Below are 143,621 nucleotides of genomic sequence, written 5' to 3' on the forward strand. Positions count from 1 at the left end.
AGCTATTACTGAAATTAAGAACATTTGTCCACAAAAGTTCCCTCCTTTCTGTCATGGTTTAACCCCAGCCCCATACTAGGTACTATTGAGAAAATTAACTCTATCCCAGCCAAACCCAGTGCATTTCCTTAAAGGGCAGAACCAGCCCAGAACAGGGGCAATGTGTTGGATATTTTAAAAAAATCTTGTCTGCAGAGAGAAACGAGATCTGACATCCCCAGAGTATCTCTCACAAATTACTCTCTCAATGTGTAAGTATTGAATGTACTGAAACAATATGCAGGTGACGTGAGGGAATCATGAAGACTTTTGTTAGTTAATCACTTGGAGATCTCTGGCAGTGAAAAGCAGCAACTCAAACATGCCCTATTTATTCTTGACAGCTGTTAGCATTTGCAAAGTCACAGAAAATGTTAAAGTCATAAGTAATGAAGGCATAAAGACCTAATATGATTTCCTTCAACGTTGCATGTGAGGCCAGCACTGTGCCACTTGATAGAGAGCAGCAGATATTAGTATATCTTGTTGGTACACACAGATGTGGTTCAGGTACACTTAAAATCTACACTTACACAAGGATCTAGCACTCTCCACAGGGAATTAGTGTGAAATATTTGTGAGTCCTTCATTGCTAACTTGAAGACAAGTATTCAAAATGTATGAGAATTTGTAAGAGAATGTATGAGAATAGTTGTAATGATATGGCTAAAAAAGAACAAAATAGTGGCAACTATTTAATGCTGAATAAAAATAGAGACTTAGCAAATATCTTTATTTGTCTAATAAAAAAGTTGCTCTTTTTACCTACTGGAAGGTGTTGTGTCTTTGCTAAATACCATTATCTCACCAATCTATTCTCCAATAATCATAACTTCAATCACTGTCGCTAAAAAAATGAGAGATTACTTGTATCCCCGTAAAAATATGACATTGGTAAATACTGTAAGGGCCCATATTGCTCAAAATTAATTCTTTTACAAAATATATTACAAGGTATCACAACCTGCAGTGGTCGGTACAGAAGTGTCCTGCTGGTTTGAACTTGCTCAGAGTTCTGCCACATTTCAGGATTCCGCAGATTGCTGTGTCACTGATGAACTCTGCCATGGCCCTGGGGTCCCCCAGCTGTCCTCAGAGGGGTGCCAGTGCCAAGGGCTGGGGCTGCCCAGGGCTTTCCTGCTCCCAAGCCAGGGTGGTGAGACAGGTCCGACCTGTGAGATCCTGTCCTGGGATGCTGCCATGCTGCTGGACCCCAGGGAGCACCCAGCCCACACAGAGCCTTGGCAATTACTGCATGTCAGCTGTGAAACTGTATTGTTCCATTTGCTTTTATAAACAGTAAAAAATAATTACAGCTGGCAAAATAAATAAGCTCAGAGTGTTTTCCGATGCATTATCCTGACCTTACTTGTGTGTGTCTGTGTCTGTATCTGTGTTTGTGTCTGTGTCTGTGTGTATGCTTCCTGAATTTTCTGAATTACAGTGATTTAAAAAAATTTGCAGCAATTTTTGGCCATTCTGCCAATTAGTCTGTTTCTAGAAAATCTGTTATAATTAAAAAAGGATGCATAAAGGCAGTCTGGATTTATCCTAACAAAGTGCACAGAATTGAAGGAATCAAACAATGCCTCTGGATGCTCAGGCTCAGCAATGCTGATGTGGCTGGTACCAAGAGAGGGTGGGGAACTGGAGATTTGCTTCTTCTCACCTTGTCCCAGAACCTGCTAAGCCCAGGGATCTCCTAACCACCCCATTAGTAAATGAAATGTTATTAATAAATGTTATTCGTAAATGAAATGTTCTGCTGCCTTGGAAATCAAATGAGAAACAGAGCATCTTTATGACACTGCATGAATAGAGGTGTGGAAATGAGCAGAAAAGTGGATTAGAAGTATGGACTAGCTCATCTGAAGGTTTTGACTGAGAAAAGTCTGTAACATTCCCACAACAAAGAATGTTTTGTTTTGTTACTGTTTCTCATAAGACAGATCATATGATAAAAAGCACAATTAATAAAATGACCAGGTAACAGGTTATTTCAAGCAGCCTATGAGGATATTATGGAGATCTCCACGTGAGGATATTGTGGAAACTTAAAGTGCAAAGGATTTCAAAAGGGAATTGGATGAATTGAAATAGGGCCAGGGACAGGTGCGAAAGTTAATGTTCCAATGGCAACCTCTGGGAAAGGAAGACCCTGAGCTGCGTGTTGCCAGAAACTGGAAGAGCTCAGCACAGGAAGGATCCTACCCTGATCCTCTCACACTTTCCATCGGTGCTGGGAACATGTAGATGTAATGAGTGGTCTTTATAGGCTGCAGCAATTCAAACGCTTAATATCAATTCCACACAAATAACAAGTCCACTTACTATTAAAAATAGCAGTGAGAACGTGAACAATGTTTCTCTTCTCTACAGCTCTGGAGTGAAACTTCCTCGCAGAAGCTGCTACAGGAAGCTTCTAGTAAAGGCAAGCACAGTGACGCCCTGGTGACAGCCATAACCAAAGCCTCTGAAATCCATCGACCTTGGGAGTAATGCTGAAGATTTTCCAACCCTCCCCTGTGACATGTTTCCTTTACCACCAAAGAACTCTTTCTTTTCCTTTTGTGCGTGAATTTTCATAGGAATTGTAAGTTGTTTCTCAGACAGATGGAATGCTTGAGTCAGTCCTTTCATTTTCTTTAAACAGGAAAATAGGATTTGTTGGATTTTTCAGGAAGAGGGAGGAAGATTTTTGATAGCTCCTCCATATCTTCTGTATTGCTGATTTAAAGGTTCAGAATCACATAATAAAAGACCAGTGAAACTATCCATTGTAAGCCAAGAAGTGCATTTCTGGCACTAGTTGTAAGGAGAGTTGCTTAGATTTTTTTTTTATTGCATTACAGAAATCTTCAAAATACCATACACAAATGCAGTTTATAAATAGACATGTTTGGGTGAGTGTCTTTACTCCTCATTTGTCCAGGGCATATGGACTAGTGTGATGATAAACGCAGCACATGCACATTCAGGATCTCTGGTTAGGCTAAATGTTTGCCTGATTCAGCATAGCATGCTTTAATAATATAATTCAATTTTTCCTCATTTTTTAATGTTATTTCAGCCCGTTAACATAATTTGGGGAGCTATTATAGTTGTTACAGCTGCTAGTTTTGCCCTTAATACTGATTTCACTTATGACCTCAGTCAGAACTAGATTTAAAGTTTGAGATGATGTAAGTGAATAAGGATTATTAGATTTATTCATACGGCAATTTAAATAAGAAACTGCCTGGCTTAGAATAAACGGTAAATGAAAAATGTATGTGATTTATAGACCTGTCCACTTTAAAGATTTATACACATAGTGGGATGATTAAGTAAGAGACAGACCTGATTACATGAAATATGTAATTTCTGTAATGCAATATTGGAAGCAAGCTGCTAAACAGCAGCAGCATAACAATGATTGCCCCAACAGCTTTTATTACAATATTACTGTACAGCTGGTATGCAGTCATGTAAACACAAGCAGCAGGCTTATGACCATTTCTTTTCCTTGACAACTGGTAGATGTTGTTATGTTCCCACGAAAAGCATCTTCCCCTCTCAGAGACTGCAGTACCATCTCCTGGAAGCAGGCTGTGGGATGGGAGTTGCCTCCAGGCTTTGTCTATCCCTCCCATCAAGAGCACCATTTTCTGTGTCTCTCTGCTTTCTCACAAATGTGTGTACAGGCACTCTCAAGGCTGCATGCCAAGATCATGATTAAACTCTTCTGTATCCGAAATAGGTAGAGATTTCTGAGGCTTGGCAGAAGCAATTGTGCCTCTCCATCAGAACCTGAGAAGGTCGATGCATCATCACAGAAACAACAGGATTGGAAAAAATCCTTTCATTTTTCTACTGCTTAAGAGAAAGAAAAAGCTCTTCCTTTGCTCTCCATCAAGCTTGAAAAGCAAAAAACTAAATGTATTTCCTTTCACTGGTTTTAAGGGTGAAAGAATGTGCTGTAATTATTTAACCTTTCTACCAAAATACAACGCAAGCTGTGGACCTCCATTCAGCAACTCCAGCTGTCTTCCCTTGCAGCTGAGAACTTGGTGAAGCCCTCAGTCTCACCACTGCTGCAGCAAAAAACGACACAATGCTCAGTGTGGTCTGAGCATTGCTACATGTTGTGCCTCCTAAGGCACTATCTCTGCACACAAGAATAAATGAGCAATAGGGTCTGTGGTTATTGTGGCATTTTTGTGTTTTTGCATATTTTCTCCATGCGGAGAATTGAAGACTACATGGGGAAACGGATACATTGTGTACAGAGATATTAGGCTATGCTGGCCTATATGAATTAAGACAATTTTTAGAAGAAAGCTTAATAAGTGTGTTTCAAACTAGGGGGTCTTCCATAACATAATTTGAAGAGAGTGAATTGACCCAGAAAATTTTAATCTAAATCCCAATCTGATTTGTATAAAGTAATTTAATTTCCTCCCTAGTAGTTATATGGATTTTATCAATTATACCAATTAAATTGTCAAGCAGATTTATTGAACAGTCATCCACAAGACACTTTCTTTGATGTACTATTCTGGTGTCATCAACTGGTCATGAATGTCTAGCCTTAGTATTTTCGTGTCATTATGTGCAGCTCAAAAGAGAATGTCCTATTAAATGAGTGTTGTGAACCAAATATTGAAAAGAGGATGGAAAGCTTCTTGTTTTGAATTGTAGACAAAAAATTACAGGTAATGGCAGATGCAATCTATTTTGATGCTTAGCCATCTTACATGGAATTCACACATTTGATTTCTGACCTCTGAGTTCCACCTCAGTTAGAGATCTCATGGCTAATAGCTATTATCTAAATATAATAATTATTGAAAAAAAATGCATATCTAGTAAGTCTCAAATATAAAAACTGAAGCATAAAATTGAAGCTTAGTTTTATACTTGACAACTCATGCTTTTCAGTATGTTGTTGCATTTTCTCTGCTGCCTGAGTTCCAGACAAGGGGCAAAACTTTGTTCCTATCCATCCTGAAAAATTTTGTTATTAAAATAAATTTTACTTTGTCTGAACAGATTACTATAATCAGACTTCTTGCTTCCATTGAGTGAGTCACAGTGCAACTTCTTTGTGTCCTTTTCCTAAGTTTCTTCTACAAGTTTGCCAAATGACAATACTACTAGAAAAAGAGTCAAGAAGTTACAGATCTTTGTAGTCATGGTAAAAACAGAATTTGTAGTTGATAATCAAGGGACGTTGCTGTGGAGCATATTCAAAAGTCTAAAGACAAAAGAAAATGCAAGTAATGAACCTGACACCCTCTGGAGTGCTTTGGTGCCTATCTGGTCACAAGACTTGGCACACAGACTGCCCTCCTGTTAGGGGCTCAGAGAACATATACTATAGTCTGCAGCGTGTTTGGTCTCCTACAATATTCTACAGAACTGAGAGGGCTTTTAGAAACTAGACACCCAGCATGAGTAAGAAAAGGCAGAGTTGACCTCCATCAATGAAACTAAGTCCTGTGGTATCAGTTGCAGGGAATCCCAAATCTGGTGTTTGGTATTATGTCCTATTATAACTAAACTTAAGCTTTTGCTTTTCAGTGCTGACATAGGAAGTCCAAATTTTGGTTCAAGTCACTGCTTGAATTCTAGTCCTAAAACATTTGGAGAAGTTTGCAAAAATCAATACATAATGCGAGGTGGCAAACAGAGCTGATATGTGAAAGATGCATATTTTTTGGAAAGAAAATAATTTGTTGAAGCATTGAAAAGCTACTAGGACTACTCTAGAAACACTTGGCTACATGCCTGATCTCATTTTTTTGTTAAGCCTGACTGTGAATGCATACTTTAGCCAACAGCTCTGTATCACTCTAGTGAATGATGTCATGAAAGATATTTCATTATGAATATTAAAGAAAAATAACAGCTATGTCAGTGCCAAGCTCAGCCTTTAGGAGTAACCTTCAGAGCAGCACTCCAGGGAAGGACCTTCATACACCTTAGTGGGGTAGGCTAGATGTCCTCACCATGAAAATGTGGGATTGGCCTCTTATAGAATAAAATGACTGTCAGTCATATGCGTTATTAGATTATGGTTTGTCAGGTTTACTCAGCAAAATATGCTTTGTTGCTGGAAAGGTGTCATGAGCTCTTTGGTTTCTTCTGCTTGACACTTCTGACTCTCACTTCCGTATCAGGGCCTGCACAGCCTTGCTGATCCCAGCCTCAGCCAGGAAGCACCTGGCTTTCATATCCTCTAAAAACAGCAGACCCTTTGCTCAACCTTATCAGTGATCAGCAGACCCTCCTTGCTCAATCCATCACTACTAAGTTGTAAATGTGACAAAGTTCAAGCTGCTGTATCCCTGCTTAGGCAGAGCACCTTGCTACAGAATCTTGGGGAACCATTTTCTGCTACAGCAATTTAATCGTTTGGGTTTGATTTCTGGTCAAACTATTGTGCTTAAACTAGCTGTAATTACCCAGGACTGTGATATAAGGAGATAGTATCTCATTCCTTATTATTATTTTAAAAAATATATTAAAATGTTAAATTTAAAATGGACATGCTGGTATGATCTGAGTGACTCAAGGAGCAGGTATGGCACAGAAGAAAGAATCATTATCAAGTGAACTCATTCATCAAGCAGGTCAGCATCTGACACCAGGGAGGGAGCAAAACAAGGTCAGAAGGAAGGTCCTTGTAAGACCCTGCTTCAGAAAAAGACTGATGGATCTCATTTGGTCCTGAAAAAAGTGATGGGAAGGATATGAGTTGGCAGCAATTCCCATCTCCTTCTCTGCCAGCTCCTTTTGGCCACTAACATCGGTGATGCTGCTCTGTGAGCTGTGCAGCCAGCAGCACCTCGGTGGGTTACCCAGCAGGTGGCTGTACTCCCTGCACCAGCTCACAAACCCATGAGGGATGGTTTCTTTCTTCATGGCCTTCTGTAAAGAGCTGTGCCATCAGTGAATTTTAAAACATGACCTAAAGGTGACCAAATGAAAGCTCTGTGTTTGAAATTATGTCAAGTTTTTACGCACATTTCCTTTCTTTAAAGTATTTAAAGAAGGCAAAGGAGTTTTAGAGTGCTTGAGAAAGTGGTGGTTCTAATTTGATTACAGGGTTTAGAGTCAATTTTATACTTAGGCTAAGTATTAATTCTATTTACTCTATTAATTCCATCTATTCCATTCTATTAATTCTGTGTGTTCAACACACACCGAGAGAGAAGAGAGTGGTTCAGCTAGCAGGGAATTTGCACATAAATGCAGGTAGCAGTTTCCTCACTAGCAGAACTCATCACTAGCAGAACCTGTGTTCTTTGTTGGTTCTTCAAATATTATTGTTATTGCTACTTTTATCATCCCTGTTGGCATTTTAGTAACCGCAACCATATTAAGGGATGTAAAACAAATATAAGATGCAAGACCCCAGCAGATAAAAAAGAGATTTCAGCTTTTTATTTAGGCATGGATAACCAGTGCCTTCCAACACGCTCCTCACTTGGAGAATTGCTGCAAAAGATGTTTTGCAAAAGATTTTCAATCTGGCAGTAATGAACCATTTTGTGTAACTCATCCCAACTCTAAAGAATGCCATGGGAGAACACAAGAAGGTACCTGAAAGAGATGCTATATTAATGCCGAAAATGTAATTAAAAAAACAAACAAACAAAAAAAAAAAACAACAAAAAAACCCACCCACCACAGAACAAAACAAAACAAACAAAAAACCAAAACCAAAACCAAACAACCCCCCCAAAAAAACCCAAAAAAACCCCCAACACCCACCCACCCACCTTCCCCCAAAAAAGTCCCCCCCGAAAAAAACCACCACCACAAAAAATCAACTCCCTCCCCCCAAAAAAAAACCAACCAAAAACCAAACCCTACCACAAGAATACACAGGGTGGGGAAAAATAATCAACAGAAAAAAGAGATGCTACTCAAATGGTGCCCAGGTAAACACAGAATTAGCAATGCCTCTGTTTGCAACCAGCTTTGAAGAGAAAAGGCATTATGCATTATGAGACATGTCCAGCTTCAACATGCATTTGGTCTAACCAAGGTGAAGATGCAGCCTTTACAACAGTAGAAGCTGTTGTAGAACATAGATAATATGACACGTTTTACCTTTTTCACCCTTTCTCTGAAAGCATCTCCAAGCCAAACAGGCTGTATACAGTGCATTGTTGACACAAAGCCATCCAGTAGGAGAGAATCACGGAATGAAAAAGGAAAGGACAGCAGAAAGAGATTTAGGAATATTTAAATGTTTTGAAGATAGAGTTACAAAATATGTAAGCACCAAATGGCACTGAAGTGAGTTTCAAAAATTGCTCAGGCAATTATCAATAGCATAAACATAGTTTGACTAAGAAAACTGAGAGCTGAAATCTTTTCTTCCAGGCATAATAAAATATTTTCTGATAGGTGTGGATCCCTAAATCTTCCTAAATCATAAGAATAAATCTTTTGACCTGCTGTAGGCCTCAGCTAAAGAGAAATCCCATGTGCCAGTTAAAATCTCCAGTCTAACATAAACTAAAATTGCTAGATCTTTTAAGGCTGAGGTAAACTGCAGAGATACTTCTCTGAACTCTCTGTGTTCCAGCAAATCCTCATGAGTCAAAACATGTTTGGCATTTAGCCATGAACTCCATTGCTGGCTGGATGCTATCTTTCCAAATGCTGTGGCTGCAAAATGCAATGCAATCTCCCCTTTCACCTTGCACTATCTTTCCTCTCTATCCTAAGTTACCACAGTCTTAGTGACAAATTGTTCCTGGCATACAACTGCATCAATTAGGAAAAAGAAACCAAATATAAAAACATCTTGAAAGCACCAAGTGTTCTGTCTCTACTGTTTTTCTCTACTTTGGCAGTTAGTGGCCAGAAGTAGAACAGTGCTTCAGGCTCTCAAGAGTTAAGGCATTGACTGCCTCCAAAATGTCAGGACCTCTTATCACACCATATACCCTTGGATTCCACAGATGCCACTACTATGGAAATGACAGCTTCAGCTGAAAATGAAATGGAAATATAGTTCTTTTTACTGACAAGTGCTAGCCAAGTTTAGTATGTGATGACTTCTGTCCTCTTCTCAAACATAGCCAACATATTCCTGCCACATACATCAAATTATTTTATTTTCTGCATTTCAGTATATTTTGTGCTGCTTCAGATTGTTTAAAGGATTTCCTTCTTAGATTTTTCTTTTATTCGATCTTCCTTTCCTTAGCTTTCAGCTAGTGCCTCTACCAGGTTTTTTGTTGTTGCCTTTTGGCTTTCAGTGTTTGGTTCTTTTTTTAATATGGATCAATCACTTCTTACTTATCACTCCCTCCAGGAAGAAGTCAAGCGCTCCTCAGGTTACAACTGTTATTTCCACCAGCCTTGTACTCCAAATATGTTTCTGTACATGAGTGCTGTCTCCTCCTGTGGCACATGCCATTGTGACTGTGCTGGCAGGAGGAATTCCTGCTGAGCTGCAGCCTCAGTTGGTCCCCAACTACTGTCTGAACTTTACTGTCTGAAGAAGGAACAAAGCATTAAGGCATAGATTCACAGAAAGCCGTCCATACACAGCTGCCACCAACTCTTCGGGTATTGAGATCAGCTGATGTAACAAAAAAATGCCACAGAGGAACAAAGAGTGAATTTCCCAGAGCTGAGGCTACTTTTGACAGGACAAATGGCCTCCCTTGTTTTGGGAGATGGAGAGGGAGCTGGATCATATCCAGGCACACCTTAAAAAAGGCAATGTTGAACGTTGGATGTCTGCTATGTTTTGAACTATATGTCAACGAGGGAAAACGATACCTCCCATGGTTTTGAAAGGAACTGACATTTATTTCATGTTCTCCAGATGGTTTAGAGATAAAGCACTAAGTAGGTGGATGGTATGGGTCAAAAGAGAAAAAACCAGGACCCATCTCTTCCTGTGGGAGATTGCTGTGCACAGGCAGAGTGCCAGCATGGGGGGCAGCTTGGGTAAGCATTTGGAGAAGGAGAGTTGGCAGCTTGAATCTAGGGGACGGGTTGTGAAAAAAAAGTGAGTTTCAGCCTCATACCACTTCTTGTCACACATTTAACTAGCTAAATCTATGAATGAGTGGCTCAATGTCCAGGGGACAAAGCTTTTTACTTTTTACTTTTTCAATATCTAGAACTTAAAGTCTTTCTGTGTTGAGGCATTAACTGATCACCCACCCCTGAGGATAGATAGATAGATAGATAGATAGATAGATAGATAGATAGACAGACAGACAGACAGATAGATTTAAATCTGCATCTGCTTATATCCCTTGCAAGGAGGTATGATGAGAGACAAGACATGAAAATGTGCATTGCAGACCTGCTTAGGAGGACTTCATGAGCCACTCTCCCATGATCTGTGTCCAGATCTTATAAGCCATGGCCTCGGCAGCAGTAATGCAGCTATTTCAGAGCCCTTTGAAAGGATCTGTAGTAAGAGGATTCCAAGATACATGATCCAGTCTGGTATTCATACAGTGATTTCACTGGTATGGTGTCTGTACATCTGACATAAAGGAGAGCTGGTTTGAGTGTGTGAAAGTGATAAAAATGTGATATGTAGAAAATAGGTTCCAGGGCCATGCCCAGCTTGTGCCTTTTGACTCAGAAAAGGCCAGACCTGCCCACTACAGATTTATTTGGGTTTTTTTCCTTACTGCCCATACTAACACATGTAATGAATTAATTTTTTTGCAAAGAACAGAGCAAAAATTTGACCAAAATTACTAAAGGGAGTATTTTTCTATTTGCTTTATAGCTAACGTTGTTAGGACTGATAACTGAAAACACTTATGCATGGATTTGTGATAGAATGGTTAAATCCAGTTCCAGTTGTAGAATCTCCTGTGACACAAAAAGTATGAAAGTGAAACTAGAACAGGGGCATCTGTTATGGAAGCTATAAAACTGCTGCTACTTGGTCACAGTCAGGGTGACAAACAATGTCATAGTGAGAAATCAGTCAGATAATAAAGTAGGAAAATTATTACAGTCTAAAGCTAGGCAATAATTCTTGACATTTGTATGTTTGTGATTGACAGTACCTGTTTGCTCTAAGGGTCCAAACTTAACACTCGCATTAGCTGCTACAAGGATTTCTATTCCATCACTTGCCTTCTGTTGTAAATGCTCTGATGGTAAAGAGTCTGTCCTTCCTTTTCAACACTGGCATGAAGCACAAAGACATGATGGGGACCAATGCACCCATCTAGCACAGCAGAATCAACAGCAAGTAGTTGAGTAGCATTCTTATGAAAGCTGATGTTAATGCTTCCCTGAGAGAGGATTATCTAAATAGGTTACCTTGAATAAAAGCATGTTTCACGAGAAGTAGGTTTATAAATTGAAAGAATCCAGAATTATGTATGAAATGTCGTATGCGAGCAACTTTGCTGATGTGTTACTAAACAAAATAAATTGTTATCAGAATTTAGCATAAGGAAAAAAAACCCAGTTATTTACTAGATTCACTAAATGTTAGACTGCAGAAAGATTTCTCTGGAATTAATGACTACAGATGCACTTAGGAGGCTGTAAACCACTGGGATGTAATCACCTGCAGCTCCATAAATGAACACTCTCTGTTCTCTAGGAATTCATACCAGGAATCTTGTAAACCCATTGTGGCACTTACCTGGGCTATGTGTTCAGCTTTCCTGTCTGCAGAGACAAGTGCAGGGGACCACATGACAAAGGGACCAACTTCCATTTCCATTTGAGTAACCTGGGAAAAACATTGAGGAGTTACTGCATTGCAAACTAAGGTAAAGAAGGAGAAGGAGGCTTTTTTTTTTTATGTGCCCAGGCTGCCAGTAGGGCCAGCCACGTCCTGGTTGGCACATCAGGCACAGCTGGGCAAGGGAGCGGGTTGTTCCTCTCTGTTCTGCACCTGAGGCAGCCTCACCTTGAGTGCTGGGGGCAGTTCTGGGTGCAGCAACGTAAAAAACCCATTAAGCTGTCAGAGAGTATCCAAAGGAGGGCCACAAGGATGGTGAAGGGTGTGCAGGGGAAGCCTCAGGAGGAGATCATTTGGTCAGTTCAGCCTGGAGAGGAGGAGACTGAGGGTGGTCTCAGTGAGGAGACCTTACTGTGGTCTTCAACATCCTCACAAGGGGAAACAGAGAACAGACACTGATCTCTTCACTCTCATGACCAGCGACAGGACTCAAGGAAATTACATGAAGCTGAGTCGGGGGGTTTTAATTTGGATACCAGGTAGAAGTTTTTCACCCAGAGGGTGATGGGGCACTGGAACAGACTCCCCAGGGAAATGGTCACAGCACTGAGCCCATCTGATTTCAAGCAGCTTTTGGACAATGGTCTCAGACATATGGTGTGATTCTTGGGGTGTCCTGTGCAGGGCCAGGAGCTGGACTCAAGATCCAGTCAAAGAGACTGATAGATCTCTTCCAACTCAGCATTTTCTATGATTTTTCACAGGCTCAGATCAAGCTTTTCATCAAACACAGGGAAGCAAATTTTCTCTTTTCCCTCAACAATAAGCTGCCAGAGCAGGAGAAACTGGTATAAATTGTCATATCTATTGTGCTGAACTTGACTAAGAGGTTTGGGGAAGTCTCTTGTTTAAGGGGTTCGTTCCAAAAGGAGTGTTCTTGCTATGACATTTTCTATGTAAGGGTCTTTGCATTGATTTCTTAGCAAACACGAACAGAAAGAATACTGGCTTTGCCAATCAGGAGGGAGGGCTGACTGTCTATGTAGACAGCCACTGATGTGCAAAATAGTTTGGGAGAGGGCACACGAGGGCTCTCTGACACCAATGCCTTCTCTGTGGGACAATGCTAACTTAGCATACATTTGTTCATCGGTGTTTCAGGGATTTTAAAGTTCTGGATACTGGAGCCAGTGACCTGAAGAGAATCCCTAAAACTGCCACCATGAAATCTCTTCTGAGTGAAGGTTAACTCCAGTTTAAGGCATCTGGGCCAGCCTGAGGTTTCAGTCCCTCTCTAGTGGCCTCCGTGTGTTGCTAAGGGTCTTACGGACCACGATTTAAAACTCAGTTGACAGAAAACCCAGCAGACAAAAGCAACTGTAACAGTTCAGAGCTTCTATTAAACATTCTGAACAAAACTCGTTGAAGACTAAACGATTAAACAGGCCTGTTTCATGTATATCCTTGCAGTGGCCTACAATGGCCACAAAGAGGCTCTTGTCTCTCTTGGGGAGTGGGATGCGCAAAATTCCTTCCCTGTCTCTTGCAAGAAAAAGAGTTGATCTATAAACGTAAAAATTATGTATAAAGTTTTTGACCATGCTGACAACCCCCCCCCCCCCCCCAAAAAAGGTGTAACACCCGTGCATAATGTGTAATATAAGGACTTGTGGTGGCTGTCTTGGCTTTTATGCAGTGAATTATGATTGTAAATATATTTACCTAAACACACGTCATTTATTTTTCCTCCAGCAAAATCAACTTCCACTTGAAAAGGCAGAGATCTCGCCCTGGATTTAGAAAACTAAACATACAAACAAACAAGCAAAAAAACCACCCCCAAAACAAACCAAAACTAAACATATAGAAAAAACCACAAACACAGAAACAAAAACACAAACAAAACCACAAACAAGCAAAAAACCCAAAAACAAAAACAAAACCAACCCAAACATGGCAACGGAAGATTCATCCTATTCCAGTACATCTAGACTTTTTAAAGCAAATTGTTACTTCGTTAGAATTCAAGAAACAAGTTTTGCAATAAAACGTTAGGAATACTGTAATACACTCATAGTGTGGTATCACACTGGTGCCCACAAAAAAGGGGAAATGTCATCTGTGATAACAGCGAAATTGAGAAACTGCACCCATTACACCCAGAGTTATCACCGGAGAAGTGACACTTTCAGGGTCTGCCCGAACAGTCTAACGCTTTGCAAATGCCAAAACAAGTCTGAAACACTCAGATAAGTAAAAGTGATGAGAAACGATAAGAGACCTTTTCAGAGGACAGAGAGAACACAACTGTAAAATACATCCCTGTCATGTGCGAGAGTAAGTTCCCGTAGCGCTGAGCAGATGCGCCAAGGAAAGTGCAGTACAATAGGTGGGAAAGAAAAGGCACTGAAGAGATACCTAAGCAGCAGGTTGATTGTAGTTAAAACCTGTATCTGCATCCTGTAATTTTATTTGGAGATTCTATTGACGGGGGTTAGTGAAGAATCTCTTAGCGCTTTTTTTTTTTTTAATTACTTTCCAGCTACTGCCCCTTGTAACTCGTCTCCTTTATTTCCAGCTCGCTTCAGCAGCCGCATGCTGTTCCCGCCCCCGGCACACAGGTGCGATCCCCGCCGTGCCGGGTGTCCCCGGCGCCGCCTCCCGTCCGCGGGCAGGGCCGGTGCTGCGGCCAGAGGAGCGGGGCCGGGTTTGCGGCTGCGGAGCGCTCTTCCCCCGGCACACGCACCCCCGAGGGCTGCGGCGGGCGGCCATGGGGCACCGAGCCCCGCCCGCCCCGCCCGGGTGGAGCCGTCCCCCGCCCCGCGGGAGGAGGATGAGGCGGCGGCGGCCCCGGCGGAGGCGGCTGCCCCATGGCGGAGGTAAGGGAGGCGCCTCGGCCCGGCCAGGGGGGCGCGCACCGGGGCGGGCGGGCCGTGAGGGGCGAGCGCTGGGGACGCGAAGGAGGACGCTTTTCTGAGCCAGGCACCGTCCCACAAACAAAAAAAAAAAAAAAAAAAAAAACGCCAGAGAAACGAAACGAAACGGCCAGGAGGGACACACACCTCCGTGTCCCGGCCGGGTTGCCGAGCAGCCCCTGCTGCCGGAGCTCCCCGCACAGGAGCTGCCCTGGGCCGGGCACACCCGCTGTCAGCCGCCGGGCAGGGCTGGAAGGGCAGGACGGACAGTTCTGCTTGGCGTTTCCTCCGGCGTCGTCTCTGTTTTCTGTATGTGGGCACACGGGCTTCTCAAGAGCATCGCTGCAGGAATGGAGCTTCTCCAGAGTGTTTCGCATGATGCACCCCTCGCCTGGGCGCCGGGCAGGTGCGCGCCGTAGTGCGGTAACTGCACTTGTCAGGAGCATTTCTTACATGTAGAGGGTCATACTGTGCCAGGGCAAACCTCCGGGCTCCTTTTATCTGCCCTCCATTATCAGCGCGGCAGTTTCAAACCTCCCCGTGGAGCAATAAGCGCCCGGCAGCGATGACCACTTTCCCTGTTTTTGGCGCTTCATGCGGTCCGTGCTGCGCTCCTGTCCCCTGGCGCCCACTGAGGCCCCATCCTGCCCACAGCTAAGAGCTGTGCACAGCGGTAGCTCCAAGATGAGCCAAGCCGCTCTGCTGCGGGGACGGCTTTTCTCAGTTACATTGCTACTGGGAATAGAGTTTCATTGTTTCATGTCTAGTTTATGATCTGGGACTTTTGTGGTGCACTTTGTGGATACAAAAGGTACAGGAATGCCAAGACGGTGGGGTTGTGACTCTGATGCTCAGTACATATTGAAATTCCAAGTTGAATTACCAACGTTTTTCAAGTTGGTTTTGAACAATTGTAAATAGCTGGTTCTTAATGTGAATTAATAGACCAGCATCAACTGGTACTTGTTTAATTTGTCATGCATGGTAGATATTATTTTTCTTTTAGGTGTTGTGGGTTTTTTTTTTTTTGTGGGTTTTTTTTTTTTTTCCCCTTATTTCCCCATGTGTTAACTTGGTTATTTTTGTAAAGTAGTTGCAAAACTAGTTTCAACACCCTGACTGTAAGGGATGACTTCTATATGGAGAGAAGATGATTCATTTATTTGCTAAATGTAGGTCTGGGCCTCTCTCTTTAGCACAATGCAGTTAAGTGAAATAATGATTGGAGCAAGATAAGGCATTGTTCAGTTCTTGAAATAAAGTGTAAAGGGACGTCTATCTAGAAACACCCATGTCTCTTCCACCAAACGACTTTTGAAGCACAGGCAGGTCCAAAACATGAAACATGGATCAAAAAGTACATCTTTGTTTTTAAGCTGACCTTAGGTAGCTTTGACTGAGTTTAGTTATGCTGTCAAAATGTTACTGTAATAGTACGAAGGATTCCAGAGTGGTTCAGCTGATTGATAACCTTCAATTTGCCTTTTGTAAAAATAGATTTGAGTTATTTTTGCTTTCTCTTATCCACACTAGATCAGGATGAAAAGTCTATGTAAACAGATGGAAGTATTTGGGTTTTTCTGCTTGGTACTGTGTGGCATCATGTGCCACATGTGGTACATGTGGCATCATGTTTGCAGCTGGATTTAGCTATCCCTGGATTGATTTTATTCATTGGACTCCAGTCCCTGCTGAGAACATTGCTGACAACACAATGCAAGCTATTGGTCCTCATCCTTTGAGATCTGGTACTTAAAACTACTCTTGAAGACAACTGCAGATAAAAATTAATTAATTGGCCAAAGCAGGCTGCTGGAGCATACTAAATTGCAGGGGTTTGCTTGTTTTTCTGTCCTGTGCTAAGATGAGGTGCAGTGTTAGAACAGCCAGAGCACTTTGGTTTTGACAAGGAGTAAAGTGAATAGGTGGGTTCCTGCACTCAGCTTGCTGCCTGGCAGTCTGGGATCAGCCCTAACCTTCACATTCACTGTATTCCCAGCAAGCTATTTAATTCTCTTTGTTTCTGTAATCAAACATAGGCTTGCTGATGAAATGTAAACCCCACAATATTTTATCACCCTAGTAATTAAAACAGCAAAGTATATTTCCTCTGAAATACATCCTTAAATGGAGAAAATAATCATACTATCTCAGTGTCTTGCTACTCATTTTCTTAGAGGGATGTGTGTAACAGGATCAGGGATAAAAGTGTTTGTACCACTGCAGAGACTACATTAAAAAAAGGTTTTTGATTCGAGTTCTGCACTGTCCCTTCTGCCCCATCCTGCATCCCCTAGAGCAGCTCACAGCAGGTGTTGGTAGATGTGCCCTGTGGCTTAAGGTATCACTTTACCTCTGCACTGTTCTGATCTGGATCAGCTACAGAATTAAAGCTTGTAGGTTTCGTTCTCAGGGGTGTTTAAGATTGAGACTGTGCTCTCTGAGAGTCATGCATTTAGAGGAAAAGAAATAAAAAAAACACTAAACATTTTCTTTGGATAACTGGAAAAACATGCATCAGTTCATGCAAAGAAATGGATTAATTTCTGTAGTAATGAAAGGTGGTGATTCAGGCCCTACTTCTTTGCAGAGCACCTGAGACTGAGAGTTCAGGCTCCAGTGGGCATGTTTGCTAAGGACGCAGATAAAACGCCGAAGAGTGAGCCAGGTCTTTTCTTTGGGCTGATTATTTCTCATGCTACTTTTTTTTTTTTTCCCTAGATCCAACACTGTTTGTTCTGCACCTAGTCTTTCTCTTCACAGTTTGCTGGAAAAAGAGATTGCAGTCCTGATTGGTTTTGTTTGCATTTCTTTTTTAAGAAAGGGAGCACCACTTGCTCCTTAATATTCAGCACCTGTTTGAGTGCTGACATCCCCTTTTGAAAACAGGATGTATATATTTTTTTGTTCTACTCAAACCTACTCACACAAGTAAGTCACACTGAGTAGGCCATGTGTTAGTAGGCCACATTGAATTATTCACACAGGTAAAGTTGGGCACATCTGCTTATTTTTCCCCAATGTGCTTGTAAAGTATTGCTGGATTGCTCAAGGAAATAACTTATTTTAAGGAAAACTAAAACTGAAATATAGAGGCACTGTGTGGCTGTGTGCATTTTGAAGTGTTTAGCTCAGAAAGAGCCAAAAAAAAGGGAGGCAGGGGGATAGACATGTTGCTGATGCTGGGTATAGATCTTACATTGGTGGGAGAAAGAGAGAAGCCATTCTACAGGCACGAAACTTGGGTTACATTCAAGTGCCTCAACAACACTTCTGAAAGCTCTAACACTAAGCCCTAAGTCCATATGAAAAATGAATGAGACACATTTTCCCCAAAGCACCTTAAAAATTCTGTGTGGGGAAATGGGAGGCCTCAGGGATGGAAGATGTGGCATCACTCATGTGGGTATGGTAATAGTGTTCCCAAATAAATAAAGTCTCAAGAGGTTTGTCACACAACAGTGTTTTAGCTGCAGGTCTTGCAAAGGTTCAGAACTGCTCTACTTGATTCAGTGATTTTCTTTTTCCTTTCTTTTTTTGTATATAAATATTTCTATGTGTGCAAGTATACATTTATGTATGTATATAGACGTTTGAAGAAGAGGGAGTTTAAAACCACAATGGTTTCTTTATATTTTACAGAATATACATGGGAAAATATTTAATTAGCACGAATGGACTGTGTAGCCCTTCAGCTTTTTCTCTGTGTTAGTCTTGCAGTAAAAATGTTCATTCCAAATCATATGAATCCCAGGCACTGATGCTGCCCATGTCAGCAGAAGAGGCAGTGCGTGAATGAGAGCAGGATTTGCTGTGCTGGGTCTTTGCACTCCATGTGAAACAATCTACGGCTTGGGATGGGACAGAGAAGGAAAGTTCTGCTCCCACACAAGTGTACGTTTGTTGTATCTGAATCTATTGCATTCTTTCAGCAGATCTCTGAGGCCCTTCCCAAGAGCTGAATTCCTGCACTCGACTAAACAACACCTGCTCTAATTAATAATTAACAGCATAACATTGCTGTTGTTTATGAATTGCAAAATTTAAGGAAGAAGATGCACAGTGGATAGTTTGTCCTGTTGTCTCTATATTGCTTTTTAGAAAGAGCAGTTTGAGTCACGCTACGTAAGACCTCATACAAGCACAGTTCTTTGAACACTGTCAGAGGCAGAGTTTTATGGTATTAAAGCACTGGAATGGGGGAGTCCATCCCAGACTTTGAACACCATTTGAAGTATTTATATTGAGTGAGAATAATTTCAGTTATGGATTTTTTTTTCTTAGTGAGTGTCAAAGTTTGGTAAAATGAAAGTTAAGTAGGAACCAGATAGGCTTTTCTCTGAAGGCTTCTCTCTGAAAGCTTTTCTCTAGTCCATTTGAGAGCTTCCCCCTGAAGCTTTGTGCTTAACTTACAGGACATATTTCAAATTATTCTTTTCTTTTGAATTCGTTGAGCAGTAGGACACAGCAATATTGCTGTGGAGAGACATCTGGAAATAGACAAATGGACTGGGTCCCTGCTTGTGAATGGCCCTTACCTGTTAGCCAGAACTCACCTTAAGGAGGTGAAGGAAGGAAGGACTTCTTGGTGTTTCAGAAAGAGGTGGCATAAGAGAAGCTCAAACTTAGACTTGCAAGGGTTTGAAAAAGCCTAGTCAAAGGATTGTTCAGGAAGGATGTTAGAGCAAGTTGGAGCTGTGGTGTAGCCCTGGCTTACATCAGCATTTTCCTGCTGTCTGGAGAATGGCCAAGGTGTTCCTAGTGCAGGGGGTGCATGAAAAGTGCATGTGAAAGTAGATGAGGGGAATATCAGCCATAAAGAAGGAAGAATTAGTGTGTGATAAATGTGGAAAATAGAAGAAGAGTAACAGGAGAGGGTCAGAGGGAAGGTGAAAATACTCAAATCCTAGAGGAGCTGAAGTGTCAGACTGTGCTTTTAACTTTTAACAGTGCTGCCTATTCAGAGCTGTGAGTTGGCAGGCATTTGGTGTTGCAAGGAGACTGATAGCTTGGAAAAGCTGGGAGTTGGATACCTGAGAAAGTGTGTTTGCCTGGGAGGGCTCAAAAGGAAGACATCTGGAACTCAACTGAGGACAAAGTTTTATCTTTGAAAGGGTGGTCCCTGGCTAATTTTGTCTTTATGCAGTACTGACTACATCATAGCAATGAGAGTATACAACCAGTCTGGCAAAGGTAGAGCAGGAAGGGAGAGAGGTGTCTTACAGAACCCTGATGTCAAGTAGTTCACTGACCACAAAAGAAAGCATCTTGGGGCACTCAAGGCATAGAAAGAGGGTTTGGGTTTGGTTTTTTTTTTTTACTGTGCTCCGTCTGAAAGAGTGATTGAATAAATTTAATTACCTTGTCACGTTTACTCTCAGGGATATTGCATACTTTACAGATACTGAAATTGGCTAGAAAACAAACTTTGAAACACAGTTTGGAGTATTAGAAAGCAGGCATTCTTTATTCTCAGTGTGCTAAATACACCCAGAGGATATCTCCTCTAATCGGGTGTATTGTGAAACTTTACAACGAGGGTTTTATTCCATCAAGACCATACATATTCATTGCAGTGTACTTCCTAACTAACAAACTTTTCCTAGAACTAATTTGCATACATGTGCCTCTTACTGGAAGCCCTTTTATGGTCCTAGAGGGTTGTCTGAAGGGGTCTCTGGTGGTCATACTGAGTGCCCCCAATGTGGCAGATGACCCTGCCTTAAACTTGCCTTAGCGCATGCGCTGCTGCTTCTTGTTACAAGGCTTTGCCACAAAAGCCACTATATTCCTCATTATCTGTTTATCCACTGGTTCCAGTTATATTTAGCATCCTGTATGTCTACTTTTGCATTCTTTTATCTATTTTGCTAGTTAGTCTTTAAGCTCTATTTAGCAACTTTGAGGGGAACTGAAAATTTCTGTTCTTTATGTTGTATGTCATTACAATGAAATCAATTTCTGGTGTAAAACATCTGCACAGGACCAAATGGCTGGAGTGTGCACCTCTTTGAAGTGTAAGTTAGAAGTGGTTTTAAAAGCTCATTTTGAAGAGGATATTGAGCTGTTTTCAGCATGAAAACTGATGTTTTAATTGAAATAATGACGACACTATTGGTCTCTGTGTCCTCAACATGTACCTGTCTCTGCCTCCGTCTGGGAAATAGGTTGCTGTTAATTTTGTATTGGAGCAGAGTGCACACAGTATGTGTGTTGTAATAGCTGACACAGCTGGCCCATGCTATCTAAAGCCCTGAAATGCATGTGGTTGAAGAGGTGCTATCATCTCACTGCAGCACATAGGAGGGCTCTCACAGGGAGTGTTTGGTTGTAGCCCAGATGGCATTATTAGGATTTGGAGTAAATAAATGTCATAAATGACAGGTGCCACATTTGGAGTCACATCTATGAACCATTTGATTAACTCAATTGCATTGCTTAGCTGGCATAGTTTATTGTCATTTTTAAGCCTAGACATATATAACATAGAAGTTACTTTGATATTTGGTGTTTCCATCCACCATTCCACCCTCCACACATCCTAAACCCTGGCTGCATTTCGAAAAATAAAGTACTCTTCTGTTCTGGTGTTTTCAGGATATTTTAGGGCTGATTAGTAATATAGAGAAACAGCAAGAAATATTTTTTCTTTCTTTTTTCCTATCTATTGAATAGATATCAGTTTGTAAGATTATTTTTGCACATTTAAAGTATGCAGGCAAAGAGCAAGATCACTAAAATTAGAGCTGAACTATATCACATACACATCATTTAATTAATAATTGTACTTAATCCTACCAAGTAGTAAAGTGGAACTACTGGTTATGTTACTAGAAGCTGTTTTGCTTAACTTTTGCTGGTATTGTGCAAACTTAAAGGATCATTCCAACACAGAATGTTCTATAATTCTATTCTGGGAATGCTACTTAATTATTCAAAACATGGCAAAGAGCACGAGGTCTGTACCACACCTTTTCAACTAGTAACAAGGAGAGAAGTGCACAGAGAAGTGGAGTTAGTAATGGAGAAGGTGCAAAAGTTTGTAGAAAGCCATCTCAAAGGTTAATGACATCAATGAAGCAGTTTAAAGCTTAACAACTAAAATAAAGAGAGCATATTGTAATTAAAGATAGCACATGAACACAATATATAAGTAATCAGCACAAAAAAAAAATTTTTGCAAATAATTGGGGTCATGTACCTTTGCTCCAGCACTGGAATGTTTGTAGTGATAATTCTGAGTCTGACTGCAGTGAAACAGCTTTCCAGAGGCAGGTACCCCCCCTGCCTCTCAGTGCTGTCTGGGCACCCAGGCAAGCTGCCTTGCTCTCTTTCAGCAAGACCTTTCTGCTACTCCAGAGCTAGTTCAAGTATTTCTGTGCGCCTGCAGCCATGGGTTGTGTAGTTTTAGTCCTGTGTGCCAACTGCACACAGATCAATAGCTGAAAACAGATTGATTAGCCTTTCTCCTGCTCCTTCAGAGGGATCTTCTTCACCTATCCAATACACTGCAGCAGACCTTTTTGTATTTTGGTATCATTACAGGTTCTGCTTCCTGTGCATTTTTTTAAGGACAGCACGTAAGACATGGGCGTAGGAAGCAAGGGGAGGAGACATGAGGAGGGATAGTTTGATGTAAAGTACACCCAGTTCATGCTGAGATCAATATTCTGATTTACTTCATTGGAAACTGAAGGCTCTATTTTTAACATAGAGTAAGAAACTCTGGAAACCTGCTGGTGCAGGCAACATGCTTCCAATTAAGTGTAGGCCGGGCCACCCACAAACCCATACTTTCTCTCACTTCTAGATTGATTCTTGGCCCTCCTTAAGTAGCAGATTTGACATAAACTACTATTTTTCATATTCCAGAGACTGACAAACTGTAGCTGACCTGCGGTTTGCTGTACCTTAGGGAAGGGGCAGATGCAAGGTGAGAGCCCAGCCCTCTACATACAAGGCTAATGGATAATTTGGTAAATCACATTCTGTCTCAGACTGTGTTCTTTAATGCATCTGAAAAAAGTAAGTGGCAGAAGCAAGATGAAAATTTCAGATATTGTGATTTTATTTTTTTACTAATATTTTATGATGAGAATTTTAGTGTAACTCTCTGGCTTTGTGCTTGCACAGAACTCCTTCCAAATGCAAATCAAAGGTTATCCTCAGGTAGGGTTGCAGTTTACCATTTGGAAAGAGCCTACTGTTGGAGGCATGAACTTCCACACCCTCCAGTGGTAGAAATGGAAAGGCTGCTGCAGTAGATGGGCTTGGTGGTATTCTTAAGTCTTCTACAATCAGCAAAAATGAAGCCTTCTTCTCTGTACAGAGACAACCACATGCTGTCCCGATTTCTTTGGCTTAGTGGTATAACTGTGACTCACGTACTGTTTCTTCTGTTACCCTTTTTGCAAAATAAGGATGGGAAGGACAGAAACACTGAATGTGGCAGCACAGTGCTGAGTAAATAGTGTCTACACCTAATCCTTCTTGTCATTAGATTAATATCCAGACTCTGTAATAAGGCTTTTGTCATTCTTTTGTCACATCCAGTCTGTACAATTAACATCTCTTTAATGAAATGCCTTATTCAAAAACATAATGTGGCCAGTTCTTGGGGAGACACCCCTCTTCCCATAGCAGTAGTCCAGCAGTCAGTCCCAAGCAATACAACAGGCATGGAAGGAAGCATTCTGTTGTTGAGCTGTGTTGTTCAGTCATTCTTCATCATTGAGGAGTACTAACAAGCTGGTGTGAAGTGTAATAAAGAGCATAAACCTGTGTCAGCATAATCCAGGGGATTTTTGTGAAAAGCCAAAATAGAGAAACAAAGGCAAAAAGGTTCTGCTTGATTGCTGTATAGAAGGTTTCGCTGAAATGATCCATAGGTGAAAATTTGTGATGTGAAATATCTTACATATGCTGTATCTATACCACCACTGTTGTGAAAACCTGGCTACTGGGCCAGGAACCTTCAGCAAGTGCTCTGGTAGTGGTGAAAACAGGTGTTTTTTCAAAGGATGGAAAAATTATTGCTGTAATAATCACCGTGAGCAACCATGAGCATAATATAATATCATCTGCCAGAGGAAGTAATGGTATTAGTAAGACTAATCTTCAGAAGCACACAGTGCAGCATTATTAGGCTCACTCAGAAGAGATGACACATTCCCTTTGATAAGCTACAGGGAATGGGCATGACTGCAAATCTGAGAGCCTGCTTCTTTCCCTTACCCACTGGCACTTCTGTTCCATTCACATCAGTAGGAGCTCTGTGCAAAGATCAGAGGGAGATTCTGACCTCCATTCTGTGCTTCAGGGCCACGAATCCTTTAGGCAAAATGGTTTATGATCCTGTAGTGCAGTTGGTGGCTCTCAACCTGGAAACTATGGGTACCATAACACCATCCATGGCTGACTAGAGAAAATAGATACATTTTTTTCTTAAAAGATACATAAAAATGAATGTGGACTCCAGATAAATTCCAAAATTTGTAGTCAGAAATATTCTCCATTTCCTTAGCAGATAACAGTTTTATATTTTGATGGGAAAAGACAGGAAAATTCAGTTCTCTATGACATCTTGAGGAAGTTAATACAAGACACTTTTTACAAATTTCTGTGAGCTTCAGGAGCTTTTCGTTCTCCTTCAGAAAGGAGATGTCCCATCAGGTCCATGAGAAATTCTGTTGTCCTCACAGGGGTTTGGGAAAGGACCATCTCCATTATAGACTTTAGCAGACCAGCATCATTTGCAGTCAGATTTTCACCATAAGAAAGCTGAACTATGGGGATTTTGAATGATTTGTAGGACATGCCATGGGCTCTTCCCAAAGCTATCCCAAGCTTCTCTTTTCATTGGCAGGAGAATAGGTTTGTACCCCTGGAAAATTTAAATGGAACAATCAAATTGTGACTCATACACCTTCCATATACAAATCCAGTGCTTGCAGTTGTTTTTTTGAGGCATCACATTATAGATACCACATTTCTAACTATTTTCTGCATTTGCCTCTTCTGCAGAAAGTAGAGTAATGAATTTTCTGTGTTATCCAGGAACTGAATGCTGTGCCACAGCAGCAGCTTTCCAGGCCCCTTGGCTCCAGAGGAGCTGCTTAAGGTCTTTAATAGCAGTTGTCCATGACTTAATTTTGATGTCCATGCATTTTATTAATTAGAATATTAACAGGTCATATTAATTTGACAAGTATTAGGTTGGTTCTCTGTAAAATTTAAGCCTAGCCCTGTTCTTGGAAACACATAAGTATGGGACTAACTTCATGCCTGTGATCTGCTCCACTGGACATTTAAGTGTTTGCAAGTAGGTACTTACCATGTTACCAGTGTCTTGTATAGTAAATGCCCTCTCCTGTTTAACTCATAGAGAAAACTGTTGTTTAGGAGGTTTGTTTTATTGTTGTTGTTTTGTATGTGTATATGTCTGTTTTTAGGCAAGTAAATTTGTTTTTTTCATATTTGACAATAAAAGGTCATCTGGTCATTTCCAGATGCAGCTGACAAAGAAGACCTAATGTATTCGAATGTAATTTCTAATGATTAGAAATTGTGTTAGGCATCATTGACGGAAACCGTTCACTCTTACATCAGAGGGACAGATGAGTGCCCTGTTGATCTATTTGTTTTTACATATGGGTGTTTATAAAGCTAAAATTCTCTTCCAATCTTGAAAGTACAGAAATATTGAAAGCAAACAAGCAAAATCAGTTTAAAATAAAAGTAGTTTTCATATTTTAAAATATTTAAACAGAATGCACAAATTTGAAAATAATATTTTTTGTTTTAAGGTTATGTATAATTTTACTCTAGAGTCCTGTTTTTAAACTTTTTATATTTACTTTTTAATGTGTTTTGTATGAAGGAACAATTTTAAAACTTTTATGTGTTTTGTTGACTATTACAACTGCAGGTTTTATGTAGTTTATGCTTTCATAAAAACCTGTAAAGTAAATTGTTTGCTGAGATTTTTAGAACCAAACACAGTCTCATTATGTTTGCTGCTGTTGAAAACTTGGTCTTTTCTGCTCCTGCCATAGGATTTTGCTGGGAATACCTGAAACTAATGCAATACGTCCACTTGGTTTCCTGGCTGCCATTCCACTTAGTTTCATATTTTAATAATACAGACTTTCCCTGTAAAAGCTGAAATGTCAAAGTATTTTTAAATACAAATACACACTTTTTAAAAATAGGAATTAGCACTGATTCTTTCTTACTGTAGCAATACTCCAGCCATAAACAATGAAGGAGTCTGATTATATGAATATAGTAAAATAAAAATTGCTTCTGAGGCCCCTAAATATGAACAATCTCATCACTGGAGACTGAAAAACTCCATCATTTGCATAAATGAAAATGGGTAATGTCTACATGGAAGTGATGTTAAACAAGAATTGCTATTACAACACAGGTAAACAAGGGATTTTGCTAACTGGCCATGTATAATTGCCTGTATAAAGACTCCATCATTGAGTATCTATCTGGCTTGGATATGTTTTGTGAAATGACCTCCAAAAGACACTGATAGTCTAAACGTTCCATAAAGTCACATCATGGTTCTTTGTCCAGTTTAGAAGAATCTGTTTCCCATGTTCATTTCTACTGCAGATGGGTTCAGTGTCTGGGCACCGAAACAGGAGGGGCTGGCTGCCCCCCCTGAACTGACACTGGTCTTATTCTGCCCCCAAAGTCTACACACTCAGTTCATCCACATGACCTGTTCAGTGCATTTTTATTTTTTTTTTTAATGCTATCACCAGAGAAAAAAAATCAGTGCATTTTAAAGATTAATTTTGACAGCAGGCTGTGTAGTAGAACTGTTTTATTTGTGTCTTCAGGATGTTGACCTGAAAGCATGTCAGGCAGCTTTGGATGACTGCTGTCCACCTCGAGGAGAGGATCAGCTGGAACTGCAAGAAGAGGAGGGAAAAGACATAAATCAAGTGAGTGAGGAAAAAAGGGAAGAAGGGAAAACTGAAGAGGAAGTGAGGGAGGATATAGAAGTTATCACTAAGAAAAATAGTAGTGAAAGGTGAAAAGGAATAATTGAAAGGAATAATTTGTTTGCTCTTTTTATTTTAAGTGTTTCTTGCCAGTGCAGAAAAGGAATGCTCACTTCAGACAGTGCTTTGTGAATGATGCCCTTTTACACCTTTTTGAAAATTTCCTCCTTCCCTCAATCCCCCGCTATTTTTGAAGTAGTTGAAATATTCTCAAGTTTAGAGGAAACACTTGCAACTAATAATTTTTTAATTTGGGTTTATTTTTCTCCGTTGTAAAGATGTTGTGCTTGATGTTTTTGCTGACAAACACTAGAGACATGGATGCTAAATTATAGTGCTCTGACCATTTATGTAAAGCTTGATGCTCAGACGTAGAATTACATTTGGGACACTGGACTCTGTAGCTCTTAGAGACAACAAAACTGAAATGAAAAGGGTCCTCAATTTTCTCGAGACCTTGTGAGAGCTGAGAACATCTGATCCAGGTGTCTCACCAGCCTCTCTGTTTGCCACTCCCCTGAGAGCTTGGTTTTGAAAAAATACCTGATTTTTCTGCAGTGGTGGGGAGGTACAGCTGCGGAGGAAAGCCCAGTTGTGCTGTTGCAGGCAGAGTAGGGATGCTCAGGCCATAGAGCTGTTCTGCTCATTCTAGCCACGTGTCATCTCCCATCAGGATGAAGACTTGATGGTGGCAGCAGCAGCAGTACTGCGCTGTGCTCTGTTTCCTCTCAGACTTCGATTTTTACCTCCTTTTACGTAAAACAACTGTGCTTTACACTGTGTTTCTTTTGTCACAGAGCAACAGCAACCATGTAGATTCCCTTCTCTCCTTCGAGGGCTATTTACAGCTTCTGTCATCGCAGGTGGAAAACATGCTAGAGGTAAATGAGAAAATACAGGTATTGCCAGTAGAATGGAATAGAGCCAGCAATTACTCTGTTTTATCAAATAATAACCACTGCCTACCCCACCCACTCTGGGAATACATTAGTAAATCAATGTAGTAAAACTTACCTGAAAGTGCTAAAGATGCTACTGTCCACCTTTTGCAGCAGCTCTCATTGGCTCTACTTGAAAATTTTTCCCCACAACTTGTCTAGTGTAAGAGCTGTGTCTTTACTGTGACCTAATGTTCAAAGTTGGATGGAGCCACTAGACAATTAGTGGCTCAATTAGTTCAACCAATGCCTTTCCTAAACCTGATACCAGTTTGTATTTACTCAGCAGCTCTTGGTGTGTTTCTCTAGAGCAGCACTGATTTATTACACAGTAGCAGCTGTTGGGCATTTGCATGAAAGATTACATTTGTCATCAATATTGGGTCAAGTGCTTGATGGGTTACTACTCTCAGGAACAACAGATCATCTTCACCGCAAATCAGATCAGTCAGCATTAACAGTAAACGCATTTAGTGCTTAGGTTTTTTGGGGTTTTTTTTAATCTTGTGGCCCCCAGATACTATATTTTACTGTGTGCCCATCTTCACAAAAAATGGTTATCTTAATTTTCCTTCTTCTCCCACAGCTCATAGCTGCAACCATTGACCATGAAGTTACACCCTACATTCCTTTTTTGCAATACTTCATGGCCATCTTACATACACTTCCTATCATAAGATCTTCTTCTGGGGTCATTAGCATTTTCCATGTAACTTCTTGCTTATCTGGTGTTGGCAATCTCTAGCTTGGATAGTACCTTCTAGCCCATAAGTTAGCCTCCTCTTCTGTTCAGCTCTGGAAATGGATTGCATGCTAATGAGATGCAGGAGTTTATCAGTTTAGTTTTCTTCGTTCTCAAAATTTGAAAGGAATTTGGCTGTAGCCTTTATGCAGCTATTACAATACACAGTAATGTATTGCATATTTTATTTAACATTATTAATGCACTGCCATCTTGTGACAGTCTGTCTGTTGAATATGGATTGATTGTATCTGCCAAGTATCAAGTCTTTACAGTGAGTGGGATTTTCTGATAGTTGACTTACTAAGAATTGTTCTTTTCAAGGGATTAGTTGAAAATAGCATCTGTCTCACAGACTGCAGGTGGTCCAGTGCAGTGTAACTCCCTGGGAGAAATAAGGCAAGACCTGCTTCTGTCTCCTGAGCTCCCAGGAAGCATAATAGAGAACTTAAGATGTTCTGCTCCTTATGGTATATCATTCCTTCCCTGTGGAAAGTGCTTTTTACATAGTCTGTTCACTTAAAGGTCATCAGAAAGCCCTTTCCTGAAACACAGTAAGGACAGCCAACTATGGAGAAATACTATACACTTCCTACTTGATATATTTACATTCTCAAGTACTTTGTATACATCTGTTTTATGACTACTCTGCTTGTCAGCATCACCCGACATAATTTTTGACAGCGGCTTTGTTCTTCTAAGACCCAGCAACTATAACTCAGGTCCTCAGAAGGTGGGCCTTAGTGCTACTACAGCAATACCAGCCCAGGTTACTGTGTGAATATCAGGGCCCAGGCATCATATATCAACTTTGGTTTTGTAAAAAGACCCTGCGTAGTAATATAAAGTCAAGACATCCACAAAAGATGTGACTTTGCGGGGGGGATGTTACCTCCAAGTTGATCAGTAAAACAATTCAGCTCAGTTTTGGATGTAAAAGACCTCAGTTAAATAGAACTAAACCAAATGTGGCACCTCACAGCCCTGAAAACTTCATAAACTGGGAAATATGTTGTGAGACTGCAACAACACTGTCTTAATGTTCTGTCTTCTACTGCTGTTATCTTCACCAATATCCTTACTGGTTAACTTCTGCAGGTGAGCTATTTATCTTCTTTAGTTTGTTTTCTAACAGTTTAGCACCTTGAATCAGCTCACCCTTGAATCATCACTACTACCAGGGAAGGGTCATGACCACTCGTCCTAGAAGGACTTTTTGTCTTAGACCAGATCAGACGTAACACATAGGCCACAGTTTATACACTTGGCAGTAGTCCCATTTTTATCTCTCAACCCTCATCAGTCCCACACTGTCCTTTGCAAGTCCGTCTCCCATTCCTTCAGTTACTTTAACACCCTTCCTGCATGCTTTTGCCATATGCCAATACGGAGATGATGCTTTGTACAGATGGGAAACACTGTTCCAAATAGCTAGATGAAGAGTTTAACATACAAAAATTTGGTTTTCATAGAATCAAGTAGTGGAATATTAAAAAACAAATTGATCACAGGTCTGTAGGCGAAGGATGTAGAAGTACTCATTTTATGAAAGATGCCATTTTCCCCCCACTTCATCTTTTAGGTGAACTTCCTGGAAGATACACAAGTTGCTACTTCTAGTAGAGGCCAAGACCCATCGTCGTCACACCACAATATAAATTTAACCCAGACACTTCAGAACAGTTTCAGTCCTCCTGATGCCATACTACTAAGAGCAGACTATCCTACTCAAATAAATTCAAAACCAAGACACTTACAAAGGCAAGAGCTTTTCCCTCAATCAAGCTCTGAGACCACAAATTCAGAATCACTATTTCATGGGTCAAATTTGACAGGACTGTTTTCAGCTGCTGACCTTAGAAATCTAACAGCCCAAGATGGTAATTTTGATGAAATTAAGCTCATGTCTTTGGCTTTGGAGGAAGGCTTTGGTCCTCTAGAAGCTTCTCAGATCTTTGAAGAGCCTTGCTCAGATTCAGGACTACCTTTGAATTCAAATCACAGCACCATCTCTTATTCAGTCTGCTGTGAGGATTCTGTTGGGTACAGCAGTGGTGTTAAATCTGCTCCTTCACATGGCTTAGGAGCTGTTGGTGGCCACTGCCAAGAAAACATTAAGCACAGCTATGTGGGATATCCAGGTGATGCACAGTGCCCTACAGAAGCCACGCTTCAGCAGTTTTTTCATAATCACACTTACAATCAGCTGCCAAGTCAAGCGGCATCCACTCCAGAGCATCATCAACAGATGTGGATGAAGAAATCAAATGAAGTAGAAGACAGGTGCCATAATTCTACTGCTACTAACCGGAGCAGAGATGAATGTCGTGCAAAAGCTCTGAGAATACCATTTTCAGTCGATGAAATTGTGAGCATGTCTGTTGACTCTTTCAACACCATGCTAGCAAAGAACCAGCTGACAGAAACTCAGGTATCACTTCTACGTGACATCAGACGAAGAGGAAAAAACAAGGTAGCTGCCCAAAAATGTCGAAAACGCAAACTGAATGCAATTCTTAACTTGGAAGAAGATGTGTGTAATCTCCAAACACAAAAGGAGAGCCTTAAAAAGGAGCACTCCCAGTGTAGCAAATCAATCAACCAGATAAAGCAAAAATTAAATAGCTTGTACCATGACATTTTCAGTAGACTGAGGGATGACCAGGGCAGACCTGTTAACCCACGCCAATATGTCATTCATTGTAGTAGCAATGGTGGTGTTTTCATAATACCCAAACATTTGGCCAAATCTGAACAGAAACAAGATAACAGAAAAGAGCAGAAACAAATGTAAGATGACTGGAGATCACCTGAATCACCTTTATTTTGCCTGAAAGGGTGATGAGAGTATTTATGTGAAGACTGAAGGTCAGTGATTACAGCAGTACAGAAACAACTACACTTGAGGAGAAACACTCTGTGTTCAAGGGTCTGGCAAACCCAACCGTGATCTGTTAGAAGGTCCATAAGCTGGGGCTTCTGGATGAGGGAATCTGTTTAGCTTTAGTTAGAATTAAAGGAGCTAGACCATCAGTGTAGTGTAGCGTTATAGATAGATGTTAAAACTAGGAATTTAGTAAACATCTGTGAGAGAGAAAAGTCAACTTTAGAGCAACATTACACATGAAAGAAAATGTTTTAGTCTTGAATACTTGACTCTTTAAACAGAGAATGACCTTATTTTATTCTCTAGCGCTGAAAGAAAAGTTCTAGTTAATCTTCAACTTCAATCCACTGTGGATTTACACAGGCTCAAGAGAGATAACCACATGCATTTATTCAGAATGACTCTGCTTTTCCTAGTTTTCCTTTGAGGAAAGCCACCTGGGAGGCTACTGAATTTTTCCTCACTACTTTCACCATCGTAACTCCAAGCAAAGATAACCTGGATAACCTGCCACTTAGTCTTACAACTCATACACTCAATCTGCAAACAGATGCTGAAAAATAGTGTGAGATTCAGTAATTCTTACTTTCATCTGCAACTCAATCATTCTCAACTTTCTTCCACAAAAATGACCAATGGTGGAGTTCCTGCTCTGTTTCCTAGTGACTGTGATATTACCTGCGTACCTTCTCTTTTCCTCCCCCTTTGACACCTTCCTTAAGGTACTTGAGTTTTTCTCTGTGGCTTTTTTAACCGGTATTTTTAAGTGTCTTTAATGTTCCAGATTTTTTTAAAGGTGCATTTTACATAGTCTTTAAATTAAATTGAACCAAATTACTATTTATCTATACTTGTAATTATGAGGTTACACTCTGATAGTGCTCCAAATGAAGAGTTTTTTGGTTTGACATTTATTTGTGCTATTAAAAGTAAGAAGTTTTTTTACCTCACTCACTTAAAACATACTATCCTTTACTGTTTTACAGCTGGAAATGGGTTTTCAAAAGAGATGGGCTAAAAGGCCTGTAATAAATGATAAGAATGTTGAGGTATATTATGATGAAAATTACTAATATTAATGTCTAGATAACAAAAAAATACTTTTTCATTTTATAACTAAAACACATAAAACTAGTATTTAAATAAAGTTCTCATTAGTCATGGCATGATGACAGTGGAGCAAATTTACATTCAGGTATGTTAAAAAAAATCATTTGTACCAAACATGTAAGAGCTACACACACAAGCTTAAATGCCACCTACTGAAGAAACAAACTGCCACTGGCGTGGAAGTCCCATTAGCTGCTTGCACTTATCTCTAATAAAACTGATGCCATTATGTGGTATTTTCTAAAAAGGGAGCCCTAAGATTTTGCCAAGTGTGCTGAATTATCAAGAATGAAATCAGCCTGTTTTAATAATTTTCTCAGCATTTTCTATTAAAAGATTTCTTTAAATGTGTATGTGTGTTGTTTATTGGTTTCATCACAGGCTCAAATTGCTAAGTGTAAATTCATAGCAGAAAGTCTCATTACTGAGGCCATGCAATTTCTTGCTGTTGGTTAAGCATCAGTGTGAGACACATCTATCCCAATTGGTTTTCAAATGGGATTTGTCTACTGGCTACATCACAAAATTCAACCAAAACATGCAATAGGTACCCGATATGTATGATGAGTTGCAAACTTTCTAGTTGGGGGGGAGGGAAAGGTACATTTTCAAGTCAGTATGATCATAACTGATTAAATGACACAGTAAACATCTTAAAATCCGTGCACTTACCCTTTACAGGATGAGGTCTTTAAACCTACTTCACTGCCCCATGTGCTTGAACTGTGATAGCTACTGCATTAGGCTTGTAACTGAGAAATCCAGAAACCCAAGTATTTCTGCTTTAGGGCCTCATGGGGAAAAAAAAAACAAAACACACCAAACCAAAACCCCTAAACTTTCTGGTGCCCACTCCTTCAGTAGCAGTGGCAGGTGCACTCTGGATTTCTGTAAGGCCGGCTACTTATGAAGTATTGCATATACCCAACTGGGAAACAGCTACACAGTTAAATTTTGGAACATGCCAAAAATAAAGCATACTGTAACCTTTTTAGAACACAATTCTAATGGAAAACATCTTACTCCAACTGATCCATTTAAGACATCAGCCCAAATCCCATTCTATTACCTGTAAATTTGCAGATTATAAAGGATTATGAACTGCTCTCAGCTAATTCAACTGTCATTATTGCCCAGTAACTATTTCTTTAATAAGTTAATGTATGAATGAACCTCAGTTCCTCAGAACCCAACAAGCAACTCTACCCCTAACAAAAACACAAAACTGAATACTTATTTTGGGTGGACTGCAACAATATTTATGATGCAAGTGTTACATCTGGATGTGTATTTTTCCAAACCATCAGCTACCTACCCACAGGACAAAACCATAGACTTCACACCAATGTGAAGTCTGTTTTCATTTTTCAATGTGAACTGTTTTCAGTTGGAGTACATTCGTATTTCACCCAAAAGCTGTTGAAGCATCTTCCTTTTCTGTAACTAGCCCGTGTTTGAAGAAAAATACCAAACACAGACATACGCACACACACACATAAAAATCCCACCAAACAAAAATCCACAAATACTGCCTGGTCTTGGCTATGCTTTAAAGTTATATGTCCTTAAATGATGAGTGATTAGGCTAGACAGCCTGAAGTTTTTAATATGCTTTAAGTACTGGCATTAGGCTGTACTTGCAACTTCTATACCAAAATAGGAACCACTATGGAGTTGAGATTTTCAGGTAAACAGGACTGATCCAAGGAAGCTGTTTACTGAAAGGGTTGTAAAATGTGGGTTAATGCCTGATTGAAGTCTTGCAGCTTAATTATGGGCAGATCAAGATTTTCACAAAATCAAAATCGCAAGCATTCAAACCAGGAGCTTTACTGCATGAAGACACAATGTGGTATCAAACCTACTCTGGAGCCAGATGTGACAAAGCTATTACAAACTGCACTCTACCTTACTACTACTCTGTTGAAACACAAGTCTCTGAAATTAGACTGAAAACACTTCTTAAATATAGCTAGGGAACTACTAAGCTGATGATTGCAAACATAGCTGTTGACAACAGCAGCAAAAAACAGAAATACCAAAGTGGGAGTGATGATTAAAATACCATTCCCAGGGCAAAGCTTTAAAGTAATCTTTAACACTTCAGTGGTAAATTGCATTTTTGTTACAAGAGGTTATCTGCAAGAGGTTAAAAAAGGTCAGATTAAGTAAAAGGAAAAACACTGGGTGGTGGGGCCATCACTGTGCACATACACTCTATTCCCATTATTGATGGCAGCAGCATGTACTATGGAGCATTAGCTGCTGGCTGCTCCAAGATTCACACATGTTCTGGAGAAACGTCCATCAGCAACAAATGCAAGCCAAGTACTCCATCAAACTGAAACCCCCACTGCATGTTTTTTGACCTGTAAAGCTGGACAGTTCCACAGAGGCATCCTGCAAACAAGTGCTCCCAGAACAAACATGGTACTCTACTGAAACACTGCATGTGCTTAGAATGACCACTACAGTACTGCACTGAAGTGCAGCTTTAAATTCATGTTTTAGGTTTTATTCAACAGATTTGGCTTTTCACAATGCCAAATTTTACAAGCTAAGGATGTTCCTGCTCAAGAGCTTACAATCTAGTTTTAGACAGGGGAACCAGAAAAACAAACTTCAATGAGGAAAGAAAGGACAAAGCACTTCATTGAGCATCAACTTGTCAATCTTTGTCCCGAAACACACACACCTTTTAGTTCATCCTCTGGGAGTCAAAAGTACAGTTCAAACAAGAACCATGAGGTTGGAGACCTATAAATGAGGCAACAGGACACTCAACACCAGGGTGTAGTGCAAAACTGTTTATTAAGTAAACTGAATAGAGATGGCAGATGTAACCAGGTGAAGTCTTACTAGTGTACCTCAGAGTACTGCAACCTGACACCTCCAGCACTGCTACTAGAACCCCATGAAGTCCATCAGCCACCCATTTTCATACAAGAATGCCCCAAAATGAACCAAACAAGGGGGGAGGGAAGAATGCTGGTAACAGCAATTTTCTTGGATTTCCCCTGGTAACAGCAATTTTCTTGGATTTCCCCCAGTCACCCTTTTTTGTACAATGAAGCAGCATGGGAGGTCACAGAAGCTAGTCTACAAGATGCCCAAACACTGTTGACCTTTTATGTTCATAGCACTCTGTCAGGCAAGTCACACAGGTATTAATACACTGTTAATTTTACTGCTGATAAACAAACCACTTCTTGCTCCATTAACTGGAGTAACTCCTGACAAAATTTCTGTGCAACACAAACCAACAGTAGCTGCAAAACAAAAACATGACTGTTAAAAAGGGACAGTACTTCTGGCAAAATGGATCATTATTACCCAGGCAAACCCTTCCATGTAACACTCCTATGCATTCCCAAACACACTGAATGGTATACCTGAGTAAACATGGCTGAAGAGCAACAGCCATCTCCCTTAGGTGGAAAAAGAAGTAACAGCACTATTACAGGGTTTCATTTGCATCACACTGCTTCAAAAACCAACTGAAACACTAAACCTACAGGGATGTACAGCCACAGTATGTTCCAAGGAAATTATCCTCTCCAATGAGGTGAAGTTGTCAAACAAACTCGGCTGAAACTGTTTGAAAATTCAGATTCACTTCTTCCCCTAGAAGTGTTATGATTTCATCACCAAGAGATCATGTACAGTCACCATCAAACTAAAAGAATACAGTCTTTCCTACACATAATAAAGTTTAAGTCCTGTTCATTTTACAGTATTAACAGCAATTGTTCACATGTTCTTGAATGGTTTTTAGCACCTGCAGCACAACAGAAGTGAATAAAATTCAACCTTCATTGTAAATAACACCAAGTGTTGAGTGGCCAGAACCCTAATACTGACTTCTTTTCAACATCATTTTATAAATACAAGTCATAACCTATTTTTGGACGTTCTTTGGCTCACACACCAGTTAACAAGTTACACTGTTTTTCTTTCTACCCTCAAGTTTGCTGCACAAAAGTGTTCGCTGGGGGAAAGTTGGACCTAGTAGTGACAACCTGATCCTCAGCTGTTAGTACCTGGAAACACTTACTCCGAAGACGAAGTCTGTAGTGACAAAATGACACTTGATAGAAAGTAAGAATACACTGTCTACAAATTGATGACCAGTAATTCACCACATAATACTGCTTTTATTTGAAGTTGCTAACTTCCAGTACCAGGTTGACTCAAAACTGACTTCTCTCACCATTCATTGGTGAACACTGTTGCCTGTCACGTGCCTTAGCTTTTAAGACCATACCAAGATAAAAAGTCATGGAATTTCAACAGCAGGACATCAGGGAACTTAAATACACCAGGTTTTCAAAACTTTAAATATCCAGTAACTTCATTCTTGCAATGCTGTCCTCCTATACACTCCCCCCCCCGCCCCCCACCTGCCAACAGATCAAAATGAGAACATCCTCATCATGGAAAACATACGCAATTCAAGTAAATTTTAAAACTTGTTGCTAAACTACTGAAATAGTATTTTAAACAGAAAAACCATTACTGCCCTTTGAAGTGGTTTTGTTAGTTTTTAAAATGGTGTATGAATGTGGACTTGGCAACTGTAAAGAAAAAAACTTCCATCAACTACATCTAAGTTATAGGAAAGAAGGCAAATTCCTTATTATCTGGTCAATCTGTTGGAAAGAAGAAAGTAAAGCCGATTTGTGTGTCTTCATTTTCTGCTTCCGTTGCAGCTCACCGGTTACCTATGCAAGCATTTCAAAGTTCAACTTAAGAAACAGAAAAAAACTGTTTGTGAATCCTTAAACAGTATTATAAAGGTTAAAGATTCTTCCAAAGCATATAAATTTCAAGTTTTGAATAAACCATGCATGAAGATAAGTGGTTAAAACAATATAACCTCAAGATACCTTCCCTTAAAAAACACTCCCAACTGAAGCTTTCCCAAGCTCACACCTGGTGTTTGCTTTAGTGGTTTTGTTTGGTTTGGCATTTTTTGTTATTGTTCTTCTGCCCCCAGATGCAGCTATGGGTAACACAGTTCTGTACAGCAGAACCCTACATTCCAGTCATCTGTCTGTCTTCACACTAAAAGCTCTTTAAAAGTGAAAAGGAAAAAGCTCTAGTCCTATTGCAATCTGACAAACTGACTCAGGTCATAGTTTCATTAACAGGAAAGTATGAGGTAATATAAAGCACAGCCAAAAAAAGCTACTTTTAAGCACTTGTGTCCAACAGCAAAGACATGAGCACTTTAAATTTGCAGCACTGTTTCTCCCAAAAGAGAACAGATGCCCATGGTCAGAGAAACAAGTTCCATGAACACATTTGTCAAACTGATTCTGTTTTAAATTCACCTCAAAATGGAACGTTTCAAATCATGAAAGGGTCTAAACATAAACATTATTTAATGTTATATACGCACTAAGTTTTTATTAAGCATTACACTAGAACTACTTTTGGTATAAAAATACTTTATTTTAAAGCTATGAAAGTTATAAATATATGTAGTTAAACTTTCTACTCACAGAATGTTTGCTATTTTAACATTAGTGATTTGTTTCTCCTAACGAATCTGAATTTTATTCGAAATGTTTACAAGACATTTTTACTTTGATTTAAAAAACCCATCATTACAGGGAGCTGTACTAATTGTGATGTTTTATCAGTATTCATTTAACCTCTAGATTTTTAATGAAGGCAGCAAAAACAACTATTTTCTGATGATACAGAATTTCTTATTTCTTGAAGCGTTTCTGTGGTTGACCACTTCTTCATTAGTTACCTGCAGCATGGCACCTTCCTGCCAAAGAAAAAAAAAGTGTATCTGAAGATGTTTATCACATATGTCTAAACCAAATTATCAATAGGGGAACTTCAGCCATTTTTTAAAAAAAAAGTATAAGCAGTTCACTGGTGTGTCTAACACAAAAGGAACAGGACTTATGTTAGCTGAGTCCACGTTCTTCAGTGCATAGCCTTTTAAGAGGCTATCAACTTTGAAATTAAGGCATTTTTGGTTGCCCTTTTTTTTTTTTTTTTTTTGATAGGTTTTGTTGATTTTTATTTTAAAACCAAATCTAGTAGAGTATGCCACCCTTACTCTGAATAACTCATTCATTACTTGATAAATTTCCATCAATTTGAGGTGCAAACATTCAATGCAGTGAGAGTAAGGCTGACTAAATTTGGCACTAAGGTTTGTTAGCTGCAAGAACTATAAAAAATGGTGGAAACCTCAACATTCTAGCCAAATTTCAATTTACATAAATACATCGTACACTTATGAAATACCACCTGCAGTTTCATTTGAAGGTTTCACTTTCCCTCCTAAAGAACTGCTTATGCAGTTGTTAAAAGAATGGACGACACATTCCTTCACAGAGGCAGATGTATTCTGTGGTGCAATTTTTTCCTTACACGTAAACAGGCTACAGTTACTTGGGAACCTTCAGGATGAAATGTGTTATATAGAATAGATTACAGCAGACAAGACACGTAACAACATAGTTCATTTTCAACAGCACAGAACTACCTTCGTTGCATTACCTTGCAACCACCATAATGCATAGACTCCCAAGAAAAAAGAAAATGTTGCAGGATGCAAAAATAAAGTTGTATGATTTAATTAACTTGTGACCTACCATTTTAACTACCAACACCAGGGATGGAACCCTTGCAAAGCTTTACTAATGGACACTTGCAGGTCTCATTTGTTCAACTGTAGCAGTGTACAGTGGCAGCAGTCTATGCTTGTCCAGGGTTCATATCATAGCTAGATTCCAGTAGGAAAAAAATATGTTAAGTAGCTGAAATTAACAGATTTCTTTTTGTAAAAAAATTTAATAATACAAGAAAACAGGATTCACAAGTTTCTTTTCAATTTGTAATCGTTAACTCCATTCATTGCTATGTTAAACTACATAACGATAATCACTATACTGCAAGAATACTGTCATACATGATTAGTTTCTTGGTTTTGAAACATTAAGAAAGGAAAAGTAAATAAGATCTTACCTAAAGAAGTTTAACTGAAGCTTAGAACTATTTTGCTCTACACCCTCAGCCTTCGTTGCCATCCTTATAAACAATCTACCGTAGTTAAAGCTTTGCAGAGATACAGCACAGCTTTTTAAGACTGGCTGAACTTTTAGAGATGTTTTCAAGAGTTCTCTTGTACTAGACCTGCGTCCCTGGAAGAGTACCTTGCTGGGGGGGGTTCCTTTCCTTGCCATTGAAGAAGCAGCATCTAAAAAATCTAAAAAGGTGTTTCTCCTTGCAGAGATACCCCTTAAGTTACCTAGATATTTTAAACCTGGTAATTTACAGACAACATACTTTTTCTCACCGGCATTAAATTTTACACGTACAACAATAGCTTTGTATTATGTGGGACCTTATACTACCCACTCCTTGCCTTATTTTACAGTATTAAAAAAAAATCTAAAATTACACAATATTTCCTTTAGAATTATTTTATTAAAATCATAAATGTACAACAGCTTCTTAACTCTACACACGCACTTAAATTTTTAAAAGGAAAACGTTATGTCTTATTACACCATGATCCTGGCTAAAAGCTTTTCAAAACTTTGAGAAAAATCTTAAAAAAGGTTTCACATGTCACCTGAAACTTACAAATTTAACATTATCAAAGGAATGCTTCTACACTTACAAAGACCACTAGAAAGAAACAACAATTAAAAAGCTAAGAAACTGTCTCAAAGGCATTTTTACAATCCTTCCTCCACAGTAAGGTAATGTTATTAAATAATCCAAATCCATTCACAAAATGGCTCTCTGCATCTGCTCTGGTGTCTTCTGCCATACCACTGCATATTTATGCATGACTGAGATAAGTGTTTCCTTAACATTGTTATTTCGATAACCTGAAGCTGTTCTGTTACCTCTGGGCTCTCATCCTCTCCTATTTATACAGTGAAGCCTGTTTCAACAGAAGTAAAGAGTAAAAAAATAGGTTATGAAATTATTCATCTAACCATTTTTTAAAGGAAAGATAATATCCTAAAAAGCTTTTAACTCCTGCAGCTACTCTCAAGAATCACTGCAATTTTAACATTTAAAAACATACTTACCCATGGCATGCTTGAATAAACTCAGTAACGGCTCCTCCCTCCATATCCACCACTTCCTCCACTGCCCCCAGGACCATAGTTTCCTGCAGTTGCAGAACAAGAAACAGAATAGTCCCATCAGTTCATTTTTGAATCTAGGAAAGTTTTTGACTGGAACGATCAATCTAAGCTTGACTGAATGAAGAGTAACATCTGCTTTACTTCCAGTGACAACATATATAACAAAGACTTCTAACATTTCCTTGTCTTCCTCTAAAGAACCTCCAAAGACTGCCACAGGAAGCAACTAACTACATGCTGAAATCTTAGAAGATTCAACAGTGTCACATGTAATTTGATGCACTGTGCTGTCTTGAGCCTGTGAGTGCTGAATTTGCTCGCAGGCTAAACTTTAGAAGAAAGGGCTTCATGTTTCAGTTGCCATTTCACAAGCCTGATGATATTCCATATCAAGTAACACTTAAGACAACAAAAAGCAAGAAGCATCAGAAAAAAAAGACACAAGATAAAAAGAAATCACAGCAAATATTCTGGAAATTGACCAGACTCTCCACAAATAGTGTGAGCTGACAGCAAAGAACATGAAATAGAATCTTTAAACTCAAAATTGCTAAACACTGTGGAAAAGTACATTTTATCTGTTTCAAAATAATAATTTTCTCTCAGACAAGCTTTACAATCTCAGGATGAGACACTGAAGCCAACTTGCAGAAAAAACACAGGCACTGCAGTCCATCTCTTGCAGAAGCTATCCAATTTCTCCATATCCATCTTGGAATCATACAGAATGACCCGGGGGTTGGAAGGGACTTTTCAAGGTCATTTCGCTCCAACCCTTCTGCCATGGGCAGGGTTATCTGTCACTAGACCAGGATGCCTCAAGCCACATCTAACCCTGCTTTGATCACTGCCAGCGATGGGGCACTGACACCACCTCTCAGCAACCAGTTTCAGTGCCTCATCATCCTCACAGTAGATTTTTTCCCTAATATCTAACCTCAGTCTACTTTTTTTTAGTTAAAAAAAGTTGCCCCATGTCTTCTATTTCCCCACAAGTCCTAGAAGCCCACCCACTCCAGCTACAAGGAAAATAAAAGACATATACAATACCTCCACCATATGGTCCCCCCATGTTCCTGCTGCCACCAAAATTTCCACTCTTCATCGGACCATAATTTGAAGGTTGTTGGTTGTAATTGCCAAAATCATTATAGTTTCCACTTCCGTAATTGCCTATAATTACCAACACAAAAATGGAGAAATATCTGGATGAGCTAAAATGGATACAATACTCCAAGATACCCCATTACAAAAGCTCTAAATAAAGTACTAAATCACACATGCATTCCAGCACTGCATGCACGAAACAAGTGTTTTCATTCTATTTCACACTACTTGAAAAACAACAGCTTCCTTACACAACATATACAAACACCCCTCCTCCCAGCCTCAAATGACCTGCAGTAATTTGTAACTGAAATGCCTGAACGTTTTAATCCTAATGTTACCTCCTCCGTAGTTGTCATAACCACCTCCATAGCCTCCACCCTGGTTGCCATATCCAGGGCCTCCTCCACCATAGCCTCCTCTTCCTCCTCCATAACCAGGACTGCCACCAAAGTTGCCACCTGTGAAAACATAATCCTTTTAAATGAACTTTTCAATATAGAACGCACTCAAATTACACACAAAGGGTGTTCTCCTGCTTAGAAAAACAAAGAGAAAAAAAAAGTAGTTTTCTGAAGGAATTTTTTATGAACAGTGCTTTTTAAAGCACATACCATCTCCCACCCTAACTGAACTGTGACCAAACCTCACCAGTCAGACTGCCTCAAGACCTCAACTGAACATTTAATTAAGATCTTAATTTTTCCAGGAAATTTAAGACCCGCTCCTATCCTAAAGAAAACGGCTGTCCAAGAAATAACCATACAGTCTGCCATACGGAAATCTGACATAAGCAAACAACCATGTATACTTCTTAAAGCCAACAAAATGGCTCAGGTAATTCAGATACATTTTACACATATGGATATAAATATGCAAGTGTTTCTTCACAAGAGAAAAATAAATCACCACTGCAACACCAAACTAACCTCCAGGTCCTCCGCCATATCCATTATATCCATCACCAAATCCACGGCCACTTCCATATCCATCTATTGGGAGAAAAAAACCCAGAGGATTTCAATTTACCTGCAGCAAAGTGGTCAAATTCTCAAACCCTAATGACCTTAAGAACCAAATCTCAGAAATTATCAATTAAGAATATGTACAATTAACTTCAGAAAAACAGAAGTGAAACATCCAGTCATCGCTCTACATTTTTCCTTTTCTTGCATTTGGATTGTACCCAGTTTTAAAAGGTCAGGCAACACTGCACAGAATCAGAGAAATCTCTGACCTTCTTAGCAATAATTAAGTTTAGGTTACTTTGGGCTTTCAATAAAAGCTAAAAACCAATCAACCAAAAAGACCAAAACACAATTTCACTTGCAAATTACTTTTCCCAAAAATTCTCTCAATTGCTACAGCTGCTTTCAAGTTGAATAGCATCACAGCATACAAAGTCATGCAGAACCAGAAAAACAGTATTAATAAGGTAAAAAACGTAAATGCTACAAACATGCCTGTCTTACCAGCTCCCCCTCTGAAATTGCTGCCAGGTCCTGGACCAAAGTTGCCACCACCTCCACGAGCATCACCAAAACCGAAGTTCCCTGTATCAGTTTAACATTTGTAAGTAGTGTGATTGTGGGAACTGAACACAAACATCAACCACAAACTACTAACCATTACTTGTACATACCTCCTCTACCACTCCTAGAATTCTGAACCTCCTGCATTTCCTGTCTAGAGAGAGCTTTCCTTACTTCTGCATTATGGCCATTGATGGTGTGGTACTTCTGCACTGTAACCAAGTAAGAGGCTATCAGCATTTAACTGACAACAAGTCAGAATATCAGACTTACAGCCCAAACACATTCTGAATCATATAAAAGAACACAAAATACCATACGATTTTTGAACAAGGATGACAGTACTTATTTGAAATACATGTTCCCACACATTCAGGAACCTAAGATAAAGCAAATATACCGGCATGTAACTAAATCCCATTATTTCTAGTTTTACACAACCACCAAGGCTGCAAGAATCACTACTACCCAAGCAAAGGGTAAAATTACTTACATACAATTTTATCCACAGGATCATGGTCATCAAATGTAACAAATCCAAACCCTCTCTTTTTACCAGACTGTCTGTCAGTAATGATTTCAATAGTGTCAATTTTTCCATATTCCTCAAAGTAGTCACGAAGGTGGTGCTCTTCAGTGTCCTCTTTAATACCACCAACAAACAGTTTTTTCACAGTAACATGAGCACCAGGTTTTCCAGATTCCTGTTAGAAAAACTTTTAAATTAGCACAAACGAAAGCAATTTCACAAAGCACTACTTTATACTATGATTTCAGGAGTAGAATTCAGATAAACTAGGATTTTTCAAGCACTAAGGTACAGCCCTTTTATGAAGCATGACCTTGCAAGCTCATTTAGGGGGCCTTCTGAGAGAAAAGTTACATGGTTACTTGGGAGGTTTTTCCTCTCCCCTTCATGTCAAAGCCTTAAAAACACCGAAAAATGATACAGATCAACAGTTTGGAAGAACTGCAAGTATTTAATAAGTGAGAGCATGATTTTAGTAATTGTTTGAATAAAGATGCCATCAGCTTCTTCTGCCAAATTCCCCAAAGGCAGTGAACCCACATTCCACTTTTGCATCAAGGTCCTTCAACCTTAGCAAATTCACAGCTATGCATTTGAACCCCATTAAACAGTATACACACATACTGCTGTAATTACCTTTTTCCAAATCTAACCAACCCTGCATTCTGCAGAGAATGGAAAGAAAATTGGGATAGCTAACAGGGGTACCAGTGATTATGATTTCCATTTCCCTATACCTTTGGGACAGCTCATTCAAATCAGGTTCTTCAGTCCAAATGTATTAAAACCTCAATCTGGTAAACCCTCCCCCAAGAGCTCCTGTGTGGTGAATGGAACTTGCCTTATAATCCACCCTTCTTCCTCAAGTACTTCTGTGCCACAGTTACCTGGCTTACAGGTTCACCTTGTTCCTGTACACATACCCCTCATTTGTGTAATTTATACCCTCAAGTGGAAATCAAGTATGCCTGAGGCTAAAACCAGCCTAAGTCCACAGATGATTCTGTACATCACCACTGGAAAAGTTTCCTTGCAACATTCTCTGGTTTTATGTACCTTTTAGAAATACTCTAAAAATATCTTTGAGTAGTCAGAAAAGACTGACAGGAGTTTATTAATTTTAGGCTTGTAAGAGGATCTATTCCAAAGAAGAGTTACTTTGGAATTTGCATTATTACAGATATTCAACATGTTTGCAACAACAGTTTTCAGACCCCAGATATGTTCCTTGCAGACATGATTCCACAACCAGAATAACGTAACTCACTGTAATAATAGACATTACGTAAGTGACCAAAAGTGTGGGAAACAGTGCCCCAACTATGGGCTTTTAACCAGGTAATTTAAACCCAGTCAATTTCAAACAAGAACAAAGCCTAACTGTCTGACCAAAACAGGTATTTTTCAAAGCATGAGAAGTATCTGCTCTCAAAGCCACACTTACCTCTCTAGCCACAGCTCTTTTAGGCTCAACCACCCTTCCATCAATTGTGTGAGGTCTTGCAGCCATAGCTGCATCAACTTCAGCCATGGAAGAGAATGTTACAAAACCAAACCCCCTCGATCTTTTGCTTGCAGGATCCCTCATTACCTAAAACCAACAAAAACATTTAAACTACTTATACCTGTCTCATATTAAGCTTTTTGCTAACAGTATTTAGAGTAAGTATGTAAGCTTAATTTACATTTTCCTTGATTTGATTTCAAAATACAATTATAGTAAAGCAGCAGATTGTTGATTTAATGAGTGATACTGCTTGGCATCAAAGAAATTCAAACCACTGTTGTCCTCCAAGATTTAGTTAATTCAGAAATTCTGCTAGATCACTGATGTGCGTTTATGTTCGTTTTTGCAAAAGAAAAAACATGCATGTAATTTCTTTAAATCTTTATGAAGACCACAGACTTTAAATCTGTGCTAGGATGTACTACTCCCAAGACAATTCCGTAGAGAATTTCTGCCAGATCCACCATCTCTGTCGGTATTTCAAAGACACACACAAATGTGGTGCTCATGGATATGGTTTAGGAATGAACTTGTCCATGCCAGGTTAACAGTCAATGACCTAAATATTTTTTTCCAATCTTAGTGACTCTATGAAAACATCACAGAGGAAGGGATTCTTTTCCAGCTTTATTCAGGCTGCTTACTGCTTACCACAACACCAGCTGTTTGCCAAATGTTACCAACTACAGAGATGTAATGGTGCTCTGTGTAAGAACTTCCTAACGCACTTCAGCCACTGATACTGAAGTCCAACTACTGAAATCAGTGGTTAGAGATAACCTGGGAGAATTTTACAGAAAACAGGTTGTGAATACTCCCTAATGCTATCCAATTTGCAAAAGAAAAATGTATGTATACCGCTACAATAGACTCAACTGTGTATAAGCCAACCACTAAAATCTAATATTCCACCTTTCCTAAGCTATCCAGAAAACATGCTCCCCATTTAGAATTCTTACCCATTCCATGCCATTGCTATATATTAGTATGCTAAACTTACCACACAGTCTGTAAGTTTTCCCCATTGCTCATAGTAACTCCTCAAACTTTCTTCTGTGGTTTCAAAGCTTAAGCCGCCAATAAACAGTTTGCGGAACTGCTCCTTTTCCCTCTGCCACAGAAAAAAAAAAAAAAAGATTACATTAATTTCATTTAAAACACCTCTTCTGCATAAGCAAATCAGACACCAACCAAGATTTTCCTAAGTGCCAAAGATATTCAGTAGGATTTATTTTTAAAATGAGATCTGGCTCTTCTAAAGGTTCTACCCATATTAAAGAAATTAAGCTATTTATGCAATTCTGCAGGTCCACTTTTACAATACAAATTTCTTTAGTCCTTACTCCTGTCTCTCCCTCTCTAGAGACCAAGAACAAGGGACCATACTTAAAAGACTTCCAGAATATTCCTCTCAAAGACCCATATGAGATGCTTTTTAAAGGAAATGAAAATGAGAACTTTGGGGTTTGTTTTTATTACAGAAAATATGAATTAATTTATACTGTCTGATGCCAGGTAACATTAATTTCTAAAAGTCATTCTAGATTAAACTGTTTTACATGAATACTACCATACTATTCATCCAAGGCATTATAAGTAAAAATAAATTAAATACATTTAAGTATGTTCTGTGACAAGTTAACAATTCGCATTTTCTCCGTAATTACTAAAACAAATAAAAGTCAAGCATCTGTAAAATTAATCTAGGATCCCACACCACTGGAATTAGCAACAAACCTATATACCCTCAACAGGTGCAGCATTAAAATAATTCCCTTTAAAGCAGAAATGTGAATAATACATATTCACATTCACTAATATCATGCGTCCAGTAAGACTTTCAGAAATTTCCTTGCAGAGAGATCATCACTGCACTTGATCAGCAGAGATCTCTTATGCAATGACAAGCACATTATAAAAAAAAACCTAACAAACCCAACAAAAACCAGGACCAGTAATAAAGTAATGCATTTACTTTTTTGTGTTCAGTGGTAAACTAAAGCAGAAAGACCACCTTCCAACTTGTATCAGTTCAAAACAATCTTATAGTAGTTTTTTTTATACAATCCAGGCCTTTTAATTGCTGGTTTCTACATACAATAGTATCACTAGCTCACGTGTGAAATTTTCATACCAAACAATTTTAACAATTCACCAAAAAGCAGTCTCCTTCCATAGATTTATTATTTTGGAATCTTGTTTTGAAGAGAACCATTCTGGCTAGGGACAAGAGAACTCAAACCAAATCACTTCGTCTTTATACTGTAAAACTTTAAACACTAAAATCAAGAAAATCTGCTTGGGTGTTTGGTTGTGTGTGTGTTTAGTGTGGTGGTTGTTTTTTGTATAACTCAAACATTGCAGCAGGTGCAATTGACAAGCACAACATGATTAACTGTGCAATGGGCATTATGATTAAGTTTTAAAAGGAAATCAGAGAAAACTATGAGACTAAGAAAACAACAAAAGACTTCAGTGCACATATGCTTTTAGAACTATTAAGCCGATTTGCATGTAGACCTACAAGTTTTCTGAGGATGTCCAAGGCAAGCCTGGATCAAGATGCATATAACAAAAGACAATTACTGTAGGCAGTAACAAACCACGGTTTTTTTGAAATACACTTCCTTATTACCAGCTTGACATCCTGCACTCTGACAAGGAAGCCAACTTTCTCTCCTCCAAATACATACTCTATTTGAGACTGATTAGCCCAAATTTCACTTGAAAAGACTTGGAATCTGCTGCTGGATCTGCTTTTTTCTTCTAAGAATACAAATAAAGCTATTGCTGTCTCTTCCTTGCACAGACAAACAAAATGAGACAAGTTTAAAAGCAGCAGACACATCTTTTAAGTAATTTCCCCCCACCTTATCGCATAAAAGGAAGGAATGAAAGAACGCTGCATTGCAAACCAGTATTTAAAATACCATATATTCATCATATGTCATAATGCTATTTATTGAGTAGAATGGCAGACAAAAATATTTAAACAACAATACTAAAAAAAATTTCCTTCAGTTCTGCTGCTTCAGAATTAGGGACCACTTGCTTACAGTTTCATAGGTCTACAAAAGACACATTTTCTTGTATAATGAATTGCTATGCATTTAAAAATTAACATAATAATAATATGAGAATCAAGAAAATTTAATAAGCAGGTAGGATTTTTCCCTGAAACATTTACCCCTGAAAACAGCTATAAACCTGTAAATGGAATGCAAGGGAAGAATGGACTCTATCAGCTGTAACAATGAAAATATACAACACATAACTAACAGACACTAAACAGAATACTAATACATTTTACAGATGTATTCAGGGTCATGCTCTACCCAGAACAACATCTAGGCATCACGCATGTCAGAACACAACAGTAACAAAATTCATTCCCAGTTCTTTAATGAAACCCACTATGCGAAAACAGCACACACATGCTGCTCCACTAACAGGCAGACAATCTCTAGATGCAGAGAAGCTACTTGTCTTAAATGAGCCAGTTTCAAGGAGCTCTAGTTAGGCTAACACTAACCTCCCACCAGACTGCAGAGCTCTGCCCATCTTAAGTTTGTGCTGGAGGTGTAAAATGTACAGTAACTATCATCATGCCAGTACCTATTACAATCCTGAGGAAAATACTCTTTTGGTAAAGACAGAGATGCCTAATACCTACGAAGGGCCACAATACAAAAGCTGGAGGTAACACCTCTTTCAAGATTTCCACAGTACTCCCCGTAGAAGGAACCAAGCGCCAGAAGTAATTTTTACAACCTCTGTAGGATGTTCATCCGTGTGTATGTTAAGCTTTCCTTCACAGGCTTAAACCAACTTAAAAGGACTGGAAAACGCATAGCATTTACTGAAAAATTAATCATCAGTGCAAGGAAAGGTGTTTTATGTAGAGTAACGTGTGCACATACAATCCACGCTGACTGCGGAACTAATAATTCGGGCAACAAAAATGTTTACCGGAGACAAGCGAAGGGACCCCTGAACCCTAGGACTCTGCAACCCCTCAGCAGCTGCCCGCCCGCCGCCTGTGGCGGCCGGGACACAGCGGCCGTGCCGGCTCCGCCATGTGGCGGCACCAGGAACACCGCGGCCCCGAGCCGGGCGGGGAAAATGGCGCCCGGGAGCAGCCGCCGCCTCCAGGGAGAGCGCTGCGACTTGCTTCGAGCGTGCACCTACACACACGGTACTACGTCCTCTCCGACGCTCCTCCTCGCCCCCGTAGATACCAAACGCTACAGCTGGCCCCCGCTCTGCCGGAGGGAACCCCGCCGCCCCTCGCAGCCACGAGTCTCGGCCAGGCCGCCATTTTACCCCTCCCCCTCGCCACCGCCATTACCCGCAGCGCCGCTTCGGCCGCTCCGCGCCTCGCGGGGCCAAGACGGCCCCTGACCCGCGGAGTCCCGACTCCCCCTCCTCAGACGACACCTCAGCAGCAGCGCAGCTAATAGCCATGGCCACAGGCTCAAGAACACATGTCCGCCATGCGGGGTTACCGCAGCTTCCGCCGCCTTGCCCGGCTGCGCGCCAGCCCCAGTCGCCGCTTCCAGAACCTTCCTCTGCGCAAAGACATCAAGCATCCGCCCCGTATTGCGACCCAGCGGCAGCGCCCGGACTTGGCGCGGGCGGCTCAAGCTTGCTTGTAATTCCCAACCCCGAAAAAATTCACTCCGTCTGTACAAGCAAACGCGTCTCCCTCCTTAAAAGCAAACTATAAATCCTCCCATTCCACGTACCATGTTCTTCATGGTTTACGTATTCCTGCTCGAGAGTACCGTAAAACCGGTCGGTAATGGCTGCCTGAGCTGTTACGTAATTTGAAATTCAGCTCCGTGTTAGCGCCCTCCTACTCCAGCCCGGGCTCGCTTCCGAGGTTTAATTATTTTAAAGAAAACAAATTTTAAAAAATTTAAAAAATAAAAAAAGCCAGGATCTGGAGCTTAAATATCTCCAAAGGGGCTGCAGTTTTGAATAACGCCCCTACGTGTTTTTATTGTGTAATGAAAACTCATCGACTCCGTTAGTAATGGCCGTCTCCGAAATGAGCCGAAGGAGCTATCGTCGTCGAGCTTATCCGCTTCGACAGCCGCCGGAAAAAGCCGAACCAGGAATGGAAGCCCATTCGGCTCGCTTCGGTAATTTCCGGAATCTGCCGCAGCATGCGAAAATGGCGCTCGGCGCCACCTCGGCAATTTCCGGAGAGAAAGACGCAGCAAGTCATTGACTACTTCAGCGAGCTCGGCAGTTTCCGACAACCGACAGGCTCGCGAGACGTGCCAGAGCGCAGCCGAAGCGGCCTCAAACGTTGCTGGCACCGTGTCACTTTTTTTGGTTTGTTTTCCCGGAAATTGACAAAAACCCCGAAGGCTCAAACCTGGGGGTTAATAGTAGTCGGGGGCGGCTACGCATCGCCCCCCGAACCCTCGCCCTGGCCCCCTTCCCCCTCCGCCCGGACAGGAGGAAGTGAGAACTCGACAGATTTTGGCACTAGCGCGGCACATCGTGGGGCACCGGCTGAGGGAGGCGAACTTCGCCGCAGCCCTCTCCGCTCTAGCCCGCATCGTCGGCATCGGGGGTGCCGCCCGCTCCACCGCTCTTGTTCTCCTCCCCTCCTTCACCCCCCTCCCTCTCTCCCTTTTTCTCTCTCCGGCGGCCCTGCACGCACCGCGACAAAGGGTGAGTGCTGCCGCTCCGCGCGCCACAGAAATGGCGCTGGAACGGCTCCTTTCTTCCCGCCCCCTCTGCTCCCCCTCCCTTTCAGCTTCACCGCGGATCCACCCGTGGATCTCCTGCCCGCAGCGAAGCCTCCCCAGCCGACACTCCCGACCCCTTTTCCTGCTTATGAATGAGTTCTAAGGCCCAGAGCCCCGTTGCTTTCCTAGTCTATTTCCCCCCCTCCGCCCCTCGCTCACGCCCGGGCCTCCCAGCCGCAACGCGGGAAATGGCTGCGCTCCAAGGGGGGGGGGGGGGGGCATCCAACCGAGCTTCAAACCCACCCCAGCGCTGCTGGCCCGGCCGCATCGATCGAGGGCCTCGCTCCGCAGCGGCGGGAAGCATCGGCCCGGCGGGCAGCATCGGCCCGGCGCACATTCGCAGCGGCGGCCATGATGGCGGCCGCGGCTCTCGGGGTCCGCCAAGCCCGTCCGCTCCCCCAGACTTACCCAGTCGCTTTCCCTGTCGCCGCGAGGCATCTTCCTTCTTTTGGACGCCTGGCGCGGTCCTGCGCTCGCCCCGCGTTGGAGAGACGTCTTGGCCCCCCTCCTGTGCCGGCGGCGACGACGGTCGGAGGTTGTAGCGGCTCGCGCGTAGGCGGCGGCGGCGTCGTGCGCTCTGCCCCGTCACAGCCGCCGGCGCGCAGTGCTCGCCCAGCCCAGCCCCGCCAGCCACCGCCGCGCCGCTCCCCGCCCTCCGCCTCCCGCCCTCTCTCTCTCTCCCTCTCTCTCTCCCTCCCTCTCTCCCTGCCCCCACCCCCCGCCTCAGCCCCCCGCGGATGTCGCTGTTGCTGCCGCCGCTGCTCCTCAGTGCGCGCAGGGCGGGAGCCAGGAGGAGACAGGAGACCCAAGCGGCTGGGCACCATTGAAGTCTGTATCCTTCTCTCTCTCCCTCTTTTCTCTCGCTGCAGCCGCCTCCTTTCACGCCACTCACCCTCGAGTCCCCTTCCCTGACTCCCCTTTCCTCTGCGGCTCGCTGCGGGCCACCGAGGGAAGATGCGGAGCGCAGCCCGCCCGCCTCCCCCCACCGCTGCTTCTTCCCCACCCCCTCTTCCTTGGCAGTGGGGGGTGACGGGCGGAGCGGGGCTGTCGGGGGATCGGGGCTGTCGGGGGATCGGGGCCTCGGCATCCGCACGGGAAGGAGGAGGACCCCCGGACCAGCGGGCGCTGTCGCCCCGGGGAAGGAGAGCAGCGCCGGGGGCGGGGGCAGCGGCACCCGCGCGGCAGACAAAGCCGGCCCGCCGGCGGTCCCTGCGTGGGCCCAGCCCGGGGGAAACGTGAAGGGGCGGAGGAAAGACGCCGTGGAAGGGGCCCTGTCAGCTACGGCGGGAGCGGCCCGGGGCCTGCGTCCCCGTTACCTCGCCCGGGGCGGCCCCGCCAGCCTCACATGCGCCCGCCGCAGGCCCGAGGCGCGGCCGCCCCCAGCAGGCCTCGGCAGGGCTGCCTCTGTGTTCTGGTGGGGGGGCGGGGGGGGTGCCACTGGGTTTTTGGTTTGTTTGGTTTGGTTTTTTTCCCCATTTCTGCTACCTCTCAAGTGGGGGGATACAAGGCAAGACCTTCGGCACTGGCGCCCTGGCCCCGGCCCTTCTCCCACCTCGCCTACCCCAGCCCGTGGGACTGCCAAAATGCACCTCCCGTGTCAGGGGAGGATTGGGCGGGATTGCTGAGTCCGGGAGGCTTTCTGGCCTTAAAGGACTTTTCTGCCGTACCTAGGCATATGGGGAATTCTAGCAGTTCTATAGCCCGCTGCTGGGCGGGGACAATACATGCCTATGGAGCTGGTCGGTATGAGAAATGGCATGGAAAAGGGGATGGATTGTGTTCAACGTAATTTGCATAGGTTAAATATGTATTATGTACATCTTAGCTGAGTTAATATTGTTCTAGGACCTTAACTCTTGCAAACTTGAGAATCAGAAGGCAACGTTATAGTTGCATTAAGATAAATATTTGTTGTTTATAAGAATTTGCTATCATGTAAGAATAATGGGTGATTCGTTATACCACATGTATGTATCTGTTCCCTGTCAGATTTGCAGTTAATATACCTTAGGTATATCTTCGACTGCTAGAATCTGAACTCTTGTTCTATTTGGTTTAAGGAAATACGCATCCCTGATGGTCCTCCCCCTTTTCCCTAGAAATATGTCTATGCTTTTGAAGGCCTTGGGAAAAATCTTTTTTCAACCCTATATACCACCTTGTCAGTATCATTTATCCTGGCTAGGCTAATGGTGCATTACTGGGTTATGCCAGACAAAGTAGTAACCTACTTTTTGTTCTGGATTTAATCCGTGTAAGAAATGTTGTATGCAATGAATACATGGGGGTTGGAGCAAGGACCATGCTTGTCTTGGGATGCCTTTCTTTGAGTAATGCAAACTTCCTTTTAATTGTCATGCATTTTTCTAGTAAAAGCTCTGCAAGTCTGCAATAAAAATGGCCTCCAATAAAACTACATTGGTAAGTTCATGCACACCTAAAGTATATAAGGATTTAATCAACATATTTTTCTTCAAACTTATAACTTGGCATCTCCATTTAAAAGATACATCCACATCTCCCCTCCCCAGCATTATTCTGACCAAAATTTCAGATCCAGAAAGTAAGGCTACTAGAATGGACATTGTCTTTGGTTTTAATAAATCTGCCATTTCTAAAGAGAAACTTGTTGGGAAAAATGTGTGAAAGGATTCTGCACTATTTCATCTATCCTACAATAGAAAACACTAAGGATTTTTTTTAGCCTCCTTTCAGCATACCATGTAATTCATCATACATGTAAAAAAATTAAGTCCAGATCATGTGCTCATTTAATTTCTCCCAGTGTATTTGGAGAAAACTATTTGCCTGACGAAAGGCAGTCTTTACAGATGAAAAGTAACATTATTGAAAAATGATGTGGCATATTTTAGATGCCTTTTGAAATGATTTTTAACAAATAACAGTTTCTTTGAATTTCATAGGAGCAGAGATTATCAGATGTCAACCCCTCCTGGACCATTTTAATGATGCATTCATGGATCTCAAGTCCTCTAAAGCTTTGCTTGACATTAAAATATGGACTCCTAAGGGCAGTTGGTTGCTGGTTACAATTCAACTAATAATGATACATAGTTTTATGACAGACCTGTAGAAGTATGATGTGAGATACATCTGAGGTTGAGATGGGGAAGTAAGCAAAAAATGTGCACAATTCAAAACTTCAATAGCAGAGCAACTAGTTTATAATACACTCAAAAGGCCTGTTCCTAAATTAACAAAATTTATTAATGACCTCAAAATATATTCGAAGCTTGTATTAACTCCTGGCTTAGAAGTGCAATGGAGTGCTTCCTCTGTGTTGTACTGTTTTAAATTTTTTCTCCAAGGTGAATGTCTAAACTTTCTGTTAGTAATTGATTGTCCACTTACCCTAATTTGAAGGAGAGAAGGAGTTAGCCAGTCTGGGGAGGGGTGCTTTGGAGAGAGGAAAAAAATCTTAAAATGCAGTATTTTTAATCTTTTGATGTTGAGAATTTTGCTGCACAGGTCAGGAAAATCAGTTATGGTTCCCATGGGAACCATAACTAATTCTGCTTCGTTATATATTTGCATGCAAAACCTCAGTGTGTTAAGGGATAGGATAGCTCTAGAGCTGTAATTCCAATTTTCTTATATCTTGTATGTTAAAATTCTACACAGTGTCACATCAGTGTTTAACCTTGCCCCTCAAAGAAAGATTGATTATCCATACATCTGCATCTGTCATATGCAGTGTCATGTGACTTCTGAATGCAGAAAGAGAAACGAGCTATGCATGAGCCTTCAATGGTCAAATGCCCAAGTTACAGCTTACAACATGCAACCCTAGAGAAAAGAGCTTTAGGGGTCAAGTGGACATTTAGTATGCTTTAACTTCAGTCAGGTGTCACAATTTACTTGTGGGCTGAGATTTGCATGGGCTTGTATAATCCCAGAATGTACAGGTTTTTAACATGTTCAGTATTTCTGCAGGCTCTGCAATCAAGTGTTATTTTAATAGGCTCAAGAGTTTGAAGAGCAGTGCTGATGCACAAGACCTAATAAGTCTCTAATATTTAAAACAGAAGCAGCATACTATTTATTTTGCTATTTATTACTGCACTTCAAGAATAAAATACAGACCCCATGACATTCATTTTCCTCTGTGGAAGATACTTAAGATACTTAAGTCTTAGAAAGTAAAAAAACAAATTGTTGCTTTGATACAGAAATCCAAAACATTGATCTTTAAGTGACAAGAATTAGTGAAGCCGAAAAGAGTACCAGAAAACAGTCTTCCATTGAATCAAAGAATTTTAGCCCAACGGAGAATACAGATGGAGATGTTCCCCACTTGTAGCCTGCTTGCCTCATCACCAGTAATTATAATGTTATTACTATGGTATAGTGAGTCTGTCTTTTTCTGTGTTGTCGTTTTTCCCTCTGCTACTTTTATTGTTTGTTTATTTTTTGTCATATCTACCCCTTTCTATTTCACACTTCCATTTTTTTGAAAGAAGCTGCCCTCATAGAAGCCTTGGACATCTTCATGTTGTATTTCCCTTTAATATCAGTCTTGCATTCTTTTTCCTGTGGAGGCCAAAAAAGCCAATATGCTTAAGTTACCACTTTTCAGACATGAATGCTGTGGTCAAAATACACCTGGGATATACAGACAGGCACTAATAATCTAATTGGAAATACATGCTCTGTTCTCTCTTCTATGCTCTCAAATTAAAAGGATTGCCATGTGAGATATATAAAGAAACTTTCTGTTTAAATGAGAAACTAGAAACTTTCCTCTTTGTTGTTTGAATCTTCAATTTATGGGTTACTAACCATAAAGATTAAAGTATTTTGGGGAGGGAGGGAAAAATTAATTATGAAAAATAAGGGGTACAAAGACAGGGCTTTGGCAAGAGAATCATCTTCCAGTCTTCACTAAAAGAAGACATTTTTGTTCTAACATACTTTTTTTTTTCACCTTTCACTACATCAAGACAAAATTCTACTCTAAAATTTTGAAAATTTCAAAATTGCAGTATTGTCAAACTAACTCACAATAGAGAGGACTAGAGAATGGGTATCAAGCAAATAGAGATGCTTTGTGATATTTGCTTGTCTGTGTTCCTGTTGTAGGGGAAGTGCTTTAGTGAGGAATTAGTTCTGTCCATTTTGAATTAGGGTGCTGAATAACTCTATGTTTTAGGAGCATAATGCTTAGTTTATGGCTGCCAGTTGACAATTTCATTATGAGGTGCAGTCCAAAATAGCAAACAAACTGCCTTTGGTCTGCTAGTCCTCCAGAAATGTGATACAACATGATAGGCTTGTTCCAACTTTTTTAAGATTGCAAACAAGGAAATTCTGAAATGTGTCCTTCTACTGCTATTTAATTGTGCCTTATTAAACTGGGAATGCCTTGAGGATGATGTGGATGTAATATTTATTTAAAGAACTTAAGAATATTTCCTGAACTATCAAATGTAAACTTTAAAACACTTTAAAAGTTTTGTAAGTTAGCAAAATTCCATGTATGTGTTAAGTGCTGTACTTAAGTGTAGCAGTCTTAAAAGTATGCACCTTTGTGACATCTCTTTGTAAGTTACATGGGTGCATGGCTAAGAATGAGAAGGGACTGCAGTAATGGAATGCTCCTAGCATGTGTCCTGTTCAAAAGCTGCGGGCTATTGTTGAGTATTTTGCTTATTGTAGCAATAGATCATGAACTTTGCTGCCATCAGTTTCTCCTTGTTTTTTTGGTTTTTTTTTTTGGAAAAGGTGGAAACCACCTTTTTTCAGCACCATCTCTTTTCTATTTTATGCATTTTCACAGTTCCCTTATTACTTCTCTTTACTTCTGCCTTGCCCTCTGCCTTTTCACAGGCATAGAGTTAACTTTTAGATGTTTCCTGATGTTTTGAGCATGTAGCACTGAGAATTAAATTTTTAACGGGAGTATAGTTACTGAGTATGTGGACAAAAAAATTTCACATTTTTAAAAACTGGTGTTGGGTATCTCATTAAGCATCTGAAAAAAACCCAAAAGATTAACATGTCTTGCTCAGGTTACCTGACCACATGCACTAACATGAAAGGAGTCTGAGCTTCTGGCTTTAGTGTTCATAAGCCAGTGAAGTAATCGTGTAAGGAAAAAAAAAGAATAATGTCATTCTGAATTTCTTTTGTAGCACAAAATGGGAAAGAAGCAGAATGGCAAAGGTAAAAAAGTTGAAGAGGCAGAGCCTGAAGAGTTTGTTGTGGAGAAAGTCCTGGACAGACGTGTTGTAAATGGAAAGGTGGAATACTACTTGAAGTGGAAAGGATTTACAGAGTAAGGCATTGCTTTTTTTTTTTTTTTTTTCTTTTTCTGATAGAATGATAAACACCATTGATTTGAAACAACTGTGCAAAGAGGAGATTGGATGATGGGCATCCACTTTAAAGAACCTTGAGGGAAGGACATCCATAAATGCATAGTCAAGTGGGACAGTCGAGTGTGAAAATAAAATCAAAGATAATGTAGTTCATGGTTTGTGCTGTATAAAATATTTGAGGACTTTTACCAAGTTCTTAGTGATTGTTCTTTTACCACTCTGATAGAGCTTGTGGTCCATAGTTATCAAGGTAAGATAGACTGACAGTTATCATCTATGTAGCAGGATGAATGGTACTCCTGAGTAACAAATCATGCAGGAATGCAAAACTGCAGGCAGCTCTGAAGCAGATAGTTTGTTTATTACTAATTTTTCTGAACTTTTCTCAAATTAATTGAATTTGCCTGTGGAATGGTTGCCTTCATTAGGCACACTTGAAAGGAATTTATGGGTGTCTTTCCCAGGACTTACAGTACATGAAAACTTTACAGTAGGCTGAAGAAGCTGATTGTTTAAGAAGGAATGTAGTTGTGCCTCCTTCCAGTGACACTCTGTGGCAGCTTGCTTTACCAGCTGAAAGAAGATCATGCACCTTGAATTTGTGCATAAATGGTTATGTCTGCAGTGATATTACTGTTAAATACCTCCCAAAGTGAGTGCATTGCAACATTGTGCACTCTGCCACCTGAAAAGTGTGTAGCGATGTGTGCAATAAACACAAAGTACAATGTGTTTAGTATTTGAGGGTCTGATTTGAACTTGTAATAATATTGTGACTTGTAATAATATTATAACTTGTAATGTTATTGTAATGGAAAATAATTTTTAGGTATCCTTCTGGTATGATAGTGCTGTGCCAGTATTTGCCCATGAGATGCATAGTGGTTGTGGGGAACATTCATGGACTTCTTAAAATTTTAGTTAGCAAGATGCATACTCACTGAAACATATGCAGTGCCCAGCCCTGCCCACCTTTGTTCCCTCCTGCAGTCAGCTAGCTGAAGGAAGCAGATAGTTCTAGGTATAGTTGTGTTCAGTGCTTGCAGACAACTTTAGAGTGTTTCTCATACCTGAAAGCTTTATATATTTATATATACTTAGGCTGTTTGTAATGACTGCTGTGTCCAGTCTGTTCTGTGTAAGTATTAGTGCTCATACCATATTGTTTGTTTTCACAGACAGTCTTTAGAGGAACCAGGGAAGTGAGTCAGTTTAAATAGACAGCTAAGTTTTGGTAGGGTGCAGATTGCTTGTTTCAACTCTTATACCCCACTGAGAACACAGGTGTTAATAGAGCTGCTTTTTGTGTTACCTTCAGATTAAGAACAATTGGTTTTCAATACTAGTGAAGTATCCCTTCAATCATCAAATGCAGTACATGAAGGCTACTAAAGGTGGCAAGATAAATGTCCTTAGGGTTTAACAAACCTACCTCATATAGTGAGATAAAAATTGAGTTGCTTATTTTAAGGGGGCTAGTTTTGCCTTTTTCTTCTTCACCTAGTTTTACATAAATGTGTGTGTGTTTCAGTGCTGACAACACATGGGAGCCTGAAGAGAACTTAGATTGTCCAGAGCTAATTGAAGCTTTTTTGAACTCTCAGAAAGCTGGTAAAGAAAAAACAGATGGTGCCAAAAGAAAATCTTTGTCAGATAGTGAATCTGATGATAGTAAATCAAAGAAGAAGCGTGATTCTGTAAGTATGTGTTCACGTGTTAAGCTTTTATTTCCTTACATCTCTCCCCTACCTCTCCATCCCCCCAAAATAATATTGTGACTTTAAGGGAACTGCACACTGATTTAAAACTGCAAAATTTCATAGCATCTGGATCTTCAGTTTGAAAAGGATATACATTGATTGTCATTAATAAGACTGTCCAAATGGTTAGTAAAGGATGATTGACTGACATGATGATTAAGAGTTCTTACATTGTCCCTTAACACTGAATAATTGAAAGTGAGACTGGTTAAGAGTTACTAATTTATGGTATTAAATGATAGGTTTATATTAGAGCAAAAGGTCCATGAATGGAACAAAAATGAAGTTCTGGTTTGCTGCTGTATTTAGTATAAGATTTTGAATAGGTGAGTGGCAAGGTGACAAAATGTGAAAACCAATCAGTTACTTAGACTTGGACCAGGCATGATGGTGGAGAAGGAGTAGAAAGGGTGAGTGAGAAAAGCTTACCTTTCCTGAGAGGTCTGAATTTCTCCTTCAGTTTAAATGAGTGAACAACTTGACACATTTAGTGCCGATATATACAGAATAATGCACATGTAGTAATGTGTTCAATAGTTCATGGTTTTTTCCGTAAACTTTCGGACTAGCAGTTTGAAATGCTGACACTGCCAGTCATTTTCATGTACTGAAGACAGCAGGTAGTTGGACATGTGGTTACTGTCAAAAAGGTTGGAAGGCACCAGCAAGAATAGTTCATGAATAATACAAAGAATATTTTGCTTTCTGTATACAGTCAGTTGTTTGGCTTCATCTGGTGCAGTAGTGGCCACTGTCTCTAAAAGGATATTGTGAACCTGTAAAGGAGCTAATACGGGAAATAGTTGTGATTTTTTTTTTTTTTTTGTCACCAGTGTAATGGGAGTGAGCTAAGAGGAGTTTAGGTGTTCCCCAAGGGTGCAGTTTCATTGTTGGTTTAGGCAACCCAAGCCTGTTGTTTTGCTGAAAAGGATGTGGTCTTTCCACTTGTAGGCATGCATTTTTATTTTGCTACTTTTGTTATTTTTACTGACCATGCTTGTCAGCTTATCTACTGAAATGACTTTAGATCATTTGTTTCATCTATTATGTTTTCAGAACATAAAATCCTTTATTATTACCCTATCTCTAAATGACTTGGCCTGAAGATTGGTCATGAAAAATTCCACATCATCTTCAAACAATAATATGTAATTATAGATTTGATGGGGTTTTAAGGTTATATTTTTTGATACACACACACATACACACACATGTATGTACAGAAATTTCTGTATCTAGCACCAAAATAGAATTTTGTGTTAAACTAGATAACCATCTTCTAACTTACTAGGTTGATAAACCAAGAGGGTTCGCAAGGGGTCTTGATCCTGAGCGGATAATTGGGGCTACGGATAGCAGTGGAGAGCTTATGTTCCTCATGAAATGGTAAGTCTTACATCAATAGCTTGTCCATAAAGGGAGGGCAGGCAGCTGCACTTAGGCTAAAGAGACAACTTCATTTCAGGAGTAAGACACAGAAGCTGGTGGTCTCCTTATTAACCTTGTATTGTTAGAAAAACAAGCCTTCTATATGCAGTTAGGACTTAATCCCTCTTCCTTCAAAACCCAAAATATCTTTCATTTCTGTTGGTTGAGTTTTACTTTGAAAGGTAAATTCTGATAAAATAGGGAGAAATTGGCATTTGTATGAAAAAAACTGAATCTTGGTAATGCTCTTGCAGAGGGAATGGCAGGCAGAAATCCAGCTTTACATGTTTCAATAAGCAGAAGCCAGCTGCTGGGTAGCCAGCTGTTTAACCAAGCATAGTGCCAGCTGTTCTGCATGCATCAAAGTGGAATTGAAAGCAAATAGAGGAGAAAACAGAGGTAGAGATGAAGAATAAACAATATGGAGAGGCTTGACATTATGGGCTGATAAGAGAGGAGAGTCATGTTGGGAGTTTGTGTTGTTGGGAGGGTAGGTGGGGACCAGCTTCATTAGTTACAGTGTTGGAAGAAGCATTTCTTGCTTTGTGAACAAATGGGATAAAATGAATGCTTCTTCCCAGTGTTAAGAAAGCAAGACACTGAATTGACATTTGCTGAGAGTCAGATTTCTTAACGTGATAGGATAAGAAGGGTGGCTTTCCACAGCCTTTGAGAAGGGCAGATTTTCAGAATGGAGTCAAATGAGTGATCTCCTGAGACGTTATTTGTCTTGTGCTTAGACTGCTGAAGATTAATGCTGTTGGAGATTGTCTCCCTTTTGCCTTCTCAAATTCTCTATAAATTCTGTGTGAAACTTAAAAACATTGCAAAACAAAGATTGTGAGTGTTGGAATTTCTGTAGTGATAACTGGCAAAATCAAACACAGAGGACTTTTTTTTATTTTTTTTTGTTTAGTTCAGTTACAGTTGATTAGTTTTTCATAATTGGTAACAAACACAAGTAGAAGTTTGTATGCACCAAGCTGACTTTTAAAGGCAGCATACACTTGAAAATGGAATCTGAAGCATGTCAGACTGGCAAGCTTGGTTTGTTACCCCAAGACTGCATCAAGAATAACAGTATGAAATACAGGAAGTTACTTGCATAAACGGTAAATGTAATCTGCATGTAAGTATCAGCTTTTAAGATTGGTCCTATTGATTTTTAAGTCTTACTTTGAAGCTTTGATTAATCTTTAAAAGACAAAATTAACCAAGTTTTGCTTCCTCCTTTACATACTGCAGTATGTAACATTATAACTGATTCCCTTTGAACAGTATTTTTCTTTCAAACAGAAAAAACCATGGGAAGAACAGTGGAGCTATGAAACCTTGTCATTACCATTAGCATGGAAAGTTTTGATAGCTTTAGTGAAAGGTATACTGGAAACTAATTTCTAGCTGATATTATTTTCGGAACTTAGGATTTATCAAGAGCTGCTAAATGTTTTGAAGTACTGATTGTTAATTTTCTTAAATCCTGCTCTCTTCTACATCAGGAAAGACTCTGATGAGGCAGATTTGGTGCTGGCCAAAGAAGCTAATGTGAAGTGTCCTCAGATCGTAATCGCTTTTTATGAAGAACGGCTAACTTGGCATTCATGCCCAGAAGATGAAGCACAATAATTGTTTGCATTGCTTTTTTTATATATAAGAATATTAAAACCTGAAATTTGATTTATTAGCAATGTGAGAAGCATACATTCTAACAAGTTTCAAATTTGATATTTTTTTGAAGTAGTATGTTTTGCATCAACAGCAAGTAAATAAAAGCTTTCTGCAACTTATTTCATTTATCACAAGAGAGCATTTGATACTACTACTTCCTCCATATTAGGTAAAAGGTTTTATAAAACATCGATGAACTTCCATAGTTATTACAGAATCATAATGAATGTCTAAACAAACTCACAGATGTTTTGTAGTCTTCTATACTATTGATGTGCATGTATCTTCTTTACCCAAACCTAGCCCTTTAAACCAGTAGGGTCATTCTTTTTAGTATTTGGGATCGCTTGGTCTTAAGAAGACCAGGTGAAAACTAACTTTGTAGTAATTTGAATGTTATCAGACTGTATATTGTTTACTTTATTGTAAATACTGGTGAACAGTGGTCAATAAAATAGTTTTATATTCTTCCTTTATACTGATAGGCTGTGACTCTTTTGAAGCGGGGTATTTCTCAACTTTTGATATGTTAAACTCAATTTGTAATATATTTAACTGTAAGTTGTTTTCTTGGGGGTAGGCTAATTATTAATATTACCCCACTGCTACTCTTACCACAATACTGGATAAAGTGCCAGGCTTTGATTATTAGTTGGGGGTTTTTTGTGAATAATGCCTGAGACACTTTTTTTTTCATCAGGAAGAGCCTGTAAAATTATTGTGCTTTGGGTACTCCTGTAAGTCACAGATGGCAACCACACGACTTAGGTACAGCAGTAGGTCACAAGGCCAAGTAGCCTCTGCAGGCATACTAGGAAATATTTGACATGTATTGACAGTATTAGCCCGTGCTTTAATTTCAGGTCTTAATAACAGGCTACAGTGTACTTTAGGACTGGTTCAGATGGAATTATTCTTCAGGCCATCACCTGAAGAATACTTACATAGCTCAGCTTTTAAAGTAGAATATTTAAATGAAGATGCTTAACTCATATATTTGGAACAGAAGACTTTCTTTCTGTTTCAGATTGAATTTTAAAATTAGCCCTATAATCAGCTGCTTGGAGAATACCTTCAGAAGGGCGAAAGTAAAGGGTGGGGAACTAAGGAAGAGTAAAGTTGTCATTCATCTTTTCACTTGCTTTTATCTACACACCATCTTTTCTTTGTGTTTTGACTACCATAGTATAGTTTGCTTTAAGATGTGCATATATGTCAATGACCAAGAATAATTCAGAATTATCCTTAATTTACAGTTTTGACTATAAATAAAAAACCATAATGCTGTAGGATACTGTCAATGTTAATAGTCTCACAGAATGGTTTGGGTTGAAAGGGACCTTGAAGATCTTCCAGTTCCAACCTGCCTGCCATAGGGAGGGACACCCTTCACTAGACCAGGTTGCTCAAAGCCCTATCCAATCCAGCCTTGAACACTTCCAGGGATGGATTATCAACAACTCTGGGCAACCTGTTCCAGTGCCTCACCACCCTCAGAGTAAAAATTTCTTCCTGTAATATCTAACTTAACCCTATTCTCCCTTTGAAGCCATTTTTCTTTGTCCTGTCACTACATGCCTTTGTAATTCCTCTCCAGCCTTGTTGTAAGCCTCCTTTAGGTCCTGAAAGGTTCTCTAAGGTCTCACCAGAGCCTTCTCTTCTCCAGGTTTAACAATCCCAACTTTCTCAGTCTGTCTCCACCGGAGAGGTGCTACAGCCCTCTGATCATCTTTGTAGCCCTTCTCAAAGGTGAGACAGTTGGGATTGCCTGGGTATGTTTTTTCAGAAGACTAAAAAAATATGGATATTCCTGGAAACTCTCATATAGTGTGCACAGCCTGAAGAGTGAAGGAAGGAATCCAGTCTGTGGTTGATGTTCTTTTGATACTGTTTCACAAATAATTGCTATAATTATTTGTACTTTAAATAGTTTCAAAAGCCATTTATATTTTGAAACAAAGCCTGTCACCACAGAAGACCTACTTATAGTTAAACAGCAGTGGCTCAACTTGCTATGTGAACTTTTTCCTAAAGATTTTTTATTACTGGTTTTGGGCAAAATTCAGTCTTTATTTGTGGCTCTAGGAAGAATCTGATACCCTTGTTAACATGGGGTGCCTTGCACCAAATAATGATAATTTTAGCACTTAACTAACTAACTAACCTCTCTTGCCTGTTCCATAGACAAATCACCCCAACTTTGTTATGTGTTTAAGCCTTCTACAGAGTTCATGGCTTAATTTTTGGGAGGCCTGTAATAGGAATATTTATACACCTAGTATATAGGATTCTGAAATCCTTGCTTTTTTCATCCAGTAGCTTGGTAAACACATGGGCTAAAGAGGAATTCCAAAGCAGCTTGTGTTCTCCTGCCAGTTTCTTCAGTATGGAGTGATTTGTAAAGAGTCTTAAAACTGTTCCTGTACAAGTTGCATTTTACTGCCTGAAACTTTGCAGTTTCTGTAACTCGTTTCAAGTGTAGATATCAAGTCTGTGTGAAGTTGCTGATTTGAAGCGATACAGGTTAAACAGTTGTTTTTAGTTACTGGTTATTGTTAGTGGTAGACAAAGATTTTTGTTGAGAGATTGGTTCTCCTCAATTTGTAACCCTTAAAATACAGATTTGTAACTAGATACAGCTTTTTACGTTATATTTGGCTCTTCCTTCTGACTCAATAAAAATACACTGTATTCACTATTCAACAACTTTGCAGCTTGTTAGACAGTTCTTTAGATTGCTGATTTTTTTATGTTATGATGGTAAATATGCTGACTAGTATTTGTTTCCTTTTTTTTCCTCCTCACTTTGTGTCAAACTGAGTTTTTCTAGTAATGAAATGCAACACTTTAAAGTTACAAGTTATGTAAAGTTATGCTGAATGTGCTGCATACATAGGCAAAAAGTTAACAAATGTTATTAATTTAAAATTACCTGATTAAATAAATGAGATATCTTCTGTAGTTAGTTGAGTTGTGTGGAGGTTTCTCGTCATTGTCTCCTTCCGAATACAAAACCAAATGGGTTTCAGGCTGTCATTGTGTGATTGCTCTGTGTTAATGCTGCTGTCCTGAAAAAACCCCACACAAACCACAAAAATCCCAGTTGTGCTTGCTCCAATGCTGCTCACTGTGGCTGAAGAAAATACTCAGGTTAAGAGTAGCTGGGTAGTGCTAGGTTATGTGAAATTGAGATCATGATCAGTTATGACATCATATTCTTATAGCCTGGTTCCTACTTCTTTGCTAGGAAAAAAGAAAACTCGTACTTTGTTAATTTTATTGTATTAATTGCAAATTAATCAGAGTAATTGCTGTTAAATTGAATAAAACAAATACAGTACCTGCAAAATCTATTAGCATTGCAAGTGATTTTTATCAGTTCAGCACAAATGGATTCTGCACGCATTGTGGTAATCCTTTTGGATTTATGGTGCAGGTCTCCTTAAAACTGTTTGACAGTTTCTTAGCCACAGATTATAATACATTTAGGACTTAACATATGTTGTAATAACTTGAAATGTACCTAGAACTACATTTTTCCTTTAACTACAGATTATCTTACTTGCTTACCTAAATTGTGCTCTTGCAGCTGAAAAGATTGTACTGCTTTCCTATTCTAAGACCTTTCTCCAACATTCTCTGCATTCTCCTTGCCATTTGTGTCCTTCTCTTTCTGTAAATATGTCTTCTCAAAATGCCACCTTTTACTCTTGAATTTAGCTGCTTTTGTTAAGACATGTCTACTCTGCTGACAGAGGCTTCTAAGGTTGGGCTAGTAGCCAAGCCAGATGCCCCCAGATTTGTTTCTGAAGTGCCTCTCCTGAAATGAAAAGTTGCTACCCAGACCTGCTGCACTATAGAAGCTGAAGTGCAATACCATGGAAATAGAGCTGTTGTGGTTCCTGGAATAAAATGTCACAGGACCAAACAGAACCATGTTTTTCCCCTCTAGGTTTATAAAGCTATGTCTGTACCACGCTCAAGGAGTTGTGCTTTGTTTTGCAGAGAATGTCCAGACTAGCTCTTGCAGTACACACCTGACTGATGTGTACTTTCACAGGCAGTTTCCACCTGACAGTGTTTTCCTGTTCTCCTAGCCTTTAGTTGTGACAACACTTGAGGACATGCAACAGTGGAGCTAAAATTGTTTGGTAGTACCTTCATCTCAGCAGGACCAGGAAAGAGTTGCAGAGGCTTTGTGCTTCATTCCTGCTGCCTCTTGTTGGCACAATCCCAGCCATCAGTTTAGGTAATACCACATCCTTTTGAAGTTTAAATGGAAAACTTCCATGCCTCAAAATGCCTGTCAAGACTCCTGTGAAAGCAGTCTGGGCTTTGCTTTCAAATAAATGATAGATGGTTTAAGCTAGAAAAACTAGAAAGTTACACCAAGCAAAATTGAAACACTTGTCCCAGAAAAAGAGCCTGCAATTGTTCCAGTCTGATGCAAGTAGAAATGGTGCTTTTCTTCCTTGTAGAGTGCTGTAGCATTTTTTAACTTGGTGACAGAACTGGATATGATTCCCAGGGCTCCAGATGGCACCTGCCAGATGGAAGCTCATACTGTCTTAGGATGCTGGCATTGATGGCATGGTGTTTGAGAATGCAATAACATTTTGTGATGGATTTTCTTACTAGATAAAGTAAGTGGTCAAGTACTCGCATGCATTGCAGTGTCTGCCAAAATATTTTAATCTGGTGAAAAGGTCACCATTCTGGGGATGGGAGGGCAGAGTTTGGTTTCCTTTTTTTTTCCTTGATTGACTGTACAAATCCCTCAGATTTCCTTAGACCAGAGGAGGCATCATTGGCTTCTATAAACAAATTCTCCTTCCCAGAAATGTTATCCAGGTGCATTGCTCTGCACAGATTTAAAATCTGAAATGTGTATGTAGTTTTGCTCCCAAGTCTTTGTTGAAAAGCATTGGGCCTTGTTGCCTGAGCTTCTATAAGCAGGATCAACAAACAGGAAGTTCTGTCTTTATAAAGAAAAAGCATGTTAAAGAAACTTAGAATCAAAGATCATTTAGGTTGGAAAATACCTTTAAGGTCCTTGAGTCCAAACATTAACACTGCCAAGTCCATTGCTAAACTATGTCCTTAAGTGTCACATATACACATCTTTTATATACCTCTACTAGGGATGGTGAATCTACTACTTCCCATGGGCAGCCTTTTCCAATGACTGACAAGCCTTTCAGCAAATAACATTTCCTAATATTCAATCTAAATCTCCTCTGATGCAACTTGAGGCCATTTCCTCTCATCCTGTAGCTTGTTTGGAAAAAGAAACTCACTTCAACCTAGCTATGACCTCCTTTCAGGCAGCTGTAAAGAGTGACAAGAGCCCTCTGAGCCTCCTCTTCTCCAGGCTAAGCAACCCCAGCTCCCTCAGACACTCCACATAGGACTCACTCTGCAGACCCTTCCCGGGCTCTGTTGCTCGTCTCTGGACTCACTCAAGCACCTCAATGTCTTTTCTTGCCATGAGGGGCCAAAGCTGAACACAAGATTCAAGGTGTGGCCTCACCAATGCCCAATACAGAGTGACAATCACTGCCCTGCTCCCACTGGCCACGGTATCCTTAATCCAAGCCAGGATGCCATTGGTCTTCTTGACCACCTGGGCCCACGCTGGGCCCACACTGGGCCAGTATTCACCTGTGGACCAGCACACCCAAGACCTTTTCCACTGAGCCACTTTTCAGCCACTCTGCCCCAGCCTGTAGCTCTGCATGGGATTGTTGTGACTCAAATGCAGGACCAAACATTTTGCCTTGTTGATCCTCAGACCATGCCCCTGGCCCATCGATCCAGCCTGTCCAGATTCCCCTGCAGAGCCTTTCTACCCTCCTGCAGATCAACACTGCTGCTCACCTTAGCGTTGTCCATGAACTGACTGAGGGTGCACTAAGCCCTCTGGAACCTCTTGTGATTGACCAACAGCAGGATGTAGCACTATTCATCACCACTCTCTGGGATCAGCCATCCAGTTTTTCACCCAGTGAACAGTACACCTGTTCAAGCCATGAGCAGCTGGTTTCTCCAGGGGAATGCTGTGAAAAAAGGTGTCAAAGACTTTGCTGAAGTGCAGATAAAAAATCCACAGCCTTACTTTCTTCACTAATGGGTCACAAAGTCACAGGAGATCAGGTTGGCCAACCCATGCTGGCTGAGCCAAATCCCCTGGTCATCCTGCACTTGCTGGCACTCAAGCTGCTCACTAACCTTCCCCAGCACCAAGGGTTAGACTGGCACTCCTGTAGTTCCCCAAATCCTTCCAGCCCCTCATACAGATGGGTGTCACATTTGCCGGCTTCCAGTCAACCCAGACCTCCCTGGTTAGCAAGGGCTGCTGATAAATGATGGATAGTGGCTTGCTGAGCATTTTCATCAGCTCCCTCTGTACCCTTGGATGGATCTCATCCAGCCTCAAAGATCTGCGTTTGTGTAAGTGGTGTAGCAGGTTAATGACCATATCCCCTTGGATTATGGAGCTTCATTCTGCTACCTATCCCTGTCTTCCAGCTCAAGAGGCCAAATACTCCAAGAACAACTGGACTCACCATTAAAGATTGCAGCAAAGAAGGCATTAAGTATCTCAAACTGAGCTCTATCTGTTCAGCCAGGCTGGTTTTCCCCACTGGTTCATCTTTTGCATTTCGGGACAGCTGGCTCCTCTGCCTTTAAGATTTCCTTGTCGAAGAATGACCAGCCTTCCTGGACCCCTTTTCCCCTCAGGACTGCCTCCCAAGGGACAATGTTAATCAGTCTCCTAACCAGGCCAAAGCCTGCCCTCCAGAAGTCCAAGGTGCAGTTCTGCTGGCCCTCTTTCTTACTTCCCTGGGAATTAAAAACTCTATCAGTGATCACTGTATCACAAGATAGCATGTGAAGGCTGAATGCAATGCAGTATCACACAATTATAAGTGGAGCACCATCACCCATCCAGAGCAAAGATGAATTATGTTTCTTTGGATGGAAGATGTGCAAATTACTTTATTCTCATCTTGAAGGTATTTTCAATTCTAGAACTGAGAATATTTTTTCACACATTTAAACGGACACGTCTGCTCTGGGAAATCATAATGAAAAGAAGATGGTGGCAATTTTTTTCTTCTCAATAATTTCTAGATTAAATTATTCCAATGAGGAGTAGTCTCTCTTTTTAAGGAAGTCACTATTTCTTCTAGAGCCCACCTTTCCCCTTTTGCGTCCACCTCTGCCCCTGTGTGCTGGACAGGCCTGAGATGTGCAAAGCAGAGAGATGCTTCCCTGGATGGACCCCTCACCTCCACAGCAGAGTTTGTCATGCATAATTCTGGGCTTAACACTACATAATTATTCTATTTTATTCATAAACTCATAGAATGACCTGGGTTGGAAACCTTAGACATCACCTAGCTTCAATTCTCCCACTGCAGACAGGGAAATTTGTCTTTCTTTCACTAGACCAAGTTGCTCAGAGCTTCATCCAACCTGGCCTTAAATGTTTCCAGGGATGGAGCATCCACAACTTTTAGGAACATTCTATTCCAGTACCTCACCACCCTTACAGTAAAGATTTTTTTCTGTTCCATTCTCTTCCCTGGACTTACAATTAGTTGAATAAAAATTACACCATAATTTACATTTACATTAATGCCAGAGCTTCGTCAGCTAAAAAAACCCACTTTTAAGAAGACAAATCAAAAAGGTTGAAAGTGCAAACAGGGTTTTATTTTTCTGAATCTGTTTCAGAGTTGATGTTCACAAGTATTAAAACAATGTGCATGTGTGGTCAGGCAGGCTTGTAGCATTTCAGAAATCTCTTGCGTTTGTTGTAGGGAGTCTTTATAAATTTGCTGACGTTAATTAACATTAATGTGTCCAATCTGGTGGTTTACTTGTTGCATTGCTACCTGAATGCAGCACTTCACTGATGGCTGCTTAATTCCATATTGTTAGCAGGTCAATAAGGCATTTTGATGCCAATTTGGTTTAAAGCTCTGTGGACTGAGCAGGTTTTCCCTGCAAAACTCAGGAAAAAACAGGAGTTTAAAAAACCCCAGCTAATGATCACTTAAGGGTACTGTATAGAAGACAGATATTTAGAGACTGATACAAATCACTCTGGCAATGTTGTTCACACCCTTGAAATGCAGAATGGCTGTTCATCTCTCAGCCATTAAATAAGGTTTAATAAGCCTTATTTCTTGAGTGGTCTTCAGAGGAAAAGGGTGAGTCACTGGGTTTGTTGGAGATGTTGCTGTAGGCTGTAGAAGACAGCCCCAGCTGGGTTCATATCTGAAATGAGAAAAAAATTGTGCTTGTTTGAACAAACTGTTCTTTTAGACACAACACCATTATTCACATTCAAAACAACAGTAGAAAATGCTACTGTCACTGCCAAGTCCTGGAACAAAATAAGCAAAATCACCTCTCAGAAACCACCAGAAAAAATATACATACACACAACTACCCACATCTATATCTATCTATATATCTACATCTATATCTATCACTATAGCAATATCTATATATCTCTCTCCACCTACATATCTATATCTATATCTGTGTGTACATATATACATACATACATACATATATATATATATATACACACACACATGTATATGTATGTACGTTATCTATACCCACCTGCTGGGTTAGTGCAAATAAACGCAGACATTACACAGTATTGCTAAGTCCAGTTGAAGGTGTGTGCTGAGGACACCAGTTCAACACACCAGCACTGCAGCCAAGGCAGAGGGAGACAAGCTGGATGGAACTGCAGCAGCAATGCTATTGCAAGGGAGGAACATAATTAAAAGCAGGAAACAGGAGAAGCCATGAAAGGACATGTTGCTGATCCATGCTGTATCTTGAGTTGGTTCTCAGGGAAAAGGAATGACTTTCTCCATAATTTTTGCACGTACTGAATCAGTTTTGCACATAAAGTTGCACACCAGATCTACATTGTCACAGGAAAGGAGCTGTTACAGAAAATTGGGTGAGGTCTAATAAATCTACCCAACCCTACTGTAATTCAAGACTTTGTGTTCAGCGGACTGTTTACCATCATTTGAAATTACTGACTTGAAACAAAAAAAAAAAAAAAAAAAAAACAAACAAACAAACAAAAAAAAAACCACTCTGCAAAAAAGCATATCTTAATGTTTCAGAAAAGCTTGCATTGCTGAAATCACAAATACCTAAAGGAATCTTCTTTGCACAACCAAGAAGTGGTAGTTTTATTAATTAATTTTTAATCATACGAACAGAGTTGCGGTTTGGGTTTTCAGTTAATTTTCATCTATTTGATAAACTGAAAAAAAACCACACCAAACCCAGACACACACCTGTAAAACCAGAAAGGAGAAATTTCTCACCAGGGCAAGGAAGGTAATCACCTTATATGCTGAATCTTTAAACTTGTTACTCCAACAGTTATACTAAACCATATATCCTGCGAAGGCACTAAAATCAGACATTCAAGGGAGGAACAGCAACAATCTCACATTGATGTCACAGACATTCTGCAGATGTTGCAGGAACATCATTGTCTGTTACTGAGCACATTTCTGATTATTCTTTATGATTCCATCTACTGCAGCTGATTAATCTGCAGTTTTGAATGTTATTGCTAAATATTTCTTGCTTTTGACAAATCACAGCATGGTCGATTTTCTAGTAAATGCATTTCTCTGAATTCAGGATTTTATATTTGGCAACTCCTCCATTTCTCTCACTGCAGTGTAAAATCTGACAAAGAAATAGGTCAGTGCAACTCTCTGGATGAGGAAATTTAAGGTGAGAGATACTACAAAGATACCTCTGAGATGTATGTATAGGTGCATAAAAAGTACCTGCTTCCTTAGGAAATTAGGAATTACAAATTTTGATTTTCACTACAATTCTCAGTTATGTTGGCGCTAATAGACTAAGCTACAAATCTTCAAGTATTCTGTAAATGATGTTAGAAAGTCAGGCTTTCTTTTCCTTAATGACAGCAAAAAGCTAGTTTAAACTAGATAACTACAGCTAAATACAAATAAAACAGGAAAATACTGAGAAATATATAAAAGCAGTTCTCAGCTGCAGAGAACAATAACACTACTGCAATATTGATTGGTATTGTCTTTTGCTGTCCCATAGTCCTCAGTGTGCACATGCTATGGTCAGCAAGCTAAAAATATCTCTCCTTTTTGTGGACAATCTGTTTCAGAAGAAGCCAAGAGAATGTCACCAATCAAGATAAATACAGTCATGGAGGCTACTACACAGGAGCCAATATGTTCACACAAGATGGACAACAGAAGGCTGCTAAAAGCATTTTATTCTTCCATGGTCTGCAATTCAAAGGCTGCTTGAATTTCTTTACTCCACCTTTTAAATTACCAATCAAAAGGCAGGCAATAAATTGTGACTTTGGTTTTCCCAGAACCACTAAATGCTCTTTGGACTAATTGTATTGGGAAGGTGAAGAACTGAAAACCCATTTATTCCTTCAATCATCAAGCACCACAAGAAGCCTGGACAGGACACAACATTTCTGTTGAACAAAAGCCAGGTGAAACAGTGCACAGGCAGCTGAAAAAGGCTTGTGTCTTGACAGTGTTAATAACCATTGTATTAATAATCCAGGCAGAGGTGCTTAAAACGTTTGCTTTCATGGAATAATAATATTTCTTCTGTTAGTTCTTAGATCGATAGCAGAATCCATGTGCTTCCCATTAAAATTCTGCTGTTTCTCTAAACCGTCACAGATGTACAGGTGGCGTATCTCAGTATTCTGCACATCTCTGCCTAGAAAATGTATGCTATCCCCTCAATTTAGAAAAGAACCTAGTTAAATCTATCTCTTTTTTTGAAGGGTTGTTGACTTACAGCTGATTTTACTCCTTCAGGGGGAATGGAGAACATAATTACTAGGTTTAAACATTTAAGCACATGGTTAAATATGACATAATTTAAATATTCAGGTGTTGCTGCTTATACTTCAGCTTCTGTGGCGAAATCACCCAACAGCCATGGGTAGCAGCCATTCAGTAGATGGCACTCCAGCCTGGAGCCGCGTTGGTGCCGGCAGCCAGCCGTGTCAGTCCCCAGCAGGTGGAGCGGCCGTGCCCACACTGCCCGGGCGGGCACCTACCGGGAGATGGTCAGAGCCGCAGGGCCCTCGGAAAACACCCGGCTGTGCATGGCGCAAACGGCGTGGTGGTCTTGCAGGGAGTCAGTCACCCTGGTGCCGTCCTGCTGTTGACTCTTGCACGAGTTTCATGGCTAAAGGGACACTAAGCTGTTGTGTTTTAACAGCTGTTGTGTTTTAAAGCCTTTTCCTCCACTTTCAGAAAGGTGCTGCTAGGGGTGCTGTTTGAGTTTCCCCACATTAACTGCAAAGAATTAATAGCCTGTGTGCTATTCTGCAATGAAATACCTTTTGTCTGCCCTGTGCCATGTGTTTTACAACCTATCAGAATACTAAGGATTGGGGTCAAACTAACAATGTACCTGTTTTTCCATGCTCAGTGCTCCAGAGTAAATTTGCTGCTAACGTTCTGGGTGCCATATTCAAAACACCATGCACCATTTTTCTGACAGACACTAATACTGAACTGTTCTTCAGCCATATCGGCCCCTATCTTGGTGGATGACTTCAAAGAGTTGGCAGATGGGACTCTGAGCAGCGTGGTCTAATGGAAAGTGTCCCTGCCCATGGCAGGGGGGGTGAATTTGGTGATCCTTAAGGCCCCTTCCAAACCAAACCATTCTGTGATTCTACGATTCCATGCCACTGTGACATAACATATGGAGAAGGGGGGCCATGAAAGCAGCTGTTTCTGTATGGCCAGCTCCTCGTGAAGGTCCACTCAGGATGTGCTAGTCCCAAGAATGGAATGGCAAGCAGTGGCAAAAGAATTTCAGAGATGGATGGTGACTTCCCTCAAGATGGCTCCAGATACTGACATCTCGTCCTGGAATCTAATTATGCTCATTGCTTTCCAGTGACTGATCTATTTGCTGCCAGTAGATCAGCAGTCAGAGCTCCTGTCATGAAGATTAGTGCCTCCATTAAAAGGATGTTGTGATCCTTTAGAGGGAAGTAAGTGAACTGGGGAATAAAGATAGTAATGTAAGTCTTCAATATTAACTGCTTAAGAATGGGTCAAGGCTTGAATAAGGAGATTTTGATTTTCTTTATCTCATGGTAGATATGCAAGATCCATGCTGAAGTTTGTAAATGCATTTTTAGGATGAATGACAACTAAATATTAAACTTAATTTCGATATATATGAAGATCAAATCCATTAGGACATGGATTAGAACATTAAAATCCCTTACAGAAGACATTGTAAAGGACTATTTTAAACTACCAGCAATTCTGATGAAAAACAACAGCTTCTCAAGCTGATTCTGGGGGAGTCATAGTTCCTTTCCTGCTTGTGATTTCACAGCTGCATGTCACACTAGTGGTGGTGTGATGTCCTAAATATACGACCTACTATTTGCTTCATTGGCCTACAGATGGCCTTATTGAACATTTGGGCAGGATGCAGAAGTTAACTTCATCCAGGACAGGTGTGGGGTGGCAGGAGAGAGCAGATCTGGAGGAATGCAGACCAGCTGTACACAGTGATGTGCAGTTTGTGTGCTGTGCATATGTGCAAGAGCAACAGGAGAACCAGAGTAAATGGTGATAAACAGAGATTTGGGAAAATTCTCAACAGTTGGAAGTGTTCCCTCTGCAAAATGCAGGTATTTCAAATTGGTTAAAAGACCATGCATGTATTGATAAATCATTATCTTTCCAAAAAAAGCTCTATTGCTAAAACAGCCCTTGAAGCAGCACCTACTGAAACATTCCTGTTCCTTTTGCATTAACACCACTCACACACAACATGTAAATGCTGGACTAGACTCACAGAGCTGACCTACCAATGCAAGGCTGAGGATGCAGCAAAACACCTGGAGAAGAACACTGAAAATAAATGAGAGCACTTTACCCATATAGATAGAATGATTAAGTGTACACTGGGGATGTTATGTGAAAACAGAAGACACAGAACATGTTTTTTTACACAGTTGCAAGAAACCTATAACACCAATGCCATCACAGGCTTGATTACTAGTCCTTCACTCTTTCCCATGATGAATATAAACTTCTCTCAAAATAAGCAATGGTGTATTTTTTTAAAAAAGAGGCAAATTTATTTGATAATGCTTTGAAAAAGCAAAATTGAAGTTTAAGGCAATACTAAAGCTTGAATTAGCAGAGGATGATGTATGTACCTAAAGACACCAGCACTGAAGTAGATTTCAAAGACAGTTACAATCTTAAGAGATACTCTCTCTTAGTGGAGAAATGAGGTTCAAACATTTGAACCAAAACTGACGTTCAAACATCCTTCTCTTGCTTATCACCCCTCATACTCCCTGCCATCAAGCTGCTCAATTAGAATGGCTACAGACAGCCTACTGCTTGGGTCTATTTTGAATAAGCACAAAACCAGATCCAACTTCTTCTTTTTGTGTCTGACCCAGCCACATGTCATTATTAAGACAATTTGGCAGAGTCTCCTTTGAAATTTGCATGCCTCTTTCCTGTACTTTGTGAGAAATTAATTCTGTAGTTGCTAAGGCTGGTCTGAGTAGAGATCAGTATATCAAGGCCTAGACATTGCAGATATGAATGGATACATGCTCTGCAAAGGCAGGTGAGTGCTACAGGTAAAGAAGAGTCCCTTGAAATCTCAATTCTCCTTGTTCCCCAGGTATTACACAATGTTTCTGTAATCAGAGTGTAATTGCTGTAATGGCAACAGCAAGCCCAACTACCATGCTCTCCATTCACAGAGGCAAAATGCTTCTTTATGATTTTGTTTTGGTTTGGCTTATTAATACAAAAACTTTCTGGGAAAAGAAAGAAATAATTACAAAAATGCTTCTGTTTTACTGCTTAACTGTGCAAAGAAGTGAGAGAACACAGTGCAGTGCAGGATGGAAATAATTACATAAAACCACAGCAAGTGCATAGTCCCAAACTGAGATGAGGCAGGAGGCATTACAAATCTCCCTAGGAATATTACAATGTCCACAAATCTGAAGGTCAGATCAATGAGTTTTGTAAAAATTTAACTAAGAAATTCTTACCGTTCTTCCCACATTATGTTATTATCCAACATCGGTAATTAACAAAGTAATTTAAAAAAAACAAACTTAAGTGTTTTAAAATTTGGAGTCAGAAAGAGGAAATCAAGCCACAGGTGGAAAGTAGAGTCAATCAAATGCCTAAAGCCCTGTCTAATTAAGTAACACTTTTCGGATAGATCTTGGCATTTAGCTTTTTTGGCCATGAAATACAATTTAAAAACCTCACACAAGGGCAGACAAAGCAATGATCTACATCACAGGACTTGTTTACACAGGAAAGAGCCAAGAATAACCACTGCAGAGCATCTGTTCAGCAACAGCTTTCCATGGGGATAATTTTTTTTTGCATTAAGTATGCATTTATGTGGTTTGGCTGACCATGAGAAGTGAGCTGTGTTAAAAGCAAACAAAAGCATCCATCATGGAATACAAGAACATCTTCTTTAGGAACTGGCACATCACAGTTTCTGGGCTCTCAATTCTGCACTTCAGATTGTTTCCCAGTAACCACCTTACATGGATCAATCCAAAGTGCACTACTCCTTCACTGTAAATGTAAAAAATGAAGGAAATGGAACAATAGACCACATGGATTCATGATGAGGTAATAGTTAGTTAGAAGCTGCTTGAGGTGCTGAGCTACTGCTGCAACTCACACACGTAGTCTCACAAAGCCCAGGCTGCCAACTGCAAAGAAACAACAATAGTCCAGCACCACTAAACACCCTACAACATGTTTCTTTGGCTGTAAATGGCATTGCAGCCATTTACAGACAATCAAGAAGCTGTTTCAAATATAGTAGTGCATACAGCATAATTAATATTGTAAGTTCAAATATTACACAGATGTGACTGTTTATTCCATGAAGATTTTAGACTGAGTCTGAAAAAATTAGCAGCTTTTCTTCACTGTAATAACTTTAAGACAATGGATACACTGTTCTGAAAGGAACAGAATATGTGGGAAACAGGGAGGGCAAAACCTTTTCGATGTGGGTGTGCCAGGCAGCAAGAGGCATCTGATGCATCTGACTTACTATTAAAAGAGCTAAGCAAAACATCCTAAAATACAAGAGGTGACTCTGAACAACTGATAGTTTAGTTTGCCCATCTCCTTTGCTGAACAAACCAGTTGGTTCAGTAGATTTCAACCACGTGTATTTGTAAAATTTGTTCGCAGCCATGAGGTATTGATAGAACTAAAAGTGACAGCCACTGACATGTTAAATGCTGTAGGTACAGGTTACCTACGGATATCTTATCATTACATGAGAGTAGTCTCAGTCTAATTATGCAGGTTTGCCTAAAAAAATAAAGCCTTTTCGAAGAGTTTATTAAATTGGCATTCGGAGGGTATATGCTTATGCCTGGGCTGAGGAAGCGACTAGGTTACACTGAGGTAATGTACCTTTAAATCAACTTAATATATTAATACTAGGAACTGTACCACTGTACTTATTCTGGCTAAAAATTACAGCCCTAAATGGCTCCTATACCAGCACAAGCCCTGCATGTAATCAGGCTACATGGCCAAGGCTGGGTAATGGCAGGAGGAGTCCACCACAGGAACAAGCTCCCATCACTCCTCAGCCTGGTGAGATCCATCCACAAGCAGCATCTCAGAGCACTGGAAAAGCAAGGTGACAGCCTTTAGCTTAAAATTTTCTTGTTTCCTGCTAAATGAGATTGTATGATGTAGCATTTACATGAACCAACAGCAGAGTCATTGAAACTCAGCTGGTGCACAGTAAATTGTTCAGCTGCTACATCTTCAGCAGAGGTGTAAGCCCTGAGGGGATGGGAGAGGCTTGCTCTGGGTGTGACTGGGATGTTAGGATGTCGTTGGATGTTAGGAAAAGGAGTCCATTCCCAGTACCCTAACCACTGTCAGTAATGCCAGACTCTGTAAACCTTCTTGTTTCCAAGCCTAATTGCATCTTTGCTGTTCTGGACCCTCTAACTCCATTGGAAGTCACCTGGCTGCAGCTTATCTTAAAATATTCAGCACTAACTTGACCCCTCCCATCCATGCTCATTTCAGACAAAACTTATCAGTCTAAATACCTTTGAAAATTACTAATTCCTCCCAGCCTCTTTACTGTAACACCTGGTTCCCATTGCTAGCACCCCAACTTCCTTCTGCCTGAGGGGAACAAAAAGTTACCTTATCAAGCCATTGCACAGACACTGTCTAGAAGTCAATTGCAGAAGTCTCACCCACCTCACCAGTTGTGACTCAGCTGCCCCTCATATTTGGGGTCCCATCAGCAGAATAAACAAGTTTCCAAGGATTCAGGAGTATGGTGAGAACTATGGGTTAATCTGCCAAAGAAAAGAGATGCTCATTTGGAAATACACAGGTGCAACCTGCTTAAAGCAGGGCTCCATCTAAAGTTTATGAAGAATAGCTATTTTTTTAATTTCACTTTTCCAGATGTGGGATAAATGGCACATGACAGTTTATTACTGGTTTCTTCTTGTCAAAAGAAAAACCAGAAAGGTTTGTATCAACTGAGAGTATTTGGAGTGAAAATAGCACAAGCCTCTTCTTATTCAACCTCTTTTTATGACTGTATCAGGACAACAATGAGCAGTGCACAGTAATCCACGTAGGCACTGCCTTTCACATGTCATGCACATAATCTGTGCTAACCAAATGGCAGCTCACAGCCAAGCCTCTGGGAACTCAAAGGAAAAGCTACCATTTTACAGCAAGTCTGACCCAGACATCTTTCACTTAAGGTACAGAATTGTCATGGGCTGCTGCTCTGGATCCTGGGGACACAGGTATTTTGGGAGGACCAGTTAAACCCTGGGCAATCTGAACTGTCTGAAGGAGATGTTGCTATCTGCCTTGACTACAAACATCTAAGTACGCTATATAAGCAGGGAAAATAGGACAGCCAGCTGCTTGGCTTTTGTGCCTTGCATCCCAGTAGAAAGAGACACAAATAGAAAGCAAAGATGTGAAAGATGGAAAAAAAAAAAACATTTATCTGGAGTCCCCTTCAAGAACAAGATTGTTCTGGTCTCACATTCTGCAAGAAACCAGCACACGACCAATAAGAAACTGCAGATAGAAACCCAGTGTATGAGGTTCTTCCAGTCAACCACTGCTTTACATTATTATAACCTTCTCTGAAACAGTCATAAATATCAAGCCAAAATTTAAGGCGGTATCTTTTGTTACTTAAAATTTCCCCTAGATGCTGATTTTAACCGGTCAGTTTGGTGTATTCATGCAAACAAACAGTGGCTCTATGCAATTTTATTAAACTTGAATTTGAGAAGCAAAACTCAGCAGAATAAAAATTGCCTAAAAAGAAAGGGAGGAAACAATAAAAACCTTGTAAGAAGCAAATTAGGGGAGAAAAAGGAAAAGAAAGTCTGTATTACTTTGCTTCTATCAAGCATGTAAAGGAGGATTCCCTTTAAAAATATTCATGTTTCTTTCATCCTTGTTTATTTCCTTCTTGCAGAGTATCATGCAAGTCCAGCAGGTTGACTAGACAACGCTATGCAAAACCAAGTGTGTGGCAACGAACCATAGCTCTTTCTAATGGTTTTCAGTTTTTAATAAGGCTCTTGGCTTCAGCTCAAGTTGAAATGATGGCAAAACAATCTCATTAATAATCCTTTTCTTGTCAGTTGATAACTTTCTTCTTCTTCACACATTAAGGCCTTCCATTTGACCTTGTCTTTAGATCAGATACAATATGGAAAACTGGAATTACTTATTGGTAAAAAAAAGGCAAAACAAAATAAGCAGTCTTTTTTCATATTACATGCAAATCCAAATAATCCTCTTCCTCCCACAGTCTGACCCAATTTTGCTTGGGCAGACTGTGTGCTTCTAAGCCCAGCACTTTTGAGACTGCAAATAGATTTAGCAGATACTACTGAATGTGACAGCACAGCACTTGCAAAACCAAGTCTAAAGCTACTGCACTCATTGCACTAAAATGTCCAGGGTCGTGGCAACTTGCTTGTTCTAACCAAAAGTCCTCCCTTAGCCAAGGTCACTTAAATGGACAAGCTAAAGCCAAGAGTCTCATTCCTTCAGCGGTTTTAGATAGGAGAACATTTGCCCAAGCTGCATGAGGGATCATCCAATTTGCAGGTGGGAGTATTTAAATATGGTCATCTGCTTATTGCCAGACATACTTGGAAATGGATACAAATCAGTAGCAAGACACTGGAAAATGTGTTGATTTCATGCTTTATTGCAAATAATCTACAAAGAAATTCCTCCTTGCCAAACAGGAACGACACCATAGTTGAGGACAATTGTTGTTTTCCACCACAGAACACAAACCAGCAAGGGGAGACATTTGCAGAGTTCCTTCTTTTGTTCATCTCACTCTTTCTTAATCCTTACACCTTCCACAAGATGAAAACATTGAGCATCTTTACCAAGTATTTTTCAGAACTGCAATCATTGACACAACTCCTCTCATTTTTTATTAATGCTTTCTAAGAGTAATGCCTAAGAATCCCAGTGCAGCCTAAAGCTGCATGATTTCCTCCTCTTCAGCCATCAAAAGGAAATTATGGGAAAGCCTTAAAAATAATGTTTTGTGTTCATAATAACCCACATTTTTTTGCTCTTAAACTCTAACTTTTATTCAAAGCAGTGTATTTTGCAAATTTATGAATCTTCCTTTTTATTGGGAATTTTTCATGACATGATCAAGCAGTCAGGATCCAGTCCTGTAACATTATCTGGCTGCAGAAATTTATTCAACTCGAATGAAATAATTGAAGGATTATAAGCATGGGTAAAAAACCCAGCATTGTAATCACTCTGTGACCTAGGCTAGGTCTATATTAGCAAGTAGCAAGATTCCTACAGGAAAAGCTCTGCAGTGCAAACTAGCTTATCTGGAGGATGTATCCTTCTCCCTCTGTGTGCTCTGGAAGATTTGTTCCAGGCACGCCCCATCAGTGGTTGGAGTGCAGCTTTTTTGTTATGTTTCAGGTGGAAACTGTGTCTTTTTTCAGGTTTCTTACTGTGTCTTTTGGGACTGCTCCACAAAATGAACCAAAGAGCAGGAAGGGAGGACAACCAGAGATTTGCTTCAAAAAACACATACTCACCTAAAACAAAATGTCAGTGTAGATGAATGCACACTTAAGTTTACCCTCATGCATAAATGGATGGTCATATCTGTGGCAGATTTAATCTGAAATAAATCAAACTGATGGAAAGATAGCAGAATAAAATCTTTTTTTCTGTACAAATTTTAAGAAAGAGCTGTTGTGGAATAAAGTTCTCTCTTATTTTTGGTATTGAAACATGGAAAAATGCTTTATATAGATTAAATAACTCCCTGAAGTGCAATTAGTTTATCATAGCATTGAGAAGCAAGTTCTTGGTGCAGGGAAAGAAGTCCCCTGAGACCAGCAGGTCAGCCAGTGCCAGCAGCAGGCCCCATCACCCATTCCAGCACTACAGCTGCACCCTGAGAAACACTTGGACATCATGTCAGGACACAATGCCACTGGCAGAAGAAAACAGGACAAAAATATCGTGAGGACTTCACAGAAAATGCACAGGAATTTCCTTGATGCAAATTTTTATCTGTCAACAGAATTAAATTGGCAACACCAGTTTTCTGAAACTCCCCCTTGCCCTGATTTATATCCCTTTCCTCAGGAAATCAATCTCCTTTTCTCAGCCCTTTCATCTTTTTCTCCTTCAACTTTCCTGTGTTTTTTTTTTTTTTTTTCCCTAGGATGTTATACTTTTTATTTATTTATCAGCTATAATAATCTTTAAGTTTGCTGTTGAGCTGAAAGCTGTTTCCACTTTAGTAGGTCTGGTGGTAGATGCTATAGGCAATAACCAACTGGTCCCTCTGAATTTTTCACCAGACAGCTTTATATAGATCGAGGCAAACTGAGAGCCTGTTTTCTGGCAAAAGCAAGGAGGAAAAGCAGTTGGAGTATACAGCCCTTATCTTCCATGAATAAATGGAGAGAAGAACATTTAAATAAGAAACATCATGAAGGTGACTTAGATTAGGAAAATCTTCTCCATGCTAATAAAAACTGGGTACATTTACCAAACTAAGAGAAGCCCACCCCTGTGAGGAAATCCATCAAGAAGGGCTTGGACAGATCTTCCACTTCAGAACTAGAGAATGTGAATATTATGATGATCTGTATCTGGTCCTCCTGATGCAAGCTTTCCTATAAAAATAGGAAGGAAGAAAATTTCTGTAGGGACATCATTCACATCTTCATTCTTCTGCTTGTCACAGTCATCTAAAAATGCAAGTAAGGTCTTTCACTTTCCATTCTTTCCGGAAATATATCTGCACAACATAGCCTTATGAAAGGTGATATTCAGTACAGCACTGAAGTGGGACAGAACAAAAAAAAAAAAAAAAAGGCTTGAAAATGAATGAAGGATTGAAGTCCTACAAATAAGCAGTCTGGAAGTTTGAACAGGTCTTCTTCAAAAGAAAAAACTGTTCCCTGTCATAATTGTTCTTTATTCCATTAAGAACACTTGCCTGCACAGTCCCTTTTTGCTAAACTTAACTATAGCTAATTATGTGGGGGGTTTTTTGGTGGCAAAATTGTGTGGCTTACAGGTTGCACCCTTTCACATTAATGCAGAGATAACCAAGGCTTATAAATCTCACCAATATTAATTTTTGAATGCTAGAATATAAGAAAAAAATTGATTTCTGAAAGTAGGTTTATACTGGCAATCCCACAGAGAGCTATTTAATTGTGTTAGTCTCACTCTTTCCTTTCATTTCAGCCTTTTCCTATTCTCACCGTCCTTTGTGAATCCTTTCTTGGATAGGATGGTTGCTCAGAGCCACCACTCAGCGTAACATCCAACAGCAACAGCAAAAAAGGTGATGTTCGGCCTTCAGGTGTTTTCACCATCCTACCACAAAATTTGCCACTACAGCACATGTGACAATTGGAGCCCTGTCTACACCCAGATGTTTTGTGGAAAAGACTGATACACACACTTCATGTAACATCCCCACAATTCTCTGTACTCCGTTACTGTGTTCTAGTAGTTGTTCATCTTGATCTCTACCTGTCTCTGCAGTGTTTTGGTTAAGAGCTCTTATCAGGTAAAAGTTTTGGAGTACTCAAGGCAAATTAATAATTATTTTCTTTGAGAACCTTTATCCTAGAACTTGCTTCACATTTTGATGTATTATTGGAAAAATTAGTCCACAGTTTACAGAAAAAAAAACAAACAAACAAACAAAAAAAAAAACTAAGAAAAGGTTATAGACTTCTCAGTATTTAGAAATTAAGTAAATAAGTATAATGGTACTAAAATTATTTCTCTTTTTCAAAATAGGAGAAGTTGCTCAGATCCTCTGAGGGTTCTTATCAGTACTGAGATAAGATCATTCAAACTCTTCAGGAGCAGAAGTCCTTACCCCTTCTCGTTGCGACAGAAAATTAACTCTTTTTCTTCCACTCTCATCAGTGGATATTTTCCAAGGCACTTTCATTTATTATTGTTAAATTTCAGCAGAAAAGGAAAGCCTCAACAGCAAGAGACAAGCACTGTCAGAGATAAATTATTTTCCCCACCTTCTCAAGCTCTTTTTCAGAAGGCAGATTCCAAACCCCTAGAATCTAAGGTTTCAGAGTTGTGGCATAAACACTACTATGAAAAAAAATCTCCAAGTGATGGCACACAACATTAATCATCTATTTCAAATCCCTCTTGGAATTTTAACACCTAGCCAGTGAGGAAACAAAATTACTAGAATATTGATTTCCTGAAAAACCAGGTAAAGCTGAAAATAAACCTCCAGGAGATATTTTATTCACCTTTTAAAAACCAGTTAAATGGATTTATCAATCACAGGTCAACACAATCATTTAGGTTGGAAAATACCTAAGATAATCAAATTCAACCTTTGACCTATCACCATGTTGCCAACTAGACTATAACATGAACTCCTGTGTCCAGTCATTTCTTGTAAAACTCCAGAGATAATTTTAATTTATTTCCCCCCCCCCCTTAACTAAAAGGCTTATAAAAAACTCCCAGTAAACCTGGGAGTTTTCCCAATAAAGCTGTACTCTTTCAGTCCCAGCAAGATGCGTCCTTAGGGTGCAATCTCATGAAGCACACGGGGCGCCGACACCGGAGGCGTTACCAGCTGTGAACGCCAAAGAGCCCAACTCAATCAAGGTGACTCCATCACGGGACGCGGCTTTGATCAGGATGCGGATCCGATGAGGATGGCGGTCACAGGACACCGACACCCCCGCTACACAGCCGCAGGGCTCAGCCTTTCCCCCTCCCAGGGGCCGGGGCGGACAAGCCCCCGGCGGAGCAGAGCCATTCCTCGGGGCTCGGGAGGGGCGGAGAGCGCGGCCCCGCCCGCTGCCGGTGACGCGCCGGCTTCTCCCGGCTTCTCCCGGCGCTGGGCGGCGGCGGGAGCGGCGGAGGGTGAGCGGTGCGGGATCGGGATCGGGATCGGGATCGGGATCGGGATCGGGATCGGGATCGGGATCGGGAGCGGGAGCGGGATCGGGAGCGGGAGCGGGAGCGGGAGCGGGATCGGGAGCGGGAGCGGGAGCGGGATCGGGGGTGTCAGACCATGCGGACCGCGGGGTGTTCCCGGGGCGGGAGCCGGGCTGTGTGCGGAGCCGGGAGCCGGGAGCGGGGCCCGGGCTGTGTGCGGAGCCGGGAGCCGGGAGCCGGGAGCCGGGAGCGGGGCCCGGGCTGTGTGCGGAGCCGGGAGCCGGGAGCCGGGAGCCGGGAGCGGGGCCCGGGCTGTGTGCGGAGCCGGGAGCGGGGCCCGGGCTGTGTGCGGAGCCGGGAGCCGGGAGCCGGGAGCCGGGAGCGGGGCCCGGGCTGCGGGGCACTGCCGGGCTCCGTGCCCCCGGCCGCGCTTTGGGGCGGCTCGGGCAGCCCTGGCCCGGCCGCCAGCCCTCACAGCCTGCCCCGGCGGCGGCGCTCGGCTCCTCCCGGCCCTCGGGAGCGTGTTCTTTGACAGAGGGCTCCGCCGCGGTTTACGGCGCGGTAAGTGACTGCCCTTAGCAATGATTAACGCCCGGCAGGGAGAAGATTTACTGCTGATCTTGTTTTGGTCCGCTCCTCTTTGTTTTGCTGTAGCAAATCCATCGCCTTTGGCAACTGTGGGCTAAAGATCATAGGGATGTGCAAAAGCTCTGTGTGTGTATATATATACATATTGTTATTGTTGTGTATATACATTATATAACGTGCAGTATACATATACTATATAATACATAATGTGTATCATAGCATGCTTTTATGTTAAATGCATTATATTCCATGTGCTAGTCTGTTAGTCAGGAGACTGCTTATGTTATTTTTAAATTCTGTGTTATCCAAGTTAAGCAGCGTGAGAAATGTTTAGGTACGTACGGAGACAGCCTATGAAAACACAGTATGCAGTTAAAACGAGCTGATTTATAAAGCGGAGTTCCAGTGACAGAGTTGCCGGGTTTGCCTTGGGTCGTGTTCTGGAGTTGGGCACAAAGGCACGGGGGCAGCTGCCGGTGCTTTTCCTTGAGGCGCCTGTGTTTGCTGCTCATCTCACGCCTGCTGGGATCACCCCTGGAGACACAGTCAGCATCAGACCAGGACAACCGGCTGGGTGTTTGCACAGCCCTTAAAGGGTATGGCAGTTCTAAGGAAATATTGCGTAATTCTGCTAGCAGCGTCCAGGGGATAAAGGCAGATGGAAACGTGGAGCCAAGGATCAGGGGCTGGCTGGTGTGTTTGAGGCACCCACCTGCCACGTGCTCACATCACCCATGACCCGAGGGAAACTGCAGCTGGAGTTTCATTGCCCACTCTGCTTCTCATATTGACAGAAATAGCTCAGGTGATGGGAAAGGGGGTTCTTAGTTGTGCTAGAGACAACTGAAACTGAAAGTAATGCAAGGCAGGGCTTTCCTGAATGACGCAATACTGGACTTCCTTTAGAAAAGTGGTAATAACAATGTTTTCTTTGTCTAGATGATGCAAATAATAATTATGTCTGACTCAGACTAGGGATGCTTAGGATGCTTAACTTGAAATCCAGAAATCTCTTGTTTATAATGCATGTTTTATGTTGAATCTAAGGAGTAATTTGCCCTCTAATGAATTTAAAGATCTTGCATTGATACACCATGGTTGTATTCATAGAAATACTGGTACCTTTATTATAGATGATGATGATTTTGGATTTTATTAGGAAAATAATTATACTGAATTATTTTTTTAAAAAGGAGGTAAATATTTGGAAAATATTACCACTAAGGATTTGTGCTCTTCTACCATTGCAAAACAGCTGTGCTTTTCTGCATTAACTCCTGAAGAACAGCTATTCTGGAGGTTAGCCAGCCCGGGTGCAGCTGCTTGAGCTCATTCTGTGATCTCTGCTTGCCCACAGCGATGAGATGTTTTTAGCCTAGGTGCAGCGTACAGGTCACACATGAGTTGTGCCCTGCTGTGCCGAGGCTCTAGGTGTCCTGAGATTTCCCTTCCCAAGCACTGTGCCATACTGATCAAAAACTACTGAGGATTTGGGTCAAACGGAGTAATTCTCAGACATAAGAACAAGTGTAGCACTGAATCGAAGCATCGGTTGGCAAATGTGAAGTGAGCTCTTGTTGCACTGTCACCATTGACCCAGGAGTGGTTATATGACCTATGCAAGGCAGTTCAGTGCTACACAGATGAGGAACAGAACATAGTAAGGGGTGAAGGCTCTGTTCACAGGGATTTTAAACCCGCTGTGCTGCTGCACATGGATCTCTCACAGAAGAGCTTTTTCAGACACAGGCCATGGCAGTCATCAGTTTGAACATACCTAGCTAAGCAATCCTAGAGCACCTTTCCTGGATGCTTCCCTGCTTCCTTCTCCTGGCAGCTTATTGCCCCTGCCACAGAGCAGCATTGTCTCTGCCTGCTGGGCTGAGCCTGCAGATCAGATACTTGCTTCAGAGTGGGGTTCCCCTCCACTCACCCTTTGACTGGGGAATGAGATACTGTCAGGGGTACCAATGCAGAAGTTGGGGCCTTTCTGACCATAAAGGGCTGACTCAGTCTTGTGGCCTCATTTTAGGCAATTTTTGCTCAGTATGTTTCCTAATTGCCATCGTTTTAGGCAACTGCAACCTTCTCTGCTTTTATCATGCAATTTTGTAATTTCTCCACGTGAAAGAAGGAAGCCCTCCTCTGGTAGGTAGATTTAAAAAGAAAATGTGGAAAAAAAAATAAACACCCCAAAAGAGCAAAACCCACACTATGATAAATCACAAAGAGAAAAGGTTGTGAACATTTACTCAGCAGCATGGACTGCAGGGGCTGTTTCTTGCTTCCTACGAGTAGGTAGTGTAAGACAGGTGACAACTTTGGTGTATCATATCTCTGCAATGTGTCACACCAATCTTATTTCCATGCATGTGGTGTGTAGTATGCATAAACTTTTGGCTTTTGTAAACAGAGAAGTAAAAGAGATCTCGATAATTTACGATACTGTGTTTTTTCTTACTTCCCATTAAACATTTTGCATATTTTTATTATCTAAAAAAACCCAACCAAACAACCCTCAGCAACTTTTTTGTTCTTCTGATAAAAATACAAAGAGAAAATCACTGCTGTGTGTCCTACAGGAATTTCTCAACTTCTTGGCAAAATAAGTCTTGGAAGAGAGAAGCAAAGCATGCTTCATGTCTGCAGGGAGCTACATGCACAAGTTTGCTGCGTAGTGTTTGGCTCTGGATCTTTGTATCATTGCTTACTAAGTCTCTACACAGGACTTAAGAATAGAAACAAGCATTTTGCAAGCATTCTTCTTCCCCAGCTGGGAAAGGAGAAAAAGAAACCCAGAAGAATGCTTGATTAGTGATAGACATTGAAAGACAGGAGGGCAAAAATAAAAATCTTGTCATGCCACTTCATTGGTGGCTGCAGGTGTGACCTCTCCACCCACAGAAAGGGGACTGCCATCACGATTTCCTTGTTGGCAGAAGCTCCAACTGAATTACACTCTTGGTCAACAGCTCTCTGTGCTGTTAAAATCAAGCATCTGTGGGAGGGAAAGAAGCAGCAGAGAGACTGACAGCTTGGAGCTGAAACCACTTGCAGCAGCCCTGGCACAGACAAACTCGTGGTGGGAGAAGTTGCAGAAGGAGCAGGGTCTTCTGAGGAATCCATCTGCAGTGCCCGTAGCACCAAAGTGCAGCATCCAGCAGTCTGGGCACGGTGTGTGTGACTGGTGCCTTTCAAGGTGACTGTCTGGAGGGACCCAAAACACTTGTCATGCTGGCACCTACAGGTGATCCACCCTCTTCTTGAGCAGCAGCTGGGGAGTAAGTAGGACACCTTGTGAGCACTCACAAAGACACCGAACATCTAAGTTTAGCTGTCTGAATCCTACTTGTCCAGATTTCTGTAGACCAGGCGGAACAGTGGGAGTTTTAATGGAACATAATCCAATGATGAAACCACAGATGGTTCTGCAATTCCTACAGTGTTCCTCCAGGGATCCTCTTTCAACTTTGAGAAATTCAAGCCAGCGTTTTTCTTCTCAAGGCCTAATTAGCCTTCACAGAGCCCTTAAATGTCCTCAGGGTTCCTGGTTTCAGTTTCCGTTCTGGTTTTGTTGGGCCTGTTCTCCACAGAGAAAGGAGCCCACACTGTCTGCCAGCCTTTGTGCTGGCCCTTGACTTGCTCCGTAGTGCACTCACTCCTTCAGTGCTTAGGGGACAGACACAAATAATGTACTTACTACGTTCTTGCCTGTTCTCTTCTGCTTTGCTGAAAGTCTGCATTAAACAGGGTATGTCTCTGGATCCGTGCCGTGCAGGTGTTGCTCAAGGTGTCCACAGTGTCCCAGCACTGCACATTGTCCCTCTGGCACCTCAGCATGACTTATGTCAAACTGTCTCCCAGTATGGCAGGTGAATCCATCAGTAGATATGAACCTTGAAAAAGCTATTACAAAAAGCATCACTCTGTGGGCCCAGCCTGAAAGGAAGTACTTGATTGGATTGAAGGGAATTTCTCTTTGCTCCAGCATCTTCATATTCCTGGTGCTGCGGATTGTCATAGAGCTGAGGGGCAGGATGCACACCAGTGAGTTCCATTTGTTTGAGAACAGGTAAACCAGCCATAATTTCATTATGGATCTTCTCTCTTGTGCATAAAAAGAGGAAGTAATTTACCCTCCATACGTTCTTTTTTTGAGATGTGAATGAATTCCTGTTTCCTGATATTGAAAGATTCATGGCTTAAGAAAAATACTTCTTCCTTTCCCTTTCTTCTCTACCAGACATGTCCAGGAAGATGCACTCACTTGTAGCTAAAACTAGGTTTCAAAGCCCAGTGTTCTACTCCTGTAATAAAGCATTTGTTTCACTGTAGAATTGACAATGAGTAATTTACCTTGACCTCTGTGTGCTGCCCACGCATCCTTCAAGTTCCTGCTCCTCCTTTCCCTCAGGGAGGCCCTAGCTGCTCACCCTACCTTGCTTCTTGTGTACAGCAGCAGTCACCAGGTTATAAGTTTTGCCTTCTAATAGTCACATTGTTTTAATTGTGTAATGGTGATGTGTGGTTTTAAATTAGGCATAACTTTAGCTTCTCTTTTAATGAGGTCTTCAGTTGTCTTCCCAGAGGGGAAGGCTTTATTTTCTCAAGAGCAGTGTGTCTTTCCCCAGAAGAAATGAGTTTCTGCTAACGACATATGAAAAGGTGAGGTGGCAGTGGAGGTGTTGGGGAGTGATTATGGGGAGAAGGGACATATCTGCAAGTCGCAGGCACTGAAGAACATCTTGATAATGCCAGAGCCTATGACGTGCCAGGCACTCGTGTATAAATAGTCACGTTGGCACGTAGTGTCATTGCAGTCGTGCTTTGAGAACAGCTGAGTCTGACAGCCTTGTCTCTCATGCACAGCCCAAAGACACCCTCACATGTCTTCAGACATGTGAAATAATAAGACTGGTGTTTAATGGCTGAGACATGGGTTGTTGTGCTCCCCATGGATTTAGGACTACATGGCATTTGTTAGATGTGTCTGAGCACTGGGTGCAGGTGTGACTGTGTGGAGTTGGGGAGGCAGGAAGGCAGATCACTCATTCCAGATGAGAGAAAGGCCCTTGTCTCGCCCTCTCCATGTGGATGAAGATCAATCACAGAATCTGCCATGTTGGAAGATCTGTTTGACCTGCTGGCTGGCAAAAAGATGTCAACAGTAGGTATGTGATCCAGTGCTAAACCTTAGAGTAGAAATGCAAGATCCTCTCTCAGCTGAGGTCTTTTTTGTGAGCTTTCCATTGCTAAATCGCAGGGGTTTAATGCAAACTGTGGTAGGTTGGTGTTAATAGTCCAGGTCAGCCTGCAAAGAAAGCATCTTGATTTTCTCAGGAAGACTATGCATCAGTATTTGCACCAATCCTTGTAACTAATGCAAGATAACTGTAAAGATAATTTGGAGTCCTGTGGACTATCTTTAAGAAAACATAAGGCAATCTTTAGGCTTCAGACTGGGAGAACAATATCCTGTACTATGGCATATGGGCATAAGCAATGATTTTCTTTCAAAAAAGGATTCTTTCCTTTTCTCCAGAGTTTCCAGAGTCACAGAACCTTTGGACCAAGGCGAGTTGTTCACATTAAATATCTCTTCTTGGCGTAATAGGTTTGCTTGAAAAAATAAAGCTTTGGGGCTTAACTGTGTAAACACTAGTTAACACTCCAGAATTATTTTGACCACTTGAGGATTACTAGAGCTTCTATCATTCCAACCTTGGGTGGTAAGTGACTTGTCCTAGACATCTGAAATTGAAGTTTGTTAGTAGTGTGGAAAAGCTGTAAGTGGGTTTACGTCTTTCACCAGATTTCTAGCAAAGCTTAATTCTAGGAAGTGTTGTCTTTTCTCCATAAGCTTGGCTAAGCTAGATAACTTTCCAACCTTGAATAGCTTTATTCTCTCTTTAATGTACATGAAATTCTGGATTTCGGCAGTCAGTTAATAACTAGCTTTTACAATTACAATTGTTTTTAGTCTAGATGACTGAAACCTCTAACCATTCTCCTTCATGTTCTCCTGGTGCAACAATAATACAGACTCTCTCAAGGACAGTACTATCTTTACAGAGTGTTTTCTGAGTATGTAGAACACTTGCTGTGCATAATGTGGTGCAGGATTTAAACTCACCTATTAAGAGGAGACGCATCCTCAGTATTGGCTGTTTACGTCTCCAGTGATGCTAAGTCATCTGTCAGTTCTGCAGAAAAGTGGCAGGCAGTGAGGAGTAGGCTGGATACCTGCAGTGGGGCTTTCCTCCATGGGCTTCCAGCTGCAGGGGGTGTGTGGTAACTGGTACCTCCTGCTCCTGCATCCTCTGGGCTGTTGGTTTCTTGATGTGCCGTGATTGTTGTGGTTTTGTTCTGAGATCTCCACCTAGCCCTGGGCAGAAAAGGCATTGTCCTTGCAACATCACTGTGTTTCTACAAAACAGGAGAGCTGGAGAGGGTCTCTTGGTGGTTATCAGGTCCTACCAGCCGTGTGATGGACACTTGGTATGGATTTAGCTGAGTAGTACTTGTAATATGTCTATACGTGACGTGTAGGTTTCAACTGGTTTGCTTAAAGGTGTGGTTATATCAATTGACACTTGTTCTGTTTTAAGACTGGATTCTGGGGTTTTTTGACTGAAATAAATATATTTAAGTGAAGTTGGAATAAGCTGTATTTCACACAAACCAGTTTCTTCTCGATCCACTGTTTTCCCGTAGGTTTGTCATACAGATCTGTGCATTCTGCTCATTTTGGCAGCTCCTTCTCTGTGAGAATGAAATCTTTCTCCTACTGAAGGCAAAAGTTGTTGTTTAGACCACTTAGTGGTCTACTTGAATTCATTGTTGGAAAAATATCACATGGATTTGTGAAAGCAAGCCGTGAGCCGTACTTGTCCTGCAAGCACTATTTTCCTCCTTTGCTTCTCTTATCACTTTCTCTTGAACAGTGTTTGTTCCAGGCTGACCAGCAACTTCTTTGACTTGGCTGCAATGGCAGAGCAGTCAAACCCAAGTGCTGCTTTTCTTCTTTCCCTCCCATTTTTGTGTATTTGCCGTGCTTCCTGCTATTCTCACACAACTTGGTAAAGAAGTGTACCACATCACACGTGAGCCTCCTATGCTGGGAGTTGGCCAAAAGCTGATACCAGTCTTATAAATTCAGGGTGCAGCAGTGGGATGAAAGCAGCCAAAATCACATCTTAATGTTCAGTGGGCACAAAATAAACGAGAAGTAGAAAATCCAGGTATATGGATGAATCACTGATTTTCGACTTGTTTTTTTTACTGGTCAGTCTCATGAAATGTTTCTCCTGTCAGATGCTGTTTGTTTCTCAGAATTGCTTACTTTAGCAATAAGTAACACTATTTAGAAGCCATTTGTTCCAAAATACTGTTTTCGTGCCACAAAGCCTGTTGAACAGGTGAACTGCCCAGTCAAATTCCCTGTTAACACATTCTTGAATGGTTAATTTGATGGTTGATAGACCCAGCTCACAAACTAGCGCAATATGTGGATGCAGCTACAGAAATGTGACAACAGTAAGGTTTTGTGTCAATGATGGGCTATCTGATGCATTCTTCAGGGGAAGAGAGCCCCAAGAGTGAATCGCCATAGTGTGATCAGACGGGAAGATCCAGCAGTGCTGTTGTAATGATCTGTCATGGGCTTGGTCAACTTAAAAGACACAAGAGACACAACAGTGTGAAGAGAGCTGATCAAAATGCTTTGTGGGCACACTGTACTGACTGCAATATTTCCTGTCTTTACCCATTGCTTTGAGCTGCAGTTGTACAGACTGCTTAGGATCAATGTGTCTCAGGATAATACTGCTTAGCTGTTCATTTTATTTTTTACTATATCTGGGCTGGGTCTTTCCCAGACACGTGTCATGAGACTGCAACTTCTAATTCTGTGGTTTCAGCCAAAACTATGACTTTTGCTTTACTTTCCTCTCTGGGCACAAGACCAAACACTAACACTTCCTGAATTGGAGCAGGTAGCACATCACAAAAATAGATGTTTTGATGGTGTAAGGAAATCCGCAGCAGGAAAAAAGCCAAGCTAAAACATGCCGTGCTAAGTAACAGCAATTCAGGCAGCACACAAAAATTAAAAGATAAGTTGTGTCACAAATTAAAAGATTTTGAATTAAGCAGAAATGAGAATTTTCTGGCACATGAGACTCGAAGTGTTCAGGGACGGGTCAGGTGATGGCAGCCTCTGCATCTGAGAGCCAGATAAGAAAATGTAGCGATAAGGCTGCATTGTATTTGCTGACTTTTGCTCTTCTTACTCAGCAGCAAAGATACAGCTTCCATCAGCCCTTCTTTTCCTGTGGTAAATAAAAATTAATTATTACAGAGATACCTTGAGAAAGATACTATTTTTAAGGCAACTTAGTTTGATTTAATGCAATGAAGTACTTAATTCTTGAGGAAAACGTGGGGTTTTAAGAGAAGGACATATGCATTCTCTGAACCATCCTTCAGAAGCACCATTTAATATTTTTCTTAGGAATTTAATCTGTGTTCTGAAATGCTGAGACTTTATTCTCTCTTTACAACCCCCACCTTGTTGGTTTCTAAGAGTAACAGCTGTCTGATGAGTTGTTTGTAACTTGCATCATGTTAAAAATACCTAGGGGTGCCTTATCTGTCTGTGCTGGATCACCTCCTAAGATCTGTGTGTGGTTTGTGAGTGCACAGTGTCTACCTCCTCACTCATCCCTTCTGCAGCTGAACGGAGCTGTCACTTGCAAAGTGCACAGTGCTATGCAGCAGCTGCTTTAGCCTGGAAATTACTTGCCTCTTTCCCTTCTCAGAGGTAGTGTCAGTGCCAGTGGTGTGCCTGTTCTGTGTAAGTGTCAGTAAGAAGCCTAGTACCTGTCCAGTGTTTTCCATGTTGAGTACAAATGAAAAGATGGTTGAATTGTCCAGCTTGCAAGGTTGCTCGCTCTTCTGAAATTGATTTCTCCCAGCTCAAGGGAACTGAAAAGCTCTCTGGAGCAAGCTCACTTCCTGAAACTTTACCTTGAAGGTCACCAATGCTTCCTCCAAAGACTGCCTTATCTCTTTGTCAGCCTTCTGAAAATGTCCTAGCAACAAAACCTGATTATGTAGGCCACAAAATGATTTTGCCTAGTTTAATCTACTTCTTACGCACCATGAGGATTGGAAAGAGTAGCAAAGGCAGGCTCACATAGCAAACCAGCTTGACAGGCTGCCTGGAAAACACAGGAGCTGGAGCTGCAGGAAAGTTTTGAGTGGTCCCCTGTTAGTCTGCAGAAGCAGTGGCAAGTATTAGTGCTGAGTAATAAATAATTACCATGACCAGCTCTGGCATTAACTGTTCTTTCAGTGACTTAACCCACAGTTACTCTTCTGTAGTTGTTTCCTAAAATCCCAAGATGCCAGTGTAAGCCTTACCAATAATTTCTATTATGACTAAACCAAAGTAATAGTTGCTCTGAGATCAGCAATCCACTGAAACTTGAGAATATCCATGAAGTCCTTTGGTTCTGTGTATGTCTGCAATTTGAACCTGAAAAACAAAAATTAAAACAAACAGAACCCCCTTCCCCCTAAAAACCAACCCAACCACAACAACAAAAAGAGGAATGAAGAAAAACATGATACTCTTTCCTATTCTGAGATTTCTTAGTACTTCTTCCTTGTTTATATTTAGGCTTTTAGAGGTTTCAGAAAGGCTTGGCACATAAGTCATGCTGCTGTCTAGCAGTATGGTATTAACTTGAAGCAGTTCAAAGCGTGGTATAATACCACTGTAATTGGAAATCTGTGACCCACATCTGACACTGTAATCTTTGTGATGTATTTATTTTGGAGGGTAGAGGGAAATTAGTGTTTTTCATTAACTCTTTGATTCTCAAGTTCCTCTGAAACAAATGAAAATTTCTTATATATTGTAGTGTTTTTATTAATGATCTAGTTCATTCTCCTGGTAAAATGCATTTTAATAGCCAGGAAGATTGCGGGTCAAGAGGATGGCTGACTTGGGAGAAATGCTAATGTAATGGTTAGGAAGAAGCTGTCTTATACCTCGTGGCCATAAACAAATGTTTAGAAACCAAATGGAGTGAAATTCCATAGGAAGGAGGCGTTAACTAAACATCTTGGCTACAGTGCCTGGGAATTTTAAGTTCAACCACAAAGGCATGATACTTGGCAGTGCTTTTCTACACTGCATTGTGATGAAAGAGAAGGTGTGTGAATTCTGTCAGTGGTTTGGAAAGCTCTTGTTCTTTTAAAAGCAGCTTACACAGCGTGCTTGTTTTTTGCTCAGCGCTGAAGTGATTCTGCTCCTACTGTGATAGAACACTGATGAAACAGGTACCTTGACCCTGGGAAGTGAGAAGGATTTGCTCAAAGGGTACTTAATTTTGTTGATTTCACTAAGCAGGCTGTAAACTCCTGACTGTTGTGTAGAGTTTAGATGAAAATGCTGATGTTTCATACTCTTTTCACTTCTGACCAACAGATCCCTATGGTAGTTTGCTGAGGGAGGGTGAGGCAAATAACCCTCAGGACAGGTGGAAGGAGGAACATGCTCTGTGACCTGCACAGAGTTTCAGTCTCTCAGTTTCAGTCTGGAGTTTCAGTCCTCACCATCTGGTTCATGGACAGTGAGGAACAGAAGTGAACTCATGACTCTTATCAGTACAGTTGAGTTGACCCCAGGTGTTAAGGTGGAACAGGTGAAGTAGAAGGCATAAGCTTATGCTGCATTTGAGTTACTCTGGATTGACTGAAAGTCCCTGCTTGAGGAACAGCATTTGAATAAATTTTTTCCCATCAAGAAGAGCAGTAGTTTTGTGTTGGCCATGTACCTAATTGCTGTAAATGCCAAGCTGTGTTTGGATGTGGTCAGTTTGGCAACACAGAACGGTGTGTTTTTTTAACTCTGCAGAGCTTCTCTTATTTATTCTTCCCATTCCTCCTCCTTCCACCGTCACCTCTGCCATGTATGTTTTCCTTACAAACCCACACAGATCACTTGCCTTTCAGGAACATAGTATGGCCTTGTGCATATGGGCATGTGTTTTTGACAGTGAACTCCATGTATGAATGCAGCTGAACTTTTTACAGGCTGTAAATGAAAATTTTTATGACTTTGTTTGAGTCTTAAGGTCAGCAAAACATAAAATGCAGGAAAGACTTTTAAACATTTAGAGATTCAATTTCTCTCTCTCTCTCTCTCGGTCATATTGAAGCCTTGAATGAAAGTTTGATTACAGACTGATGGTGGGAACAACCTTGAAAGCGCAGCTGAGGACTTAGCTTGTGACTGGACAGTACTTTCAATCATCACCAAGGTCTAAAACTAAATCACACTTCCCCATTAAAGTCTGAAGGTGGTCATTTAGCTATATGATTAGAAATAACCAAAGGTGGATGGATGGATGGATGGATGGATGGATGGATGGATGGATGGATGGATGGATGAGCTGACTACCAGCATTTATCCTTGAGAGGAAACACTGACCACATGGAATGTGTGAGCACTCCCAGAGCAGGTAAGGATATTTCATAGGCCACTGCCCAGTAATGAGTGAAATCATTAAATTTCAGTGCAGCTAAATACAGCCACTGGCGAGGCAGCCAGGAGGGCTTGCATTTGTTCATGCTCTTCTTAGAGCAAGTTGACGTGGTTTTTGTCTGCACTGCTGCTCGAGTTTTCATCTTTCAGTTTGGGAACGCTGGGGAGAAATCACTTCCTCCTTTAGGAGCAGTCCATCTACATGATAAAAGGGTATTTTCCTAGCAATGTTATGTTATCTGTTTTAATTGAAATTTTAAATTAGAACCTAATCTCTAAAATAAGAAATAAAATATAATACTGGATATTATTTATCTGTTACCCTTAAGAAGAGCACTGCAGTTTATCTGTTTTCTCTAAGAAAAGCACTGCAGTACTTGTATTTTTTCCTCCCTCTTCTTCCTGATTCTTTTTTAGGCACAGGAAGTATGGCAATTCATCCTACGTAATCTTTTTGCTTTTGAGTGGTTGTTGTTAGCAGTTGTGGAGCTGTTCCCTGGCAGTTTTGTTGGTTATGCAATTAAGAACTGTAAAAAATACGTACTGCAAGAAGCAGCTGATATAGGAAGTATATGAAACTAATAAAAGAAAAAAGAAGTCTTCAGACTGATAATGGATCAGAAGCAATGTGAGGGGTTTTTCCCAGTCTCAACAGAAAGTGTTCTATTAAAACTACGGATCGACCACTGGCTTTTTTGATACTGTTTCCCTTGCAGAGGAAATTTTGGTTAGATAAAAAAGACCAAAAGCTTTCTGTTTGTCTTCTGATGGCTGGTTTTCTCCATTACTGGTATATTGGGTAGTTTTTTCTCAAGATAATAGATAACCTCTTAAGCAGAAGTTTCACTGGCTTCACTGTTGTGTTCTGCTTCACTGGCTTCTCTATGTGTAACAGAAGTCCCCAAATATATACCTTGCTACCAGACAGAATATTGCGTTCAGTATATTTGCAAGTGGCTGCAGCATGACTGAGCAATCTCACTGAAATCAGCCAGAAAAGGCAGCTTTGGGAGGCTTGCATTTCCATTATTGATTTTTTTCTCCAAATTACTTGATGAAAAACTGAGGTATTTTAAATTTTTTAGGAAGCTTTTTGGTATTGAAATATTAATTTTTTTTGCCGTTAAATATTTAAAATTGTGGTGGCTGTTTGGAGTTTAAGCTGTTCTTGCTAATCTAGACATAATTTGGTCATTAGAAAAACAGATGACAAAACAAAACGTGCTATTTCAGCCTTGTCATTCGCTAGCAGTCTTAGGAATGAGATATTTTGGGCATGCATAATTTCTCACTTAAATCAGCTTAAAGACAAGAGAGAAACACACTGCAGAATTTGGTGGAATTAAGATACATAACTGGAAAAAAATGAATTGCCATTTTGAAAAAAGCCACAATACATTCAACCAGATCAGAAAGGGGAGGAAATTACATCAAACTGTATACGTTTACAACTATACTCAGTGGGAGAGATAGCAGAAAGAATCTTCTTCAAACAGCCTGAGCCCAACACAGTGGAGTTTTTTTTGTCTGTACTCAGCACATGTGAGGCTGCCCCCCTAGTCCTGTGTCATGTTCTGAGCCCCTCACTTGGAGAAGGACATTGAGGTGCTGGAGTGAGTCCAGAGAAGGGCAACAGAGCTGGGGAAGGGTCTGGAGAGTGAGTCCTATGAGGAGCAGCTGAGGGAGCTGGGGGTGTTCAGCCTGGAGGAAAGGAGGCTCAGGAGAGACCTTACTGCTCTCTTCAGCAGCCTGGAAGGAGGCTGTAGCCGGGTAGGGATCAGCCTGTTCTCTAGGCAGGACAAGAGGACATGGCCTCAGGCTGCACCAGGTGAGGTTCAGTTTGGACCTCAGGAAGAATTTCTTCATGGAAAGCGTTGTTAAACACTGGAATGGACTGCCCAGGGTGATCCAGGTGGAGTCACCATGGAGGTGTTCATGGGTTTGAGTGCCATGGTCTAGTGGACAAGGTGGTGGTCAGTCAGTGGTTGGACTTGATGATCTTTGAGACAGCCTAAATGGTTTTGCAAATCCATGAAAGGTCTGTGATGTGTGCTTGTGCTCTACTGTGAGGTAAAAACTGTTTATCTCCCTAACTGGAGTTAAAAAAAAAAAATAAAAATTTGAGGTTTTGATATTCCTATTCTATCAGTACCATTCTAGCTATAGCAGTGAAATGATGGCTTTATCTTTAAGGTGATGGGGACTATACAATTGCACCCTTTAGGATGAAATCTTATGTATGACCATTTTTATTTGGCAACAGAGTATCCTGTTTTGATGTGACTGACCCGATAGAAATTTGACAACAACGTGTTTGTTCCAGAATAATTTCATGGTCAAAGAAATGGATGTGCACTTATCTTTGTATCTTGTTTCATTAAAACGGGTGGAGTTTGTAATTTGAAAGTATTCGTAAGAAGCATTGGGCAGGGGTGCGGTGTTCAGCACTTCTTGGCTGGGCTTGACCTAAATATGTAGTTGTATAATAACAAGCGCAGCTTCTCTATCTCTAAACAGAGGTGATGTGTGTGTAAGCTGGCAAGTAAATAAAGTTGTCCTGTTCTTCCTCATGTAGGTACCTGTCCTGAGCAAACTGTCCAGTTTATCAGATTGCAGACACAGTTAAAAATATGGGATTTTCAGTGAAAGAGTAGATTTAAAATGTAAGTTAATGACAGGATGTTTCTATTTGGTCTAATTATACCATTCCTTACATGGAGGTTTGAAAGCACGGATGGTGTGAAATTTAGCCTGAGTTTTAGCTCTCCTGCAGGATCCAAGCAGTTTGTGTCTTGAGTCCTCTGAGTTTCAGGAAAATGGTTGAGACGGGCATTTGAGTCTCTTGGCTCAGATGTTTTAGAGTCTCTGGAGCTCAGCTGCAGTCACAGAGACCTGTCCTTGGGCACCCAGGAGTGAGGCACAGGCAGCGCTGCCTTGGCTGTGTTTGTGCACTGGGAATGCTGGCTGAGGAGAGCTCTTGGGAGGTGGGTACAAAGATGAATCCTGAGATGGCTCTGGGAGCAGAGAAGAAAAGCACTGACTTCCAGAGATGAACAAGCATCACTGGACTGTCAAGTATGACAAATATGTAGAGAAGGGGACTAGCCCAGTGCTTCCAAAAAGGATAATGTTTAAAATTAATATATTCTGAGACACAGGTAATGCAGACATGTTTTCTGCTATATATGGTACTAAGCCTGGCTTTTCCCACTGCCTGCTTTTAAAGAGCAAAAGTGATAATGATCTTTAAATAACTACTAAATACCGTTCTGATGTCTATTCTGGGTTTTTTTTCAGGTTGATTTTTTTTTTTACTACAAACCAGTGAAGATGACGCCAAAACATGAAAAACAGGTAAGTAGTATCTAAGCTTTAATAAAAAAGGATTCAAGTTTGGCACCTGTGGATTGAATTTCATTAAGGTTCACATGGATCAGGGAAGATTCATTGTATTCTTCAGACTTTTTGTTGCCAGGATACAGAATATTCTGGAATGATGCAGTGCCAGTTCCTTCTCTTAAAGTTTGATAGAAGAATCAGATGTTCATTCAGTGTAAGTGACTGTGTGTAAGGGGTTAGACACTGAGACAGTAGAGAAGGACTTGAATGGAGTCTTCTTTTTATCAATTTTAGGTATTTTATAGGACTAATGGTTGGGTCAGGCTCTGAACTCTGATTACCAGCTGCATGGACCACAAGAATCCCACTTGCACGTTCTCTTCTGCTCAGTCCGATGAATGTTAAAAGTTTCAACAAATTATTTTGTCTCAGCTCTTAGTCTCTTATTAGCTTTACTACACAGCATGAGTGGAGGGAAGATGCCAACACTCACAGCATGAAAAGTCCCATGACCTTTGTGGCTGATCCTTTTACTAACAGGCAACCTGATGGGATATATTATTTTTCTTGGAAGCTTTATGGAAAATTACTCTTCAGGGGTTATTGACTAATTAGATGTGTAATAGGAGCACAAGCTCATCACCTGATACTGTCCTGAGCACAGACATTTGAATTGAAATGCAGCTGAAATGATTAATACAAATACTCAACCAATGTGAGATTGTTTTTATTCCTCCTTCTTGTGGTAGATTTCCCCCTCATATTAAAAATAGATATTTCCATGTGAGATTTCCTGTTTTCCTAGTAGGAAAACATTAGAGACTTCTGAGAAAGGCACTTTTTTTTTGTCAAATTCTATATAGTAAAGCCTCTGCCTTATCCTTTTCTCTGAGGAATCCATTTCATTATGCAGAAATATATCCAACAAAAAGAAGAGAGAACAGGAAGAAAAAAGAAAGGGAAAAATTAAAAGAGAAAGATTTCTTATGTTTGCTTCAGCTGCCTTTATGGGTTGTTTTTCCTTTTGAGGCAGATTCAAATGGAACATTTTGTTTTTCCATGCTTGTGCCTTTGTGACCTCAGTGCTGTCCTTTTAGTCTGCTGTCAACACTCATGTTATTTGCATAGATCTGTAACCATGAGGGAGTAGCTGTAATCCAGGTTTGGGTGTCACTTGGGCCATTTTGTCATATATGCTTGACCCTGTCTACCTGGACTGCTCCTGGCCTTGAGGACAGGCTAGCAAAATGCCACCAGTTCCATGCTTAAACTGGCTGGTTTTGCCAGGAATTAAAAGGCATATCCAGCCTGAGAAACTGCTCTGCAATCCCTGCTTGTTAAGTAGTTGTGACTACTTTTGGGGCAGATTTGAAGATTCTGATTATTCATTGGGATGTTTAGGCAAGTGTGGCTGCTGGGACCTCTATCAAGGCTATAGCTTTAGGAGTTTGGACAGAAAATGGTTTGCCTCTGAATTTAGCAGTTTCCAGAGAGAAAGAATAAATGGAGATGCCACATCTTTCAGTAGCTTTCTCTTGAGTATATACTGTTCCCAGTGCAAGAGGCTTCCTTGGCCAAGCCTGGACACTCTTAACTGTCAGCAGCAAATTTTGGTTTTGAGAGAATTGTTGCTCTGAAGCATTACAGGATACATATTTTTGAATGCATTGTTATAAATGCATGTGTTGTGCCTCTCAATTAATAGAACCCCAACACAACCAAGAAAAAAAAGGGAAAAGAAAAACAACCCAAAAAACCCCCTACCCGCCAAAAAACCAAAACTGAAAATATATGTAATGTGACATAATAGCTAGAGCTGCAGTTCTGGAAAAACCAAGCAGCACTGGGCAAGGGGGGAAGACACCTTGTACAGGATTGCAGCTGGCAAAAGTAAGAGGTCCCTGAAACCTTGGCTGTCTTTGTACTGAGTCTCCCATGTTGTACAGCTGGACTGCAATACAGTTTTGTGACAAATGACTAAGTTAGTCTTTGAGTGGTCTGTGGGAGGGAGAGGTCAGCATCACCTCCCCTAGGTGGACAGTGCATTGCTTGAGAATAGACATGTCTATTGAGAGTATCCTCATTTTTATGGCAAAATGGTGAGGGAGTGGAGCACATACAGAGGAGAAAGGCAGTATTGCTGTGATCTCCTGATTGTTTGTGACCAGGGAATGCAGGATGGACTGTGCATACAACAGCAGCCTTGCAGAGGAGTATTCTGCTACCTAATTCTGCTTGGACTGTAACATAGCCTGTATGTGAATACTGACCTTTACTCTAGGGGTGCAAAAGTATAGGTACCTTTCCTGGCAGTGGATCGTCACTTATACTGGGTGGTTAGGTCTGCTTTGATTAAAGCAATGCTGTTTTCCCAGTGGGATCTTGTATTCTGGAGAAGACTTAAAGGTCAAAAGAGAAGGAACAGTCTACATGTGCAATACCACTGTTTCAGAGCAGCAAAATCTGTAATGGGAATAACACTTCCTGGATTGAAGAGATGAATAGCGGAAGTAACCCTAAATCTTGAGAAAGGCTGTACATTTTTATTTTTCATTTCTAGTTGCTTACTGTTTATCTTGCTTCACTCTAACCTCGGTAGTGTCATTTTTTTCGGTAAATAAGGGGGGAAAAAAGGAACACCCAGTCTTCTGTTGAAATCCTAGTGTTTCAAATCAAAGCTGACAGAGTCTGTGTGTGAGGACTGCATTTTGCTGAGGTGCTCTGCTGTTCTGCAGATCATTTTTCCTCTTGGCTCAGTCCTTTATTGCTTAGACACTGCCTGCCACAGCATATACAGCAGGTCTCATTTCTTTGGTAGGTAGAGTCTGAAGGGTCTTAGCTTCCTCCATGTTGAAACTCAGCGACTAGTTAATTGCAAGTTAAAACTGTACAGAAGTTTTCTGGTGTAAATCTTATGGTTTGGAATGATTTGCAAGGTAAGACATAGCTAACCAACCGCGTATCCAATAGCAACTTTTAGTCACAATGCTTTGGTAGCATAAAGGTTCAAAATAAGTATTTTACTTCAAAGACTATTTTGATTCTGTACAAAGGAGAGGGTTATGGAAGGTTATTTGGAAATGGGGTAATGTGGGGAATCTGGGCAGAAGGAAAGACAGCAAGAAGCTGATACAGCAGTGGATGAGAGGGAGGAGACGGGTCAGGTTAGAAAGAGGTTGCCTGAGGTTGTGACCCCTGTGCTGCAGCAGCTGGAGGGAGGAGGAGTGCTGTGTCCTGTTCAAAGCTTTTTGACACAATTTCTCTTTTTCCAGTTGCAAGAATGATGCTTTTAGTGCTCAGCAAAGGAAAGAAAACATGTTGAGAAATAGTTGCAGCTTTAGAGAAGATTGGGACTCAGGGAAATAGGAATTCAGGGAAGACAAAAACCTGTGATGTAAAAAGATGGTGCAGTGGCTCTGAAAGTCTGCTCTACCTACCTACCTACCTACCTACCTACCTACCTACGTATGGTAAATATTATAACTATGAGGAAGGTGGAGAAAAACAACAGAAAAAAGGTGGTGTCCTCTCCTGTGTTCAGCACATTGCTGAGGATCTTCTCTGGAGCAGAAATAACTTCCGCATATGTCCCACTAGTGGTTTTGTAACAGTAAAGACATGACCCTCAGCTGGTAGAGGTGATTAAAGCTCTGTTCATTTGTTCCTCTTGTGTCATGATGGCATGGGGTTTAGAAGCTGCAGGGGAGAACTGGCCCTCTGGTGCTCTTCAGTGAGGAGAGAAGCAGCAGAGGTGGCAGGAGCCTTTTTCTTTGGCAAGGTGTTCCTGATGCTCACCAGAAGGGTAACCACCAGTTATACAGAAAACACCCCTGGGACCAGGAGCTGGGCTAAGTGACATAAAACCAACAGTTGTGTCCAGCCATCAGGCCACAGGCTCCCCATCTCTGAAGCAGTAACCTCTGGAAATCAGGGAGCAAAATTATTTAATCCAGGCCTTGAATGTAGTCTCCCTGCTAGAGTGCAGTGGCTGTTCTGGGAAAAGTGTATCTTCACCTTTCAAGGTCATTGTTCTCCTGTCAGTCCACTGAAGGTCTGCAGTGCTGGTAAACACAAGTCTCTGTTAGGGGAGAAGACTTGGCTGAAGAGTGAGGCTTTTATTTCTGATGTCTTTGGTTTGGGCATAGGAAGACACATTTTGAGAGCTTTCTAGTTCAAGATTTCTTGATTTATGCAAATATGTACTAAAAAAAGCATGTTTTTTTACCAGAGACACTGTCATTCCTCCCACAGTGGATTTCTGTACCTGGAGATCTTGCGCAGTGCCTTCCTCTCAGGGGGAATGTATCTACGGTTTAAAGGGATACACTTTTCTTTAAGTCTTTGCTAACTGGTTGGCTTAGCTTTGGGGGGGAATAGCTTATTTAAGCAACTGAAGCAGGGCAGCCTGTACGTGTGCTTCAGAAGTAGCAGGTATTTAAGCACACTTTTGACCTTTGTATTTTAAAGGAATATTATCCATCCTAGCATGAATTATACAGATTTATCAGGATTTTGGGGTTTGGTTTGGTTTTTGCTACAACAAAATTTTGAGCATTAGCTGAGAGTATTGAGAAACATTTAATTCTTCAGTCTCTTCCAATTCCCATTAGTGATGCCCAGTTACATTACAGTAACATCCACAGGACCTCTCTCTGGTTTGGATCTCTCAAAATGATTATATAAATGTAGAAATTACAAGGAAGTAAGCTAGATATGACAGCTTCTACAGCAAATACTCTATATGATTGTCCCCTCAAAAGGGGGAATTTTGCTCTGCCAGTGTAGCTGTGTTGCTTCCTTGGGCAGGTTGATGGTCAGATTGGAATAGAAACGCTCCAGTGCTGAATCTTCAGCTGTACTCTTTGTCACTGTTGATTACAAATGTAGGGACAGCCTAAAATACCTGCCCCGTTCTCCTTTACATGTGTGACTTCGAATGGTAGGTTTTTAGTTTGTCACTACCAAGATCTCATCTCCCATGCGTGAAACATGTATGACTTTTCACAGGGTTACTTAATCTGAAATACTCCTTTTCAGCTAGCAGTTTGGCAGGGACTTTCCCAGACATGTGGTGTAGCTCAGATGATTCATTGCTCTATGCTTCTCCATTTATAGGGTTGCAAAATTCAATAAAACAGCAGTTCAGCTTTTAATCTGACTCAGTAGTTTGTGGAACAGCAGAACAATCAAGAGAGTCTTTAAGGCTGCCTTTGTCTTCTGAAATTAATTGCTTGATTTTTATTATGCACTTACAGGAATTTGTAACTGTCTTGGTGCGAGACCCCAGGATACAGAAAGAAGACTCATGGCATTCTTACATAGACTATGAGATATTTATTCACGTAAGTACAGAAAATGTCAGAACAGATTCTTTGGGCTCTTATTGCTGTTTCTGTCCAAGCCAGGGTTGTCTTTGGGATATAAATGGAATTTCTGCTTCTGGGATGCTGCAGGCTATTATTCTCTTTTTAACAGCCGGGATGCAATGGAACAGGTAAGGTGGGTTTGCCAGTGGCCGTGTCGTACATCTGGCAGAGCTGGGCTTGAACCTAATGTGTTCACATGTGCATTCCACAATGTCTTGCAACTGACAGTTCTTAGCCTTACTTGTCAACTAGGGGACTGTTACAGTCAGAGATACCTTACTGTTGTAAAAGAATGTCGATGTTCTGGTGTTCATGGGAAAACAACTTGCTTTTCAAGTAATTTTCCGGTTATTTGTACTTTAAATTCTCCTCAGTTCTTTTTGCCAAGTTATTTGGTTGGGGAAAACAACAATGTGGTTGTTTTCAGTGTACCTTGACGTTCATATTACCCTAATTTAGTGGTGCTTAAATGTGTGTAGTTGCATTTGGGTTTGTGATTGCAGTCCACCATATGTTAATGGAAGTGCACTTGGCATTATGGTGCTTTTGTGCCTTAAATCTGTCCTATACATAATTTTGTTTTCTTGGTTGTTCTTTGGTGGATGACGTATGAAGGCGTTATCCTAATTTGCCAAATCAAGATCCAAGGATTTTAACTGCAGTGTAAAATAAAGGTATTTGAGAGCACCAAGTTACATGGTTAATGCTTGGCACAAGACCAAAAGCATTTCCTTCCTGTGTGGAAGTGTTAAGCAGTTGGTGTATGAGAGCCAGCAATCAAACGATGACTTATTAAATGTCTGTGTGACAAGTACTTCTCTGTGTGGCAATAAGAGTTGTGAAACTTCTAAATTTGCAATGTGCTTCAGGTACTGCTTGCAAAGCAATTGTGTTTTTCATTTCTGGTAAATAGAAATTCTGTAGATTTGGCAGGGTGGATGCTGTATTACTGCTTTGCAGACATCAGTGCCCCTGAACAGAAGTGTATTAAGGCTTTCTCAGTGACTGCTGAGTTGGGGAGATGTTGTTTAGACCCAATGTGTCTTCATTGAACTCCAGCCAGCAACTATGCACCACACAGCTATTTGCTCACATCTCCTCTGCCCCAGCAGCAGGATGGAGGGAAGACAATTAGGGGGGTGAAAGAGAAAACTTGTGAGTTAAGAGCAATTTAATAATCAAGATGTAGTAATAACATTCATAATACTATTAAGTAATAATAGTATTAAATAGTAAGAATAACAATACTAATAAAGAAAACGAAAAAAGAAAAATAGATAAAGCTGTAGAAAGACAAGTAATGTAAATGAAAACATGTGCTCAGCATCAAGTAACCAGTTCCCTGCCAGCCCCTCAGTGGCAGTCCCCGGCCAACCTCCCCCTAGTTAACTGCTGAGCAGGATGCCATATGGTCTGGAATATCCCTTTGGTCAGTTGGGATCAGCTGTCCCAGCTGTGTTTCCTCCCATGCACCCCCAGTGTGCTCACTGGCGGAGTGGGGTGAGGAGCAGAAAGGGCCTTGGCTCTGTGCAAGCGCTGCTTGGCAGTCACTTAAACATCCCTGTGTTACCAGCACTTTTCAGCACAGATCCAAAAGCCCCAGCTCCTCTGAAGAAGATTAACTCTCCCCCAGCCAAACCCACCATACAGTGGTATACGATCCATCATCACTGAGCAACTCTGAAGGTATCATCAGCTCTGCTTCCTTGCCACCACAATGCCAGGGCTTTTGGAGACCAAGTCCCTAGGTCAGTCCTGCCATCCAGTCAGTGGACTCAAAGTATTGTGTCTGCCTGGCTTTTAGGCCAGCTAAGTTCCCCTTCTACCCAGTTCTTAGAGTATTTGTCTTCTTAAACTGTGCAGTATCCTGGGTGTGGTCTGTGCCAGAAGATTGTCGTCTTTGTGCTCTCTACAGTCTGCACCTTGTGGCTGTCTGGAGTTATGGCTCCTGGCAGGCAGGGAGGGTGGGCTGGACTGCAGGCAGTTTTCTAATGGAGTCTGTCTGGTATGTGGGATTTCATCTAAATGTGCGCTCCCTGGGAAAAATTTACAAAAATATTTAATTTCCACAAATGGTTTCTCTTTTGATGAATTGGCATTTTCCTAGTGAACTAAAAGTGTTCTGTGGGAATATTTCCAAATGCTGCTACTTGAAGAGAGCAGTCACATTGGCTTCTTTGGTTTGATTTAAGTGGGACTGCACACTGGAAAAACCCCGTGTAGCTGTTTGCAGGGTTGTAACTAGAATAGCTAAAGATCTTTTTCCCCTGCAAAGGTTGACATTATCTACTGAAACCTTTTTCTGAGGTCTATTTTTCCTGTTACTATAAGCTGTACTGTAATCCAAATCTCTTGCTTTTGAAAAGAAAGCAATGAAAAGTATTTCCCTGAGAAGCGTGAGGAACTGTCACCAGTCCTGTCTGAGGTAAAGCACAGTCCTTAACATAAACTGAATTAATATCAAGCTTTCCATTGGTGTCTTGAGCATTAGTATAACATCTTGGATGCATTGTTAATGTCATGCCTGCACTTTAGCTTAAGCTGATTTGCAAAGTAAATGTTTTTTATTTCCCAACAGACAAACAGTATATGCTTTACAAGGAAAACATCCTGTGTTAGACGACGCTATCGAGAATTTGTTTGGCTCCGGCAGAGGCTTCAGAGCAATGCAGTGCTTATGTGAGCAACTTTATAGATGGCTATTTATTAATCTGTCAGTCGTGGAGGGAAGGATTGTTTCACCTTAACTCGAGAACTGCAGAAATCAGATCTGGAAAGTATCCTGTGTTTCTTATTAGCACATGTTTATTGTGTAAAATGCATTTTATGTGCTTTAAACCCAGAAGAATATGGCTTGTACTTACAACCTTTTTTTGGTGAGCCCCCCTCTAATTTGTAAGGAGACTTGTTCTGTATTTTCTTTTGCTATGCACAGGTAGCAGAAATAACAATTTAATGTAGATGTTTGTACCTCCTCTTTGTTCTTCTTCGATGTGCTTATGTCGTGCAAGCACCATAAGAAACCCAGCCCCAGACATGGATGCAGGCTTAACAACTGGACCAGAAAAATCAGATTAACTTATTTTCCCCTCTGATATGTGTAAAAAGCCCTTCCATTTCTCAGCCTTATGTTCCCAAATAGATTTCTAGAGCTTCTGGAACATAACTCATGATTCTCACATGCTTGGGGTTGGCATTTGCTTACTGCATTTTCCCCTGCTGTTTCACATTTGGTTTTAACTGTGTATTTTTTTCCTGTTTATAAAGACAGCTACCTGAACTGCCATCCAAAACACCCTTTTTCAATATGAACAACCCTAATCATGTGGACCATCGCCGTCAGGGTCTGCAGGAATTCCTGGAAAAGTGAGTACAGCCTATCCAGAGGTGTTGGAATGTCTATGAGGTCATCAATTTCTAGTTTAAAATAGCTCATCTCTGGTACTTGAGAGCCACCGTGTGGTCATCTGTACATGCTGCACATTGAGTTATATTTTATTACTTGCACTGTCATGATTTGTACACGTGACTTCAGCTCTATTGGTTATAAGGAGACTTCAGCTGGGGCTTTTCCATTGTGTTTCAATGCACTGATTACAGATAATAGGCTTACATTTAAGTCACTTTGCAATTACCTACTGAGTTTGGGAGTTCTTTCACTGTGATGTCTATTTGTAGCTTTCAGTAAGGAGCTGGATATTTTTGTAGGAAGAAGAAAGCCCTCCTCCCATTATGTTCTTGGAAAATCAGTATCTTTGTGGGCTGAACCCCTGTGAGCCTGGGAAAATTCTCTGGTGAGATCTCCTAACACGGAGATTTCCTATAATGCAAATGACTGTTTACCAGTCCCACTAACATAAGCAAGCTCTAGCAACTGTGACAATTTTCAGTGTAGCTGCCATCTGTATAAAATCATTCATCAGGTGTGGCTAGACCCTGGCCTGCATTACAGTGGAGTAGTGTATGAGTTTCAGTACTGCATGCCTCATTCCCACTGCTGTGACCACTTCACCTTCTGCAGTGGCTGAGCCCCTGTTGGTGCAATTCTCTGCTTTTTCTCTGCTGTTCTTGTCGTGCTCTGGCACTGCTGGTGTGAGAGCAGGCTGCTCACAGCTGCTGGGGCAGGAGCTGTGTGTACCTCTGCTGGCTGCCTTTAGCTGCTGCTCGGGGTGAGGGCGTGGTGAAAGGCTGCAAGTAGAGACTATTCATCTTCTTTCCAGTCAGTGTATTATAAGCCTCCATAACAGACAACAAATCATTGGTCCCGAGGTATATTTGTTAGGCTTAGCAGCTGAAGGCAGGGACAGCTAACTGCTGCAGGAATAATATTCTGTGTGCAGTTATATAGGATCTGTGGCCAAAAGGTCAGCCAGTAAATACTGGCTGAAGGCATGTGAGACAGTGCAGAGAAAGCAGAAAAGGATTAGAGGGTATTTTTACACCTCAGTAGAGAAAAGCAGCGAAATGGAAGAGCTGTGCTCGTAGAAGTATGTCAATGATAATATGACGAGTGTGGTAGCTCAGGTTCCTGGGTCTGAGCAGTTCTGTCTTATCTGTGCTGCCCCATGGAGTAGTGCATTTCAAAATATACTGTAATTTTAAAATCGTAAAGAGACCAGTCTGGTAACAAGATATATCAGCATCAGAAATGTTTACAGCTGCTGTCTGCATTTGAAAAGACAAACCAGAAAGGTAGATTATTTTAAAAGACATCCTCATGCTCCAATTTTGTGGATGACTGTAGCTTAAATGAGTACTGACAGCAGAAAATGACAGCATGTGGAGCATTTCATGGTGCTGCTGTTAGTGCAGGAGTGGGAAAAGAGGCAACTCAATTGTAAGGTAATGATTTAAATGTTTGAACTTGAGTGCAGGGAAAGTGTCAGCTTTTTCCAGCCCTGGGGAGCAATTGGAAGGAATTTTCAGAGGTTGTGTTGAGATGCAGTGGCCTGGCACCTTATTGTACCGTTGCCCTCTGCTGGCTGGCCCCGCTGTGCTGCTGCTGCTCACAGAAGGCATCTTCCTGTTGGCTCAGCCACGCTGCCATGATGCTTTTCCCCTCCCTCCCCCATTTTATGACCCCGAACCAAAGGTTATGATTGTTTTTCTGAAATTAAATTTGTGAATTTGTGGAACTTTCATACGAGAGTTAGTGTAAAATATGTATATATATGCTTACATGTAATATGTAGGTATGATATACATATGTATGTAAAATACACACATATATTCTGTGTGTTTGTATGTTCTATATGTACAGTATGCATATGCATATATATCTCAGTACAATATACATGGATATACATTATATACAATGGATATTGTGTATAATACACATACTTGACTTTACTGAAGCTCTGGGTCTGGATCCTGCATGTTCTGTGGGGTGGCAATGCCAGGTGAAGCAGGACATTGCTGATACATTAGAAGGGTGGTTCCCTAACTCAAAACTGCTAAGCTGAGAGCTCCATTCACCCCAGCAAGGACAGCAGTCACTGTGCACAGGCTCACAATCCTACTGGTGTTTCTTTGTGGCAGTGGGAAGAAAAGGGATTTGAACCTCTGTGAACCTGTCTCAGGAGAGGTTCACAGGTAACATTTTTAAATGCCTGCCCGTGATGCAGGAATCTCAGGTGTTATCAGGATCTGAAACATCTGTGAAAAGAGGTTTAGATCTTTCAAAGTCTTGGTTTGTGCCTTGTGCCTGTATGACCAGGTTTGTGCCTTGTGCTATATGACCAGATTGCCTGTGCAGGAGCCACGTGTCTGAGGAGCAAGGACTGAGCAGCTGGAGGGTCACTAGTGCTCAGCTCCTGGCCCTGGGAACGCTTCCATATTGCCTGTACGTGCAGTATGGATTGCTGGATGGCTACAGAGTGCTGTTGTCCTTCCTCACTTCCCGCTCCAGGGTGAGTTAGCACAGGGCACAGTGTGTACTTAGAGCCTTTGTGAAGCCTCTCCATGCTGAGCACAGTAGCGTAAGAATTAGGCCAACAGCTGGGAAGTTAAGCACTAGACTTTGGTGAAATCTGGGAACAGGTGTCCCATTTTGATTTGGTTTTACTGCACAAATGCAGGGTAAGATGTACTTATCTTACAGGTTATTATCTCTGAGTGATGAAGAGCTATAAAGCTCACTTCTTGTCTAGGCATAATTTAATATTTCAAGAGGCCATTTGCATTAACGGAAGTCAGCTAGCCCCTTTTCAATTATGAATTACTTTGTAAGAATAAGGAAAATTATGTGTTTTTCCTGCTAAGTATACTTGTCCTTTAAGGATGCCTGTAAATTCACAGGAGAAGTTTATTCTTAAACTAGAGGCCAAAATTAAAACACTATCATCTTAAAATTTTAGCTTCTGGAAGATCCTCTTTGCTTTCATCCCTTTGTAGCTGTGCAGGTCTAACTTTGGGATTTAGATTACCCTCACAGAAGATCAGCTGGGTTTGCTCATGAGAAAGCTAATTAACAAAGCCATTTTGAATGAAGTTGAGTTCAATTGATGACCTTTTTTTTATTGAATATAGTCGGATCCCGACTATATTCAAAAAATGTGATTTAGGGAGAAGGATTACTCTTCAATTAATTTTCAGACATCCAGTTTATGATGGGGTGGAAGAGACTGAGAGTTTTGAGAAATGAAATGCTTGGATCCACAGGGAGCAGAGGGCATCCAGAGTAGTGCTGCTGCAGAGGGCCATGCACTGGGCTTGCTTAGAGCTGCAGTGAGAAGGCCACTCAAAATTCACCCGCCTAAGGCAGAGCCATTTTCTGAAGGTGTCGGGTGTTTTGCCCTTTTCCTTCCACCTCTTTGCCTTTTCCACTGCAGTCCCACAGGCTGCAGCTGGTGCAGGGTCAGAGGTCTCCTCTGGAGGTGTCTCCACTGGGTGCTGTCTCAGGGATGTGGAAAGCGGGAGACTGGCTCCAAAAGGGATGGATGCCAGCTTGCCCCTTCCAGGGGCTCAGGCAGGAGCACTGGTGGTTGTGGGGCAGATGGAACCACCTTGGGCAAGTTGTCTCTCTACAGTGGAGCCTTGCTGCTATTTCCTATCTGGTGAGGGAATAATGTGTAGCAGGCACATGTGGCCTGATCTTCTCGTAACCGCACGCATTATCACATACCCAACAGTTGCTTCACAGTTGCTTGATATCAGTAACATTTCCTCCCTTATAAAAAGTGAAGGAGGAAACACAGTCAGCTTTTTAAAAGAGGAAACTGGGGCTTTGTTTGGTGTGGGCTGGGGCTGAGGGGCTGGATGCTCAGTAGAGGGCACCACAGCACAGGCTGTCATCCCGTCTGTCAGCTCCTTGGGATTTTCCCTTGCTCTCCGTGATCTGATGTAAATGGGCAGAGTAAATCTGTCGAAAACAAAATCGGAGTGTTAACCTTCCACACACATTCAAGTGTGCATCTGTCATTGTATTAGGTTACAGTAGATACAGGAAATCTTTAGTTAGGATTAAGCTGTGCTGTTCAGCCATATGTTGTTTTTCTCCAGCAGAACAGTGTATAATATACCTAATAAAATCATGTTGAAGAAAACCAGATTTTGGATCTTGTCCAGATAAGAAAAACCACATGTTTTTTCTTTTGTAAATATTTTTGCCATAACACAGGAAAAGAGAAATATTCTTCATATAGTATCCAGCATTTCCTCAAATACGAGATTATTTCTTCTGCTTCTGAAGTGATGTTTTTCAGTCTTGCTTTTTTGAAGGTCTAGAGATCACAAGCATCTACTGAAAGCTTACAAACAAAGATTCACAAGGCCGTGAATAAAAAAATTATTTTATTATCTCTAATTCTAGCATAGAGCCTTATCCTGCAGCCCCCTTAATCACATAAGTAGTCATTATGCATGTGAGCAATCTGGCCGAGAGGAGTGAAATCTCTGACAAGTAATGACTGCTGATGGGATCAAGACTTGCAGGGTGTAGCCTTTCGTTCTTCTCGCAGGCGTGCATAGGAGGTCTGTTGTTCTCTTAAACGTGCTCCCTCAGTTTATAGGAATTATTACGGTGAGCCGTGACTCCTCCAGTAGCGCAGCAGCGGCGAGTGCTGATTTACATCACTTTGAGCACAGCCCTGCCTGGCACTGGCTGCAGTGAAAGTGTTGGAGAAGCACTGGGAGCGCTGCCACGTGTGTCGAGACTGCGCACGCGTCCAGCCTCCGCAGACACATCCGAGTGTTAATGTTGGGATGCTCCTCCCTTCCTCTTGCCTTTTTAATTTGTTAGGTAGTGGTTTGTCATTTTCATTTTTTAAGTCCTTGTAGCCAAGACTACTTTTTAAATGTACAGCCCTTCACACAGTGAGCCCCCAGGACAGCAAAAGCGCCAGGGACCAACTGCTATACCAGCACTTAATGCTATTACTAGTACCATCTGGTGACAAATTCCCTTGAAAAAAGAACATTTTGAACAAGAAAGCTTAATACTTATGGGCAGTGCAGAATCTGTTGTTCATTCTGATTGCTTGAAGCATGCCATTATAAAGCAGTCTAACCTGTTGGTTCAGAGGAGGCGGGAAAAGCAGCGGTCAGTTTTTAATTAAGAGGAAACAAATTCTTCAAGGGTAGAACCAGGTAAAAGGTCTTTGTGTATTTGCTTTCAGGATGGTTTTAAATGACTTGTAAAATGCATTGAGTGTTTGGTCTCAATGTGAACACATAGTGAACACACACATGTATCTACATATATGAGTATATGAGTTGGGTGTGATTAGCTTCATGAACATCTTTCCATTGCTGTGCCTTGCTTTTTCTTCCCTCTCTTCACCTCCAGATGGCACTATGAAGCAGAAAAGAAAATTACTGTGAAATAATGAGTCCAATGTAAAGTAAAATTGGAAATTGAATTATAGCTGCAGAAAAAGGACAGTAGCCTTGAGGTCCTGATCAGTCTGTACTCTTATCACTTTTGTTTGCTGTTCCATGTGTTAGGTTACTGCCGAGTTAATAACAGTGCTTTAGCAGTTCAAGGCTTAGCAGAATTGTACTGGACATGAAATAAAGCTAAAATGAATTTGTGTCCAATATCATTGACATTAGTGCTCATTACTTCTCTGGTGTAATGCCTCAAACCATCTAAAATCAATTTTAAAGATTACCCGTTATTCTGTAAAGAAAATAAAATACATTTCAAACAGCAACAGAGCTGTAAGTGTAGTGTAATCTCATGAACAGTTAGTTACTCTTGTTTTCACTGGTTGGCAGGAAACTTTTGATGGTACAGCGAGAGGAAAATCTGTGAAACTAAATGCCATTCACAGAATTTAATGACTTGGCTTTTTGCTGCGTTACTTGGCATTAGGCACGCAAATGTTAGAATTGCAGAAATGTGCATCCCCTCACTGTGCCTGGGAAAAACAGTAACTGTGGTAGTTACTCTACAGGAAACTCCCTCCAGCACATTGTTTTTCTTTCATTTTTTCTTTTGAAGAGAAGTAGAAGGAGCATATTTACTCTTCCGATTGCATAAACTATAAAAGTGGATTTATTGTCTGGAATGATACCTCTACTTTTTGTTGCAATGTTTGTCTTTGTTTGGAATGTGGGTTTATCAAGAGTCAAGGCTGAAGTCCTCTTTTAGTGGCTGCTGAATGATGGGTTTTCAAACTGTAATCATGAAGCTGTTGCTGTCAAGGTGCGTGGACCTGTAAATTCTGTTTCGAATCTTTTTTACACAGCCTTTGCTGGATTTTAGACTACAAAAAAGTTAATACATTGCACACATGGATTTTACAGATGTCTGTTTGCTCTCAAAATTGCAAGAATTCGGATTGGACTAAAAAGGCTTTCTCTATGTATGAAAGTGTGCTTATTTTGAACTTCAGCAAAATCTGGTCTTTCTAAGGCTCAATTTCACCCACACCTGGTAGATCATTAGGGTCGCTGGCGACATTTCCTCATTGGAAGGTGCCAGAGCTGGAGTTGTTTGGTTGAGATTGTGTGTTCACCTGGGCAAATGAAATGTGCATGCACAAAAGTATCTCGTGGTTTCATGTAGATGTCTCTTACTACTTATTTTAATTTGACAGATTTTTATGGGCTTGAATGAAGCCAGAAATCCTTTCGTGTGTTTATTAGATGTTATTGTAATGTTGGCTGCTTTAGAGAACAGTTTTCAGAACGTATTTGTGTTTAAAACATTACAGTCCAAACACACCATTAATCTTATTCAAGAGAAGGAGCTAATCAGTTACACTTTTCATTTTAGTCAGAGTACCTTTAAAATGCAATATTTCTTTCTGCTCTTAGTAGTTCTTACATTAATGTCATCTCTTGTTTCCTGTTGCACAGCAATGACTTTTTTGGTAAAAAACTGTAGCCTAAATGGGTATAAATAAGTAAATATTGACTCTGAGTAGCTTTGAGTTGTTTAAAGATACTTTAATAATTTTTTGTGAAGCATTCTTTGGCATGGTGGTAGCCTCTGATGTCTTTATTACATGACTAAAATGACACACACAAATTGAAGAAATTTCTTGTTAATCACTCTAGGATTTGTATAGTAAAGAACTCCTTCTTTAGAGAAATGTTGAAGAAAAGTTGTGTATCTTTTTTTTTTAAATAGTGATGATGATCCTCAATCTTCAGACCTTGAAAAAGTCTCCCTACAACTTTCTGTGCTACTGGAATGTATTGTATTTTGTTTACTGTCATGTGTTTTAAGTAAATACTGTGCTAAATTTATTTGGAGACTTAATCAAAAATATACATGAACCAAATTTTAAAACTGATTTTTGAAAATAATAGCTGGAATTAGATAAAATTTAAGAGTCCCTGAAAACTATTCGCAAGTAAATTAAAACCAGAGTTCAATATTAGCATTTTCATTCTAGCTTAAATATACAGATATTTGTAACAGTGTAAATAATTTTGTTTAGCATTGGCTCAGTTGTTGGCAGGTATTCCAAAAGTCCTGATGTTGCACGTGTATGAACTCTGTTCTGCCTACGCACTGTCTGTCTACACGCTTCTTTACTCCACCAAACAAATCGGTGACTTGCAATTTTTAAAAACGTTTGGCTATTAAAAAAAAGACCAAATTTTTGTAAGAGTATATGCCTCCAACTGCCTAAAAATCATTAATTGATCCATGTGGTAATAGCAGATGGTTAAATGGAGGAAATGTCCTTGAAGTTATTCTAATAGCAGATGTGCCTAACTATTAGCTTCGTGTTTTTACTCACCTAAAATTCCAAATAATGTAATAAGAAAGTAACACGCACCTAATCATTTTAATATGTTCATTGCCTTCTGTTACTGATTTAGGATTCATCTGAGAACTTTAAAAGCAGGACATCACTTAGAATTTGTTCTGAAAAAACACTTTAGAATATATATGCGTCTGTGTGGAGGCTATATATAAACATTTTCCTTTTTTTGCTTTTCCAGGATCCTACAAGATGCATTATTGCTCTCAGATAGCAGGCTTCACCTCTTCTTACAGACTCAGCTAAGCCCAGAAGATATGGAGGCCTGTGTGTCTGGACAGACCAAATACTCTGTTGCTGATGCGATTCACAGTTTCGCCTCTCTGAACAGACGTTTTCCTATAGAAGATGAAGAGAGAAAAAAAGGAAAAAACGATGCAGACTCTGATTCAGAGAGGTGATTTGTGTATATCCTTACTTTCTGAGATTATATATCCATACATATACACACACATGCTTCACTTTTTTGTTGATGTAATACTAAGATAATGAAAAAATTAATTGACTGAGATTTTATTGAGCTGTGACAGCTCATCATAGAAGTCTTCACACACACCTCCACACTGAATTAATGAATGCAGTAGAAATTCAATTATCTGCATTCTGATTATGTGAATTTCATTTAGTCAGACTTGAATTATTCGCGTTTAAATTATCTTGCTAAAAAAATATCCAACTGCACTCCAATGGCTAATTAAAGTCCAAATTTCCTGTCTCTCTTTGTGACTGGAGATAATTAAAGTTCTCCTCTGTTACTCAGGCTTTGAGTGTGTTGTGAAAACCAATTTCCTCCTTTTATTTTTTTTTTTTTTCTTCTCCCCCCCCCTCCCCTTTTCTGCAGTTCATCCTCCGGGCTTGGACCTAGTGATGACAGCATTTCATGTGGATGTAAAGCAAGCCCAGCTTCTGAAGAACCGTGAAAAATCATTCCTGTATTGCTACCTTTAGGACAGTACAGAGCAGTTTCTGCTTTGTTTTCTGGTTATGTGTACCACACAAACAGGGCTGTCTGGTAATGTGTACCTAAAAGATCCGTCATTAATGCAACCATATGTCCTTACAAAATACTCAAAACAGACCTTGATACAACCTTTTTGGTGATTTATTTTTTAATGTATCTTGGTGCAGGTCTACATACTACCTATTTATGTGACTATTAAAATCTCAGTATTGGGTAAGTTGTGCTGTTCTGACATATGTGGCAGTTCAAATAATTCCCTCAGTGACTGCATGTCTTGGATTTGAAAAATAAAGATAACTTAATTCCTCATCTTAAAAGTTGGTATATCATATCAAACATATTCAAAGCATCTTTTAGTCATTTGCATCAGAGAAGTTTCATCTTTAGAAGTCATTTGACATTGGTGATGAAATTACACACCCCACCAAGGTACTCACTTTTTAAAGTAGCTCAGCAACATCAGCAAAACAACATTCGTAGAAACTATATGCTGCTGACAATTTGAGATATAAATACATCTTCCTCTGGTCCTTCTGTAATGTTTATGGAAAGACCGGTTTTATCATGCATAAGTACTGAAGGCAAAAATTCTTGAGCATGGTTGCTTAGAAGTTTAGAAATATAAATAAAAATTGCATCATTTCTAGGCTTGCTGGAGATTCTCAGCTCCCAGGGAATTATTTCCATTGAAAATCCTGGATGAGGTCCATCGAAACCAATGGCTGAATTTTGCACTGACCTCACTAGGGCCAGGATTTCACCCAGCATGTTTAACTTCAGGCATCTATATTTGAAGGTTCTGGGAGGGGTGTTTTAGTTCAGCAGCTGAACTGCGGAATATCTCCCTCTGTGAGATGATGATAATCACATAGCTCTATCTCCCTGCATGGATGTGGCCCTCTCCACTCTCTGTGAGTAACAGGAGCTGCTGATTTCATTGTGGCTGTAGTTACCACGTTGGAATATTGACTTTTTCACAAACAAAAGGCAGGGTTGAACACAACTTCTTAACCACCAACACTTACTTTGATTAAATGTCAGTTTTGCTCTTTATTGTTCACAGCAGCTGCGTAGTGTCTTGTCCCAGATTCTGTCAAAGGAATATGTTTCACTGTGGTGTTGTATTTATATTTGACATTTAACTGCTATTAAAAAGAGCTAGGGGGTCTGATCACCCCAGCAAAGCTCCCATTAACTTCAGTGTGTGGTAGTTACTGGCCTAAAAATGGATATAAATACGTGCCTTTTTTCTTTTTCCCTTTTTTTTTCCCTTTTAAAGAAATCTGAGGTTACTTTCAAAGGAGCATTTTAAACCTGTGAATTACAAAAACAATAGATTATTAAATAGACAGCTAGTAAGGGGTAGCATAAACATGTGTGGGCTTGCTTTTTAAAAGTATCCAGCTGGGAATCTGTGTAATTTTAGAAACAGGTTTTAATAGCCTGAGAATAACATCTTTTAGGTAACTACTTTGAGCCACCATATTATGTTGATGGTAGCACTCTGTAAGATAAATATCCATGTTTCTTTTTGCTGGGTCTTACTGAATTGCACAAATGTATCTATTCACCCTCTCAGCTTATCTGTGAGTTAGCAGCAGCACTATTTTTAATGTGAAAATGATAATGTTTAATTAAAGCAACAAGTTATCACTAAAAGTAGCATAAAAATAGCTGTTACTGCCAGAGATTTTGATTACTTGATTTTTTTCTTCTATATTTTTTAAGATGGCACATTACAAAAAATATTGTTTAACAAATTTATTTAAAAGGTGAGAAGGATTTAAAGACAGAAACTGGAATAATGTTGAGAAGGCTATTACCATTTTTATTTAAGGCAATGTAGGGTTTTCTTTTGTTTTAAAAGATTGAGCTAAACTCTTGAAGCACTTTACAGTTCTGGCTTACTAACACATTCCCAGTACCTGACAACAATTACAGAAACACAAGGTTTGGAGAGCCTTTGTGGCTGATTTTATTTTTTAATTCCAGGAGCTTATGAGTATGCTAATGAGTGTTTTCCAAATGAAGATGTTTCTGAAATAAATACTTGTTTTCTAATAGCTCTGTTGTTATTCTCTTACTTTCTTCGTCATTCTCTTAAAAATAATCTAAGAGTACCATAACTTTCTTCTCTGCTTTGACAGAAAATTGTTCAAATATTTATCTTTTGGATGTTGTTTGTGTAGCTAGTGTTACTGGAATTTTTCTTATTAATGGGGGAGGGAAAGTACTCCATGCTTTCTAGTATGTCTCCATGTATCAGCTGTATATAATCTCATATAAAGGCTTTAAGGCATTTTTGTTTCATTGGAACTTAAATGTAACTTTTACAAATGTAAATTTTTTTAAATAATTAAAATAATTTTAATGTATTTTATTACTTTAAAGATTTGGTAATTTTTCAACACTGTGACATAAAGTTTGATCAGTTGAACACTGGTATTTTCATTCTTATTTTTTAGTTCTGAAAAATGCTGATATTTCCTGCTAGCTTTTTTTTAAAAGCAGGATAATACCTAATTTATAAATTAGAAGTAGTAATCAGATTACATTATATCTAATTGCAATAATTCTGCATTCAAAAGCTTTTCTTCATCTTTTGCTTATAGCTTTACATCCTCATTTTTACGATGATTTCTTAAAAGCTTTCAAGTAATTAAATAAAACAAGTTATTACTTTCTAGCTCATGTTTAAACCTGACAGTGGGGTTTCCTTTATTTCAATATCAATATCCTAATCACTTTATGATTTACCATGTGTAATTTACTGTTATTTTTATAATGTGTGTATATGTATATAAATATATGTATACACATATATATATGTATATATATATATATACACACACACTGTGTATGCACACACTGTTGTGTTTGGGTTTTCACTGTTTCACATTTTCTACAAAAAGAACAGCAAAAGATGGTGTATTTGGAGTGAAAATTGTTCTTCACATCACAATGTATTTCTGTAAGCACTAAGAGAAATTTATACTCTAAATCTCACACTGTAAAACAGTGCAAACTTCAGTGTCCACGTCTTTTTTTGACAGGTGACATACTGAATTTGTTTTCCAGATGAATGTTAAAATTTGACATAATTACTATGAATTATTAAACAAAAAACGTTTATGACTTGCTCTGTTATACAGGGGATGGATAAGAAGAATAAACCTTGTATGGTCCTGTGTCGTTTCCCTTTCATTGCAGGACTAGGTTGAGGATTAAGGACCGGGGGCTTTACTTTCCTTCCTTAGCTTTTACAAGGTGGCAAAAAGTTCTTTTCACGAAAGGCCTAAACACTTCAGGAAATTATTACACAATTACTCTCTGCTTCGCTGTTAAAGCTGCGCCATAACGGGTTAAGTCGCTTCTTCGCCTTCTGGAACAAAACCTGCTCAGGAATGAATTGAAGTGGCCCCGTGGAGCGGCAGTGGAGCCGTGGCCTGGGGCTGGTTTTGGCTCGCCCGTGGGTGCCGTGCCCGCCGCAGCGCTCCGGCAGCCCGCGGGGCTCCGCCGCCGCACCCGGCGCCCGGGAGGACTTACAGAAGGGGGAGAGGGGAAAAAACAAAACAGCCAGCGGGGGGAAAAAGGGAAAAGGACGGCAGCATCCCAGATCGCGCTCCCCGCTGCGCCCCGGCCCGGCGCCTCCTCTCGCCCTGCCCTGCCGCGGGGCCGCGGAGCGGGCGACAGCCTTACCTGGGGCCGCCGCGCTCTCCGCCCCGCTCCGCCCCGCGCCCGCTGCTCGGGGAGCGGGCCGCCCAGCCTTCCTCCGGTAACTCGTGGCAACCGCAGCCCGTGGCAACGGCGGAGGGGGAGCCGGGGCGGGGGCGGCCGCCCGCGCTGCCGCAGCGCTCCCTCCTCCTCCCTCCCTCCCTCCTTCCCTCCCTCCCTCCTTCCCTCCCTCCTCCCTCCGTCCCTGCCGCCCCCGCGGAAGGAGGGGCCGCGCCCGCCCCGCTCCGCGCCCGCCAGGGGGCGCTGTGCGCCAGCGGGAGGCGCCGCCGGCCGGGGCGGGACCGGGGCGGAGCGGGCGCGGCCCCGCGCCGGGAGCGCGCTCCGCGGGCGCGGGTCCCCGCGGGCGCGACGGAGCGTTTTGGGGTCATTTCGGGGGTTTCCTGCTCTCCGCCGGCTCCCCCCGTCCCTGAGCCCCTGCCGCAGCCGCGCAGCTCCTCAGCCGGGCGGAACAGGGAGGCGCCCATCGCGCTGGGGATTCGCGCAGCGGCGCGGCGGCGGCTGCACCTGCCGCCCCACTGGAGAGCCCCGCCGCCCCCCACGCACCTATCCCCACGCCTCCGCCGTGTTTTGGAAGTGCCTGTTACTATGTATTAATGGTTTTATTTATATTTTTATCGAAAGGCAGGCAGGGCCCAGCGCAGGGGCCAGGCGTGACGTGCCGGCCGCGGTGGCAGGCAGGCTGCTCCGAAATGGAGGCCTTTCTGCGGAACAGCCAGAGCCAAAGGGCCTCGTGTCACACGGTTATGTAAGACACAATCTCGCCTGAAAACGCACAATGAATCGGGAAGGATTTATGTAATTAATTGACCAGTCTTAACCTGTTATCGTGATGTAAGGAATTTGGAACTCATTAATTTGGGCCCTGACAGATTTCATATTAGAGCTGGCAAATATGGATTGAGCCTCTTATTCTTGTAGCAGCTGGAATTTCCATGACAGTGAGGATTAGTGAAGAAGACCTATTGCTCAAGTCAAACTGCCTCTTTTGTAATCAGCAGCCCTGCTCTGCATTAAAGGGGTAATGGGAAAGAGAAAAAAAAAAATAAAGAGAGGAAAAAAAAACAGGAATGTATTCATGTATGGAACAGAGCAAAGGAGGGAGAAGAGGGATGTATCCTCGACAGCACAAGCATCAAAGCGGACTTTTCCCAGCTCCATGGCAATGAAAATGCCACAAAGGCAGCCCTGGGGTGATGGAAAGAGAAAGTGCCTGGAGGACAGGTCTGTGCCATCACCATGGCCCTTGCTGCCTCTCGGGCTGACCCTCAGATGGACCCTCCCAGGAGCCACCGAGCACTTGGCGTCACAGTGTCAGAGGTTCTGGGAACAGGGACTGGGCTGCCAAGAGCTGGAGGCACTTAGGAGAAGGCTTTGGGTCATGATCCTGGAGAAGGCAGGACTTGAAGGTCTTTCAGCCTGGGCTATGACACCCTCCCTCGTGGGGAGAAGGATGCTCAGGGTAGGTAAGAGCTAGATCCAAGGTCAAGGACTGGCCTCCATGCAGCTATGGCAAGGGTGACTGCACATGATATGCCTCAACTTCCCCAGTACAAAGACAAGAAAGAATAAGAAAAGTCCCTTTGTCTGCTGCTTTGTGACAACCTCTCAGTTCAGTTTTTCATGGTGCCTAACTGGGGAGTGCCCTCATCCCATTATAATTTCTTGGCATTGACGTGGTAGTAATAACATTGAGTGCAGTCTGTATGGAAACAGTCTAGGAGCTTCTATTTTCTCTCCTGGCAAGCTGTTAATGACTGCCCTGGTAGTGAGTACAGTTGTTAGCAGTGACATTAAAAGGTTTTCATGAAGCCTCATAATATTTCTACATGCTAAGTGTTTACCTACTCTTGTGATAAATGCCATGCAGAAATGGAGGAGTGTTTTTCCTTTTCCTTGCTTTATGCCATTTGGCAGTTGAACATTTCCCCTTCACAATTGCTTAGATCCTCCATTTGCTGCTGTGAGGAGAAGGGAAAAGTCATAAAACAGGGTATGGACAGTAAAACCACTATTGTTTGCAAAGACTGTAAAGTCAAATGCAAATTAAAAAAAAAAAAAAAAACAAAAACCCACAGCTAATAAAGCATATGTAGCTCTTATCCTCTGGACAGCTTTGGCCATATACATATTGGCCTTGATGTCCATCATTGTGTAGGGATAATTAGTGAAACCTGGCACTAAAATGTATTCAGTCGTAAATTTGGAACAATAGTCTTGATCATACCTCTGATTTTCTTGATATTAAAAAAAAATAATCAGACCAATAGATTGCCATTCGATTGTTCTCCTTCAAGGAATGTATTTTGTCTGTCTCCTGATACGTTAAAAAAAATCTTCACACATGTCAACTATCTCATATTTTCCCAAAGGTAGGGAATAATTTATTGTTTGTGACAGTACACCCAACTCAACCATTGTCTCACTCAGTTTATCTTTGTTTCTCTGATGATCAGGAGCAGCAAACCACCCAGGTACTGCTGCAGCTATAGGTTTTGTCCACATGTTCCTCTTGCTAAAATGTTGATCGGGGACATCTAATTTACATGTTAAATGTGCCAGCATATGTCTGAGTTTAGAATTATTTCAAACAGCAATAAAAAACATTCTAAAGTTTAAATGGATACTCTAAATACAAGTATTTGCACGTTCTCTGATTTCTTGCCATGGTTATATTTAAAATATGTGTGAATGGTAGAACTTTCCTGTGATACCCATGATTCTGAGTGCTTGCAAAATTACTTCTAGTCTCTGCTTTTTTTTTGGCTCATATATAAGAAAACAGTTATCAGATGAGATTAATATTTTGTCAGATTTTTACACTATTTTTGTTCTTTGATGGTTAATCAGAAAGAAGGAAAAAATTTATACAGAAAAAAGCCCCACAATTAAGCCTTCTGAACAAAAATATATTTGTTTCAGATATTTTGTTACTTAGAACAATACTGGTTCTAAAGACTGGCTTAGTCTTTTGTGCAAATACTAAATGCAAATTTCACAGTAAAAGTGGTTAAGATGTATCAAGCACTGATTCAGTTCAAGTCAATGGTAAAAATTTTGTGCTGTTTGTGTGGGGGTTAAAAATTCTGTTTTCTGAATGACGCTGAAATTAAAAATTACATTATTTTGGAACCAATAGCTGGCCTTTTTGAGTATGCTGTAGTATTTTTTTTCCTGAAAACAGAAATATGTTTGCTTTGAAATGGAGAACATATTAAAACAGTAATTTTCAAATACAGTGATTGTTTTTGTTTGTTTCTGAAAGACAACATATGGATGAACTTCTGGATTTATTTCCTGGTTTTGGTGTACTTATGTTAAGTTATGGGTCTTCATAGACTCATAGAATGAGTTGAGTTGGAAGGAACATTAAAGTTCCAAACCCCCTGCCATGGGTAGGGACACCTCTCACTGGACCAGGTTGCTCAAAGACCCTTCTAACCTGACCTTGAAAACTCCCACAGATGGCTTGTCAACAGTTTCTTTGGGCAACCTGTTCCAGTGTTTCACCGACTACACAGTAAAGAATATCTTCCTAATATCTAAGCTTAACCCACCCTTTTTCAGTTTAAAGCCATTTCCTTTGTCCTATGGGATCAATAATAGTGATGATTAAGTGGACTACAAAGTCTATCTTTTCTTTTTTCATGTTCATGCTTTCAAAATGCCATATATTTCCAGTTTCCAGGGCCTCTCATAAGTTCTTATTTCCTGTTATTTCACAGTTAATGAAAACGGTTTCAAAAGAACAGTATCTCCTTGTGCTTCAGAAAGAGAGTATTTGTGCTTTTTCTGAAGTCACTCCTCTGAGCCAAGTGTCAGAAATCTTGATTCTGTTTTATTTCCTATGTAAGCAATACATTCTTAAAAGGTTTCTGCAAGGAAAAGGCAGTCAGCAGCTATAGGTGTCCAAGCCTCTTAAATGCGTAGGTCAGATGAGGGTGTTAAGAACCTGAAAATGCAGCCCTGAGTTATTCATAACACTCCTCACGTATGCCTGGATGAGGTATTTTAGCAGCTCATTCTTTGACCTGTACATTTCTGGACACATGATTATTTTTTAGAGATGGTTGGGTTTTGATAAATTTGGGGCTCATGTTTTTATCCCTGTGTGTAGGGCTGAGAGCTGGGCAGGTCTCCTAGGAGAGAGGCACCCCCCTATTCCTGTCTTGCCCCTGCAGTCTACTTTCAGTATTTACTGGCAGCCCCTATCCAAGAGCAGATTCAGAGTCCCAGGACATACTGGTTTAACCCAGTTCATACTTTTCTTGAAGGCAATGGCTGTGAGGCAGTAACACAGAACTTCGTCTGGACGCAGCACTCATCCCATGAAGCTGAGCTTTGATTAGAATCCTCAGTGTGGGACAGGTGTTCACCCACAATGATCAGGTCTCCTGTGTTCCCATTTGTGTCTGCACAACACTTTTTATTTTCGATGGTCATTTGAGGACTTTGTGTGTTGAATTATCAGACTGAGATGCTAAAAGTACGGGGAGAGCTTTTCTTAGAAGCTAATGCTGACCTAGAGAGTTTGGTTCCTAAACAAATTTAGTTACTCCAACTCACTCCATGAAGAAGCCCATCATTCCCCTGATGTGCTAGAGCCTTGGGAGACCTGATCCTGGGACAGAAAAGTAACCTTTTGAATGTCCACCTTGGGACATTCTTGTAGCCCCAAGAAATAACTTTGTTGCAAGAGTAACCTCTTTATATAAGACAGCTTCTTCATTTTTGGCAAGAAATGCCCTCTAAGTGCTGTTTATAAGAGTCTTCTATTTTATTACTATTTCCTGCTCTCTAAAAGGCTCAAGACTCTTGCTGTTTCTAATGATCTGAGGCATGGGGAGAGGAGGTGTCTGTCCATAATTTGATCACACACAAAAAAGTCTGAAAGCAAGTTTGGCTCCTGGATGGTTTGAGTTTTGCTGGGAAATCAACATCCACCTTGGCACCAGAGTCCACACATCATGGGCTGGATATAGGAAGTTAATAATTTGTCTGTGTTTATGATACAGATTTCCTGTCCAGAGTCTCAAAGTCTTCTGCAATGAGGAATTAATTCAGCCTTACAATAAACAGGATCTACTTTTTTACAGTTGAGGAAACTGAGGAACAGTGAGGTGACCACAATGATGTACAGGGCACCTCTCTCAGATGAGAGAGGAATGGTGTTCCTCCTGCTGCTAGGCTCCACTGCATTACCTGCTGAGAGAGATGAAGTGCCATGCTCCTTGTGAAAATCTCACCCCAGCTATCAGCACAAATCACTCCAATGAGATAGCAGAGAGGTCCCAGTTTTTGATGTTTGACTTAAAACACCTGATAGGGATGTGCTTTTTGATTCCCAGCACCATGCACTCTGGAACTTAGAAACCAAACTTCATCTGGCATCTATTGCATTTGTAAATTTTTGGCTAATTATTTTTTGGGTTGCAGCATTCATAACAGAGATTTATGTCTATTTTGGTAAAAGAGAGTTACTCACTCTTCTCACTAATCAAAAAAAAAAAAAAAACAAAAAACAAAACAAAACAAAAAAAAAACACAAAACCAAACAGGAAGTGAGAAGAGAGAGGTAATTAGGGTACCTTGTTTAGCCCACTTAAATAAGCAGGGCTGACAGTATTTTCTCTGAGGGACGCTTGCAGAAGTGCTGCCATCTTTTTGATATTAGATGGTGTTATCATTGGATCTGGAGTAAAGGAAGCAGAGCTGATGTTGACTAAAAAGTATAGGAAAGATTGATTTTGGCCAGATCGTTCAGTCTGTACTCATCCATCCATGACACTAGTTATTGAAACATTTTGGGACTGCTAGCATGAGTAAAGACCATTGGTGTAAATGAGCACTGCAGACTTCCTTTTCCAAAGTTGTGTTGCCTGCTCAGCTGATTTCAGCAGACCTCCTCTCCATGTGAGTTTATCTTGCTGGTGGGATGTATGACCTGGCCTTTCATAAGTAAAAACAATTCTCAAAAATTGACATAAAATGCAAGCATTACAGGTAAATGTAATTCTCTAGATTAAAGCAGCCCGTTTAATTAAGTCCAAGCAGAATCTTTTAAGGTTCATATTTTGCTTTCTGACCAGATTTTTTTTCTTGGGGCAGTGACAGAGACACTTTACCAGAAGGGCTCTGCAAGCTTATACCTAATTCTGCATTGTTTATAGAAAGTGATGATGACTTCTGAGCAGGAGATGAAGATTGTGCCAAGGACAGGGCATTGTGCTGTTCCTGAAGCTTGACTGGCTCTTCCCTCCCACTTTGTTCCTTACTAATCACCGTGGCTTCCTACAACACATTTATCAGGGCAGGCCACTGCCTGTAAATAAGAGAGTTTTTGTCCTTTCAAAAAGCCAGAAGTACAATGTTATCTTTCCTCTTTCCCACAGAAGAGAGCCATTAGGAAATTCCTTGGTTTAGTTTGTCCCTCCTTGTTCCTGGATGATGTTGGAGCCATTGTAAAAAGATGAGGCTTATGTTTCCTTCTGAAGATGGCCAACTCATTGATGCCTTGGATTGATGAGCTGAATGTTCCCTGATACATTGCATCCTGTAAGAAGAGTATTCTGGGCTACTTCAGGACTTAGGCGTCCAAAAGACTTTTGCTGGTCTGAGAACTGAGTACTTGGTATTTTTCTGGGTGCAACACAAGGGAGCAGAGATCTGAATATTAAATTTGGTGAAACATAATTTGGGGAGACAGGTCATGGCAGTGGTGGTGATGTGCTTGCCCTAATTCATAACCATCAACCTCAGCACCTCCTGAAATTTCTTAGAAGAGAGGACCCAAATTCCCTGGTGGGAACAACTCAAGAAGGAGACATTAAAGATTTCCCTTTGTAAAGTGAATTGCTGTTCCTACAGAATGTTCCTCTGGCAGTTCTCAGTTTCTCTGTCTGCTATAGCAGGGAGGACATGAAGGGGCCCCTGGCTAAAGCTCTCCTGACCCAACAAGGGCCATGGATAGTGTCAGGGATGTCAGCAGCAGGAGAGTCTTTTGCTCACTACCTGGTTTTTTATGTGGTTTTGCCCTGCCTAAATCTCCCCCTAGAAAATAGTGCTTTGGAGCCTGCTGAGTAATGTATGCTGAACTCTACCACTCGAATACATGATGGTTTGCAGCTCCCCTGATAGATCTGAGAAGTTCAAGCTTCCTTCTCAATTATGCAGGTATTAATACTGTGCACACACAGAAACTCTACAAACAAATAAAAGATTTTACTTCTTGCGAGTCACAGATTAAAAACCAAACCATCCTCACTTACAGAAGTCATCCCCTGGGGTGAGAAGAACCATTTGTGTTAGCAAGAGAGGTGAGACCTCCCAAGATGTGCCAAAATCATCCTGAGATGAAATTGCTCTGCTCTTCCCGGGAGGGCCCACAGCATCTCACAGGGTCAGCTCCATAAATTGTATGTTCTTCAGGGCAAGGACCTTGCCCTCCGATTTGTCTGGGAAGAATGTGTTCAGTGTGCCATACCACAAATAATAAATAACTGCTTTGGCCCCTGGCTGGGCTTGGGATTATGAGTCAATTCTCTCTCCTGATTCATTTCTTGTTCTGAGATACCAGCAATGCAATTTTACTAAAGTACGTCACTGCTGGTGTTAGTCCTCTGCTGTTCCCTTGCTCACGGTAAGGCAACTGTCATCTCCTGTCTGCAGCAAACTTCACAGCACTGAGGAAGAATATTAATAAGATTTCCAAAAGGCTTGCTGCCACTTTGGGTGGAAAGGTTTCCTGCAAAGAATGTGCAGCAAAACTCCCAGGAGACAGACAGAGAAAACCCTCCCACCAGGGAGAGCTGGTGTCATCCAATTTCATTGTCTCTGTGTCACTGCAACAACCCTGTGACTCTGACACACTGCTCTGTGCTGCCCTAGCTTGTGCAGTTCAATGTAATTTCCTTGGTTGAACATCTTTATTCTAAAATTGTAACAAGGTATAAACTATTTTCCCTATGCCTAGCTGTTGGTTTAAAGAACAGTCTCTTTCCTGTTAAGGTCAGCTAGATTTTTGCTTTTACCATTTGATTTTGCTTCATATTAAGAAAAACCAAAACCACAACAACCTTATATGTCGTATTTCCATACAGATTAAGGGTTCAGGATCTCAAGAGTTCATGTGACAAGGAAACCAGAAATACCCCTGTGAGTAACAAACACATGTAGCCCAGCAGTCAAGAAAAAGGGACATAGACATAGAGAAGCCAATATTAGCTGATAAGGCTTCAGTGTTTTTTTTCTGAAGGAGCTTGCAGAAGTCGGTGTTACTATGAAATTGCTAGGAGTGTCCTCTGAAAAGCAGTGGGCAGCCCTGTTGTGGTTTCTTAGCTGTGTCTTACTGGCTGCCATTGCACCTAAGGTGGTGCTACGAGGTCCTGAGTGTGGCTGCCCCTGCCTCACTCCAGCAGGACACTCTGTGGTCTCACTGCCCCTTACCTTCCTCTCCATGAGCAGCTCCAGCAGGGTACAGCTCTGCCAGAGGCACCTCTCAGGGTGTGCCAGCTATCAGCAATCAAGGGACAGGCTGCCTTTTCCAGGTTTGTTCCTGAGAACACACCTTAAATGCAATCTGGGCATCCTCAGTAGGTCTGTGGGACATAAGCAGGGCTGCTTTCCAAGTTAAGGGATAAAGTGCAAAGAAAAGAAGACTTTTAATGTAGGAAACCCCATGATGTTAGTCTTTGAAGAGCTCCCATTAGATGCTGGCAACCTCAAGCCAATTCAGCAGCTGCATTTGCGGGGCTTGACCTTTGTTATTTTTATCTTCTTTGGATTCAGGAAGACAACTCTTAATTGGAATTAGGAGTCTGTGAGCTGGCTCTGGATTTTTAAACAGATGTTCATCGGCTTGACCAACAGATTTCCATACTTTGCATTGCTCATTTAGGCATCACGTTGATACATTTATATAGTTGAACAAGTGTAATATTTTAGAAAGTTTGACTAATATATTAATGACATCATCCATACATAAATTTTAACATGGAGCAGTGATTTTGCTTTGTGTGTTCAAGAAATATATCCCTAACTACTGTGTAAGGCACACTGAGGTTTTTGTTTCATTTTGTTTTCAGATTGAAATGAGGAAGCTAATGTACATGAGTTGGCCTGTTCTGAATCTTTGTCATCTTAGACAGCCCTGCTTATTGCCAGCTCATTTCACAGAGATCTATTTCAAATCAACTCATAAATTATTAATAGTACATGTGTAGGTCAGAGAGACGCTAACCCTGACAATCACACCCTAATATTCTCTCTTTAGCATCAGAAATAAGAAAGGAGATGTGAATAATCAATATTCAACAACCATGGTACATCTCATACAGATATGGTATATGCACTTAGAAAAAAAAAACCCACATCTTTGCAAAACCTGTCAGGCTGGCATTAATCTTGCATGATGAATAATGTGGCAATCTATGAATTTTTAACACCTTTAAAATGATAAAATTGTGGAATGTGATATCCAAAAGTAAATTTGTTCAAATTGGAGAATATTTTTGATCAAATGGAGATATTGAATAATGTGTAGAGAAATATTTAAACATCAATTTAAATTGCACAGCAGGCAAGACAGTTTGTATGGGTTTGTGACTGGGAGCAGCTTTCCGTCACAAATAATTTCCCTGCAGATTTAATTATAACTCAGAGCTTAAGCAGTAATTCTTCTGAGAAGAACCCCAACTCTGGAGACCCTGAGCAGTTCCTGGGGCTGTCTGGCAATGCAGGAAAGGCCACACAGTTCCTTGCCTTGCCTGCTTCCTGCTGTGCAATGCCCTCTACAGAAAACACCACCAAACCCAGGATACCTCCAGAGAGGACGTAATGCAGCAGCAGAAAGGGGCAGAAGCAGAATTTCACCTTTTATTTGCAGCAAGGCTCCCCAGTGAGCAAGATCAGGCCCTTGCTCAGCTGGTTGTGCTTGGGGGAAGAAGGCAAGCTCAGGTTTTCAGTCTGGAAAAAATGGCATGCATGCTGTCCTGCTTGAAGTTCAGTACAAATTTATTGTTGACATTCATGGGGACAGGATCAGACTTTACGTTTGAAGTCACCTCCCTCTGACAAACTGCCTGACAAACACTGAACCAAAATGCTTCATTTAGAAACTGTCAAAAAGGAATTACTAACCTTTTATACTTATTAAAATTGCGATATGTGTTCCTGTAAAGGGACTAGAGAGCAGCTGGACATTTTAATTTTCGCTCTGTGCAAAATAAAAATGACACTCAAGAACTTCACCTATTTTTTTTAAACCCTTCTAATGAAAGCATTTTATTTTATTCCATTTTTATTGAACAGAAAATAGGTGTTTGTTTCCCCAGATTTGAGGAGAATTAACATGTATCTGATTGTTAATATTTGATCCTTCTTTAATTATTTATGGTATCAAGGAATGAATCTGTCAAGTAAATAATGAAATGCGTACATGCAGCATATGTAATTAGGTTAGGTGCATAAATCCAAAGTGTTCACTTTGTAGTTGTCAGTGCAAAATTTATTAATAATGAGAAATGCTAAGTGAAGAAAATTTCTAACAGTCTACTCATTAGTGTAGGTTAGAGCAGTTGCTGAAAAGGAAAGTTATCATTCCTCTCCTACTGTATTTCATCATTTCAGAATGTTAGTAAATCGTTATAGATTTTCCTCATCTCTGTTTTAAATGCATAATAAGAGCAGTCTTTAAGTTGTGCTGGGAAGGCGCACTTCGTTGTCACTCTACAAACAGACAGCTATTAAAGTAGAGGAGTTTTGCAGCTTTGTGTAGTTTAAAGGCAATATTATACCCCACTCTTGCTTTCCTCAGGACACGGGAGTTCCCAAGTGTTTAAAAGAGATGAACTGCACTGTATTTATCCCCTGGCATTTTAGGACTGAAGGTGATGAATGAATGCTTATGCAGAAGCACAAATATGACCCTACATTTGTCGGGAGGGTAGTATACAGGCAGCACAAAATGGTGGGTGAGGCAGTCTGTGTTTGCTCATGTTGTGTGTCACGTCCTGCCTTAGCAAAAGTCACACAGAAACAATCTTCACACAATGCATGTCTGCCTAGGGTATACATGTATTAGAAAAGCTCAGCTTTTAGAAGTCCAAGTATATAGCCAGGTGTAACAACCACAAGACATCTATTTTGAGTGGAGCAGTGCATCTGAGTATTTCTTGGGCCATGGGTCCACACAAACACAAACCTTAATATATTGCCAAGGGCGATGACCTGAGTGAGGAGTTGAGTGGCTGTGCCTGGACCCAGGAGCCTATGAGCCAGACTAATAGGCTTTAAAAATGGGGCTATGTCCCATGTCACTTACCACTCCTGCACCTTAGCTTGCTATCAAGTTGTTTCTGCTTTTTGCAAATTAAGGGAAAAATGGTTCTAGTTAATAAAAAACAAACCAAAATTACTCTGTGAGTTTATGCCTTCTGGGGTCTGAGAAGAATGTGTGTGAGAGATGAAACACCTGTTTGAGACAGAGAAGTGTTGTTGTGGGACCACAAAAAATCTTTCTCAATCCCAAAAGGTATTTTTCAAAGCTCCCTCTCTGAAAGAAGATTTGATTGCTAAAAGCATATTTAAAACAATATTTCAATATCATTTTGAAGCTTATCATTATCACTAGCACTTCATGGGCTAATTCTCTATATCCAAGGGTAGGCATTCACCCCAGCTCACTTTTGCTGTGGAAAATTAGATATCTAGTCTGAATTAGTCATCTGGGTTCCATTTGTAGTCATTGAGATTCATCCCAGCCTGAAACTGGTGCTTGAGGCTAAGCCTAAGTTACAAGAGGTGAATCACTCTCTAGAGATGCTGGCTCTGTTCTTGGGATGCAGAAAGCTGATACTGGAAGCCTGACTTCTAGTCTGCTAAATGAGATGAGCTGAATCCCGCACAATGCATCTGGATCTGACTTCTACTGAAGCTTTTTAAGGGAAGGTCATCGAATGACGACACTAAGGTAGCTGAAGCTCTGGGAGACTGACCACACAACCATAGCAAAGTGCTTATGCTGGCTGTGCCTTATTTTTCCAAGACATTAAAATACAGAGGACTGGATTTGCTGATCAGCAGAGGCTGACCTAAGCCTGGGCTGTCACAGAGAGCCCCCAACCTGAAGCTGCATAGTTATATCCATATCCCTCACTTCTGCTGGCCTCAGCATCCACACAGCACAGCAGGCAGCTGCTTTGAGAGCTGATTTGGCTGAGCACAAGCCTTTGGGGGGTGTCACAGTGTAACTTTTCATTTTTAGAGATCTAGCTGACCATGCAGCCCCACAGTCGCTAGTGCTGGCACAAGGGAGAAAGATGGGAAGGCAGTGATTGCCGATGTTGTGAGGTGGCAGGGTTGCTGCTGCTGGTGGCAGCGCAAAATTAAACAGATTGTGAAATTGAACCCGGAGCAAAAAGATGCTGACACCCATTCATTAAATTTTGTATCCTGCTGTTAGATTTTAATCACAACATTTTGGATCAGAATCACAAATCCTCTTATTTGCCGTAAGAACTTCTTTCAAGCTTAACATTTTTATGCTCCATGTAGGATGCAACAATATTCATCTCCGCTAGCCAAGCTTAGAAATGCATTAAACTGTCCAACCAGAAAATCAGGAACAGGCATTTAGTGATGCAAAATGGTCATTCTGCAACCTAATGCCTAAGGGACAGATCAGTCATCACAGACTCCCACTTCTGCCTGAAAAGACCAATTAGGTGACTGTGTCTATTCAACTATCAATACAGGATTGTTCCCAACAGTATATTCCCCTGTGCTTTACCCACTCTAATTTTAAATTACTCAAGTGCCAAGACTTCTATCACTTCCCTGGGGTGACCATTGCACAATTGAAAGCCTCACTGTGAGGAAATGTTTCCTGATATTCTGCCACAATTTTCCTATGCTTAGGCTCATGCCTTTTTACACAGTTACATGTTCTTGAACAGCTCTACCTTTTATAGACACATCATTGCAAAACATAATGACAGTTACCACCTCCTCTAGCGGTTTTTTGTTTGTTTTTTTGGGGTGTTTTTTTGTTTTTGTTTTTGTTTTTTTTTTTTTTTTTTATAATGATTCCTGGGCAGTAAACACATAAAGGAAAAGTCAAAATTTTCAGCCACTGGTTATCATAATTGGTGTGTGCCAGTGCTGATGTGCCCTGATCATTCTGCATTGAACAAAGGTGCTCCAAGAGGAAAAATTTTCTGTGCACTTCCTTTGAGGAAGGATGATAAAGGCTGAACAAAAGAAAATCTAGAAAAAAAAACCAAACACCCACTTTTCAGGTGTTACATACTACTGTGGAAAGAGGAGTTTGCTACTCACACATGAGAGTCCCCTAGCAACAAATAATTAGGATAAAGCTCCTTACAGGAAGAGCTTAAGGCTTACTCTGTGTTGCCAGGTTTTGGTTAGTAGGTAAATACTAGAACCCAGTGAGTCGTGCCTGGTTCAGGCAAGAGGCAGCAGAACTGTGCCACATCCCAGTGCTCTCAGACACTCTCAGGTGTCCTTTCTTCAGGAAATAAGGCTTGGGTGCATCTTGTAGAGCAGAAAAATACTTATCCCAAATATCCTGGGCAAGTGAATGGCAGACTTCCTCCTCAATTGTCTCTTCATGCATATAAAGGGACAACGGTATTATGCTCCTGCTCCTTTAATTTGAACCAACACCACCCTGAATTTTGGGTCTGAATGAGCATTCAGAATGGGCTTTCCCAAAGCCATTGCTGGACCTTTCATCCTACTTCAGGTAGAATTTCTTTTTTAATTTTTCCTCCACACAGTGAGTGTCATATAGTCAAACTGTCCATCTGTTTTATCAGACAAGCAGAACTGGGAGTCTGATATCTTTTAAAAAAAGATACAGCTCTCTGATTAACTGAAGAGTAATAGCATGAAATTCTAGTCTCCAATAAGTAACATATTGATGCTTATGTCTAATTTAATCAGCATCAGGGGGGACAGGGGTGCCCATTCCTTCACCATCAGTTATACAGCAGTTCAAGGCGATAAATCCTATCTGCAGAATGATATTCCGTCAACATTTCTATAATATTAATTAGATCACCGTGTCAGGCTGTAGGAAATTTGCTTAACATTCATTAGAAATTTCTTATAGATAGATAGGCATCCCTCCCTCCTTTTCCCCTCGCTTTCTTTCTTCTGTGATTGACAGATGAGGTCAAGCCGGAGACAGCCCCCCTTCTCTCCCCGTGCCTGAAGAGCCAGGTCACCGGACTCCATAATGCATGGGGAGTGGGAGGGGAGGATTATGCCTTGAAGAGATATCCTATTAAATTGGACAAAAGCTCGTCTGCCTCCAGGCTCCATTGCCAGGTCTTTTCAGCCTGCAGCCAGCATGCAGAACGCAGGCGAGTGTACAACGCAAAAGCCATTTGCATTACCCTGCAGTCATTTTTATATGTGGAGGTAATGAAGTTGTCAGCGGAGCCTCGAGTGTGGCAGAGCCTGATATTCAAATAGACCTGCCAGCTCTCCCCTCTCCTCACCACCGCCCTCTGCTCCTCGCTCTCCCCCCATCCCCACAGCTGATCCACTGACTCCCTGGGTTACTGCTTCGCTGGTTCCCCGGCTCCGGCTATGCTTGCACCCTTGCCCCTGTCAAGTGCTTTTGTTTCCAAGTCAGGGAGCAGGCAGCCTCAGCCTGGCTGCACACCGCTGCCCACCCTCCCACACTGCCCATGCACACCCACGCCCGTGGGGCGTCATGGGCTCGCTGAAGTGACTGGGCAGTCGCACCGTGACCCTGCCTGCAGCAGCAGTCCTGACAAGATTGCAGGGAAAACTCCCGAGACACCACATTAATCCCAGGTTGAACGTCTGGGGCACTTTGTTGTGGTCAAACAGAAGGGAAAGGTTTCACATTTCTGTCAGTTTTCAAAGTGAGGTGGCATGTTCGTGCTTGGTGTGCCCACCATGCCCTTTGCTGTGGAGCAGCAGAACATGGTGCAAATTGTCATGCATCTGGCAGAGAGGCAGCAACCAAATGGTACCCAGCAGTCGTGTTCACCGGTATCCAGGGGACGCTGGCAATGGGCATTGCAGAAATACCTTAGCCTCATGAAAGGAACCACAGGATTATAAATAACAAGGCAGTCAGAACTGGCCTTTGGTAAATTTTACATCCATTTTAGGAGGAAAAGAATTTAAAAATTCCCTATGGCAAAGCTGCCTGGTAAGCAAAAGGTCTGAATCAACCCCATTAGCCCTGGAAACAGGCTTTTACTAAATATGGGGCTAGGCTGTCAGCTGGTGTTAATTGGTGCAAACCTACTGAAGTCAATGAAATGACAGTGATTTATACCAGGATGAAGACTTGGGGAATGGATACTTAACAGGAAGGCTGTCTTTTCTCTGTTTTCAGTAACTGGACCCACTTGTGGTCACAAATCATAGCTTCTATGCTTGATGGGCAGATGTCACGAGGTAGATAGGCATCTGCAGGTTGTCAAATACACATTGCGAAACAGAAAACCATTAAAAAAATTCATCACCCTGGTAAATATTTAGCTGCCTCAATAGTCTCATTTTTGGATCAGCAACTCATTCATTATTTGCAGAAAAGGATACTTTCGGTGCTCTTATGAAAATGATCAATGATCCTTTAGCACAGAAGGCCCCTGGGATTAATTTATTTTGTAAGCAGTGTGCTAAAAAGACTGGTTCAAGCATTTTTTAAAAAACTTACAGGAGGGTCAAAACCACAAAGGTTTCAGCAGCAGCAATTTTTGGCCTTTGTTCCTACACTGAGATTTTGAAAGATTCCCTAGAACCCCAGCAAGCTACAAATTTTCATGGCATGATGCATCATTGTGCCACTGGAGTTCATATGCCTCCAGGAGCTCCTTTTGGAGAACCCAAAATTTATTTAAGAAAGTGAACTTTATGTTTACAGTACGACAGTTAACCTACAAGAATTTCCAGTATACAGGGTTACTCTAAATGCACCAACCTGCAGATTAAAGGCTCCCTGAGTATAAATTGGCATGATGCACTGTAAATGATTCACAAATGGAGGAGTCCCTAGGTGTGCATTGACTCGCTACACCATAACGTCTCCTACAGAGATTTTACAGCATCGTATGCCAATGATCCATGGATTAAGGGCTCCCTAAGTGCACATCGACACGATAGACTGGAGCTGTTTTGGTCTATCGTGTCAATGATCCGGTGATAATGACGGTGTCTTGTGCAGATCCACTGAGACTTGTGGTTCCTCACGGAAAAGCTAAAATTGTCCCACTTAAGTCATATTGACTATTTTGGGTGCTACAGGAACATGGACAGAGTTTTCACAAAGTCCTCCTCCTCCTTCATATCAGCTGAGGAATGTCTTCAGTGGTGCAGTTCTGTAGTCTTGGTGGCTTCTGCTTGTGTATGTACATGCATATGCAGGTTCATATAAAAAAATGTGGACAAGTGCACTCTTACACATTTTATATGCATAAATCTTTCTTCATAGAGAGGCAGACTGTTACACTGAAGTTTTGTCACTGTCGTTGATGATACAAAGACCCAAACTGAGGGAGAGTCATTCTAGTTACAGATTGACTTCCTATGCAAAAAAGCATAGTTCTCTTTTAGAGAGAGCAGGATAGAGAGGGGAAATGAGAACCCAAACCATAATGCCTAGTTACTCTACTCAGAAATTCGGCATCTCAGAAAATGCCTCTCCAACATTTGTAAACCTCCCCTTGCACAAATGGGAATATTGGTAAGTAACAAGTTTAATGCGGTAAACCTGTGATTATAGTGCAATAATGATCAAAATATAGCCTTTTCTAATATGCCTCAAACCCTACAGCAAAGGTTTGACATGATAAAAATAATACTGTCTAGTCCTTGTACTGTTTCTGTGGAGATAGGAGAGAAGTCAGGAAGACAGAGACAGGTAAGAAGAGAGTGTTAGCAAGTGTTTGTCATCCAGAAATCGTCTGACATTTACATCATCCTGGATCAGCATTTTCACCTTCAGCTACTCAAGCTTTAGAATTGCAATGATGGAGGAAAAGTTAAAATGTAAAAAAATCAGGTTGCAAATGAAACAGCAGGAGAGGTAGAGTCAAAAACATTAAAACTCCAATTTCGGAGGATTGGAACAAAAAATAAAATTTTAAACGTACAGTCAAAACTGGAGTTCTATCAGCCTCCACAGAAGTATCTCAAAAAAACCTCATAATACTCTGAATACATGTAATTGAAAAAGGGGAGAAAGTCTTTGACTGTGATTACAATATAAACAAATGCATTATACATTGACAACTGGATCCTTTGATGAAATGCTACCTTTAGATGCATTATATTGGCTTTTCAGGTCCACCGACATTCATTATAAAAATTTCCATTTTAATATACCATCTTCTGAAATGTTTAAATTTCTTGACTCCTGACAGTTAGGACAAAAGGTACATATTAAGAATTTTAAAAGTATTTCCATCTTCTGCCTAATTTTCCCTTCACAGAAAGTGAAGTCTGACCTCCATTTTTATTTCAGAGGTAAAATACATGCTACTGAGAAAACTGAGAAAAAACACCTTAAGAAAACTGAGAAAAGTCTAGGTATCAACACTGGTGTTTGGTAGCTTAAATTCCAAATAGCTTTCACTGTTTATATTCCTGAAATTTCAAATTTCATTAAGTTTACCATTTAATGGAAGATATAAATTAATTTATAGCATGCATACAACTACTTTAATCATGTTTAAGAGGACAAATTGCTTTATTTCATGATCTGTGAGGTAAAAGTTTCCCTTCCCAGGATATCACTAGCTGATTTTCAGGATTAAACTACTCCAGTCTCCCCATTTCTAGAAGTTCCCTTTCCGTGAAGGTTTGACAATTTTTGATGACAGGTGTGGAGATGCTGAGAAACAGAAATTATCACAAACATTCAGCTTGCTAATGGTTCATTTCAAGAAATGCAAAACAGAAAATGTTATAAGCAGTTGTTCAACCAACCTCTCTCTCTGCCACAGAAAGTCAACTGGTAGATGTTATTTAGTGCTAAGGTAGTGACAAGTGGGACCAGGCTGGACAGCAAAGTGAAGATGCAGTTGTAAATCAGGGTATTGGGTAATCTGTTTTGAACTGCAGGCTGGCACTCCACACAGTTTGCAGAAGACAGAAGTAAAGGGGGACACTTCCTAAAGAACTACTGGGAATACAGAAGAATCACGTAGTCTTCAAAAATGGAAATAGATCTTTGGAAATGGTCTTCATAACACCTATCTTTGACTCCTTCATAATCTACTTCCACACAGAGGCTTAAGAAGCCCATCACAGCTGACAGTTGATGATCATGCTGATGTTCAGCGATGCCAGATACCAGGGTGATGTTGCATTTAAGGAGCAACCATGGGACTTGATTCCAGGTGCAACAAAGCATGACTTTCTTTATTACTAGTAAACATCCCTAGCACACTTTGTATGTATATATACTGTGGATTCACCCATTTTGATAATTATAAAGACTTTCTTCTCAAGAACATTATTTCCACAAACCTTGCTCCATTTTAAGCAAACCTTCCTCTATACTGTTTTGCTTGTAAATCTGTGCATCCTGAAATTGCAGTATCAAAAAGAAAAAAAATACACTGCCCATAGTATTTACTACTTAAAAAGTAATTGTATAATTGTTTTGATAAGCTAATCAGAATGAGCCTTTTGCATATCTTGCTTTGAGGCACTTTTGTCAGTCCCTGATATATGTAAAAATGAACTAAAAATTTCACCCAAGCTGACTGGACTACAAGGCATCATTATAGATTTGTGGGACTGGGGTAAAGCACAACAAATGGAACATGTTTCTGTTAAGAAAGATGAAGAGTGAAGGTAGAAGAAAGACATATGGCATCCCTAGTACCTGATCTGCCATGGCCCTAACCTTCTGCCATAGTCCAGAGAGTTTATTCCCAGTAAGAGATCTATGAATACACACACACAAAATTTTACAGCAAATTCCTATTTTTCTGAAAATGTTCCATGCAGAGATGCTTGGTATGCTTTCAGTAGCACCATATAATGTCTGAACAGGGCTGAATCTGTCCTCATCAGTAGCAGCAGGATACCCTGGGGACAGCCACTATCTATCTCCTGCTGAGGTTGCTCCTAGATATACTGCACACTTCAGCCAATTTGTGAGAGAATACTGCTTTTCTTTGCAATATTAATGGGGAGTGATGCAAAAGTGTAAAACCTAACATGGATCTGATACATTCAGAAGTTGAAAGGCTGGAATAATAATTATATTATCTCTTCTTGAGAAAACTAACCAATGCCTGTTACTACTGTGCTCAAAATCATGCTGCAAATTAGACCCCTGACTCTCAGGCTGTTAAAGAATAAAAGAATGTGGGCATAGTCCTGATATATGTGGAGGAAATAGACAGAGAAATGAAGGGAAAAGGAAAAGTTCTTGGTTGATTTCAGCTTGGCAATCAGGATATAAGTGGATTTGAGAGTCAGGTCAGGGAAGGTACTGAGGTTCATTTTCGCACAGAAGTGAGGAAGAAGAAAGGGAAAAGATTGGGCACTAAGGAGAGAATGCAAGAAATCCATCTGTGTCTCAGAAGTGCTTTTGTTAGATTTTTTGGTTTTTTTGTCTCAGATAGTACGACCCACTTTTCAGTGGGTATCTGGGAAGAAGAGCTCCCCAGGATTGGGGATACCTTCTGACACACTCTGGAGTAAAGGTGCATGAGATTTCTGTGAAGATGGATAGGGTGAAACTCAGTTATCTATACATAGTTGCCTCCTCTCATTGGAGATGTCCTTAGCCACTTCAGAGGATTCTTCAGGCTGGGTGGGATGACACAGGATCTGTGGGAGACCTGTGCCCATCTGTAGTGGCAGCTGAAGCCTATCCCAGCTGTCCAAGGGCATCTCAGGTGACATCAGCCCCTTTGTCTAGGTAACAGATTCAGTCCCATAAAAATGCAGAACTTGTTGCAAAACTGGTGCTTTGCATGAGCAATTTATAGCTGTCCAGAGAACCTTTAAGTCCTGTGCACATGCCTGAAATAAATATACCCTGAAAAAATACCCTTCTTTTTTTTTTTTAAACTTCCAGATTTTGACATTTGTACCCTTAGTATTTAATTTTGAGATGAGAGGAATCTGGCTTCTTTATACAGATGAAAAGTATACTAAACTTTTCCTTTATGAAAGGTCTTTCAAACATTAGCTGAATAATATTTGCCCATTTGACCATCTGAGTAATTACTTTAGAATGTCCTCTCCTGCACTGCTTTCCTAGCAGTCAGGCTTCTGTAATAAAATATTATGTTCAAAATATATTTTAGAAGAAAGGTATATAATCCTATTAATGGATTTCTTTAAATTCTCTATATGTGTTTTGCAATGAAATAAGCATATCTGTACCAATATCTAAAGTTCTGCTTCAGGATTTATGCACTCTTAATGGATGGAGATTATTTCTTTGGATAATATAAATATCCCAAAGATTTAATGAACCCATAAAGACATTCATTAGACTTCTGTAATTAGAATTATAGCTACAAAGGCTTCAGAGTGCTAAATATACATGCAGTATTTACTTGTTTCAAGCTTTCAGTAAACAGCTTTCATCCAGGGGGAAAACTGAGAGCTGTGGAGGAGGAATTCACCACCAAACTGGTGAGGGGGCTCTGAGTGTCAAACTGGGTAAATAACCCATGAAATGACATTTTTGGAGACCAGCTCCTCTAGACTCCCTGCAACCTTCCAAGGTCCCTCTTTGGGGGCTGCTGTGTAGCATGCCTCGACTAAATGTCACCTCCAGCTTGCAACAAAGGCTCAGATAGATCCCTCATTTCTCAGCCTGATGTTTTCTTCATGTCAGATGAGGATCACAGATATGTTTTGGAAATTGCTTGGATGCCTTGCACAACCATGTGTGTAAATGCTGGGGCTGAATGTGGCCCTGACTTCTCACTGTAAGTGAAGCAAGGTAACACTTTTTAATGTCACAAATCCAGTAATTTCTCCAATTCCGGGTTTGCTCAGGCCACTTCACTCTCATGCAAATGTTTTCTCTGTTTTCTATGCAAAGAACAGCAAGACACAGAGCCCAGTGATGATGTCTCAGAATCCAATCAGAAAACCTGCATAAAGATGAAAGGTCTTACCAACAAGAAGTGAGCTTGCTAAACTACACCATTCAATGAATTCAGACAAAACTGAAAAATGTTGTTGATATCAGATCCTTAGGCTGATTACTGAAGCGTTCGATTTTTCAGCATGTCAATTCATCACTGTCTACCTGGTTATATTTAACACTTTCTCCTGTTTCCATCCTGCCTGCTGAGATAGGCAATCTCTGTCACACGGTATCTGCTTCACCAGAAGGTCAATAGACCATTGTGGAGGCCCATGAGTCCTGTTCCCAAGTCACCTTGATTGTCTTCACGATATTGCTGACAGAAGGTGGAGCTTCCATGTCTAGTGGCATCTAAAATATTAATGAGATTAGAGCTTGCATCCTTCAACCAGTTCAGAGCTTCCTTTTCGGAGCTTTGCAATTATGCATCCAGTTCATGGAATGCAAAACCTCCTCACCAATGGTTGCTGGTCTGTGCTGGTGTTGCCAAAATTGGTTACACCAGTGTTGATCTTCTATGAGAAAGTGCCACTTTGCATTTTAAGCCTGCCATGAGTTCAAACTTATTGTGGAAGATAGTAAGCTTTGCCTAGAGCTGAGAGGTTTGGATGTACACGCAGAGTTTATGTTTGGTTACAGCTTATTAATCATGGCCAAATTATGCAAAATATACATAAGGAAATGGTGGGTCACAATTTCCATGTACATCAGTTTGGTTTTAGGGTTATTTGGGAGTTCTTAGGCTTCCGCACCTCAAGCCTGACAGAGGCTACCTGTGGCACCAGAACTGTGGGGTGGGACTGATGAGGATTAAGTAACCTTCTCTTCTGCTATTCCATTGTCAACAAGGGGACAGAGAAGCTGCACAACATATTAGGTTGCCTCCCTGTTTCTGTCATACTATCCCTCATTATGTACCTGGATCCTGGGTGCATATATAATGTATGTACAGCATGTATAATGAATATACATTATACAGCTCTTAAGATCATCTTATAAATCAATTGTTGACTGATTAAAAGGCATTTATTGTTAGAACTTGC

General features: G+C 40.9%; 4 protein-coding genes and 2 long non-coding RNA genes across 23 annotated transcripts; 3 read left to right on the forward strand and 3 right to left on the reverse strand.

Moving 5' to 3' along the window:
- Positions 1 to 7,448: 7,448 nt before the first annotated feature.
- Positions 7,449 to 14,224, reverse strand: LOC136365180 (uncharacterized). Its single transcript, XR_010744300.1, has 4 exons — positions 13,673 to 14,224; positions 11,678 to 11,802; positions 8,140 to 8,181; positions 7,449 to 7,521 (listed from the first exon to the last, which is right to left on the reverse strand). It is a non-coding gene; the product is annotated as an uncharacterized lncRNA (long non-coding RNA).
- Positions 14,225 to 14,501: 277 nt separating this feature from the next.
- NFE2L3 (NFE2 like bZIP transcription factor 3) lies at positions 14,502 to 32,678 on the forward strand. Its single transcript, XM_066318996.1, has 4 exons — positions 14,502 to 14,598; positions 26,490 to 26,594; positions 27,452 to 27,535; positions 29,917 to 32,678. Exons 1-4 carry the CDS (start codon positions 14,590 to 14,592, stop codon positions 31,126 to 31,128), a joined length of 1,410 nt encoding a protein of 469 aa, XP_066175093.1. The 5' UTR covers positions 14,502 to 14,589; the 3' UTR covers positions 31,129 to 32,678.
- LOC136361317 (uncharacterized) lies at positions 20,081 to 29,900 on the reverse strand. Its single transcript, XR_010743617.1, has 3 exons — positions 27,669 to 29,900; positions 27,198 to 27,529; positions 20,081 to 26,561 (listed from the first exon to the last, which is right to left on the reverse strand). It is a non-coding gene; the product is annotated as an uncharacterized lncRNA (long non-coding RNA).
- Positions 32,679 to 37,764: 5,086 nt separating the features above from the next.
- On the reverse strand, positions 37,765 to 51,441 carry HNRNPA2B1 (heterogeneous nuclear ribonucleoprotein A2/B1). 7 transcript variants are annotated; one of them, XM_066319042.1, is made up of 13 exons: positions 51,309 to 51,441; positions 46,139 to 46,249; positions 45,076 to 45,222; positions 43,596 to 43,806; positions 43,213 to 43,314; positions 43,043 to 43,123; positions 42,500 to 42,562; positions 41,912 to 42,031; positions 41,514 to 41,636; positions 40,404 to 40,486; positions 39,325 to 40,252; positions 38,952 to 39,082; positions 37,765 to 38,110 (listed from the first exon to the last, which is right to left on the reverse strand). In XM_066319042.1, exons 1-10 carry the CDS (start codon positions 51,336 to 51,338, stop codon positions 40,425 to 40,427), a joined length of 1,050 nt encoding a protein of 349 aa, XP_066175139.1. In that variant the 5' UTR covers positions 51,339 to 51,441; the 3' UTR covers positions 37,765 to 38,110; positions 38,952 to 39,082; positions 39,325 to 40,252; positions 40,404 to 40,424. The 7 variants fall into 7 exon arrangements, with proteins under 7 accessions (XP_066175139.1, XP_066175105.1, XP_066175148.1 ...); XM_066319008.1 differs by having other exon boundaries at positions 43,034 to 43,123; XM_066319051.1 differs by lacking the exon at positions 51,309 to 51,441 and adding an exon at positions 49,884 to 50,291 and having other exon boundaries at positions 43,034 to 43,123.
- Positions 50,481 to 65,055, forward strand: CBX3 (chromobox 3). Of its 6 annotated transcripts, none has more exons than XM_066319126.1 (6): positions 50,481 to 50,823; positions 53,271 to 53,321; positions 57,053 to 57,195; positions 58,770 to 58,935; positions 60,290 to 60,384; positions 61,926 to 65,055. In XM_066319126.1, exons 2-6 carry the CDS (start codon positions 53,298 to 53,300, stop codon positions 62,050 to 62,052), a joined length of 555 nt encoding a protein of 184 aa, XP_066175223.1. In that variant the 5' UTR covers positions 50,481 to 50,823; positions 53,271 to 53,297; the 3' UTR covers positions 62,053 to 65,055. The 6 variants fall into 6 exon arrangements, with proteins under 6 accessions (XP_066175223.1, XP_066175231.1, XP_066175188.1 ...); XM_066319109.1 differs by lacking the exons at positions 50,481 to 50,823; positions 53,271 to 53,321 and adding exons at positions 51,608 to 51,728; positions 55,091 to 55,240; XM_066319117.1 differs by lacking the exon at positions 50,481 to 50,823 and adding an exon at positions 51,609 to 51,728.
- A 25,028-nt stretch (positions 65,056 to 90,083) lies between these two features.
- Positions 90,084 to 119,779, forward strand: SNX10 (sorting nexin 10). 7 transcript variants are annotated; one of them, XM_066318934.1, is made up of 8 exons: positions 90,084 to 90,448; positions 90,820 to 90,858; positions 100,129 to 100,185; positions 105,426 to 105,512; positions 108,115 to 108,215; positions 108,804 to 108,902; positions 116,937 to 117,152; positions 117,597 to 119,779. In XM_066318934.1, exons 3-8 carry the CDS (start codon positions 100,162 to 100,164, stop codon positions 117,673 to 117,675), a joined length of 606 nt encoding a protein of 201 aa, XP_066175031.1. In that variant the 5' UTR covers positions 90,084 to 90,448; positions 90,820 to 90,858; positions 100,129 to 100,161; the 3' UTR covers positions 117,676 to 119,779. The 7 variants fall into 7 exon arrangements, with proteins under 7 accessions (XP_066175031.1, XP_066175039.1, XP_066175049.1 ...); XM_066318942.1 differs by lacking the exon at positions 90,820 to 90,858 and having other exon boundaries at positions 90,084 to 90,452; XM_066318952.1 differs by lacking the exon at positions 90,820 to 90,858.
- Positions 119,780 to 143,621: the final 23,842 nt, after the last annotated feature.

This window comes from Sylvia atricapilla, chromosome 1 (genome assembly GCF_009819655.1).
Source record: "Sylvia atricapilla isolate bSylAtr1 chromosome 1, bSylAtr1.pri, whole genome shotgun sequence".
NCBI lineage: Eukaryota > Metazoa > Chordata > Aves > Passeriformes > Sylviidae > Sylvia > Sylvia atricapilla.

Excerpts from the sequence above, each read along its gene's own strand:
- NFE2L3 (XM_066318996.1), top strand. Across the intron at positions 26,595-27,451 it reads AGGGAAAAGACATAAATCAA|AGCAACAGCAACCATGTAGA; the intron begins GTGAGTGAGGAA and ends CTTTTGTCACAG. Across the intron at positions 27,536-29,916 it reads AGGTGGAAAACATGCTAGAG|GTGAACTTCCTGGAAGATAC; the intron begins GTAAATGAGAAA and ends TTCATCTTTTAG.
- CBX3 (XM_066319091.1), top strand. The coding sequence starts at position 51,252 with ATGATGGCGGCCGCGGCTCTCGGGGTCCGCCAAGCCCGTCCGCTCCCC. Across the intron at positions 51,729-57,052 it reads AGCGGCTGGGCACCATTGAA|CACAAAATGGGAAAGAAGCA; the intron begins GTCTGTATCCTT and ends TTTCTTTTGTAG. Across the intron at positions 60,385-61,925 it reads CTTATGTTCCTCATGAAATG|GAAAGACTCTGATGAGGCAG; the intron begins GTAAGTCTTACA and ends CTTCTACATCAG.
- HNRNPA2B1 (XM_066319034.1), bottom strand. The coding sequence starts at position 51,338 with ATGCCTCGCGGCGACAGGGAAAGCGACTGG. Across the intron at positions 43,807-45,075 it reads AAAGAGCTGTGGCTAGAGAG|GAATCTGGAAAACCTGGTGC; the intron begins GTAAGTGTGGCT and ends TTTTTCTAACAG. Across the intron at positions 43,315-43,595 it reads TCCTGTGGATAAAATTGTAT|TGCAGAAGTACCACACCATC; the intron begins GTAAGTAATTTT and ends ACTTGGTTACAG.
- SNX10 (XM_066318942.1), top strand. The coding sequence starts at position 100,162 with ATGACGCCAAAACATGAAAAACAG. Across the intron at positions 105,513-108,114 it reads ACTATGAGATATTTATTCAC|ACAAACAGTATATGCTTTAC; the intron begins GTAAGTACAGAA and ends ATTTCCCAACAG. Across the intron at positions 108,216-108,803 it reads CAGAGCAATGCAGTGCTTAT|ACAGCTACCTGAACTGCCAT; the intron begins GTGAGCAACTTT and ends CTGTTTATAAAG.